General features: G+C 39.5%; 2 protein-coding genes across 2 annotated transcripts; both read left to right on the forward strand.

The window, feature by feature from the left end:
• Positions 1-3,044: 3,044 nt before the first annotated feature.
• Positions 3,045-16,585, forward strand: meox2a (mesenchyme homeobox 2a). The gene is made up of 3 exons (XM_015000957.2): positions 3,045-4,616; positions 8,064-8,236; positions 15,050-16,585. Exons 1-3 carry the CDS (start codon positions 4,070-4,072, stop codon positions 15,266-15,268), a joined length of 939 nt encoding a protein of 312 aa, XP_014856443.1. The 5' UTR covers positions 3,045-4,069; the 3' UTR covers positions 15,269-16,585.
• A 3,618-nt stretch (positions 16,586-20,203) lies between these two features.
• On the forward strand, positions 20,204-98,556 carry agmo (alkylglycerol monooxygenase). Its single transcript, XM_015000956.2, has 13 exons — positions 20,204-20,686; positions 31,963-32,093; positions 33,874-34,025; positions 54,896-54,999; positions 57,689-57,784; positions 60,197-60,263; positions 60,338-60,403; positions 61,690-61,769; positions 62,114-62,248; positions 64,561-64,677; positions 72,500-72,582; positions 73,758-73,863; positions 98,001-98,556. Exons 1-13 carry the CDS (start codon positions 20,567-20,569, stop codon positions 98,079-98,081), a joined length of 1,338 nt encoding a protein of 445 aa, XP_014856442.2. The 5' UTR covers positions 20,204-20,566; the 3' UTR covers positions 98,082-98,556.
• Positions 98,557-109,276: the final 10,720 nt, after the last annotated feature.

Here is a 109,276-nt window from a genome sequence, read left to right on the forward strand (position 1 = left end):
CAACTTTTTTGTTATTTTGACCATTTCTCATTTTCTGCAAATAAATATAAAAAATGTTCTTGTAATTTCGGAGACGTGTTGTCAGTAGTTTATAGAATAAAAGAACAAAGTTCATTTTTCTCAAACATAAACCTATAAAAAGTAAAAGAAGAGAAACAGATCACTTCAAGTGGTCTCTAAATTTTTTTCCAGACCTATTGTAGCATAAAAATGCACTACTAATTGAATACTGTATGTTTTTGTTTTTGAAAACGTAAATGATGCTTTTCTTTTTTTACTTTTATTGCAAAGTGAAGTTTGAAGTTTGCTTATTTTGGGAGCCAGAAAAGCAGTGAGGAGGCGGTGGATGGATGTTTTCTTTCCGTGGCAGCGACACTGAGCTGCGTTCGCTGTAATCCTCCCTGCTGTTGTGACTGACAGCCACAGGTTTTAGCAACACACCTTCCTATGGGATTCTGTTGACTGTGGAAGAAAACTTGCCACCCTAACCGCCGCGGCCCATCACAGCGTTGAGCTCATCACAACCACAAACCCATGGGAAACTCCTTTTATCCCTCGCTTTCCTCCTGCATTTGTGTTGGTGAAGCACAAATGTCACTTTTCACAAAAAAACTGCCTAAAGTGTGCGTTTATATCAGCTGGAGAAAATGAGTTAATTTAGATGTTAACAGCTCATAAACTCCACCATTTGACTTCAGAGACAGAAGATGTTTAACAGTGCTAGAAAAATCTCAACATATATTTAAAAAATAAAGCAAACAAAGAATTTCAGGTCTGGTCAACATGATGGGTGTATTTTTAACCTAATTAAAAAAATAGCCAGACGGTGGAATATTTTGGACCCACGACGAGGTAGAGACTGAGGGGAAACACCCACGCCACGGGCCGTCAGTGCTTCAAGACCAGCTACAAGATTGAAAACACGTGTGCATTAATACCTGCTCAAATATATAGCCTGGACTAACCTGCTAATAGCCTTAATTTGCAAGATAAACAGTAGAAGAGTTTGACACTCACTCACCATAAGGTGCTTTTCCTCTGCTGCTCTGCTTCTGCTGCCTGCTGAAGCCTTGGAGGGACTGGAGGGGGCGGCGGGGGGACGCCGACAGCAGCAAAGTTACTGCCTGCCTCCGCCATGCTATCTGCTAAAGTAATTTTCTCTCAAAGAGGAATTAATTTCCTTTCTCAGGCGGCCCACAGACTCTGTGGCACAGCCTGCGACGTCCAGCTGGATCCCCAGAGTGTGGCCGTATTGTGACTGTTCCCCCTGTAAACTCTGACTGAGCTGCAAAGTTTCTGAGGCAGCTACAAAATTACAATTTCTTTTATCTACTCTGGAGCACAAATTTATTTAATTCGGTGCAAAATGCCAAAGACAATGTTGATTTTAATTTGCAAGATTTGAAAGAATATTTCTGTCATGTTAAATATTTTTAATACAGGATGAAAATGTATCTAAATATCTGAGAAGCATAAAATCACACAACTTTCACTTTAATGCAAATAAATATTGATTATGAACTTTTAAGAAATTCAGCTTTTTAAAAGTAAATGAAGAAAACTGGTTCAACATGAAGCAGCAGCAGTAAAACTCCATCAAATCTTACTTAAGAAGCATATTTATAAATAAAAAATGAATTTTTCTCCAGGTGCCAAAAACATAAATCTTAAAGTAAATAGAACTGATCTGTCCAGAGTGTACTCTGCCTTCTGCTTACTGACTGCTGGAAAACCAATTCAACAGGATAAAATGGATGAATGGATGTTTAAAATACAACAAAATCAGCTTGAATGAAGCAAAAAAGAAAAAAAATCTACAAAAACAACTCAGATGAATTAAACAGGAGAACAAAGAAAAATTGGAGGACATTTAAGAAGCTGTTTCCCAAAAATTAACTTTTATTTTGAAGGCAATCTTTACCAAAACCATGCAGCTTTTCATATAAGTCAAATATTTTTGCATTTGAAAGCTACAACTTCTAAGTAAATCTCAGTGTCATCGGTATAAAGCAGATTCCTTAAAAAATATAGGCTCTAAAACATACATGTGGCGCCAGCTGAGCCACCCAGTGCCCCAAACTAATTTCAATTTCAGTATCAAAACAATAATCCAAATACCAGGGATGTGGAAATTAACTTTAATCCCTAATGTTGCTAATCTGCATCATAAAGCTTCTGAATTATTGCATACACGCTGAACAACAAATGTATTTATTGTTTTTATCTGTTATTTTGGTTATTCAACCATCAGTTTGGTGCAGAGTTCTGTTTCACCCAATCAGTTTTCAGGAAAACTTGATCATTCATAAAATGTCTTTGATAAAAATCCGTCTTTAGAAATGTGGGCATTGTCAGTGGAGACGTCTGTGCTGCTGCTGCTGCAACATGTTTAGCACTGAGATGCTACTTTAGGTGAGAAAAGCTTCGCTGACGGGCCAACTCCTTTTTTATACAACTTACACACAACAACAGTCTTTTCCAGGCCCAATAGATCTTTTGTTGAAGCAAAAATTAACCCTCAATGTGCCAAGAAAAGCAGCTTTGTCGCTCAAATTGCTGTTATTTGGGGATGTGACTTGTGAGTCAGATCTACAGGTGTACCAGAAACAAAATACAAAGGTTCCGGCTCGGGACTTTTGTTTGTGAAAAAAAGAAAAAAGAAACTAATTGCATTAGTATTTGTAACGCAGTAATTTCTATGTAATTAGGCTAAAATGAAAGTGATAAAATCCCGGCTCTAATATGTATACATGGTATATATGTATATAAAATTGTAAATAATTTCAGGCAATAAGTGATTAAGAATTGGAAAAAAAAAACTGGGCCTGATATGAAACCTTGAGGTACGCCTCAGGTCATTTTAGGTTATTTGAAACATTAATAACTGAAGAGTCGAGAAATGATGAAAGCCTCAAATAAAATCAAAGTCGAGTTTATTTGTAAAACACATTTCAGCAACAACCAGTTCAAAGTACTTTACATCATAAAAACTTCATACACTAACCAATTATGAAACAAGCAAAAACATTACATCTTGTCACATACTGTCAACAAAATCAATAACCAAATATACAGCAGACGTATTGATTAATGTTCCAGTTGATAGGAATCCAATCCACTCTGAACAGGTGGGTTTTTATCCTCAGTGTTTCAGCAGTTTCCCAGTTTTCTAGCAGTTTGTTCCCTATTCATGGTGAATAATAAACGCATGATCTGCAAGATTTCATGCAGATGTGATGTGAAGCAAAATGAGGGCAGAAACCAAATGCAACAATTAGCAAAACATCATTAAAAAAAGAAACCAGGAAGCATTACGGCGATGTGAGCGTGACCCGAGGATAGTTAGGTTCTGGTTTGAGTCCATGCTGACAAGCGCAGGGTAACATGCTGGGTTAACCTTTGACACCTCTCTCTTCCATCTCCCACTTCCCCTCATGCGACCTCCCTTCCCCTCCGCCCCACCCACCAAGTACCAACACCGTTTTCCTAAAGAGGAAGTAAAAAAAAAAGGTGGGCACCAGAGGTCAAATCCGAGTCCAGATTAAACTGCCTTTCTTTCCTAAAGCTCAGCCTTTTTAATAGTGCAGATTTATTGTGCTGTGCTTTTTGGAGGATGATCATATATATGTGGTCAGTGGGGCCTATGCAGCCTGTGACCCAGCCTCCCTCTCACGTTACACCCTATTTATAACATCCCCTTCCTTGACTCCCCTCGTTCTGCAGCTCCTAGGAACCTCCTGTGCTTCCAGCCTCGAGCTCCAGTCCTCTGTTCCTCCTGACATCTGAGAAGCTCTGCTGCAGCTTGTCCTGGGCTCTCTGTTTATCCTGCACAGCCTGCCAACCAGCCGCATGCTCTGGATTACCACAGGACGCCCATTTCTCAACCCCTTTTGCTTTCTGACTATTTCATTTCTAATTTTTTTTTTTCTTTTTTTGTTTCAGCTTAAAGGAAAAGTTTTGGGGAAGTAACCTGGATATGTGCTTATGATCATTCTTTTTCTTTTGGGTTGGTTTTCTTAACTTCGCTCATCCCGGCCTCACTGGAGGGCCGTGTGTGTGTTTGGGCTCCATGGATCACACGCTGTTCGGCTGCCTGCGCAGCCCCCACGCCCCGGCGCAGGCCCTGCATCCCGCCTTCACCCAGTCCCCCCTGACTCTCCACGGACGCTCGGATCACATCTCCTACCCCGACCTGGCCTCTTCCTCGTCCTCCTCCTCCACGTCCTCGCCATCCCCGTGTGTCATCTCCAGCTACTCGGGCGACGACGGCCTGTTTCCCGGCCAGCACCACCACCACCGGAGCCACCTGCCCTCCCAGCAGCATCACCACCAGCCTCAGCACCACGGATCCTGGCACATCCCACAGATGCCGTCACCTGGCGGCGGCTCACGCCACGGCCTTTGCCACCCGCATTCCCTGTCGTCCCACGAGAACGGGCCCACGCCGCCGGACCTGGGCCACCCCGGGCCACCCAGCATGTGCGCCAGCACTCCGACTCTGGGCAGCGGCAGCACCCCGACGGGGGCTTCCTGTGTGCCTGCAGACTTCGGCAGGCAGACTCTGTCACCCGCTGAAGCGGAGAAGAGGAACGGCAAGAGGAAAAGCGACAGCTCAGGTAAGATGAATTCTGGGAGAAAAAGGAAGCAAACTGGAGTCATTTCTTCTCATTCCCACACATCTGCTGGGGAAAATAATCCGCTTTGACACATTGAAAAACAAAAAGACTGAATTTGAAATTCTTTGGAGATCTTTTTGAAAGGGAAATGCTTTTACATAAATATCAGCTTTTTCCAGCCAGAGCTCCAGGATACCACAAACATCTGTACGCGTCAGTCAGGATCATTCAACAGCTCAGCTGTTGGGAGCTCTGCAGCTCGGACAGAAAAACAGAAAGCGTGTCTGAGAAGCAGTTTGTAGGTGTTGGCTGATTCAGGCTGCAGGCGCACCGAAGCGTGGGGCAAAAGGCCATATCACAACTGCAGAGGCACTTCTTACTACCGCCGCCGTATTTTGCTTTTAAAAAAAAATCACATCTGGTTTGTTGCGACACTCTTCAGAGGGCAGAAAATGAGGTGCACGGTAAAGAATTGATGTCATGGATTGTAAAAGGGCAGCAGCGGCGCCTCGTGCCGCACTAAACACCCGGCAGATGCAGACTTTTCCTGCTTTTCCTGTTTAAATCTTGTGGTTAATATAAATCACAGTTTTTGGCGTTTCTTAAAAATATACAATAGTCTAGGAAATTCTAGACAGTAGGTGGGACTATTTAAAAAAAAAGATTTATTAGCATTTAAATATTCCCCTTTTATTGCCATATTTAATACGTGTTTTAAATTAATATTTTTTTAAAGCAGGGAATTTTAATAAACTAATTTACTTAAATCAGTTTGCAATCAGCTGTTTATGCAAGCCTTTAAAAACAAACCAACACGTTCAGCTCTTTTTTATTTTGAATAAACTTGAACCAGTTTTATCTAAATTTCACCTGGAGGACCTGCAGGACTTTTCCCACCACGATAATCAATCATTATGATGACAAACGGTCAGGTTTGGGTCACCGAGCCGCTTGCTGGGAATGTGATGTTAGTCAGAGCTTCAAGGAAACGACTCTTCCCTGCTCCTTCTGTCCTGTTAACACTGAAATCCTCAGAACTGATCTGCTGCAATCCTTTTGGAAAGCGTGTTTACTGTCGAAACCACTGATTTTTGTCTGATGTTTTTGCTCAAATTGCAGGCGAACTTGGCAGGAGACTAAAATGCTATTGTGAAAACAACAAAATGTTAATCTGAGTTGATTTTTGGCAATAAATGTGTCACTTCACTTCCATGTGCATCATCAAAAGGGCTGCACAAAATAATCACAATCATGAAACCAACAAACCAGCTGCTTTATTATCAATATGCCACAACACAATCTAATTTCTAAAGTTTGTTTTCTCTATATTTTTCTGCATTTTCTGACTGGTTTTATTTGAACAGGCCTGAAAACAAAACAACTGGGAACAATTACATTTTGAATTTATCCAACAATTTACTGCAGTGTAAGGAAAAATGGCTCAATCATGCAACCCAAGCTCATCGTTTTGTTTGTCTTCTGCTGAATGATCTGTTATCCTCATGGAAAGTGGTGCAATCACATGTTTAATCCACTAATTCCACAAACTACCTCGGATTTTCCTCCGCTGCTTCGAAAACCGAGCTTCTGCTTCCAGATCCCGCTTTCCCCCGCAGCCTCAGAGGAGCGGCGCGTCCTCGCCGCCGTGCGACCAATCACTCTGATTATGGAGGCTGGCTGTGCTCTGCCTCAGTCAGCTGTCTAAATATCAGGCCGCTGCCTTTCGCATGAGATGCAGCTCTGATTGGGTTTCAGCATCTGGACCAGGAGCTGCAGGGGAAACTTGAACTTAGATACAGAAATGAAAACCAAACCCGAGAATTAATTTCCCCCTCCGATCTGAACGGGTTTTCTGCTGCCGGTACCCAGTTGAGGCTGTTTCCTCGACCTCGGCTGCAGGCTGAGCTAATGAGATGAGTCAGGGTGTCTGGTTTCAGGGCAACCTGCTCATTTTTTTCTCGGGCATGTGAGTCTTTTCTTCGGGTGTCTATCCCCAGTTTATAGGGCTGTCAAGGGAGTGGCTGTCCTTTAAAAAAATACCAGATTTTCAGAGTGGAACAATAAAATGGTCTTAATTTGTTGAGGCATTGTTGTCTACAAAAGCAGGAATGACGAGTAGGAATCTTCTTAAAGCCGCTTTGAGTTCTGTTTGCTTGAATTTGAGAACAAAATAAATTTAAAAAGCACTAATTTTACAGCAGAGGGTTCTACTTTCGAGGATCTGTTCTTCTGTCGTTTCCCCTGAGGATCCCTGCTGAACTTTGCCAGGTTCATTTGGCAGCCTCAAACGGCATGCCCCGTCTGGGTGTGTGTGCTTTGCCCGCATTATTCCTCCTTTTTTGTGGACAGATGAAAGTTACAGCGGGGACCTAATTGGTGTGGTGCAGCGGCGGTGCCATAAAAGCTCCCCCGCTCGTTTTAACTGCAGGCCCGCCTGCTCTAAAGCGGCTGTCTGTCTTCTGCTTTCATTTTATTCTTTTTTTCCCCCTTCCTTTACGCAATGTCTGTGTAAAGGAAAGGCAGCAGGTCAGATTGTCTGAAGGCCCCGCTTCAGGATCGGCAACTTGCTGCTCGGTTTAAAATTACAGGGAGGGGAAAGCCGGGTCAGAGGGGAGCCAGGCACGAGCTGCGGGGAGAAGCAATACCATGTTTAATTTTACAAAATTTATGTGGGAATTCTTGCAGTTTACGTCTGTGTTTGTTTGTCTTGGCTTCTCAGTCGGCCTCTGCATCTCTCCCTCTGGCTGTTTAGGTGGTATGTGAAAGCCGTTCTTCTAATTAGACAGAAAGACAGCACCAACAGGGCTTCCTTCGTCTGGAGGAGAAGAAACCTTAGATGTGTCTGCAGGACTATTTACAGTTTAGCTTGACGCAGACCTGTTGGATTAACGCACGCTGCAGAACCGAACCACTGCTGAGTTTCCATGGCGATTGTTGCTTCCTTTAAGACTGGTATGTGCATGTGAAGCGAGTCCAGCGAAGCCGCAGAAAACGCTATAAAACAGGGAAGATTTGAAAGGCAAATTAACAATTTGGAGCTCATTTTGAAGTGCATGAGCAAAGAAAAGCAGCTGTGCCGAACTCAAACGATGTTGGATATTAAAGTTTTTCCTTTATGTCTCATGCAAGTGAACAATTTGTTTTTCTTGTATTAAATTCAGGCCTTACTTCAGAGTTCTTGTTCTTAGGGGACTCATTTTTTCGCTGATTGTGAACAACTTTCAAAACAAATCTAAAAAGAAAGCAAACAGAGAGTCTGGAAGTAACGTTTCCTGTTTAGTTTTTCTGATAAACTTCAGAAAAAAAGCAGGTCCTTCCATCCACTTTGAAGCTTCATAAACAACAACTGGCTTGACAGACAGCCTTCACCTTTTTTCTTGCACCTGTCTTCGTTTTCACTTTCTGCCCTGAGCTTAAGAGAAACCCCTGTGTGGTGTTTGATTTCAGAGTCCCAGGACGGGAACTACAAGCCAGACGTGAGCAGCAAGCCCAGGAAGGAGAGGACGGCGTTCACCAAGGAGCAAATCCGCGAGCTGGAGGCCGAGTTCGCCCACCACAACTACCTGACCCGGCTAAGGCGCTACGAGATCGCCGTGAACCTCGACCTCACCGAGAGACAAGTACGTCCCCGCTCGCTCCCGGGCTCGGGCCTTACCGAACCCTCCATTAGCACATTAATGCCATGTTGTGAAAACAGAGGCGCCCTCAGGACTAGAGGAAGGCTTTTCACTCGCTACTGTGTTTTGGTAACTCTGTTGCGGGGGCTCATTGTGCTCCAGATGTGGCTGCGTCATTGGACGATCATATTCCAGATGTTCCCGTCTATTCTTTCAGGCGGGCTGCAGACGAGGTTGAAGGAAGTGCTGTCTAGCAAGCCGCTTCCCCTCTCCGAGCGTGGGCCGCTCGCTGTAAAACGCAGGCAGGTGAAATAAATAACAGGAGACAAACGCTTGGAGGAAGGAAGCGGCGCGCGGTTTGTCGTTCTGTGACACCCTTTTGTAAGCCGTAACTCACACCTAGTTGACGCGCCGCCAGTGATTTTGGTGGTTAAACGGACCGCAGATCCAACGTAAAAATCATCAGGAGTTTTTAGCTGATGCCTTGGAGGCAAATCTAAAAGGTAAACGTGTTTGCTTTGACTTTATGTCATGCAATCCAGTCTAAACTGGCTGAAATGATCTGGATATTGGTTCCTTTGGATCATGCGTGTCAAATTCGAGGTTCGGGGGCCAACTCCGGCCCGCCATAGATTTTTATGTGGCCTGTTGTGAACTGCTGAATGTGAAAAGATGTTGAATTAAATTTTTAAAAAATTACCCATCAACTGCAAATACAGCTACTTATTAATATTTTAACAGTTCTTAGTGGGTTTTATTTACACATTTGGTATTTACAGTCTCGATATGACCCAAAATAAAAATGAATTTAACACCATTTCCTTTAGATCATTCTTCTTCATATTTTTGGATTATTCCTAATTACTCCAAAAGTGAATGCTTCAAGCAGTGGCCATCATCTCTGCTGGTGTTTTTCAAACTTTAGATTTAGCATGGCATCAAAACGCATTTATTCAGAAGAAAAGCATCTAAAATATTCAGAATAATCTCAAAAACTGGAGCACAGGACCTTTGGTTTTGTTACAGCATCTTTGTCTGTTTCTCTGTGTAGGTGAGAAGAGACCAAACTCCACACTGGCACGTTTCTCCCTTTCAGTATAAAATGTGCAGATTAAGCTACTATGTGAAGCACTCCACACCAAAGCAATGCAACAGTTAGTGGTAATAATGGCACGCAGCACCTTCACTTTATTATCAGCAGTATGTAGAAAGTGGTATGGCACACCCACTCGTCATTTTATAGAGTAGCCATGGCAACGGACCTCATAAACTAGATGACCAGGTCTGGTTACTGGAGTCGTATCTTAAACCAGATTTTATTCATTATTTCTAAGGAGAAATTATGTAATTTTAACAGGTGTAGCAGTTTCTAGAAAATAATTTTTTTTTATATATGTATGTATACCAGTTTATTTTTAAGATTGTTTAGTCCAAACTGGCTACTTAATCAGCTTCTATGTTGACTATTTGTCGATTTATATTTTTATAGATGGTCATAAGTAGAAAATCTCTGAAAAGTTCTTAAAAACCTGCATCTTTAATCCTCTTCAGTTTTTCCTTCTAGTTCAGGGCTTGTTGAACTTTGCCTGATAGCCATTTAATAACAAACACCATTACACTGTTTGCTCCCAACAGGCACTAAATATATGTCACTGTGTGATAAAGAAGAGGTCAAACAGGTGAGCAAGGGGAAACGATCAGAGCTCAGTTATTCTGAAGCAAGGAGAGGTTTTGTTTCTCCGTTGGACATTTAGTACAAAGTTAACAGGAAATGAGTTGAAACATGCAGTTTTGTTTGTTTTGAGTTTCTTGGTTTGTATGTTTCTCCCTCATTAGTAAGGCAGCCTATTTAATGTTTCCTGTCAGAAAGTTTAAAACTCCACAATCTGCATTTTAAATATATATAAAAAATCAGCAAATTTCCATATATAAACTAAATTTGGTCAGGTCTTAAATTGTTGATTCATTTGTTCAGTCCTTCTTTTGCATTTTTTAAACATGTCCGTTCGTACTCTTGAAAAGGGATTAATTTATGTTTGGGGAATTAAAAATCAAAAACATTCTTGCTGCTTTCCTTTGCATGCAGGAAGCTTATGTGTAGTTAGTTAGCTATAACAAGCAAAGTCCTCAAAACACACTGAGCTGGAATAATACTTAATATTTAAAAAGCTTAATCCAACTTTAGTGTTAAATTTAAACAATAGAAGTCTTTATAAAACACTTAAACTTACAAAAACTGGCAGATTCTCTCTAGTTTTCTCTCTGTTACAGGGACATTTGTCAGAAGGAAGTCATTTGCTTCTTTCTGCAGAAAACTCCACCTGCACTGAACGCTAAAACTAAAATATGTCCCTTATCCCAGACAGGCAGAAGGATGTCTGATGAGTAGCCAAAGAAACTACAGATGCATCTGCTTGTGTATTTCCAAAAACGTTTCGGTAACACTTTATTTGAAGGGGGTTGAATAAGACTGTCATGACACTGTCATAAACATGACATAACACCTGTCATAAACATGAATAAGCCATCATGAATATTTATGACTGTTGTCATGAATATTTATGACTGTTGTCATAAATATTCATGAAGGCTTATTCATGTTCATGACAGGTGTTATGTCATGCTTATGACAGTGTCATGACAGTCTTATTCACCTCCCTTCAAATAAAGTGTTACCAACGTTTCTAAGGAAGCATTAGAGATGATCCTGGACGACTGAAAGTTAGCCAGTGACAAGAAGTCTTTCATAACGAGGAAGTAAAAATAATGAACCGACAGCTAAAAAACTAAAATGTGTGTTTGGACACCAAAAAGGAAGGGAAGAAAGAGTATCTGTTTTCAAAATGTGAAGCTAAAATACGTATTTAACTTGTCTAAAGCGATATTAATGCACCAGAATCAAAACTAAGATTCAGTGTGCAAAAAGTTTTAATTTTTTAAAAAGCAAAACACCTTTCAAATTAAAATTCTTTGTATTTCCACTAATTTTGAACCTTTTAGCTAGAATTAGCAAGATTTCTCAACCAATGACAGGATAAAATCTGCTTTTCACGTGGAAATACTCTTAAAAGGCAAAACAAGACAAATAAAAATAAATATTGATGTAAGATTCCAGATTTTATCAAATTAAATGTCCAATGGGGCAAAAAAATAAAATTAAAGAAGCTCTACTTATCATTTCCTTTTCTTCATTTAGATCCTCGAGTATTAAAAGTAGAAGGTCGCTGTGCAGATTCAAGATTCTCAGATCATGACTCAGAAAAATCCGTCTTTTCTGGCAGGTTTTAAGGGGTTTTCAAAGTAAAGCAAAGCTCTAAAGACACCTGCAAAGTCCAGCTTGGAAAACGTCACATGCTTCATAAAGTTTTGAAGTAACGCTCCCCTGTTGGTTCAAATTATAAAGTTTCAGAGGCTGAGAAGAAAGAAAACTCCGATCGATTCAGCCAGCGTGCTAGCAGAGGGCACAGAGTTTGCCATCCTGCAGCGCTCTCCCACATTGTTGCAATTAATCTTCCAGTGGCATCAAAATGTGGTGCATATTGCGCCATAGGTTGCCTGTGTGTGAGAGCTCGCAGCAGGGGACTCTGAGGTAAATACTGGCATTAGAATCGGTTGGCCTGACTTGTGCTGCGTGAGCCGTCTGGAGAAATTCGATGGATTTTTAATGTGCTTGGAGGCTGTGAAAGCTGGATTATTTTTGAAGAGGCGTCAGAAAGCAGAAACATTTCGCATGGTGGAAGTCTGACCATTTTAGATCCTGGCAGAAGTTAACAGAAAATCCAACCTAGCCCTGGTAATATTACCACTTTAGTATTAAAATCTAAAACCTTTTACTCCTATTAAAATAAAATTAGAGCAGCTTATTTAATGTCTGCCTCCCTGCTCACGCTGCACTGTTTTTACTGGTAGATTTTATGTTGCTGAAATGTGTTTAATGGCTCATTTTTGGTCCACAGACCTCTGAGTTTTGGATGCAGATTGACGTCATCATACACGTGAAGTCGGGTCGCTCAGACTCTGTCAGAGAATCTGAATTTCCCCAGTTTGCTTCGAAAGCGACGGGTTTGTGTGACATCAGAGCCAGAAACGTGTCGCCGCCTCAGGCTTGTAAAGAATCCGCTCAGATACTCGGCACCCCGTCCGTTCAAGACAAACGTTTGCGTTGTCGACTAACTTCCTGAGCATGTGATGGCTCCGCTCCCCAAAAATAAACCCACCTCCCCCTGTGTCAAAGGGGACTCTCCTCCCGCCCTCCGGGGCCCGGAGGCGGCTCTCTGCAGCTCGATGTGTAAACCGTTTTAAGCAACAGCTTAATCATCAAATACGGGAGAGACTGTTGAGTCAGGGAAAAGCAGGTAGACGCCCCGTGGCAGGTGGAGCCGCATGTCCACATATAAAGGCATCGGGTAAAGAAAGTACACCCCGTTCAATTTCAATGCCTTACAAGTTTAAATCAAAGAAAAAGACGCAAACAAATCAGAAGTAGCGTTGTTTAAGCAACAAAATCAAAATGGTTGTGCAAATTATGTATGTTTGCAGATGTAGTTCATTAGTTGATCATCATAAATGTTGATAAAATCAGTTTTCTGCTGAGGAACGTACAGATCAGAGAAGCAACTGCTGCTATCCACCAATCTTGGAAGGGTTATAAGATCATGAGGTCATCTCAGGTTAAATTGTTCTGCAGGGAAAATTTTTATTTGAAAGGAAAATATTTCAGATCAATTCACGTGGTCTGCCAACTCAGACAGTGAAATACTCAGAGAAATTGCCAAAAACCCAACAGGTTCTTCTCAGGATGTAGGGCTCTTTGTAAAGCTTAGCAATTAAATTGGTTGGCCCAGTGGTCTGATTCATGCTGGACAGGATGTTTTGGAGAAATCTGATCAATTTCAAAATCAAAGATCAATTTAGGAAGGACTATGAGGTCATGAGGTCATCTCACATAAAATTGTTCTGCAGGGAAAATTTTTATTTGAAAGGAAAATATTTCAGATCAGTTCATGTGGTCTGCCAATTCAGACAGTGAAGCTCAGAGAAATTGCAACAAAAAAAAATCCAGGGTAACAGCTTGGTAATAAAATCAATCGGTCACAAGGATTGATTCATGCTGTTAAGTTTTGGAGAAATTTGATGATTGCATCTAGAGGCTATAAAAACGAAAACTTTTAAATAATAAAATGCAAGGCAGATGTGGAAATGAAGCATGCTGCATCCCCATCAATCTGGGAAGGGTTAAAAGGTCAAAGGTAACCTCAAAGAGACATAAAAGTATTTTTAAGCGACAAATGTTCTTTACGAGCTGAGATCGTACAATTCTGAGAGAAGTGGCAAAAACCCAGGAGCGTCATTTCATTCTCCACAGGCCTCAAAAATTCACATGATCGATGTTAAAGTTCCTGACAGGACAATTAAAAAAGGACCAACAGACCTCAGAAGGAATGTGCTTTGGACAGACCAGACCCATTTGGACCGGCACCGTCGTCAGGCAGAACAGACTTCACACCAGCTGACATTTATGGAGGCGGGGGAACTGGGTTTGTTTTGTAGCTGTAGGACCAGAGGATGCTGCAGTTTCCGAGCTGACCCTGAACTCCTCACCAGGGTGAAGCCTTCGAACTGCAGGAGAATTACTCCAAATCTTCCCTGCAAAGAAAGAAATCAGGGTTTTCTGATCACAACCAAAGTTCAGTGATTTGACCTAAAAGGAGCAAAATCTGCAAACCTCTGATTTTCATTCGCTCCTTTTTTATTTTACGCTCATAATTATTGTTTGCTCTTGTCAGCTGAAAATTGACTAAGCTGGAATATTTACAGAAATGTTTATTAATGTGCAAACACATTAAAGGACAGTGTGGGGATGATAAGGTCATACAGAAAACAACAGTTATTCCTACTAAAGGTTGCAGCTACTGCTAGACAATTTATCGCTTTGTTTTTCATGGAAAATGTTTCAATTTTTGCTTTATTTTTTTATTTTATTTTTTTTAAACTAAATTATATTTATGATACCTTGTCTTTACACTTGACGGTAAATTGTAAAACTTATCTTTTTATTATTTTGGTTCCTCCTGGTATCATGTGTAAAACCCTACATCAGAAAGGGAGATTTATTTTTATTTATTCACCAGTTGGAGATGAGAAATTACGCTGGTGTTGAGGTTAATTTCAGGGGGTTTCTAGAAAAACAAGAAAATTTCTGATTTTCTATAGTTGAAAATCAGCTGGAAAAAAGTTGACCTTTTCGACTTGACTAGACAAATTCTGAGATTAATCTCAAAATTTTTTAAAATTTCTAGCAAGTTTTCACATTTTCAAGCTCACAAATGTCCTTGTCTTCTTATTTTTTTCTTTTTGAAAGTTTCCGAGAATAATCTAAAAATTTCTGAGTTTTTTCTACCAAATGTTCGACTTTTCAAGCTCAGAAATGTTTTTGTTTTCTTTCCAGAAAATTTCTGAGTCTGATCTAGCAGCTTTTTTGACACTTGGATCTCAGAAATGTCCTTGTTTTTTGTAAAATGTTTTTAAGAATAATCTCAAAACTTAATTTTTTCTAGCAATTTTTTGACTTTTCAAACTCAGAATTTTTTTAAAGAAATTTTCTAAGATCAATCTAAAAATGTAATTTTTTTTTTTTTAAAAGCTAATTTTCAACTTTTGAAACTCATAAATTTTGTCACACCATTTCTGAATTTATTTTTGGGGTGTGGGGGGCAAAAATCAACTTTTTTCACCTACAAAGACTCTAACACGTATAGCATGGTAGTGGCTCTAATGGAGGATTCTCATGGATTTAACGCTTTGCTCCCTTTGCAGGTGAAGGTGTGGTTCCAGAACCGGAGGATGAAGTGGAAAAGAGTGAAAGGCGGCCAGCAGGGGGCGGCAGCTCGCGAGAAGGAACTGGTGAATGTGAAAAAAGGAACGCTTCTGCCGTCGGAGTTCTCCGGCATCGCGGCGCTGCATCATTCGACGGACTCCTTAGCCAACGAGGACAGTCATGACAGCGATCAGAGCTCCGAGCACGCTCACTTATGATGGACGCCAACCCTGATCCGCCTCGTTAGCTTCCTCAGAGGGAACTGCTGTTGGATGATCCGCCGCCACCGTCACACGACGACGCTAAACGAGTGTACAAACGCAGAGGAGTGAAAAAATAGCTGCAGGCATCGTGTAAATTTGAAGAACTGAGGACATTCGATGAAAGTTTTATTGATAAATGACAGAAAAAGGACAAAATGCAGTACTTTGAATAAGTATTTGAACCTTTGCAGATTTCTTGTTTTTAGTTTTTTTGTCGCACATAAATCAGATTTTTTTTAATATCAAACAACCTCAGTAAATAATAAAATATATTCATATTTTACATTTATGATTTATTTAGGGAAAAATACTCCACAAGCATCCAGCATTTGCGTTAACATCCAACATTGTGGAGGAACTTTTTCTCACTCTTTATTCCAGAAACATTTATTGTCTTCAAGTCTAAGCAGCAGCCATGACAGCATCCAGACCAGTCCAGAATTTGACTAGGCCACTCCACAATCTTTGTCTTGTTTTTTGAAGCATTCAGAAGCGGATTTTATATATTTCAGATCAGAAAAGCCCCAGATAATCACACAACCACCATGTTTGAAAAGGGTTTCTAAATCTTAACCAATAGATAAATGTCAGCGATTTTCCCTTTCATTCTTGAATTTCTTTAGACTTTTGGCCTGGTTCATGTTCTGTTTAAGTAATTTCCAAAGATTTTGATAAATCATTTCATTGTTGACGTATTACTGAGAATGACTTGGTCTTATTTTTTTCAGTTTAATACATAAATTCATACATTTTATATTACCTTTGATATAAGAACTAGTTATATGATTTGAAACCTTTACGTGTGACAAAAAAAGAAGAAATCTCTATGGAGACAAATACTGTTTCACTTCGCTGCGTCTTCATTATGGAAATTGACTAAAAAAGTAAATAAACTGTTAACATTCCATGTTTTGTCCCTTTGCAGGAGCAGCCTGAAGCTTTGATTTGCACTGTTGAACCTTAAGTCTGCGCCTCGATTGGTTCCTACTGTTTAAAATGTAAATTACGCTGTAATTAAGTGTTTGACTCAACCAGGTGCCAGGAAATCTGATCTGCCTTGCAAATATGAGTGATCTGTAAATAACTTTTAGTCTTGTCTTACCGTAACAATAAGCCTATACCCAGACTCTTCAGCTCATGCAGTAATGCACACTGACGGCTCGTTAGCTGGCGTTTTTCTGCCTGGAGATGACTTTCTTGTTTTTTGCAAATGATTTGAAACCTGAAGCAGGGGACAGTTGCAAATTGAATAAAACTTTTAAGAGTGGTTAATGAAGTTTCTTGGAAAAAAAGCTTATTTTTCCTCCCCCTCCACCATTTCTGCAGCTTTTCATCCTTCATCCCGTCTGATGGATTCCACCAAGTGAGGCTAAAATAAATTAAACACTGCAGAAAGTGCAGAAAGCTGGCGATGTGGGCGCATGTTAAATTCACCTTCGCCTGAGGGCCGGTGCCGGGGACTCCTGCCAAGACTCGACAGAACCCACAAAGGATGGGATCCGGTTACCAAATCCAGTTGAAAATAATTTAGTGTCTTGATCTCATCTTTCACCACGTTGTGATTGTGCATGCTAATTTGTCTTAGAGGCACCTCACACGGTATTTGAGGTTTATAATTTTTTTCCTTCCAGCCCCTGCAGGCATAACTCGCTGATCCTGAATTGGATCCAGCTTTCTTTCTTTTTTCTTTTTTTTTTTTTTGCGTTACCACTGCAGATTATTCACAAGTGTCGAGGGCTCCCCTGTTTTTCCATTCGGCTTTAAATTTGAACAAACAGTATTTGTAACCGCACACAAATGTGCTCTTGTTAGTTCTACTGCAGCCCCCAACTCCTGACTGTCAGCTGCCGTCTTTACAACAAAAACGTAAGTATATCTGTCCTGAGAGGAATTAGTGTGTACCTTTAAACACATTTAAAGGGCAAGTCGTCCTACTTTAACCTTATGAAGAGCAAAAACATTAAAACTGAATAAATTATTCCAAATTTTCCTGGCTTGTTAGGATTTGAGAATTTGTTTCAGATTAAATTTTTTATGCCTTTTCATGCTTGTGCTTGGTTTAATAAAATAGCACAATATTGATAAGTATAATGGTAATATTTATTAAAAATGACAGAAATATTAATTTACTCCTTTTAAAAGTTACAAGACTTGAATTTTCCCTAACGCCTTGCGTTGTTATAATTAATTTCCGGGATTATCAGTCGACGTCATGCTGAGTCAGCAGTCACTCTACTGCGCATGTCTCCTTCAAAACGCAGGCGAGTATACATTATTCTAACTATTCTAATTATTCTAAACAGATAAATAATAAACTATTTACAACTAGGGTAATCAAATCATTTACAACTCACAGCCAGCGCAGATCTCTCCGCTTTGCGCAGCTTTGCGGCATCTGCAGTTATCAGGTTTTATTTTTAGCACATGGATTCTGTACTTTCCCTTCAATTCGCAGCATTTTTTATTTTTTTAAGGCTTAATTTATCACCTGCCTTGATGGATGCAGCTACATCTTCATTGTAAACAAACTAAGACATACTTTTATTTGTCTTTTGCCGTAACTTGCTAATATCTGATGTTTGGGCACATTTTCGCTCGTCATTTATCGACTCACCTGCATCTAATGCGGGTCCTTAATACGCACCTCATTCACTAATGTCAATTTAGTAGCATAACTAGTTTTTATCGCGCTGAGATAAACAGATGTAGTCTTCTGACTGACAACATGCTAGCTAATGTTAAAACATTAATACAAGATTAATACGGGTAACTATGGCAACCAGCGAACGCAGACCAGTCCGGTTGCGCGCGCATCCGCTCTGTTTACAATCAAACACTAATTTCCCTCTAAACTCCGCAGCATTGTGCACAAATGTGTTCAAATGCCACTAATTATTTTTTGTCTCATCCGGCCGCTTATCTTTTTTTCCACGCAACTAAATAATAAAATATTAAACAGATAAATAATAGAAAACAATAATAAATGCTAATAAACAGTAAATTAATAATAATTTCTCTCAACTCATTCACTGACAGACTTAATAACAGCATTTCAAAAATGTTTCCTGTTACAATTTCATTCCACTTTGGCTTGTGGCTAAAAGATATTCAGTCGGTGTAAATGATTGTGAAATTGAGCATGAAGTACATGCGACAAAAATGTATTTTACTTTTTGCTCTTTAACTCATTTAAAATCAATAGCTTTGATGACAGATCTGTATTTTATGCTAGTGGGCCTGTTAAAGTAGGAGTTTGTTTATGAAGAGTGGAAAGTCCTCTCCGGGCGTCATGGAAAGAGGAAAATGATCCGGTTTTAATCCTTTTGCTGTGCATAAAGTTCAAATTAGCTCAGTTGGAATTAAATTAACCTTACATAAGCTTTAACAAAATTAAAAGTGAAGAACAAATGAAAAATAAAGTGGAGGTTATCATGTTTACATCCAGAGTAATTTACACAAAGGGAAGATAGAAAGACAATAAAGTATAAAGTGACCACATAAAAGAAAAACAGATGTTAAAATTCAACTATTTCAAGTGTAAACAAGTTCTTCAAATGGTTCATTAGTCTTTGATCAGAAGCTGCTTTAAACAAAAAATATTTTCATTCCTGATGTAAATAAACCATCAGTTTCTTCACATATGAAGTTTTCAGGGAGCTAAACGCTGTTTTGAACTTAATTAAGGTTTAGTTTTGGTTCTGGGATTGCTGAGTAAGTAAGTCTCTGAAGCCAGGAGGGATCTACAGACCTGATAAGCAACTCAGGGATGTTGGTAAAATCCATTCAGAGTCAGAAATTCCAACTGGCCAGTGGGAGAAATCCACTGGACTCAACCAGGAATTTGGATTTCCCAGTTGGAACTGGGAGACGCTCCAGCTACTTCCGTCATTTCAATATGGCCGCTCCTTGCATCAACAGTTGTGAACTATGGTGGAAACATGTTTATTTTACAAACACACTTAAGAGTGTATATAGTTCCTTCAACCCTAAACTGAATAAATTAAAAGTTTGATTCTTCCTTAACATAGCCTGATATAAACTGTCATTAACCTTCCCGCTGAAGGTTAATGAACAAAAACTGGGCGTTTTTGTTCACTGATGTTCTCTTCACAGGACAGCTGTTGCTACACTGAGATCCACACTCTCTATTTTACAAGCAATTAGCCACGATTTTCAGACTTTTAGCTACAAGAACATTTAAAACCATGTAACATTTTTAGCAAAATTCCCAATTATGTGTTTTTCTTATTGGTCTACCACATAAGAACCCAATAAAACACATTGAATGTTTTGGTTGTAATGTGACAAAATGTGAAAAAGGACGTGAACACTTCATATATAATCCTGCAACTATTCCAACCCACAGAAGGTTTTGTAAACCTTATAGAGAAAAAAAAGTGTATGGATTTGTGCTGCTTTAGTTGATTGGTTGCGCTTGTGGTTTGATATTTGGTCTTGTGACATTTAATGATATTAAAGCTGAATGTGCATAACTTTATCTCCTGCAGCTAACAGAACAGATCTGAATCATGGTTACATCACTTTATTGATTAAATCACATCCGTCTCTGTGCTGTGTATTACAAACAAATCCACAGTTATACAAGCTGTTATTAAATATATACATTAAAATAACTTTTCAATGTTAAAATCTAGGAAAAAGAAAAAGTCCTGCTTAGATACCGGTACATAAAAACACTGAAATATGAAACTTCTTTTTTTTTCTTTCAGAATTTCGTCAGTGATTCACGAGTTTCATATTTACAGCATGAAGCGTGGAAAAAAAAACACCAGCACCGTGACAAACAGCTACAATGTGACAAGGTGGAGTGACATCCTCCCCTTCTGCAGAGCTCCATCATTTCCGGCAACTTCCACAGATAAACTTCAACAGGAGCCAGTTTGCACCGCGGATTCTCGCGATAAAACTGATAGCGTGATTTAGGTGAAGAACCCTGGCGTCCAAAGGTAAAAGTGGCGTCCTGAGAAATCTGGATTAACAGGTGGATAAGGGCAGAGGCAGGACCCAGTGGGCGCTTTAAACCCGTCACAGTGTTTTATTTTTTATCATTTCGGAACTTTATTCAGCAGCTGGTTCCGGATCCGTGTCACAGCTGACCTACTTTCCCTCCCGCGGAAGTTAACAAAAACAAACAGAAGGAGTTTAAAAGGTGACACGCTTGAGATTGAGCGCTGTGTGCGCAGCGGTGAGAGTTTGCTGCAACACCTGCACAGGTAAACAAGAGTCCCGGCCATGGCTGCAGCGGCGGGGTCCGGTTCCGTTTCCAGGGGTCTCCGGGCCATGTTTTTCATGCTCACTCCAAACGAATCCTCCTTTGAGAAAGTGGAGGAAGTGCCTCAGTATGTTCAGCAGGTGGGTGGACGCTGCTTTCACTAAAATGAAAACATCTGTAGAAGTAAATTAAGGTAATTTTTCAACTTTAGAGACTTTATGAAGTCTCTTAACAAACAAAACAATTTCATCTGGATGAGCATCAAACATAAAGTTTGTAGGTCAAAAGTTAAGACAGCTGATTATATATTTCAGAATATAAAATTTATAGTTGGTATATTGTGCTTGCATCTTAATTTAAACTGTAAAAATATAAACATTTGTGTTTGCATGATAAAATTTTTACTTGTTTTCAGGTAAATCAGAAATAATTTTTGGTTGACTGGAGCATCTATAAGATGGTAATATTCTGTGTACATTAAAATCAACATTTTGAAACATCGACTCCTGGGAAATAAATTGTTTTTGTGGGGAAATAACAAGCAGTTTGACGTCAAAATGACTTTGTTTCTCAACTATTCTTGAAGTTCACCAGACCGGGACATGATTTGTTGCTTCCTGAGATCCTCCAGCCTACTTCATGTTGTCAGTCAGGTTCTGTTTCTGAGAGATTTATTAATTTATTTGATTTCGGAGATCTGACAGGAATCAGATGTGGGTGTGGCTGGTAAAAGTGAACTTAGTTTTCTACATGTTATGGTTGATCTCTGTTCATTTAAGTAGGCGTGTTACTTTTTCACACTGTAAAAACACAAAATATTACCAAGTGTTTTTGGTCTGGTTTCTAAATCTTTGTACACTTGAAATAAGCAAGATATAGAAGATTGTTTTAAGTCAGTAACTCTTTACTACTTAAAAAAACATTTAAAAAAATGTTTTTATAAGTGAAATATAAATGTATGAGAAAATTGTCTTGTTCCACTACAAGATTATTTTAAGTGTACTAGGATATTTCCACCAGAACAAAACCAAAAATACTTGGTTAGATTTTGTGTTTTTTCAGTGCACATATGGCCAGGCTGGCTTGTACAGGCTTTTAAAATTAATAATTAAGCCTTTTGACAAATGAAATCACGTTTTTAATCCACTATTTGTGTTTTCTTGTGTTATCTTTGGTGATTTAGTGTCACAGATAATGATGAGAAATTATTTGAATATGCTTTTACTGACAAAATCATTAGCGGTGCCACCAAACATAAGAGTTAGCTTTCCACCTTGTCATCGTAACGTCATTCCCAGCTGCAAACTCCAACTTCTGCGGTAACTAGGAAGCAGGTCTGGTGTTCAAGTCTTTCTCAGCAACAGCAAATGAACCAGAGCAATGTTTGTTTTATACCATTTTGAAATATTTTCAGTTTATTTCAGATTTGCAGCCATATATTCTCTTTCAACCCCTCCATGCTCTCAAGACTGCTGGTGTAAAAACAACTTGAGTTATTTTGTGAACTTATAAGTTGATTTAACCCATTGGCTGAATGCAGCTTTAAACATGCTTTCTTCCAGGATTAACTAGCTGTACCCATCAGTTTCTTTGTCTTTGCTGGAGAAAAGCATCCAAAATTTGATACCAAATCACCAAAAGTTTGATAATCTGAAATGTTAATGGTGAAAAGACAAGCGGTTGATACTAAAGACCAGACAAACTTTCCAGCAAAGTCAGAAAATTTTATTTTCTTGTCTTATTTTCCAGGTTGTATTAGGTTTAGTACAAACTAAATATGAAAAATAAATCTCTACATAACATTGTCTATTTATATTACATACATTATTTTTTGTTTTAATCCTTGAAATCTAAATGTTGTGCACAGGACAACTTTAAGATTCCCAAAACACTGAAAATGTTTTGAATTTTTTTCTACCGGAATAAAGTTATAAAAAATATCAAACTGCTTCATACAATCTGCATTCAATCTTGCATAATTCAGTGCTGATTTAAAAACTCTGTTGAATATCTTGACTTGGAGCTTATGGCCTTCACATGACATTAAGACCGTGCCATGAAATCAAAAATCAGCCAGAGAGGGGATGATCTGTGCAGAGGTTAATCAGAAATGCTGGAGGATCCCCATCATGAATGGTGGAGCATGAGAGCTCACAGTCCGCCTTAAAGGAGCAGAAAACTTCTGCACAGCCGTGGAGAGACTGTGGTGGCCCATAATCACGCTGAGAGCATATCTGGGTTCTGGAAAAACATAAAAACCGGACCGACCAAAGTGGCTTTGTGCCAATGCTCCTACCTCATCATGTCTGCAGCAGTCCAGCCTTTGGACGTGGCTGCTGTGCCCGTCTCATTCCACCACTGGTGGAAACCAGAACCTTGCATATTACGATCCGTGTGTGCTGGACCCGTGTGGAATAGCGCTCCCAGCTCGGAAAAACGGGTACACCAAATTGGAGTCTGAATCCTTTGAAGCGGAGAAATTTTGTGACGTAGGTCAACAATTTCTCACAATCTTAGTAATACCAAGAAATCGGAGTGATGGGAATTATGGGTAAAAAGTTGAGTTGGGAGTCATCATTGAACGCTTTCCTATGTGGAAAAGTGTTGAGTCATGGAGTCTCGTGAACAGAGACAAATCAGACGTGATTTTTATTTTTTTTGACTCCACAAACTGCCTCCAAATCGTAAATGTTCTGGAGTTGCTTTCTCATTTTAAGCTCTTTTCATAGATTTTGAATTCGATACAAGTCAGGTGATTTACTGGGTATTACTTTCTGTCTCTGAAGCCAGTTAAGAGTTTTTTTGGCTGTGTGGTTGGGATTATCATCTTGCTTGGAGCTGCACACTTGATTCATCTTCAGATTGTTCTCAAGTAGGTTCTGGTTCGTTTCTCCATTCATCTTCCCTCAAACCACCATATTCCTTACCTGTAAACTTATTTTTTGGTGTTGGGTTTTCGGGGTGAAGCCCAGGACGTTTCTTCTTCCAAACAAGGTTAAACGTCTAAAGAGTTTATCTTTAGCCATAAGTGACCAGACTGTATCCGTCGTTTATATTTAACAGCCATGGCTATTTTATGGTGAAATGGAGGTTGGTAATGCTTGGGATAAAGTTCATGTCACGATATATATCACAATATGATTTGTATGAAATTTACCATAGAAATGAAATCACATACTGAGTGGAATGTATCTGTTTGTATGTGTGAAAACTCGTTTGTGCGTTTTGTTTCTACGTAATATTTTATGTTGCTGCCTATTATTGGTAATGATGGACAGCAGCTTAATCTCAGTGGTGACCACCTGGTTAAATCAGACTTGCATGAAAATATGTCTCTATATAGAAGCACAAAACCTTAATATAATGGATGTCTGTGTCAAATCCTGCTTTTTATTCACAGAGTTGCAACTGGACCTTGCAGTTAGCTGCATTGCTGGTATTCAAACACATTCTGTGATTTAAGGTGGTAAAATAAATCGCTTGTATTTCGTCTCTTCCATGCACTTTGCAGATTACGTTTTTCTCCTTTTTCTCCTCCTGGTTTGACTGTTTAGCCCTCCTACAGGCTAAAGAGACGGGGTAATTCAGACCCTACATGTTTTTTACTCTGTTTGGTCCGGCACAGTTGCACTGTGCGCTCTTACAAGGTTTTCTTTTTGTGGTTTTGGAAAGACTGTCAGACCGTGCCATCTGCTGTGCTCCTCCTGAGCATCGTGCTAAGACCACTGGAGGGTTAAGAGACGGGGTCCATTGGACCCAGCGAGCTTTATTCTGTGCGCTTCACGACAAGGGTCCTGACCTTATACCCCTTGCTTCCCTGCTGTCTGACCGTGACATCTACCGCCTCCTCCTGTGCATCATGCTTAGACCACGGGATGCTAAACCCGTTCTACGTTTTATGCACCTTTTTAACGGGTTTTTCCCGTGCGCTCTCATTCACTCTCCTTCTTACTTTCTCTGTTTTGATGGTGGATATTACGTCATCAACAAGCATCACCGCGGTTAGCCGGTAGACTGGAGATCTCTATCGTAGGACAAATTTCTATCATTTCTACTCTACTACATACTGTTTATTTCGCGCATTCCTACTGGACTATGGCTACAACATTCAGACGCTTAGAAATGAAGGTCTAGTTATTTGCATCGGCACGTTTTGCAGAGTCTTTTTTAGCTTTTATCCAATAACTCAATACTTAATGAAAAACCTTTTTGTATACCATCAGTTAATATTTTACCACTCCTGAGGAATGCTTTCTAAACATTGACAGATTTCAGTGAATTTCTTGGCTTTTCTACTTAATTTGTATTTTTTTTATGTCATAGAATGTGTGGATTACTTGGTTTGTTCCTGACACTTGGTGTAAATTCAAAATCAGTAGCAACAGAAATGCACCTTTATTCCCTATTTTACCTGCAATATAACATGCAGCTCACATATTTATGTTAAGTTGTCTTTTTCTTGATTTCATCAACATGTCTCTTGGAAAGTAGTAACACCTGTGGGGCAGCTCAGTTAGTCTGATTGAGGATCTATAGAGGCAGCCACACAGAAAACCTCACTGCCCAGATTAGGGTGATGGTAAGGAGGCCTTCTAACAACAACAAAGTCTTGGCGCTTATTACCAAATTAAATTAGTTAAAATCCTGGTGGACACATGCAGAAAGCTGGTCATTTGCTGCAACAATCACACAACAAGAACACTATACAAAAACCTGATCTCTAAACTTTGAGTTGAGACATTTTTGTGTTTGTTTGAGATAAGTTGAGAAAAATGTAAAGCGGTTTCAGTTTACTTTAGTTTTGTGATTTTAGGACTTGGTTAAAATCTTTCTAACTCGAGTTCAAACTCCAGTTCTTTCTGTTTTTAAAGTAGGTCAACTTATAAACAGAAAGAGCAAACATAAATTTAATGGAAAGTGGTAAAACTTTAACTTTTCTCAGTGGAATGACCTCAAGCTCCAGTTTATTTCAGCAATGAGTAAAATATCCTGAAACAACCTTCTTACTACTGTCTCTTGTTAAATAAATTACAATGTGAGTGTCAGATATATGTAACAACGGATTATAATTACCAGACAGAAATTACTTGAATCCATCTTAATTTACACAAGAAACTGTTAAAAAGCGAGTTTTTGGACAGGGAGAGAGTTTGCCTGGAAGAACCTCATGAGTTATTTTTAATCACACTAAAATTAAAAAGCAATGAGCTAAAAAGACAACAGAATCGTTGGAGAGGATGTGGGAAAGTATTGATCCTTCTCAGAAACGTCACTTAATCATTCGAGGCGCCATGATGGGCGTCAGAAGTGAGGATTGGGAGTTTTGAACAGAGCAACTGGAATTGTTTTCCAAAGTTGTTTTTGCCGGTTTATTCGTGGCTTCTACTTGTTGGAGTCAAACTAATTTGTCTGTGAACGTGACACACCTGGTTGGGCTTATATACGGCGGGATTTAAAGAAGTTGGAATGGAAACCGCTAGCTTAGAAACCGACCCGAACCTCCTCCTTCCTGACATGTTGATCAAATTACCAACTTTACCTGAATTCACACCGTATGATTGTCGCCATGGTTACTAATGGTTAGACATACCTTCTCCATAATGTGGTATTTGATATCTTTCTAATAAATGCTTAGTTTATTAATCTTGTCTTGAAAAGAGACAAGATTAATAAACTAAGCATTTATTAGTTTATTAATCTAATAAACTTTTTGTTTGCATCCTTGTTTGTGCAGTCGACCACGCAGCACCTTATGACTGTTTTTAAAGAGAAATCAACTAAATAGGTGCAATATTAGGCTACAGATTTCTGTTTTTAGACCAGCTTCAAAGGATCATTGAAATATTTTAGGAAATGACCGTGAATAAAAAAATAGGATATGATCTGTGTCGTAATATGCAAGTTTTAGGATACAAAGTTCCATTAAAACCAGAAGTATATTGGAGGAAAAACAACTAAAAGGAAGTAGAAACACCATTGAGGAGCCAATGGGCTGCAATAGCAGAAAAGATGTTTATAATGGAGAAACTGACACATAAGTCGTCTACAAGAAGCACAAATGGACAAAAAATGGGCAAAATAGACATTTTACATAGAAAGATGGACGTAAATGTTGTTAGCAGGCAAGTAGTTTAACGTGTCGTATATCTTCTGGATTAAAGCAATGCAAATCGATAAGCTACAAAAAGAAGTAATGACAGTCAGTAAATAAAACAATAATATTAAATATTTAAAAAGTTTTCTACAGTTTGTTCGGTGCTGGACGGTTGCGGCTCAGAGCTGCTAATGCTTTTGATCGTAAAGATTTCTCCTGCAGAGCGTTCCTTCGACCAGAGCAGGTTGTGATGCAGCTCAACAGGATATTCTCAAAAGATTCGTTCACAAAACAGCTTTGTCAAACAGCTGCCAAAACAAAAGCCTCTCTGAATTTCCTTTGGCCCATAAATCACCAATCAGAGCAGCAATATCCTGCAGACATGAGACGTTTCAAAAATCAAGGCAACGCCATGGAACCAAAGGAGGTGCGTTTGATTTATTGCATTACCTGAAATGTGTAACGTCTTCTGTTTTAAAGAGTAAAACACATCAGCAACATGTGATGCTTTATTGGTTTTGTTCAGCTACTCAACAGATTCCTCAGAGTACAGTTAAGGGTTGTGTCTTGACCCACTGAATGCAAATGTAAGGAAATGATTCAGCGCTCGGTTTGCTCACACCGTCCGTCATCGTGACGTCAAACCTTTGGGACTGAAAGCTGGTTAACCTTTACATCAGTCCGCCTTTTACAAAGCTGCTGCTGCTGCTGCTGTGTCACCTGGTGAGGCAATCTGTCTCAACCACTCAGTCTTGGTCCAAACCGGGTCACCTTCATGACAATGACACCAAACGGCTAATCTGGATTAGAAAAGAAGTCGAAAAAGTCCATAATTCAAGATGGCTGCCACGGTTTGGTGCAACTTTTTCAGAGTCGAAACCGGACGAGGTAAAGCACCCAAAGTACTCAAGCAAGAGTAGTACTACTTCAACATATTTTTATTCAAGTAAAAGTAAAAGGTAGAAATTACTCAAGAGTAAAAAAGTATTTGGTAAAAAGTCTGAGTAACTGGTGATATTATCGTTTAATATTTAAAAATTACACCATCAGAAGGACCAAAGTATAGTTAAAAGGAAATTTTGGTATTTTAAGGATGAAAATGAAAATAATTCATATAAGTAACAAAAAATAACAAAATCAGGCCAAAGAAAATGTTTCCAAATCTGTTTCTTTCAATAAAAAACTTATGAAACTTTAACCAAAACTGTAGGTCTGTGTGTCTGGTGAGTTTTTGGTTAAAGCATATTTGTTTTTCATTCAGTGGGTAGAAAATCCAGAAATGTTACTCAAATAAGAGTAGAAACACTTCATAATGAAATTACTCAAGTAAAAGTAAAAAGTACAGGGTTCTAAAAATCTCTTTAGATAAAATATGTGCCTTTCTGTTGTTGGGATGTGGCTGTTGGTGTAAATGTGGGGATTTTTTTAGCCATTTGAACTCTGGAGAAACACATTATCATTTTATCTGGCCGATCATTGGGTATCTACAGCGCTTAGGCCCAGTGTATGTAGTGCATATGAAAAAAGCTGATGTGGTTTAGCTGCTCTTTAATAAAACGTTGTTAAACCCTAAAACTAGAAGAGGATGTTACTTGTTTTGACTGTATTTTCCCAGCAACGCGACAATATCAAGATATTCTTAACATGCAGTAGATGATGGTGGCCGCTTCTCCCAGTTCAGTGACAGATTCATTTGAGTTTGTGCAATTATGTTTAAATGGGGTTTACGGCAGGTGGCTAAGCACGCGTCCCTGAGGAACTCCGCTGATGAGACGCCGTTTTGACGACCCAAACCTGCAGAATGACGGCTTTGGGTTGAGTTATAGTGTTCTTAATGCGCAGTTTATGTAAAAATACTGAGCTATTATTTTATATGGTTGTCTTGCGTTTTATTGTGGGAAATGTCTGCAGCAGGTTTGAAAAACCAACTTTGTTAGGTTTTTATGGGCACATTGGGGAGCAGAACAATTACCCCAGCAGCAGGGGCTCTTATAATCCACTACCCGGCATGATTAGGTAAACTTGTTGTTGCTGTAGGGTTTGATGGTGCCTGACTAGTTCTCAACTGTTTACAGTTTAAGATCTGCCATTAATTTTTCTTCGCTGTTGTTCTATGATCCCAGCACGCCAAATTAATTAGAAACAAAACAAAACACAATCTTCTAATTTGGGAGTTGTTTGGAATTATGGGTTTTTTAGAACCTGCCAGGTCTCCCGGCTGCTCCGTGATTTGAAAGCAAACAGTATTTCTCAGATAAAAGTGCACTGTCAGCCTACGTGTTTTTTGCCAACATCAGTCATCCGTGACCTTACGCGCTCAACAAAAAGGGGCTCGTTGGGAGAAAAAGCAGACATCTGGTCCACAAATGTCCTATTGCATGTAAGGTTGAATTCAGGAGGAAATAAAACACAATTATTAGATACCACAACAAACAGTTGCACTAAATCTGCTGCTGTATTAAATAGTCTTTACTGTGATTTTTAGTTTATGTGTTAGGAAGACAAAGTAACGCAGGAAAGGACGTTTTGATTGTACTCGAGATCAGAAGGAATCAACCTCAAATGATCCCAATAAAGGGGAAAAATATAACATTTTACATGAAAGAGAGAAAAATCAGGAGACAGGAGGAACGTTTGACATATGCATGTTTTAAAGAAAACAAAAACAAACGTATCGCTCTGCACGAGAATCAGCCCGGATGATATCGCTCCGAGCGGTCAGGAACTGTCGCAGTGAAACTTTCTGCAGGACAGAAGTGGAGGGAGAGAAGGAGGGAAGGCTTTCGGCCAGGACGATAATCTCTTCCTTTCTCACAGAGTTTGGAGGAGGCCTGCTTGTGTTGCGAGCCCATTTGTTAGCTGCCAGATGTTGGAGCATTGCGTGTGCTCACAGGTCTCTGGTGGTGCTCACGCCTCTGCCTGCACACACACACACACACCTGCTTGCACGGTCTCACTTCCTGCAGCTCCACCTGCACATGTGCGCCTCTGCGGTCCCGCCTCGCTCCAGCCAGGTGTCCACTGAGGCGAACTGAGCCTCCCTCGGTCAGCGAGCGCCTTCAGCGTGGAGCTAACCAGAAGGACGGCCTGCTGCTGAAGTCGCAGCTCTGACCCGTTTTCTGACCCCCTCCCTCACTAATTTGTTCCATGTTTGACAGATCCATTAAGAGGTTAGAGCATGTTTCCAGAACCCTTGGAAAAAGACATGCCACCAGTTGTTTGTTTAGCGTTCAGCAGCTCCAATGAGAAATCTAATATTTGTCTGTTGGATTTTAATTTTCCTTGCTCCTGTTTGACACGTTTCATCATAATTTTGACATTTCTAATTCCTCCGCTGTGGTTTTCTGGTCAAACTACATCAGCTCAGAAGGGACAAAACAAATTTCATTGCTTGAAACTTGCAACCGTTCAAGATGTCGTTAGAGTCTAAATACAGAGAGATTAAGAAAACAAATTCGATTGAAGGAGCGAGTCTGGACAAATCCATAGGCGTGTCCAGGGGTTTGACCATTGGTGTGTTCTCAGAAATAATGTAGTTTGCATGTGAAAAATAGTTAAAGGAAAATAAATATTGGTTCATTTTTTTTGTAAAAATTAGACGCATTGTGAATTTTTATTTCAAACTTGACAGTAGCATAAAATTACACACATGAACAAGGAAAGCAAAAGACATATTTTTTGCACCAGGATAATCTTAACTAATGAACTATCCCATAAACTCATAACATGTTTTCAGATGGACCCTCATTATTAAAAGGAAAAAAAATCTTTTCAAAACCATTTTCAGTTTCAAAAACCAAATCAATAACCGTTTTATTTTTGCAAATATTAAAACTATTTGCGTGAAAAAAACGGTTTGAAAATTTGACTTTAATTAAAATGGATCAGCACCTTTCATCAATTCACCACAAATACTGAATTTGAACGTAATTTCCATTCATATTTATTTCTGTCATTTGAGACGGTGATATATCAGCATCTCGCTTAAGGTGAGGTGTACCTCATGGCTGTGTACTTAGTGGCCTTTTTTTTTTTCATATTTTTATGTTTTATTTTTTAGTTGTAATGTTTCCCATATTTTCCACTTTTTAATTCTGTTGAATTTGAACATCTGGCTGGTATTTCTGCTGCTGAACTCAATTTGGAGTCTTGTGGAGTTTAACATTCATTTTAAACCAACAGTACTCTTGTATCAAGTCGTTGTATGTGCCGATGCTCTTATGACTAAAAATCCAGCTTCTTATCAGGTTTATTTTAAGAATAAACTTGAAAAACAAGTTAAGCGCTTTGCCCAGGTTTAACTTTGACATGAATCTGAACATATTTCCAATTGCATATCAAGAGTTGCAATCAAGGAAAATCTACTTTCACAGTCGCATTTGATTAAATCACTTAATTAACTAGTTTATGACTCCATCTGATTCACTCAGGGAAAACAATGCTAAATTAATATTTATAAAATAAATACTAGAAGCATATTCAGTAAAAACAAATGACTGTGTAATTTGGTATATTATTATTTTGATTTGATAAAATTGCATTTACTTATTTTTGTAAAAATATTAGGCTTAAAATTACTAAGTAGAATTTAATTATATCGTATCTGTAAGGTCAACAGTGTTGAATAATAAATAAATTTTACCCAATGGAAACTCCAGGCCACACAAACATAATTAAATCAATAGTTTTTACTTAAAGTTGTAGATCTGTCTATTCATTTTCTGAGTGAGGATTTCTGACAGCCTTTTCTACAACATGTTGGGTCAAACAATATAAATCCAGCCTTTCTGGAAACTTTATGACATTTCTAATATATCTAAAAGCAACATATTCTGGAAATAACTGAATGCTAGACAGATTACTTTGTTTGGCTGCATTTTATCACTGACCATCCTGCATTTATTTTACTTGGCTTCTTTCTGACGTTACTACTTTCTACAGTTTGTTAGCACTGATGTGTAATTCATCCACTGAGCTCATTCCTCCCTCCATCGCTGCTTTGTTCGCATAAATGTTTGCGTTTTTAAACCTGCCAAATCACGGTGGCTTCGGACCTGCCGCTCTGGTCTCGTTCAGCGAAACAAACATCACGGACCACAAGACATGAAAGTCCTGAAAGGTTTCAGCTCATCCGCCAAAACAAATACTCCCTTTCAGTACAGCTAGTAAAAGCAACAGAGGACTTGAAATGGTGTTATTCTTGTTCAAGCTGCGTCCTGACTGTGTGTGTGTGTGTGTGTGTGTGTGTGTGTGTGTGTGTGTGTGTGTGTGTGTGTGTGTGTGTGTGTGTGTGTGTGTCTCGCTGGCTGTGTGTGTGTGCAGGCCATGCCGTACTTTGTGGGACTGATGCTGCTGGAGATGGTGGTGGGTGTGCTGATGACAGGAAGCCCTGTCGTTACGCTGAGTGACGGTCTCACCTCCCTTTCTGCTGGGATGATCTCCAGACTCCCGCTGTAAGTCTGCTGGACCCATCGAGACGTAAATATGTGTCACAAAGTGTCATAAAGTGAGGCAGAGGATCCCAGTTATACTTAACTAAGAACAGCACTACTTCAACATTTTTTTACCCAAGTAAAAGTAAAAAGTAGCCATTAAAGAAATTACTCAAGTTAGTAAAAAGTCTACTCAAATTCTGAGTAACTTATCAAATTATCAATAATTTTATATTTAAAAATTACACCATCAGGTGGACCAAAATGTAAAGTTAAGAGGAAATTTTGGCTCTAGTGGCCTTTATTTGATAGTTAATTGACAGAAAAGTGGGTAATGAGAGAAGGGGGAAGACACCAATCGAACCTGCAACAGCTGCGTCGAGGCCTCCATATGTGGGTTGTGCTTAACCCCTGCGCCACCACAGCACACCCGAAATTTTTGTATTTTAAGGACAAAAATGACAATGATTCATATAAGTAACAAAAATAATCAGTTAAAATAACTTTTTTTCCAAATCAGTTTCTTTCAATAAAATCTTTAACAGAAACTGCAGGTGTGTGTCTGGTGATTTTAATTTTTTTGGTTAAAACATGTTTGTTTTTCATTCAGTGGGTAGAAAATCCAGAAATTTTACTCAACTAAGAGTAGAAATACTTCATAATAAATTACTCAAGTAAAAGTGAAAAGTACAGCGTAGTAAAAATACTCCTAAAAGTACATGTTTTCAAAAGAGTTACTCAAGTAAATGTAACTAATTACTACTAGGCCAGTCCAGCACATTTTGCTGGTCGATCAATAGTCCCAGAACTTATTGCGATAAACGGTAACATTGTTGTTTTGAGAACATTTATTTTGGTAATAATGGCTTAAAAATGCAAGAACATATTCTCAACTAAAATGAACATTTAACACTGGAACTGAAAGACATTTTAAATATCCAAAATAAACATCAGAAACAACAAATACAGTGAATTATGAAGTCTCTGTAAACAAAGTTATTTAAAAAAAAAAAAGGGATAGTTGAGATCAAAACACCAGACTGACAACTTTTATCATTCAGTTTTTGGTACAAAGAGAGAAAAAAGAGGAAAACGATAAGCAAATGAAAATTGAGTTTCTTTTAATTTATCATGCGATTAATTGATTTATTGATTTATTCTGTGAGGCCTAGTAGACAGAAGAAAGGGGAAGGTTAAAGCAGCTGATCCTAATTTATCATGTTTGTGTTTTGAAAGAAAAACATCCAATTCTTGTGCATCAGAATATATTGTGTTGTTAAAAGTAAACCAAAGGTATGGCTACTGTCAAAAAAAAAATAAAAAAATCAGGAAGCAACAATTTACTTCATGTTTATGCAAATTTGTAATTAAAATGAAATATGGAAAAGTCTGAATAAGTACTTTTTGGTTTTGTTTACTCAGCAGGCAAATGTGACTCTAATCCGATTATTTTTTTTCTTTCTTTATGCAACTCTTGTCAGAACCACCCTTTTCTGATAAACAAAAAAAAAATCCTATTCATTTTATTTCCATATGTGGCAGTAAGTCAGATACGTTTTCAAAACCTTTCCACAGATTCTCTACTGAGTTTATTAGGTCTGGACTTTGACTGAACCATTTAGCACGCGATGTGCTGGAAGATGAACATCTGCCTCTACAGTCCTTTGTGGCAGCATCTGCCTGTTCACACCAAAACGTACCACATACCCACTGTCTTACCGTTAACCCTCCAGCTGCTCACTGTGGGAAAACAAACCCTGTGTTTTTGCTGAAGCAGAGCTCTGCCGTGTCCGTCCTGCAGGCTGGTGATGAGAAGCTGTGAGCTGTCGGCCTACCTGTACGTGTGGGACCACTTCCACCTGCTGGAGCTGCCCTGGGACTCTGCATGGACCTGGTGGCTCACCTTCCTCGGAGTGGACCTCTGCTACTACTGGGTCCATCGCTTCGCTCACGGTACCGATAAAAACATTACACTGATGTCCACAAACAATAGGAATCCAGGCTTATTAAAGGGACTATTATGAAAAATTCACTTTTGCACATTTTTATTCTTCCATTTCAGTCTCTACTGCGTCCAGAAACATTCAAAGCGCTAACAAAAAAAACAAAACAAAAAAAACACTTGTCTCTTTTCTGGCAGTAAGTAAATGTTTTTTGGTGTCCACAAAAAGAGCCGTTTCAAAAACCTCCCAATGCTGACGTTCCCTCGTTACCTAGCAACCCCGGCCCGTCACCTAGCAACAGAAGTGGAGCCCAGCCCCCGCATTTGTCTCCCAAGGGAGAAATTTATCTTAAAAGAAGGAGCAAAGGAAATGACAGATGTCTTTTTATGGCATTGCATGGCTAAGCATTGGTTTGTATAAAAATATAAACACAGGTTTTTAAAAGTAAACTTAAAAAAAATAATAAAAATTTTCTGTTATACTGTCTCTGTTGTTTAAAATACTTTTAAGGAGATATTTAAAAAAACATTTTTGCACAGATAGTTTTCTCAATACAAGAACAAACATTGCTTTAAACAGTCAATAAATCCATAAAACTAGCAGAAATTATTAAATAGACAAAAAAATATTGAGCAAAAGAAGTGAAATACACAAATATTCACTACATGTTTACATGCATTTCATCCCTTTCTTTAATGGCTGCTGGAAAAGACGTGTTTTGATGTTGACTTACCATTTGGAAACCGTTTGCTGAAGGTGTACTGGATGTGTTTAAGGTCATTTTCACATATTTAAGGGTGAGAGTACTAACACAGAGTTAGGGGGGGCGTGGCCAGAAATGGCTTATTTGCATAAAAGTGACAGAGCCCTAAAATATTTCATTCTGAAAGGAGCTCAAAGTGGGCAGAACTAAGTAGACTGAAATCTTTTTATCTGAGATGATTTTGCACACAAAATGTAATGAGCATGTTTTATGTTTGCTATCATGTTTAAAAGGAAACACATTAGGTTCCCTTTAAGCATAAATGGGTTGTGACCTTCTTTTTCACCTTTAATCAAAAAATTATATAAAAAGGTAGCCTTTAATGCTGAAGCTTCATTGATTTCCGCAGGTCTTCATTGTGTAGAAAACGACTATCTCTGAGTTTCTTGTTGCTTTCACGAAGTCCAAACAAAGGCTACAAAGTCAGCGGATGATAAATGGCCTAAAAATGTTGATTTAGTTGCCTTCCCTGCAGGGAGGAGCGGTGAACATGGCAGTCACTTGGTGTTTTCCTGGACACTGTAGAGGAAGCAATTATTTTTGAGTTACATCCAGCTGCTTTAGTGCTGTCCAGATGTAAGAGGCCTCAGCCTCCTGAGAGCTGCGGTCTCAACCCAAGGCTGCCACAGCAACAGGCTGCATATAGTAATGTCTCTGAATCTCCACCGTCCTGCAGCATCTTTTTTAGAAGGAACACAAGCAGAAAATATGGTCACGGCTCTGGCTTTTTTTTCTCCTTTACAAGGATTTCCTCCGTGTTTGCTTAGTGATGCACATGGCAGATGTTCAGCTGCCACTCAGCCGACTGGATGAGAGGTAGGCATTTGTGGCCTCTGGCGATGTTTATTTGTGTCAGTGACACATCAGCCTTCATAGTTTTGGATTAAAGTCCGCCGCCGCTGTGTTGATATTAGACCCTGGCTAAACAGAAGCCTTCAAAATGTTTCCCGCTGCTGGCCAGAGAGTGTTTTCTGAGGTGAGGGAGAACATACCGTCGGAACTACAGCCGCCATTTTTAATTGCACTTGATGTCATATGTGCCTGAAGAACGTTAGACATTAATATTGTCATGGTGACGATACATCTGCATGTGTTTATAATCCCAAAACCTTGCAGGAAATATGATCTCATTGGATGCTGGCGAGCTCTTCCTCATCGGTTATTTATGAAGATGTGAGTTTCCACAAACAAGTTGTTCTACACAGTCAATATTAAAGGAATGGATGTTAAATCATAAAGTTATATTCTAGTGCTGACTGCTCAGTTGATGATTAATAACATGCAGATTTTCTCTATTATACACACATGGTTTATCCAGCGTTGTTGTCAGACGAAGCTATTGTCTTCATAAAACAGATTAACAGATTAAATCATAAAGTTTTCAGTGATGATGAAAAATGCACTGAAGAGTCCTGTCATTATTATTTATGCATCATTATTTCCCATCTTTTTTCTAGTGCTTTGACCTGCTGAGGAACTGCGTTCAATGTAAAGCTTTCTAGCCCTCCTGCCTTGAGAAGCCATTATTAATTTGGAGGTGACGTCACACTGTGTGTGTTTAAAAAAAAAAATCAAAAGAGATACAAAAGAGTTTTACTCAACTTTTTAGAATTAAAGCAAAATGTTTATGCAGGTGACAAAGTTAGTATGTTGTATGTGTTTATTCCCAAGACACCCCATGTTTTTATAACACATACACAGATATTTAATACCACTTTCAGAAATACTGAGAAAACCTTTTGAAGATGTCCTGCTCTCTTCAGACATTTAGCTTGTTCTCCTGACTGAAGCCACTGACTGTTAAAGTGAGTGTTGATTCCCTAAATGCTGTGGAGCGACTTAAAATCAAATCAATTATTTAAATTAGTGTAGCGCATTTCAGCAGCCCGGCATTTCAAAGTGTTTTACGTTACAAGGTCATAAAACTCAACAATTAAAACATTACATTTAGTTAAGCGCCACCGTTAAATGTTTCATTGATTCTCAAAAGCAACTCTGAACTGCTGGGTTTTTAGTCGAAATCTAAAGGAACTCAGTGTTTTGGCTGTTTTGCAGTTTTCTGGAAGTTTGTTCCAGATTTGCGGTGCATAGAAGCTGAATGCTGTTTCTCCATGTTTGGTTCTGGTTCTGTGGATGTAGAGCAAAACCAGAAGACCTGAGGGGTCTGTAGCGTTGCTATGATAACAGCAGCAGATCTTTACGCATTGTGGTGCTAAACGGTTCAGTGATTTATAAAATAACAGCAGTATTTTAAAGTCTATTCTCTGAGCTACAGGAGCCAGAGTAGGGACTTTAGACCTGATGTGCTCCATGTTCCTGGTTTTAGTCAGAACGCCAGCAGCAGCGTTCTGGATCAGCTGCAGCTGGAGGGTTGATGTTTTTGTTTGTTTTTAGCCACTGTTGCAGTAATCGATGTGACTAAAGATTGGTAAAGAAACCCTCAAACGTCTCACAGATGACAGTGTGGAGTGGGTGAGCTTCGTTCAGACTGACGTCAGAAATGATAGATGACTGTAAGAACCACTGAAGTCATTTCCACCAATGGGGGTAAAACCAGCTACTATTAGAGAAGCATTACTTATCGAGTAACGATGCAATATTTTGTGTTTGAATAAGGCTGACAGTTTTCTATGCATTGTTTGAGGTGGTGACAAGTATTCATGGATTTTATTGTAAATTCATTTTTGGACATCAAGCTGTGATGTTACAGAGGCATTTTAGTGGATATGATTCATGAAAACCTGAATTCTTCTTGCACCGCCACATGCTAGTTTTTATGTATTCATTGTAGTAATTTTATTTTTGAATTGTAAAATCAGTTTTCTTGGGTGTCTCAGAAGTGTGAAAGAATCGTGCTGTTCTTTCTTTGCTCTTCCCGCCCGCTGGGGATGTTTTTCTGGAACCCTTTGAGGTCACAAAGTCATAAGTTCCTGAGCAGCTGCAGTTTCTCTGGATATAAACGCTTTTTCCTCTTGTTACCAGAAGGAAGCTGCTTTCTGCGACCGCAGAGGAGCGGGCCGCCGCCGCCGTCCTCGTGCCTCACTCTGGTCAGCTGAGGTTGTCTCACTCAACATATCTGACCTCCTTCTCCTTCCAGATGAAGTTTTGATTAGAATACCCCAAAGCCGGAGATGCGTTTTGCCCATTAATGCTCAGAGCTGGCTTCTGACTGCTGGATAATCGTACTTTATGAGCTGTGTCTTGCTTTACTACTTTTACTTCTTGGAAGAACTTTGCTATAGTTCAAAACAGAAGAAAAGTTGCATCTTTAATCCTATTATGTTGAGGCATAAGAGCAATAAATCCTCCATTTGAATAACGAAGGAAAAATTACAATACATATGCTCAAAATGAGGCAAAGTTACACCCTGTGCTCAGAGGGGGGAGGGTAAAAAATACATTTTCTCAGTGTAAAATATACTTGTGAGTTTGAGCAGTTTTATGGTTGATTTCATAGTTTCCCTCCCATGACCTCAACATAAAAAGGATCGCTCAGAGATAATTAAGTGGAAGGAATTTGGCAGTCATGTGCGCTGATGCCATCTATGTGCAGGAGACATTACTGGTGGGGATTTCTGCTGCCAGACACTGATTCTGGAGATAGCAGCAGATTGAAACAGAAAACTGAAACCACCTAATCAGCAAGCCCTTTTCAGATTTAGAACTTAATGAAATTCAGGTTTCTACGTTCATACGCACACGCTCACAAAAATAATAATAATAATACTAAAAGCCTGTGACCAGACGCTTTTTATGGGCCTTTCTTTGCATTTGGCTGCAGTCGGCGTAGACAAACAGCAGTTGTGGTCAAAGCTGAGGCAAATCTGGAACTTCAAACATTTGAATGACCTTTGTGCACACACTGCCTTTCCAGTTTTGCTCCTAATATCAATATTTGCACGAACCCATATCATCAGTGCGCGTCCCAGAAACAAATACTTAGCTACATTACTTATTTATGAAATAATAGGAGCTTTTTCTCACTTGATTTCATCTGAACAGCCATAAAATCCAGTTTAAGATTTTGATAAATGACCCAGTTTACCTGATGTTTTTTTTTTCTCCAAAACACGCAAAAGTTTGTTTTGTTGTCTTTTATTTTCTGAAGCGCCTTGGACGGGTTTGGGTGCTTGTTTCGGATGCGGCTGTGTTGTTGACAGGCCTGTTGATTCTGTTTATTCTAAACTCGTATCGCTAGCGCCACTAATAGCAGCTCTGCGCTCGGCCTGCATCTTCGTGCAGGCGTGCCGGCCAGGTTGAAGCCATTAATCAGCCAGTCAGCTGTCTACGCTCTGATTATATGTGAGGTAATGGAGTTACGCTGCAGCCGTCTCGCCGCACTAACGGCCGCCGCTGTTACGCTTATAGCTCAGAAACATCAGAGTATCACTTATAGACATGAAATGGTATCATTACCTACTCAAAATGACGTAATTTTAGAGAAAAGAAAAGGGCTTGAATCGGTAAAAGAAAAAAGGGGTTTGTTTTTCTTTTCCTGCTTCTGAAGGATCTCTTGATGAAAGCCAGTTGTTACGGGACAAGCTGGGTAAAATATTTGGTTGTTTTTCCGCGGCGCTGCATGATAAACTATAGCAGAATCATTCTGTGGAAACATGAAGTTGGGCTTCAGCTGAATGTGAGACAAAACATGGAAACTTTCTGAATTTGGGATAATTAAAACATGTTTAGGCATAAGGATCAAAACAATCTAAAGCGTGATGAATGTACTTTTTAGTCGTTCATATTTCAGATGATCCATTTCAGTCGCAGATGGACACAATCTGAGTTTTTAAATAACTAAATTTATTAAAAATCTAATACATAAAATCTTCTTTTTTGAGCTTTACATCATGTAAAAGCGACTTGTTTTTGTGATTAGAGCTGTGTAGCGCCACCCTGAAGGTAAAAGTCTGAACACTTTGTGTCCAGGATGTGTGGGGTCTGCAGATATATCCAGACTGTAAAAGTCCTGGATGGAGGGAAGATCTGTCCTGGTTATGAAATTAAACTCGATTCAACAGGAAATCAAACGGGTCCAGGTTGATTTGGAAATATTTTCGTTTCAATAAATGTTTTCATAATTTAAAGATATTTGTATTCCCACCATGTGTAATATTAGTGCTTAAAGCGGCACATCAGCATTTTCTTTTGGTGGCCCATCACACCTTAATGCCTTTTTACCACCAAGTTTTCTCCATTTGTGGTTAATGTCCTCTAATTGTGGCTCCCTGGGGTCTGAAATCCTTAATAATGGCTGCAGAAACTCTTTCCAAACTGATGTCAGTGAAATTGTTTCTCATCTGTTCTTGATTTATTTGTTTTTTAGATTGGGAGCAGATTATTAGCTTCTTTTTTTTTCTTTTTTTTTTTTTTTACAACTTTTGGGCTACTTTATGTTATCAATAAGGTTTTTGTTAAAGTGATTGTTTTTTATTCAAAAGGTTTTGGTTTGTGAAATTCAACTAAAAGCCTGTTGATAATTTAGCCAATTCATTATAATCACTTTTTCACAAAAGACCAGTAAAAATTTCAACACCACCCAGGTTTTTATCTTTGTTTCATATTGAAACATGTTTGATGATCTAAAACATTTACATGATGTATAAAATTGAACTAAAGGAAAATGTTACAAGCTGTTAGAAGAAATGTTTTTTTTTTCTCAGTTACGTCTCAGATTCGTTACTGCTGTGACGCATGTTTCACGTTTTTCTTCTAAATTTGTTTATTTCAAGTTGCAGGTGCTTGAAATCTTTGAAAAATGCCTGAATTTTAGCTAGATTTCACTTTATTACTAAACTGGGCAGCAAGAATGTGAAGCACTTTCAAGAACTTTCCAAACCTTGAAAATATTTAAATGTAAACATTTAGATTGGGAGAGAACAAAACCTGCAGATAACCAGATATTTTTACATAATAAAGACTTTTTTTCTCATCTGAAGTTAAATTTTGACCAAACTTCTTTGGTTTTAGGTTATTCAGAATCACTTTGCTTATTTAGATTTGCTAAAAAGCGAGAAAACCTTGTGAGATAAATTTTTTTCTAGAGATTTTTTGGGTGATTTTATATGTAGATAAGTTTTTAATTTGAGCAGGAACATCATTTACCTACCAGGCTTGTTTGGATTGCTTCAATGTATTGAATGTTTATTATTATTATTCACAATGGATCAATGAGTTATTGATCAGTGTAACTGAAATAAAGGTTGGTTCTTTTCTTTAATTAATGTTTTGTTTTCAGACCAGCCTGGTGCATTGAGTCTGTTAGAAACATTTTAAAACATAAAATGTTTCTGTATTTTATTTTACCTCATCCCGCTGTAGTGTAGAAAACTACCACAAAAATATTAATAATGATAAATTATGTAACAGTGAATGAGTTTTTGTTTCTAAAATGTCCTGAAAAAATTGATTTTCCTGTGGGAAAAATGTTCAAACTCTTTTATTGTGTCAATTTTTTGGGATGTTTGCAGATCATTACTTGCAAAAAGCTAAATTAGTCCATAAGATTCATCCTGCCAACATGCTAGCATCTCTCCTGTCGAACCAACAGCCCTCATAAATATTCTGGCTTCACTTTCACCTTATTTAACCCATTATTGTCCATCCTCTGATGTGCCAACACCAGTTCACCTCATCAGACCTGCAGACAGCAGCAGCTGAACCAGATGTGCTCAGCGCTCCTCTGCTGTTAGGCTGCAAAAACACACAGGCTTACTAATTATCGCTCTAGTTTTCAGTGCAAATATAAAGGCAAAGCTTCTGTTTTCATTTATAATCTGAGATTATAAATGTGATTTCTAGGTATCGACCAAAGTGAGACGATCACTGCAAAAACACAAAAGTATTTTTTTGTCTCGTTCAGGGAGTCAAACCTGGTTTCATTTTGGGCAGAAATCTGACTGCTCTTAAAGGGACGGTACACATTAATAAAACCCATTGAACTGTTAAAATATTAATAAATACTGTCCTTCCAGGGTTTTGTGATTGTTTTTGTGGCTTATTGTAATCAAAATCACATTTTGTGATGCTAATTTAGAAATATATGTAAGGACTTTTTATATTTGTTCTAATGTATGATGTTAAATGTGACTTCTTTTTATTACTTGCCGTATTGATCATGGATTGTAACCTGGCATCTAGTAAGGCTGAGTCAATTAAGCCCAATGTTTTTGACCAATTTTGAAAAATCTTTGCAGTAAACTCAGAAAAAATGTGGGATTCGGCTGATTTTAGAGGATTTGTGAAAAACTGGAGGAACTTATTGATGTAATTTGGAGTCCAGAGGGCCACATGAAAAGCTATGCCGGGCCAAATTTGGCCCCTGGGCCATGAGTTTGACACATGTGGTTTAGTTTCTAGTGCAAATATCTTAATACATTTGAATTAAGACAAAACTAGATATAGGAGCTTGTTTTAAGTAAATAATTCCTTAATTTTCCTAGATTATTTCACTTATAACATGGGGAAAATGTCTTGGTATAAGTGAAATAATCTGCAAGTGGAACTGGTATGTTTTCATCAATATTTAGGAATTACTGACTTAAGCTCCTATATCTTGCTGAAAAGTTACCTGTAAGTTGGGTTTGTTTTACTTCAAAGTGTTAAGGTATTTGCTCTAGAAACTGTACCACAAATACTTAGTTTTTTTTTGTTTTTTTGCAGTGTTTTGTGTAAAAACGGAGCTCCTCCTGTCTGTGGGACGGAGGGCCGGGTCAGCACGGCCCCCAGCAGCTGGGGCTCCATAAATCTTCCTGTGACGGCCAGTTCCTGGCTCTGCACAGGTTGCACGGTCCGACAGCGAGACTCAGGCCCCTGGCTTGGTTTGCTGCTCCTGTTGGTCTGATTTGGTCAGGATGTGGGACTTTGGCTGGCGGCAGCACAGGAGATGAAGTGAAAAGCCTCCTGGGAGGCAAAGACAACATTAGCAGTGATATACAGGTCTCCGTGCAGGCCGGTCCGCCTGTTGAAAGAAGGTGAAAGAATTTCCCTTCATTGAGACTGAAGCCCCAGACATCACAGAGAGATGGCATCCGCCGGGCCTGGACAGCGAACGGCTTTAACAAAGTGTTGAAAAGGAGGCTTGTTATGATCGGCCAGGAGGCTGCTGAGCTAAGCAGAGGCCGCGGCTCGACTGTCTGCTGCCCTCATGCGCTGCACAGACAGACTTTCCTGTGTCAGCAGTGCTGATGGACGAGCTGATCTCGACTGCAGACACGGCTGAGGGAAACGGATGGGGGAGGGACTGTGAAATATAATCACAAACCATTTCTTTATCTTTATAAGCTGTAATGTTAGCCATAGCAGAAACTAAAGTAAGAAATGTGTGGATTTAGGGACTGTTTTGTCTCTGGGCTGACCGCAGTCTTTGTGTGCATATTTTGCTGGAATGCCTCGAGGGTATTTGATCATATTTAGTACAAAATGTCTCTTGGACTCTATTAATTATTCAGAGATCACAGGGAAGTCTCAAAGCACATTTTTTGGCTTTTATACAAACATAATATCCACAATAATCTGACTGTAATCTGATTTTCCAAGTTTTCTCTGTCCTTTTATAGAGATTTGTAATTTTCTCAAATCTTTTCTCAACAGATGAGATGAAAATTAAACCGCAGAGACCAGCAAAGCGCTGCAAGGTGACAGTTACTCCTAACATTGATCTGCCGTGAGATTATTTCAATTGTTTCTATGCTCTTGCTTTTTTGTGGCCATGACATTTTATCTCTGCTCTTTGGTTGAAATACTTTCCCCGTATCTTTTGGCGTCTCTACATTTAGGTTTGGTAGTTTTACAACAACTCTCAGACCTTAGAGCTTTCTCACTTATGAAACTCCTTAATCTGCTGTAATCTCCATCGCATTTTGGGATATAAAATATTAATTTGAAAACCTTTCTACTGTATGGGAGAAAAACCGAGATAGAAACATATGATGGTGAAGGTTTGAAATGTGTTTTTACCCACTTTTGTTTAGTATTCCTATATCTTGTGTCATAGTTGTCCAACATGTTGGCTGCATTTCCAAACGTCTTAAACTCCATGCCAGTAGAGGTTGGTATTTCAAAATAAGAAGATATTATGTTATCTTGCTCCTGGATGTATATTGACACCAATAACTGATGTATAAAGAACCAAAATGTTACGAGAAAAGACCCTAAAATCACACAATTCAATCAGAGACCCTGGATTTTAAAGAGTCCACTGCAAAAACACACAATCGTATTTTGGTCTAGTTTCCAGTGCAAATATCTTAGTACATTTAAATTAAAACAAAACTAACATAAAAGCAACTCATCAGCAAGATGTGGGAGCTTTTTAATTCTGATGAAAAAGTCATATATAACATGGGGAAAATGTCATTATGAGCAAATTTATCAACTAATGGAACTATTTACTTAAAACAGGCTCCTATATCTTGCTGAAAAGATACTTGTAAGTTAGTTTTGTCTTATTTCAAGTGTAATAGGATATTTGCAGTTATACTTGGTAAGATCTGGAGTTTTTGCAGTGGGTAAAGAAAAGCAAAAGATTGGACGATGCGCTATGAAACTGCAATATGAAACCTGCTGAATGAAGATTCGACAGAGAGCAAAGTGAAGGTTTTTCTGGATTTCATTACTCATTAATGTTGATGAAACGCGTTTCAACCTCACCTGTCTCTGTCGCTCCGCGGTCTTCATGCCATGTTTGTCGGAGCTGTAAGTGGGCCTGACCGGGGTTGGTGTGTTTGGATTAGCGTGTGTGACGGAGCTGTGTGGACAGCATGAAGTATGGCAGCGGCTGAGGAGCATTCGGTCCGCCATCCAGAGGAGTCCTGCGCTGCCTGTTTGGGTTGGCACCCTGTCCAACGAGCCCTCCAGTCCAAACACTGGAGGGCTGTTCACAGCCCATTACTCCTCTGATTGACAGCGCAGCCCACCATTCAAAGGAATGCACACCAAGGGTGTTGCATAGAAGTGCCAGGAGTTTGTCGCTTGGGGTGATGATTTAGAGAGCTGATTGATGTCACTATAAAAGCGTTTTATAAGGATGTCATTTTGAATCTGATTCCAAAATGATTTTTTTTTGTCTTGTCCAATTTTTCTTTTATGGCATCGTTATTTAAGGTACAGATCTGCAGTCGTGTCCACTTAGAGCTGCACTTTACTGGAGCTGGATTTATGGAGCTCAGCAGGACTTTGGTTCTTGCATTTATACCACTCTGGTTATGTAAGCATTGCTGCAAACGCAGTTGAGTTGGACGTAAACAGTATCTGTCAAAGTCTAACTCATGACTGTTGGTAATTTGTAGCTCCTTGATTATGTGTCATACTCCCATTCAAAAGTGCAGAGTAAAAAAGTAAAACATCCTTCTAACACCAAACTTTCTGTGCTGTCATTCCACAGCTTCTTTTAATGTTTAAATTTCACTGTTGTTAAATTATAAACTTTGTTTTTTTTATTTATTAATAAGGCAGTTGATAGTTGATAATAGGGGACTTATTCTGAAAAATTCACATTTTGCACTTTTTTGTTCTTCCAGTTGCTTCTAAAAACAAACACCCAACCATGTTTGGCAATAAGTTAATGTTTTGTTGTGTTTGGAAAATGAGCCGTTTTCAAAACCTTCAGATTAAGTCACAGTGGACAGACACTGCACCGTTACCTAGCAACCTAAAGAGAGCTCCAGCATGTTTGGTCAGCTGGTTTCACTGTATTTTGTGGTGAGTAAATCACCAAAACATGATAGAAAAGAACTGATACAAGTCATATTTTTCTACATTAGACAGTGTCCATCCATCCATCCATTTTCTTCCGCTTATCCGGGTTCGGGGCAGCAGCTTCAGAAGGGAGGCCCAGACTTCCGTCTCCCCAGCCACTTCTTCCAGCTCCTCCAGGGAACCCCAAGGCGTTCCCAGGCCAGCTGAGAGACATAGTCCCTCCAGCGTGTCCTGGGTCTTCCCTGAGGCCTCCTCCCGGTGGGACGTGAACTCCTCACCAGGGAGGCGTCCAGGAGGCATCCTTACCAGATGCCCGAGCCTCAACTGGCTCCTCTCGACGTGGAGGAGCAGCGGCTCTACTCTGAGTCCTTCCCGGATGACCGAGCTTCTCACCCTATCTCTAAGGGAGAGCCCAGCCACCCTGCGGAGGAAACCCATTTCGGCCGCTTGTATCCGTGACCTCGTTCTTTCGGTCATGACCCAAAGCTCATGACCATAGATGAGGGTGGGAAAGTAGATCGACCGGTAAATCAAGAGCTTCGCTTTTTGACTCAGCTCTCTCTTCACCATGACGGATCGGTACAGCGCCCGCTTCACGGCAAACGCTGCCCCAATCCGCCTGTCGATCTCCCGCTCCCTTCTTCCCTCATTCGTGAACAAGATCCCAACTATCCGACGGACCCTCCTCTCCAGGACCCCTGAATAGACCTTACCAGGGATGCTTAAGAGTGTGGCCCCCCTGTAATTGGAGCACACCCTCCGGTCCCCCTTTTTGAACAAGGGGACCCCAGTCTGCCAATTGGGGGGAACTGCCCCCGATGTCCATGCGATATTGCAGAGTCGCGTGAGCCAACCCAACCCTGCAGCCTCCAGAGCCTTAATGAACTCCGGGCGGATCTCATCCACCCCCGGGGCCCTGCCACCGAGGAGCTTTTTGACCACCTCGGCGACCTCGTCCCCAGAGTTTGGAGAGCCCAACCCAGAGTCCCCAGGCTCAGCTTCCTCAGTGGAAGGCATGATGGTGGCATTGAGGAAAACAACAGTGTTTTCAGGACAAATGAAAAAAACTAAACGTTTCTTGAGTAATCAGGTGAGCAAATGGATCTAGATGGTTCCCCTGCCAATCAGCTTTGAAGGCTGAAAACGTAAAACAAATCAACTTTATTGATCCCAAAGGGAAATGAAAATAAGAGATAAAGATACAGTAAGTATGAAATAAGCAATAAAGACGCAACAAATAGCAGGAGGTTCATCAGAGACCAGGAACAAGATTTTAAAATGTCTTTTTACAAACAGGGATCTGATGTGACATGATCCAGTTTTCCACATTGGTCAGAGCTGCTTGAGCTTCAGCTGACATGTAAATTCACCTTTACATAAATCTATTTTACTCATACTTATGAGAAACCTCCTGCTGTTTGTTGTGTGTTTAAATTGTGCATTTCTTCCTTTTACTTGGCCGCAGACCAAATTAACAGCCTCTTTTTTAAGTATTTTCTTTCTCTTTTCTTCATATAAAAACATCTGCCTCCAACTCCACTCCTAGCAGCTTCCTCTGTCACACCACCATCTGCAGATGAAGGTTTTCTGTAGCCTTCCTACTTTCCTCTTCTGTTCCAGCTCCACCTTCAACCTCCGTTCATTATGTCTGGTCTTTTGTGTATCCGAACCATCACTGCAATTGCAAAATTAGTGGAACGTTTACAAAGTTTTGTGCTCATTCGTAGTAGAAATGCAGCTAGTGACATTGTTTCACTGCTCTCCTCTTACTCTCTCTCTCCATGTTTTTCATAAATGTTGGAAGCAGCCTGCATGGCTGTGCCTCACTGTGAACATGTGGCCACCGAAGTGTTTGAAACACCTGAATTCAATCATTTGGACAGATGAGCAAATATCAGCAGTATTGTTCATTTTTACTACAAAGCTAAGCTTCTTGGCTGTCTGACAAAGTTCAGTAAAAAAAATAAAATCGGTACATCATGAAATTTTGCTTGTCAGGGTGTAATGAATTGATTTTAAAGTGACATAATAACACCACCTGGCTAATGCTGTTAGCATGGCTAATTAGGAGGCTATCTTCAATAATGTTTAAAGTTGTGTGAATTTTATCATTTCACTGCAAAAATTCAAAGTCTTTTGGCAGATTATTTCACTTATAACATGGAAAAAATGTATTGTTATAAACTAAATAATCTGCTAATTGAACTAATACATTTTCATCAATGTCAGTGTTGTTACTTAAAACAAGCTTAGTAGTTACTTGTAAGTTAGTTTTGTCTTATTTCAAGCATATGTAGATATTTGGACTAGAATTTAGACCAAACATAGTTGGTAAGATTTTATGTTTTGCAGTGTTTTGACATATGGAAACAACTCTTATAACTGATTTTATGATTTTTAAACCTTGATTAGCCTCGTTTTGTCAGCATGAGTCAGCTAAAACTGCAGTCTGCAGCACTTAAAGTCACACTGTTGCTGCTGATACTTTCTTTTAAAGCTGAGTTTTGCTGAAATATTACCAACAGTTTCCTACATATTTTCTCTTCATGCACGGTGCCATAAATGTCCTTCAGCTGATTAGCGTCCACTCATCCTTGTTACTCTCAAGAGATCCAGATTTAGAGATCAGCAGAGATCTGTCTTCGGTAGCTTTGAATTTGGGCTCTGTGGCACCGGTTCTCATCGTCAGCAGGGCTTCCCTCCTGAATAAGCCCAGCCAAACTATGCAGCGTCCCGCCGCGTCCTCAGATGAGGACATGGACCTGCAGTGAAGCTTAGCAGTTCCAACTTCCTATCAGTGACAACAAGCATCAATCTTCGCCGCCCTTCGTCCTGGACCCTGCCAAGCGTGACTCTAGTGAAGTGAAAAATTGCGAATGCCGTAGGCTGCTGGAATTAAACAAAGGCTGGATTATCCTCCCAGTATGTCCCGTAGTGGGACTATTCATCGTCCAATCCCCCTTAGTTCAGAGCGGAAGAAATACCATAATTTTTGTTCTTGGCTGCCGCTGATCCAGGCAGTTTTCTTCCCTCTTGCTTTACCTCACTCGTGCTTTCTCTGAAGAAATGTAATTTATACTGAAATGTCCAATGAAGTTTTTTGAAAAATTACACCTTTCAGTTTTTAATCATCCTAAGAAAAAAGCGCAGCATTTAGCCCCCGTCTGTTCTACCTAAAATAACAATCTTTGTGACTTTTATCCAGTCACACCTGCTAAAATCCAGTCATAACCCTTAAATAAGAAAGGTGTGAAGTAACATTCGGGAGCAGTAGCTTTCACTTGGAGTATCCCAAACACTTGAGGAATTAAAACTCAGCTTCACTTATTAAAGCCTGAACAGACAGATGGTTTCGCGTCTCTGCTTTAAAAACACTTACCTTCAGTTGTCAGCTGTGTGTTTGTTCAGGTGTTGCAGACCCACACACGGGGTTTTATGACTGCTGGGTGCTTCAAGTTTATGGATCGCAGGAGTTCAGGATTTTAATTTTAAATGTTTGTGTCAGAGTGATCCATGGTACAGAAAGCTTCTGTTTTCTGTGAGATGTTGCAACTTTTGCACACTAATTTTCAGAGTGTTAAGATTATAAATGTGATTTCTGTAATGGGACTATTTTATGCGTAAGTTTACATTGCAGTAGAACCGGGAAGTGACGTACACACTAGAGCCGACAACACTGTTCTGTAAGCTGAAATGTGTTATGTTCAACACTTAAAGACGTTTAAACGCAAGACCAGTGGCGTCATGACTCTGCATAACACTACAATTTAAATTAGATGGTCACTGCAAAAACACACAAACTTACCAAGTATTTTAGTGTTTCTAGTGCAAATATCTAAGTACATTTGAATTGAGACAAAACTCATCAGCAAGATATAGAAGCTTGATAATTTATTCATGAAATTAATTTTTTCTTTACACTTAAGGAGAATTTAGAGAAACCAATTAACCTAACAGTCATAATTTCAGACTGTGGCTGGAAGCTGGAGAGAACCTACAAATTAAAAATGTTAAAATTTAAATGTTGTCGATGATTATATCTGATATTCTAACATATAATACAGTGGACAGAAATAACTGATGACACAAGCGACAGGTGTGGCAGTTTTAACAAAGCGAATGAGCAAAGGAGAGCAAATACAAAACAGAGTAAGGAGACTCATGGTTAGCAGTAGACATTATGGCATGAATGTTTTGCATTTTGGTTGTGAATATTTTCAATTCAACAATTCAGGGCTCAACTTTCTCTGAGCTCTTCACGTCAGTTTGACCTGCAGCACAAGAGGTGTTTTGTTTCTACAAGCTCATTTTTCAGCTTCTCCCTCTTCTACAAAACCAACATTGTTCTGGAGAAGAGGGACAGGAGGAACAAGAGGGGCAGGAGGGACAGGAGGGACAGGAGGAACAAGAGGGGCAGGAGGCACAGGAGGGGCAGGAGGAACAGGAGGGACAGGAGGAACAAGAGGGGCAGGAGGAACAGGAGGAACAAGAGGGGCAGGAGGAACAGGAGGAACAAGAGGGGCAGGAGGAACAGGAGGAACAAGAGGAACAGGAGGGACAGGAGGAACAAGAGGGGCAGGAGGAACAGGAGGAACAAGAGGGGCAGGAGGAACAGGAGGAACAAGAGGGGCAGGAGGGACAGGAGGAACAAGAGGGGCAGGAGGGGCAGGAGGAACAGGAGGGACAGGAGGAACAAGAGGGGCAGGAGGAACAAGAGGGGCAGGAGGAACAAGAGGGGCAGGAGGGGCAGGAGGAACAAGAGGGGCAGGAGGAACAGGAGGAACAAGAGGAACAGGAGGGACAGGAGGAACAAGAGGGGCAGGAGGAACAGGAGGAACAAGAGGGGCAGGAGGAACAGGAGGAACAAGAGGGGCAGGAGGGACAAGAGGGGCAGGAGGGACAAGAGGGGCAGGAGGGACAAGAGGGGCAGGAGGAACAGGAGGGACAGGAGGAACAAGAGGGGCAGGAGGAACAGGAGGGACAAGAGTGGCAGGAGGAACAGGAGGGACAGGAGGAACAAGAGGGGCAGGAGGAACAGGAGGAACAAGAGGAACAGGAGGGACAGGAGGAACAAGAGGGGCAGGAGGGGCAGGAGGAACAAGAGGAACAGGAGGGACAAGAGGGGCAGGAGGAACAGGAGGAACAAGAGGGGCAGGAGGAACAGGAGGGACAGGAGGGACAAGAGGGGCAGGAGGAACAGGAGGAACAAGAGGGGCAGGAGGAACAGGAGGGACAGGAGGGACAAGAGGGGCAGGAGGAACAGGAGGGACAGGAGGAACAAGAGGGGCAGGAGGAACAGGAGGGACAAGAGTGGCAGGAGGAACAGGAGGGACAGGAGGAACAAGAGGGGCAGGAGGGGCAGGAGGAACAAGAGGGGCAGGAGGGGCAGGAGGAACAAGAGGAACAGGAGGGACAAGAGGGGCAGGAGGGGCAGGAGGAACAAGAGGAACAGGAGGGACAAGAGGGGCAGGAGGAACAGGAGGAACAAGAGGGGCAGGAGGAACAGGAGGGACAGGAGGGACAAGAGGGGCAGGAGGGACAGGAGGGGCAGGAGGAACAGGAGGGACAAGAGGGGCAGGAGGAACAGGAGGAACAGGAGGGACAGGAGGAACAAGAGGGGCAGGATAAACAGGAGGAACAAGAGGAACAGGAGGGACAGGAGGAACAGGAGGAACAAGTGGGGCAGGAGGGGCAGGAGGAACAAGAGGAGCAGGAGGGACAGGAGGGACAAGAGGGGCAGGAGGGGCAGGAGGAACAAGAGGAACAGGAGGGACAGGAGGGACAAGGGGGCAGGAGGAACAAGAGGGACAGGAGGGACAGGAGGGGCAGGAGGAACAAGAGGAACAGGAGGGACAAGAGGGGCAGGAGGGACAGGAGGGACAAGAGGGGCAGGAGGGACAAGAGGGGCAGGAGGAACAGGAGGGACAGGAGGGACAAGAGGGGCAGGAGGGACAGGAGGAACAAGAGGGGCAGGAGGAACAGGAGGGGCAGGAGGAACAGGAGGGGCAGGAGGAACAGGAGGGACAAGAGGGGCAGGAGGGACAGGAGGGACAAGAGGGCCAGGAGGAACAGGAGGGGCAGGAGGGCCAGGAGGAACAGGAGGGACAAGAGGGCCAGGAGGAACAGGAGGGACAAGAGGGCCAGGAGGAACAGGAGGGACAAGAGGGCCAGGAGGAACAGGAGGGGCAGGAGGGGCAGGAGGAACAGGAGGGACAAGAGGGGCAGGAAGAACAGGAGGGACAGAAGGTACAGGAAGGGCAGGAGGGGCAGGATGAACAGGAGGGACAAGAGGGGCAAGAGGGGCAGGAGGAACAGGAGGGATAGGAGGAACAGGAGGGGCAGGAGGAGGGGCAGGAGGAGGGACAGGAGGGGTAGAAAGAACAGGAGGTGCAGCTTCTACCACAGCAGAAGCTGCCGCGCAGTCGGCAACAGATCCTGACCGAGGCAGACACAAGGAAACTTTCTCTTCCCATCTGGGCCATTTCTTACTTTGCAAACAGTGACAAAATTGTTCCCATGGATTGTGGTGTCATCCTGAGCTCCATTTTGAGATGTTCTGTGTTTACGTCAAATTAGCTTGACTTGAACAAGAAGAAGCCATGAATAAATTGGAAAACAACCTGGAAAACCAACTGCAGTCGCTCTGTTCGATACTCCCGTCCCTCACTTCCAACGTCCATCATGACGTAACTGCAAATATTTTGCTGAAAAGATACTTATAAGTTAGTTTTTGTCTTATTTTAACTGCACTAACATATTTGCACTAGAAAGACCATAAATACTTGGTAAGATTTGGTGTTTTTGAAGTGATGCTGTTGAGCAAGAACAGTAAGATTTCACAGTGTTGGACAATAAAACAGAAACTAAGGAGGCGTTGGGCAGAGCCACTGCAGAGGCACTGGGCGGAGCCATGTGCGGAGGCGCTGGGCGGAGCCATGTGCGGAGGCGCTGGGCGGAGCCATGTGGGTGGAGCCGCTGGGCGGAGCCATGTGCGGAGGCGCTGGGCGGAGCCATGTGGGTGGAGCCGCTGGGCGGAGCCATGTGCGGAGGCGCTGGGCGGAGCCATGTGCGGAGGCGCTGGGCGGAGCCATGTGCAGAGGCACTGGCTGGAGCCGCTGGGCGGAGCCATGTGCAGAGGCACTGGGCGGAGCCATGTGGGTGGAGCCATGTGGGTGGAGCCATGTGGGCGGAGCCATGTGGTTGGAGCCGCTGGGCGGAGCCATGTGCAGAGGCACTGGGTGGAGCCATGTGCGGAGGCACTGGGCGGAGGGGCTGGGCGGAGCCATGTGGGCGGAGCCATGTGGATGGAGCCGCTGGGCGGAGCCATGTGCGGAGGCCCTGGTTGTCCTGGGTTTGGTTCCTGGTCTCGGACCATTTGCTGCCTGCCTTCACCTTCTCTCTCTACCCTGTTTCCAGAAGATTTACTGTTTTTAAAAGGTCAAGAAAGCCACTAAATCTTAAAAAAATAAAAACAAACGAAATAAAAATAGAACATGAAGTTTATTTTTTGAACTTATGTGAAAAAGATACTAACAGCACGAAACATAATGTCAAAACTTTGGTTTTTACAGATCTCTGCGGTATAACTTGCACAGGGTAAAATAAAAGTAAAAACATAAATATATATATTAAAATATTTATACAGGAACAGTTCTACAGTAGAAATACTTGTGCTAAATATTTCTACTCTGTTGTTCTGGTCTTTGTCAAAGACCAGCTAATTTTTCACTAGGTAATTAGCTGCTTTAACTAGTTTAATCTGAGTTAACAGAGTTAAAAGGCTAATTAGCTTGTTAATCAGATTATCTTGCTATAAAATTAAGACCATATTCAATGAAATGCAGCACAAAGAGCCACGTTTACGTAACTAAAGCTCAGTATTTGAAGGTTACAGTTCTCTCTCAGACAGAAGCAGAAGTGGGATGGAAGGTGCCAAAAAGCACAGGCCAGACGGGGTGGTCCGGAAACGGCTTGGGGATCCAGTGAAACTTAACAAGCATGTTCCCGTTGGATGTTAAAATGAAGTGTAACACAGATATTAATGTAGCAAGTATCACAACACAGCAGAGGAATGCAAACTGGAGCACTGGGACATCAAGCTGGACGCGAACCAACTGCAGCCAAATACCCGTGTAGTCATAATAGCTCAAACTGCACCAGTCCTTCAATGGCCAGCCAGTTTCAAGCGTTACGTTTTCAGCACAGCTGGCCAGGAGTGTTTTTAAAATGAGTCCTTCTGCGGATGGAGGTGTATAGTTACTCATCTAGGGAGGGAGTGGGGCTTCGTGTTGGGATAAATCACTGGTAGGGGTTTGGAGTCCATGCTTGAATCTCATATCGTTACTCTGCTGTTTACCGTTCTTTAGCACTTATGAGTGTGAATATACTTTTTTCATTAAGGAGGCCAGTCAAGGGCACAAACTGTAGCACGGTGCCACACTAAAAAAGCAATTTCTGCAGTCTTGGATTACAATAAACAGTGAGCCAAACTTGAATAACAAAACCATTTACTTTCCCAAACTACGCTAAGCTAAACAGGCTAATTATGTGACTAGAAAAATTAGCCCGTGCCATCAGCCACTGTAGCAAACTGATCTACTGTGTAGTTTTTGCATACTATGATTAGCCTGTGCAGCTTACGTGGTTAGCGTCTCGTCTTTTGTACATTTTTTATGTTGCTCCGGTATAAAGGGAAATGCTCCTTATGACATAATGATACAAATCATGTGTGAGAATTCAGGCAAAGTCTGTAATTTGATCAACACGTCAGGAAGGAGGTGTTATGGGTCGGTTTCTAAGCTAGCTGTTTCCAAATGTTTTTAATACTGTCGTCTGTGAACCCAACCAGATGCATTACCTTCACAGACACATTAGCTCAACTCAAACAAGAGAATCCATGAATAAACTGACAGAAACAACTTTGGAAAACAATTTCAGTTGCTCTGTTCAATACTCCCGACGTCCATCTTGGTGCCTCGAATGATTAAATGACATAGTTGCATAGACTCTATTTGTAGCACTGCTACGCTAACTATAGTCAACTTAAGATTACAAAATGCAAACAACTGTTTAATTGGCCCCCTTTCTCCTTTATGACAAGTTTTTTTGTCCAACAGTCTGATGGTGCTTTTTCATCTTTCCATTATCAAACATTATAGATGAGATGCTAATTAGCTGCATGGCTATAATCTAATGTGTTTAACAAAAAAAAAAAAGATTAATGGTGGTTGTTAACAACAAAAGGAGAATTTAACTCCTCTAGTGACAAGGAGTGTGAACCAAACACTAATGATATGAGCAAACTGATTGACGGCTTTAGACTGACCAATCAGATTCCATGGGTAGTCGATGCCCCATTGTGAATAAACTAATAAACTCATTAAAGTTGCCTCTTGATGTTCTGTTTGTGTATTTTTTAGAGGTGGCCATCCTCTGGGCTGCTCACCAGGTTCACCACAGTTCAGAGTACTACAACCTGACCACGGCGCTCAGACAGTCTCTCACCCAGCAGTTCACCTCTTGGGTAAGACTTTTACTTGTTCTCTTCTAGTACAACTCAGCAAGTCCAATATTAACAGAAAAATAAACATCGTCCCCGTAGCCAGAATTTTTTTCTTCCAAATGTTCATTGTTGTTCATTAGTGAAATCACACATCTAGTTTATTTATCTGCTGCTGTAAATAATCACTAAAGCTCTAAATCTGCAAACAATGAAACCTTCAAATGCTCCAATTTGAGTGATGCTTCGAAAGCTGGAGCGATAAATCTGTTCACACTGAAACGTTTTGGTACTGAATGAATACGGTGTTGTTTTAAACACGACCAGAACATTTAATGTCTGGGACTCCGCGTTCCGCCCGGTGGCTTTAAAACGCGACACCAAAACAAATCAGAGCAGGAGAACTCCCAGCTACCACTGAAGCCTGATGTTTGTGAACATTACGGTTTCCTATTTGGCTGCGGTGACGACGGAGGGAAAAAGGTGGACCAAACCAAAGCTTCGTCAGTGTTTATCAACAGTGACGAGCGTAATTAAGTTCGCGCTTTACTTTACACATTACTGACCTGAATGACGTCATCTAAGACCAGCAGATATACGACCACACACCGGTGTTTAACTCTGTCCACTACATACACTGACTTATATTTAAAAACTCTAAAGAGACTTAAACAAACTTCAGCATCATGTTTTGAGAGTCTTATTTAAAAATTCTCTAGACGTGTGTTGGGACGAGCCGTTAGTTTCCATTGCCGATCTCTGCAATATGGCGGATGAAATTGAGAAAGTTGTTACTAAGTAAGTCTATTTCGGCTCGTCTGCTGGTAACAAGCTAATATAGGTTCTGCTCCGCTGGCGGCAAAAACAAGGAGGCAGGTGAAAGCTTGTGCAACTTTATTCCTTTCCTTGGCAAGACGAACAATGAGCTGCACAGCTAGAGTCTCTAACGCTCCCAGCTCTTCTTCTTCTTCCCCGCCCCTACCCGTTGCTCTCTACCGCCCCCTAGCTTCTGCAGTCATAACGGAGGCTCGGATTGTCGTTTACTGAACATTTTGTGTTCCATTTCAAACAAACGGTGACAGCTGATAACGCTCATTGAAGCCTCCTGCCTTCTTTTCCTCTCCCGGTTATTTTGAACAGTAGCGGATTAAGATATCTCGGTTTTATTCACTAGAATATCGCTGTTTGAATTCACCAGATAATTCAGAGGTTTCGTGAGTTTCTCAAGCTTGCTGGGCGCTGCCGAGGGTTTTCATCAGCGCTGGTTTTGTCTCACCTGAGCCCAGTTTGATGACCTGCTAAGCGGCTGCAGAAATGGTTGACGCTCTGTGTCCAGCAGCAGAAGTTAAGATTTTCTAACTCGGTTGGCCCGAGTCAAACGCTCAAAACATTAGACACGCAGACTCTGGATGTAAACCTGACGCTCAAATCACGTCACACCATTTGGCTAAAAAATAAATAGAGCCAGATAATGTTTTAAATATGCAGGTTTTTAACTAATCTTTTTTCCTGCACTATTTGCATTGAATTTCTACAAAGTATGACACTAAAAGTAACGGTAAGATGCTTTTAGGTCTGTTTCTTTCTTGTCATTAAGATGGAATCTGAGATTCTTTTTTAAATTTTACATCATTTTACATGAAAGAGGTAAAAAAAAAATCATAAAAATACTATCCACCCTATTCTTACAGAATTTTATGTTTATATTCATTTTAAATCCTAAAAATAGACATAAAAATGTGGTTATTTAAAAATTACAACAAATTTTAAAAAGAAAAGAATCTCAATAAGTAAAGGAGCTTGTTGAGTGATCCTGTCCTACAGCAAGTGTTTTCTAAAATTACACTTTCTCAGTCGCAGATTATATAATTTATAGACACAACTCCACAGTTTTTATGTGTTTTATTGATGCCTCAAAGGCTTTGATTGGGTTAATCATGAAACTGAGGAGTTCCCAGATCTGTCGTTAGAATTTTGTCCTTTTGGTACACGCATCAGCTAATGTACATAAGTTGGGGTAATTGTGTGTCAGCTCCTTTTAAAATAAGGAACGAGGTTAGACAGCGAAGTATTTTATCTCCTTTTCTTTTTAATGTATATATGGATGATTTATCAAAGTGGCTACAGCACTGTGGGGCAGGATGTGTTGTTGGTGGGGCCATAACTAACCATCTCATTGATGATTTAGTTATTTTTAGTCCTTGTAATGCTGGTCTTCAACATTTATTGAGGACCTGCTCATAATATGGTCAGCAGTATGACATTATGTACAATGCAAAGCAGTTTGCAGAAACTCAAAGTGGCTTATAATGACGGAATGAGGATGGTGCTTAGGATGCCCAGATGGACCAGTGCTGGTCAGATATATCTCCACTTTTCATGCTGTCTTACGAAACCTTATGCACAGGTTTATGTGGAGGTTGCCTGTTTCTACAAACAACATCATCCAGATACTAACGGATATCTCACACAGCTCAGTCAGGTCCAAGTCCAGAATGTGGAATGACTGGCGGTCTAGCCGTTCTGTAAATCAGTGACTTGTATATGTGATTATTGTCTTTGCATGTGATTCTTTTTTTATTTTGTTTTTATTATCTTTCTATGGACCTATTTATGTCTTTAATAAAGCTGATGATAAAAGGGAGTTTTTGCTCCTGGTTGTGTATTAAATAGTTTGACATGGTGTCCTGTTTGTCTCTTTTGTCCACTTCAGATCTTCTACCTTCCCATGGCTCTCGCTGTTCCTCCCTCCGTCTTTGCTGTTCACATACAGTTAAACCTTCTCTACCAGTTCTGGATCCACACTGAGGTAATTATGACATAAATACAATAAATAAACAAACCTGTGGATTTTCTAAAAAAAAAAAAAGAGCTGCAGCGAAACACCTTGGATTATCCCAAAATGAGCTCAAATCTGCAGAAGATTTATATTTTTGTATTAATTTAGGTCTTAAATTAAAAAGCACATTTTTATTGGATGATTTTAAACATGGCAGTCAGAAATATTCTGCGGGGGGAAAACAGCATTACATTTTCTTTCTGTTCTGCGCTGTGTGAGCTTACCCATCCATTTCCTGTCGCTAGGCAGAGTTAATGTTTAACTGAAAACTCTTTAAAGTTATCTCTCTTCTTATGCCAGTTGCAATTTGTCGGTTAAGTCAGGCTTTCTCGTCTCGGCGGTGCAGTGTGGAACCTGTGTTCAATAAAAAATAATGAGATTTTATGAAAGATTCCAAACAGAAGCACAACCACTCTGTCTGCCTTTAAAGTGACTGGGAATATCACGTTTACAATCCCCAGGATCATTACAGGCACTGGGAGGATTTGGAACGCCCTCCCTCCATCTTTTAGTGCACTATTAGTGAAAAATGGCGTAATAGTCACAATTTTCTCAGAGGATGTAATTTATACCTCCTTTATAGACTTTCATTTTTATTTTTTTTTTGATGTAATGTAAATTTACTGGCCGCAGCTTCAGAGCTGAAGCGAAGCGGCGCTCTTTCATTCAAGATAAAACTCTCACGCTCAGCAGATGTTACATGGAAATAATGAAACATTCGGTTCAGACCGCACATGCATACATACCGAAAGATCAGATCAGGCTCAGACCAGTACAGAAATATGAACTGGGCTAAATTTGACTGGTTGAAGTTGATATTGTGGGGGCAAAAAAACAATTAAAGCTGTGATGTTTCAGATCTTATTCGTAGCGATAGTGTTGCCAGAATCATTACATACGTGACTGAAGAACGTAGCAAACATGCATTTAGAGCCACTCAGACGTATTACAATATACAAATTTTATTATACATATACACCTATTAATACACCTGTAATACTGAAAGAAAAAATAAATAAAATGCACCAATTTTTGTTGCTTTTTCAACAAGATGAAAAAAGTTTAATTAAAAGTGAAACTAGAAAACAAACCTTCATTCACATGCGTCTCGTCTTGAACATAAAGGAAGATTAATTTGTTTGGATAAACCTTTAATTGAAGTGGTCTGATAAGACTGACATAAGACCTGTCATAAACATGAAGGAGTTTTCCTAAATCTTTACGACTCTTGAAGTGTCATTCCTTAAATAATGGCACTTTTAATACTAAGCTGCACTGAAAGTCTATTAAAAGCGTCAACTTTGCATTAAAAATGTCATTATTTGCCAAACGACACTCATGTTTATGAGTGTCATGTCAGTTTTGTGCACACTCCTTAAAATAACATCTTACCAGTTGTTTGTTTCACAATACTTACCGAAGATCATTATGTTCATTCAGAAATTACAATAACATTTGATTTGTTGTTCATTTGCTTCTCATTACTGGGTTAAAAGATAAGTTCCCACAGTTTTAGCAGCATTTTTGTTTCCTTGTTGAATCAGCACTTCCAAATAAAATGATTATTTGATCCTCTGCTGTCGTTTTGACGAGCCAAAACAGTAAAAACACATCTGCTGAGGTCATGTTGTAAATGTATGTTTCATTATTTGAAGTGTGAAAAACTTAATTTATGTCATTTTATGCAAATAAGTGTTCAGAATTGTAACTTGGGAACAGAAACATTGTTGTTAAAGAAGAAACTTTCATACCTAATGCTTTGTTTTGTATATTTTTTATTATGCTTAACCAGCTGTTTGTGTGAGAAGATCGAAGTCATCCAAGTGCATTAATTACACCCAACCACATAATAAAAGCAGCAGCAATTCTGGTTGCAGAAATTAATCTACAAACTGGAAACTATGGCAACCATGCCCAGAGACTGGGAACTACTGGGAGTGAGGGCAGAGCTAAATTTAGTTTAATTTAAGTTCATTACTTTTTTTTTCTGCAGCACAACTTCAAAACAAACGTGACAAACAGCTTTAAAATCATACTGAAAACAATGAGATTCGGTTCAAATTGACTCAAATCAATCCAGTTCATTCTAGTCTAGCCGAGTTAGCTTTAGACTGATGGAGGAAATATGCAGGTGGTTGATGGGCTTTGCAGGATTTACAGAAACCTTTTGGTTTCTTAGTGCCCCTCTAGTTTCTATGTGGGAAAACAAAAACTGCAAAGATAACGGCGGCCATATTAATAACATCCATTCATTGTGTTGTACTGGAAGAACAAAATATTTTATAGGAAATTACCCTCTGGACATTTTCTTTCATGGTAAAATACCTGTCAAAAGTTTTATTTAAAAGATCATCAATGTGAAAAATCCGTGACATTTTGCAGGTAATCAGAGACCTGGGACCTCTGGAGTGGATCTTCAACACGCCCAAACATCACAGAGTTCATCATGGTGAGTCAGTCAGACGGTCAATCATGTCTTAAAGTTTTATATTATGTTCACATCACAAAATGTGACTTCAACAGGAAGAAACCTTTACTGCATTGACAAGAACTATGGAGGAATCCTCATTATTTGGGACAGATTGTTCGGTAAGAAAAGTGATAATTGTCTTCATTTCACTCCTTCTTACCTCCTAATTTGATCTCCTGAATGTAAATATAACCTACTTGTTTGTTTTTTTGTCATTTTTTCTTTTTATAACCTTAAAGTAAAACTATGCATGTAATTTTAAAGTATTGCTGCAGCTTCCAGGTTGTGTATTCAGTCAGGTTTGATGTCTGTACTGGCCTGTCACTTCATCCCAACGGAAAATATAAGTTTATGGATCATTACTTTAATGATAAACTGAACATAGAACGAAGAATTAGGAAAAGATTTCTAGTGTTTTATACTCTAAGTCAAAGAGCCATGTTGCTCTCAGAGCAGATAAAAAAACTTTAGAGCTTACACAACTTTTACAATTTACACAACTTTTTGCAAAAACAGTTAAAAAACACATTTGATGTGTACTTTGTTGATGTGAAGCCCTCTGAACTGCCTTGTTGCTGAAATGTGCGGCATAAATGAACTTCATTGATCAAATTTAGATAAAAATCTACTTTAGAAAATGTGTTCCAGTATTTAAAGAACAGCAATTTCATCTCTATTTCTGGGATTTAAAGTAAAGATGAAGATAAAATTTAGCAAAAGAGAGGATGAATATTATTTTTGTAAAATAAAAAAGCACAGATTACAACCCATTGACAAGAAAAGGTTATTAAAAGCATAATACTGGTACTTTTAGTGCAGAAATTCAATGCAAATATTGCAGAAAAGAACACTAAAAACATATAAAAACCTGCATTTGTTGTTTTATATATATATATATATATATATATATATATATATATATATATATATATATATATGTGTATATATATATATATATATATATATATATATATATATATATATATATATATATATATATATATATATATATATATATACACATGTAAAATATTAGCCGGTTCTTTTAATTTTTAGCTAAAGTTACTAAGAATCATTGTGGAACTGACAAAAAGTCACTTCAGTCAATGAGTCAAGTTTATCTGCACAGCACATTTCAGCAACAAGGCAGTTCAAAGTGTTTACATCATAAAAGCACAAAGAAAACAGTCAACAGCTGCCATTTTGCTAAGTGACATCATTACACATCAAAATGTTGGTCAGTGTCACATTTATTATGGTTCAAAAGCAACTCTAGCTAGCCGGGTCTTCAGTCCAGACTTAAACAAACTCAGTGTTTCCAGATTTGTGGTGCATAGAAGCCACTCCTGATCTAGCCAGAGACTTTTCTCAGAGAATCTTATTTTGCTCTGCATTTATTCCTCAGGTACGTTTGCTGCAGAGTCAGATAAAGTCGTATACGGCCTGGTGTTTCCCATCAAGACGTTTGAGATCCTCTACGTTCAGGTTGGTCCTCCCGTCTGATAATGAGCACCTTCTATAGGTGAAGGCTGAGCTCATGTTCCCTCTGCTGGCTCTGGGGCCTTTTCCTAACCATAACATTATTACTCTATTCCAAACAAACTGCCCAGCTGAGGTGAAAGAGGCCAATAAAATAAAATACCAGGTGGATGTTATAATTAGTGTCGCTGCCCGCGCCGTTGGCAGAGCACAGCGTGAGCTATGTCCTGCCTAATGACGGCAGAAACGCTGCGGCTCCAGATTAATTATAGCGGCTCTTTGTTTGGTCGCATTTCAGGTAAATGTTTTGTTGTGAGCTGATGTCTGACGTGTGTTTCTTTTTCTTTCAGTTGCACTACTATGTATATTTATGGAAAAGATCCAGAACTTACAAAACCGTCAGTGACAAGGTGTCAACTTTCATCAAAGGGCCGAGCTGGAAACCCGGTAAACGTCGTCTCGGTGACCACGTCGACAATCCCAAGGTTTGCAACATTCTTGACAAACAATGAGAAGAAAGAAAGGGGGGAAAAATGTGAAAAGCCCTCAGGCTTCATTACCAATCATTTTGACACACACAAAACACAGGCCCAAATGACTCAGAGCATTCTTTCTTGAAGGATTCATATATTTTACAAGTTTTACAAGAAACTGCCACATGAAATAAAAGCTGCACAGCCTCTGTACAGGCGTCACAATAACTTCAGTTTCAGCGTCTTTAAACAGAGTTTGCAGGACTGAAACCGCATGCAGTAAACTGTGAATGCATGTGTGTGTTGGAGCAGAAAAAAATAAAGGTTCCAGTTGAACGCTTCAGTGGTTTGCTTTGAAATAACGCCTTTGGTGTCACACATTTAGTCCCACAAGTGAACAAGGGAAAAAAAAAAACTCTCAGACTTTGCATCCAACAGATCACTTTAAAGGCATTAAAGAGATTCTGGTTGAAATTTCAGTGGAGTATTTTGGATTTATGAAGGCAAGTTTCACTGACGGAGGTAAAATGAAGGGTTGACTGGATGTTGTGCTGCTGAGAATAAGCAGAGCAGAATACCTTCACGGTCAGGGTGGGATGAGGGGGGAACCACATGTGATGGGTTGGTTCCTCAGGATTATGGGAAAATCCAAGGATTACAGGACAAGACAATTCTTTTATCTATTTTTTTCCTTACCATTTTGCTCCAAAAAGGTTGCAGTTTTATCATAAACCTCACTGTTTCGGACACAACGGGACAACATAAAGAAAAATGTCCAGATTGGTTAGAGAAGTCCTCGCTGTCTGGCAGAAGGAACTGCAGCCAATAAATCCCACATTTCTTTTTAAGAACATAACTGAGCTGAAAATTTAAGGCCATATGTAAAATGTTCAGCTCTTTTTGACCCACTTTTACGTAAAAAATAATTCAGGGATGTCTTAAATGTGTCGCCCTTTTTTATTTTTCAATAAAAAATGAAATCATTTAGCTGTGATAACCAGATGTGTGCAGATTCTGTATTTTCTCTACGTCTTGTTTTTTTTTTCCTTTTCGTTTGTGTTGTAATGCACAAATGGCATAAGAACCAGGGCTCCTGGGTGATTATGTGCAGCTGTTCTCTCACATGAAAGTCCAGTATTATGAGACTGAGTACTATTGACATCTTAAGCTACTGCTGGTGCTTTAGCGCACCATTTAAACACTACAGTTTACATAAAACATTTTAACCTCAGCTACGTTTCTTATTTGAAGATAGGAAGGAGTCTGCGAGTTCTCAGAAGGGTTTGGGTCAGATATGGAATCGGTCTGTCGTTATTCCTTCATGTTTAAGGCCTTTTCATGGCAGCTTATTCTGCATAAAACTCATTCAGACTTTTAAAGATCCAGACGTTTTCCTGAACCACTGATTGGAGAATGAGGTCTTTTCTGCTGGTCAGTGCCTGTAAACAGCTTCTCTTTGGTCCACTGGTTGTGGTTTGCTAATTGCTTATCAGATTTTTACAGCATCGCTTTGCTGTTCGCTTATAACCGCGATCGGCTCAGGCAGCCTTTTGAGTTTTTCCTCGTTTTGTGTCACTCCATGTAGCTCCCTCAGCGTTTTGTCATCTGGCACAAAAAATGTCTGGAATATTTTGCTCCACAGTGTTGATTTAATTGTTTACGTCTTCCTTGAAGGGTATATATTATGCAAAATTCACATTTTGAGCATTTTTGTTTTTTCATTTGGGTTTCTACTACTTCTAAAAACATCCCAGGCATGTTTTATGGCAATAAGTTAATGTTTTTTTGTGGCGTAACAACCCCGGTGAATCCGAAGTCACCTAGCAACGCAAGCTAAGCTCCAAAACACTTAGTCAGCTGGTTTTACCGCTGTTTGCGCTGTACAATGGCTGCTGGAAGAGAAAAGTGTTTTGTTAGGTTAAGTGTTAGGGTTATCGTCTCTTGCTGGTTGTACAGGAGGCTCTACTCATGCTTTTCAAACATGTACAGTTGCATAATTGCATATGTGTTAGCAGCCATGTTCAGATGTGAGTTTAAACGTTGAGTTGGGGGCGTGGCCAGCAGCAGCTTATTAGGATTTAGATTGACAAGAGGCAATAAAACACATAATTCTGAAAGGAGATTAAAATAGGCAGAACTGACCAGACTAAAATTTTATTGTCTAAGAATAATTTTGTGCCAAAAAAGTTGCTCCATGTGAAACGATGTATTTATAATGTTCAGTCTGTGAAAGCATTGAAAGGTGTAGAATTTGTTTTAAGTTAAATTTTGACATGACAAATGTTCAGAATGCCTTAACTAAATTTTTCTTATTTTTGGACCAGGTAACTGGAAATGAAAAACCTCATGGTCCCAAATGGTCGCTGACATTTCAAATCTATGTGGGTTTACATTTCCTGCTGGTGCTTTGGACTTACCACGTGTTGTTTGAAAGCAAAACGGTACGTGTCTCTCTCTTTCACATATCACTTAAAAACTTCAGTTACACTGAAAATTATACCAAGTATCTTTGGTCTGGTTTCTCCAACAAATATCTTAAGTTGAAATACAATAAATTTTAAACTGTATTAAGGAAGTATTTACTTAAAACAAGCTCATCTTGCCAAAAACTTACTTGTAAGTTAGTTTGATCTGTTTTCAAGTATTCTAAGAAATTAACACTTTAAGTTAGACCAAAATAAAACACAAAGTACTTTGTAAGATTAAGTGTTTTTGCAGAGTAGAAATGTTAGCGATGCTAAACCGGCGCTGGATGTTGATATTGCTCAAATCAAGCATGAGATGGCCAGTGAAGGTGGCTCCAGCCGCTCAGCTGCATTTGTTTGCCAACATTATTTGGGCCAATTAAGCGGTTTGTTGTGGCTTCTTCGTGGCGGAGTCGAGTCCTGTACTTATCTGGCAGTAAAAAATCAACTCAGCCCCACATCATGACAGGATGACGGATCGGCGTTGCCTTTTAAAACAACCTTTGTCTATTATTTTCCACTCGACACGCCAAGAGACCCCCTTCTTCCAGCCGGAGGAGAAAGAGGAAGCAGGTCTCCCCAGGAGTTATCTTTGGAAGCGTTTTTTTGCTTTTTTCCCTGCAGGCATAGTTTTGGTCAGCCCAAAAGTGCTGTCACGCCCATCCTCTTTGAAACGGCAAAATAAGATGTCCTGTCTTTCCCTTTTCTGATCGCTACACTTCTTCTTACGCTTGCGGTCCGCTTTCAAAACACACACACAGACACACACACACACGTCTTCCCCTCTGAGTTGAGGTTTCCCCTCCCTGTTGGCGAACGAGACGCCAGCTGGTGGTCCGGCAGTGAACACAAACGCCTTAATTGTCGAGTCAACCATTTCCCAACCCAAATAGCCTTCAGGATGCAGCAATCAGGACTCAGAGGGGAAAATAACAAAGTGAGCTCCTTGCCCAAACAATAAATCATGTCACGGTTATGTATTTATACCCACATGTTCTCAAGCCGGTTATTTAGTCTGACAATTGATGATACGGTGCTGGACAGCAAACGGGCTCTCCGTTAATTCAGAGTCGTAAAAACATAAAAGCAATGAAGCTTTCGTCATTAACCAGGCTAAGAGATAACTGAAGGCAGCAGCATTAGTTTTTATCAGGAAATTGGTCTCTTCTGGTAAAAATAGGAAGTATAATAAAGTTATGATTAAATTAATGCAGGGTTGATGCACTTGGTGCGTCTTTATCAGAAAGCTTTTATTTGTTTTGTGTTTTTTTGCTGCTTTCTTAAGAAAAACAACAACAGAACTATTTCAGCACAAACCACTTTAAGAGTTTAACGATACGCCTTAGCTAAAATCCAACTGAGACTCTTAAAAGATAACACAATATGGAAAACATAAAAAACTGTTAACATTATGTAATCATTGAAGAATCTTTTTACATGTTTTCACTGGTATTTTGTTTATCTTTGGCGATGCAGAGTTGTTAAAAATGTGATTAATTCCACGTTCAGAGTCATGTCCAGTCCAAAACATTATTATATAAACAACATGAAGCATGTTGGTGAGATTAAAATAGACTTTCAGATTAAATTTACCAGTATGAATAATTTTGGACCTGTCTCTTTGTCCTATTTTAATTATAATTTTATTTTATTTCAGTGTATTTTATTTATTTATTTCAAACAGACAAAAAGTAAAAACAAGAAGAGATTAAATTAAAACTAATTATCTTGCCACAATCTTACATTATTTGTTTGAAAAGTAGCAGGTGGAAGATATAAGACCTTATGATTTCTGTTTACTAAACAAATCAAGGACGATGCTGCTTCCCATCTGTTGCCTAGCAACAAGAAGGTCCAATCCTGATGCATTTAAATCATTTGAAACTTTCAGTTCTAATCAAACAAACCATTACACCCTTTTGTGATTTCTTTCTGCATTTAAAGTTTTTGAAAAGTTTCATTTTCAGGATCAAGTTTAATTCACTTTATGCGTTTCATAAATAAGAGTTTAATTAGCCTTGGTTGTGTTCAGGGACTGAGCAGTTATTGAACTGCGTTCTTGTTTTAAACAGTCAGGACAGAATGAATGACAGCTTTAATTCTCTGCAATAATTTACAACTTAAAGACAACAAAATCTGAGCTGACACTGTTGATACTTAAACTGTCAGCAGAGAGCACGTTTTTAGCGTAACTTACTAAAATAACATTTCAGAACAAAGTGCTGGAGTGTTTTTTTTTTTTTCAGATAACCAACAGACCAAGTTTTCCAACATTCATAATAATGACAGAAATAATAGCCTGAGTAACGAGTTAATCTGCTTGTTGTCAGGAGACGCAGTAATAACAGTCATTTCTGAGCTTGCAGCTCGGTTCTATCACCAGATGTGGAGCTAACATTTCGGGTCGCCACAGCTGGAACAGCAGCCTGATGCTGGACCACAAAGAGTTTGAAAATTAACCACTTATTCCTGTACAGTTTAAATATTACTAGAGTCTGACATTATTCTGCTCTGATATGAGGGCTTTTGTTCACTTTGGGTTGTTTTTTATTGATATTTAGGGATAATGGCTCTCACTGTGGTTCGCTGGAGTCCCAAAGCTTCAGAAATGACTTTGCAACTTTTTCCAAACTAAAAGATCCAAATTACTTTCTTCCTCATTTGTTTCTGAATTTCTTTGATGTCTACACTGTAAAACATTTGAGCCACATTTAGTTGTGTCTGTCTTCTGCTCTTTAAATCAAATAAATTTGGACTTCTGGGAAGATGGCGGAGGAGGTAGGAGCGTAGAAAGTTACCTCACCAGAATCGGGTTAAAAATGCCCACAACCAAATTGGAACTCGATAGGTAAAACTAAGGCATGAGTGGGTTAAGCAAGAAAAGAAGCAGGAAAAACTATAAAAAGCAAAACGGAACCGAAGAGCTGCCTGTAACAGAATAAATCTCTGAAGACGAAACTAGCGAACACGGAAAAGTCCCAACGGAGAAAATGGAAGAACACGAGGACAGGGAAATGCTGCAAAATGGGCTCACAGCAATTAGAAGTGATATTAAAGCCCTTAAACAAGAGCTGTGCCAGGAGCTAGCCGGGTTCAAAGATGAACTGAAGGAAGAATGAAGGAAGAAATAACGAATCTTCGACAAGAAATAGACCGTAGGCTGTCCGAGAATGATCGGAGCTACAGGCACAGCGAGGGAGCATAAGCGAGGCACAGACAGGTATAGCGGAGGTGGAGGAGTGGAAGACGGATGCTAACGAGGTGTTAACGAAGATGGCGAAACAAACACTTTTTAAAGCAACTGTTTAAAAAGGAACTCGAACTTCCGGAGGGGATCGATCTCCAGATTCAACGAGCTCACCGAGCCCTCAACCTAAAACCGAGCCCAAGTGCAGCACCATGGTCAGTCATAACTTTCTACAATTCGAGACCAAAGAAATGATCTTAAAGAAAGCTTGGCAGAAAAAGGTCGAAGTGACTGGTAAACAAATCTACTTTGACCATGACTATCCGACTGAGATTGTCCAGAAACGAAAGACGTATAGGGGAATTAAAAAAATACTGAAGGAAAAAGGAATATGTTTCCAAACACCACTCGCTAAAATCCAGATACAATGGGAGAACGGAACGAAGACATACGACAGTGGCAGGACATGAAGGAAAGGGGCTACGCTGTTGCTGAGCCAGGAGGAGAGACAGCGAGGAGCCGCGGGGTGGCAGCAGAGGAGAGACGGCGAGGAACCGCTGGGTGGCAGCGGAAGAAAGACAGCGGAGGAGAGACAGCGAGGAGAGGAGCCGCGGGGTGGCAGCGGAGGAGAGACAGCGAGGAGAGGAGCCGCGGGGTGGCAGCGGAGGAGAGACGGCGAGGAGCCGCTGGGTGGCAGCGGAAGAAAAACGGCGAGGAGCCACGGGGTGGCAGCGGAGGAGAGACAGCGAGGAGAGGAGCCGCGGGGTGGCAGCGGAGGAGAGACGGCGAGGAGCCGCTGGGTGGCAGCGGAAGAGAAACGGCGAGGAGCCACGGGGTGGCAGCGGAGGAGAGACAGCGAGGAGAGGAGCCGCGGGGTGGCAGCGGAGGAGAGACAGCGAGGAGCCACGGGGTGGCAGCGGAGGAGAGACAGCAAGGAACCACTGGGTGGCAGCGGAGGAGAGACAGCAAGGAACCACTGGGTGGCAGCGGAGGAGAGACATCAAGGAACCACTGGGTGGCAGCGGAGGAGAGACAGCGAGGAGCCGCGGGGTGGCAGCGGAGGAGAGACAGCGAGGAGCCATGGGGTGGCAGCGGAGGAGAGACAGCAAGGAACCACTGGGTGGCAGCGGAGGAGAGACAGCGAGGAGTCACGGGGTGGCAGCGGAGGAGAGACAGCGAGGAGCCACGGGGTGGCAGCAGAGGAGAGACAGCGAGGAGAGGAGCCGCGGGGTGGCAGCAGAGGAGAGACAGCGAGGAGCCACTGGGTGGCAGCGGAGGAGAGACAGCGAGGAGCCACTGGGTGGCAGCGGAGGAGAGACAGCAAGGAACCACTGGGTGGCAGCGGAGGAGAGACAGCGAGGAGCCGCGGGATGGCAGTGGGGGAGAGACAGCGAGGAGCCGCGGGATGGCAGCGAAGGAGAGACAGTGAAGAGCCGTGGGGTGGCAGCGAAGGAGAGACAGCGAGGAGCCGCGGGATGGCAGCGAAGGAGAGACAGCGAAGAGCCGCGGGGTGGCAGCGAAGGAGAGACAGCGAGGAGCCGCGGGGTGGCAGCGAAGGAGAGACAGCGAAGAGCCGCGGGGTGGCAGCGAAGGAGAGACAGCGAGGAGCCGCGGGGTGGCAGCGAAGGAGAGACAGTGAAGAGCCACGGGGTGGCAGCGAAGGAGAGACAGCGAGGAACCACTGGGTGGCAGCGGAAGAGAGACAGCAGAAGAGAGACAGCAGAGGAGAGACAGCGAGGAGACGCTGGGTGGTTCATTATCAAAAACTGATAATGAATAAACATTCGACTAAATACATAAAAGAAAAATGGGAATCAGAGCTTAACACGACAATTTCAGATGAAGATTGGTTTGATATGTGGAAAACACATCAGACATCCACCAATTCACGGATATGGAGGGAATTCACATGGAAAAATCTAATACGATTTTTCATTACGCCTAAAGTCAAGAATAGATATAGCGGCACAAATTTGGGGTGTTGGAGGAATTGTGGATCAGTGAAAGCCGATCATGCACACATATTTTGGAGCTGTCCTAAAATTGTCCAATTTTTGAAAAATGTGCATGAAACTGTGAAGAAGATTCTGAGATATGATATTCCTATGAGTAGCATGGTACTGTATCGTTGCAATTTTAACAATATCAATGTAAGGGTGAAAGACAGGTACCTGATAAAGATAATGTTAATAGCTTTCAAGAAAGCTATAACAAGGAACTGGGGACAGATCCCCCTCGTCAAGAACAATGGACTGGAATAATAGAAGAAATCTACATAATGGAAAAACTGACACATTGATCGAGACTTCAACAAACACAAATGGAAGAATAGTAGATGAAATGGACAAAATTCATAACAAAAGACAGCGAGAACAAATAGAGGAAAAACTAGACATACCAGATAGGACAGAACTCAAATAGAGGAACGGCTTCCAAGCAAAGGTTTTGTGTTTAAAGTGGAATGTTCAGATATGTAAACAAATGTGAAAAATTTCAATAAACAGCTAAAGGGGGGAAAAATAAATCAAATAAATTTAGCGAGTTTTAGATTTTGAACCTAAATGTGAGTTTGTAAAAATAAATTTACAGCATTAAGTTGTGTTAACTTTTTATTAATTTTGTCCAACCTCCAGGAGTTGAATCAACTAGAGTTCATTTAGCACTTAAAAAACTGAAAGAAAAAAGAGACAGAAGGGGGAACTATTTCCCAGAATGCTTAGCGCTGTGTTTTTGTATCCTGAGATGGAAGTGCATTGATCTGACTCTGGTGTTTTATTAATGCAAATGTTTATTTTTATGTCCTGTTCACACTAAATGATTTTGAGCTGAATTCATTATATTTAATAAAATTCAATATCAGATCAAAAATTTTGTTCATGCAATTTGAAGCAAGAATTTAAATTATTCTAAAGTAAAATAAGTATTTATTTTTAACTTGATATTGTGAGTAAAATGTGAGAAATGTGGCTCTTTAATGAGGTGAGCGCAGTGTTTTTATTTCATATTGTGAAATAATTATTTAGTTTAAATCGCAACATTAAGTTAAAACTCACATTCAAGATGAATGAACTTAAAAAACAACATTTAAACAACTTGTCTCTTGTTAAATCGACTTCATGAACTTTAATTTCTGAGTTAAAAGCAAAACCATTTGTCGACTTAAATTGCATTTTAAAGTTAAACCACCTTCAGATGTTTTACAGTGTAGCTTTGCTGTATTTCACCGCTGTCATCTAAAAACGCAGCTTGGTCAGAATCATCCAATCACAGCTGGGAGGAGGGTCTTAGCTCTGTCAATCATCCTTGTGTATGTGCTCAAGACCTCCCCCTTTTATCTCTGTTTCACCACTAAATAGCCTGTCACAATGCTAAGGCTAGCTAGCATGACCAGCGATTACAGTTTTTCTGCAGCATTAAGTCGTTTCCCCGCTGATAGCACATTGATCAGCGCGTACATGAGCATGATTGATCTTCAGAAAATTTGCTAACCAAGGAGGTAGGGTTGGGAGGACAGTGCGCCAGCAGCCTGCCGTATTTTTGTCGAAAATTGTTAAAGGTAATGAAAAGTCAGAGTTGCAGAGTGGGTATCATAAGTTGGGAATAATTAAGTGTGAGGTCAAAGGGCAGGTGATTTGTGCACAATGCCAACAATGCTCAATCCGTCTTTACTGTTACTATTAGTGGTGTCTAAAAAAATAAAAACTATTCAAAACAAACTGCTTTTAGCCTGCTGGGGGAGCAAGTAAAGGAAATCAGGAAGGGGACAAACACTTTTACTACACTGCATTTACAACGAATACAAAGGACTTTTTACATTTGATTTAAAATATTTGGACCAACGTTTTCTGTGTGGCTGTTATACATTTAATCAGATAAAAGCTGAGAACACCCACCCACCGATTTGTTGACACCATAACTGTATCCTCTCATATGAAGAGGTATGAAGTAAAACCCATTTTATGGACTGTGATGCTAGGGTAAGCGTAAAGACACACTGCATGGCTGCATCCAGTGGATGGGTTTATTTCATCCTGACTGTATACGGTGTCTCCTCCTGGGTTTGGGAGCAGTGAGATCTGGCTGTTAGTCTTTGTATTGAGTGTCAGAGAAACATAAACCTTAGTTTACAGCATGCGGCATCCTCAGGGGACGCTCGGCTTCCAGCTGCTGCCCGCAGCCAAGGCCTTAGGCTAGAGAACACAGTTTAGCTCCAGGACTTCGTGTTTGTGTGAACGTCCCAAATAGCTGGGAAAAGGTCAGTGGGAGTCTGGATGGGATCTTTGCTCCACTGTTGGTTGTTTTGGCTCCTTTTTAGGACCGCTCAGCGGTCTGTTCATCTGTGGTCAAATCCCCTGTCAAGATGACCGGACCATCTCTGCAAACTTTGAGTCCAATAGCTGCAGTGCTGACTGGGTGCCAGTGCACTCGCGCTGAAGGTCAGACATGTTTAGGTTGGCATCAGCAAGTAAAAGTGGAGCAGCCGTGTGGTTGACGGCCGCTCTCCCATGAAGGTCTCCTGCAGATGCTTCTTTACCAACCATGATATTGATTTTAGTTTCTTTTATGTGTTTTTTCCTTATATTTCTCATGGAAATTGTGTTTCTGTCCTAGGTGCTGTCTCAGTTAACTATTTTCGGGATGACCAGCTACGTTTTGCTTACTCTCACCTCCCTGGGCTTCATCATCGAGCAAAGGTGCAGTTTGTGCAGCTTCTAACACCAGCATACAGCAGCTGAAAATGTCGATATAAAATGCTTTAATTGTATTTTATGCAACTTTAGCTGTTTCAAATTATAATCTCAAACCAAAATAAATTTGTGAAAAGTAATTGGCCATGTAATTCATGAATTAACATTTATTTGGCCCGATTTCCCTTCATCACGTAAAAGAGAACCTGTCTGACAACATGAGGTAGGCTAAAATATCTTAACCCACATGTGTCAAACTCGTGGCCCGAGGGCCAGATCTGGTCCGCTGCAGCTTTTGAAGTGGCTCCAAATTACATCAATAACTCCAGCAAGTATTGTTTCCACAATCCAACATAATATGCTGGAAACCGTTGAAATCTCCTTCAGATTCATCTATTTCTTACGTAGTTTTCATTTTAATTTCTGTTAGCAGTGTCTTAAGGGGTTAAAAAGTCAAAACAGATAGAAAACCAAGCTCAGTTTGGAGGAGGATACTTCTAAGACTTTGGCATAACGGCAATAGCCATTATCCAAAAATGGAGCAAACCAAAGGACCGGTGAACCGTATCGGGGTAGCCACAACATTGGAAGCCCTGCAGGGTTTATTTGCCCCTATTGTTCTCACAGTTTAACAATAGGAATGCGACTGGGTAAGCATTTATGGGAAGGCTCCAAGGCGAAAACAACTGCTTACCAAAAAAAAAAGCAAGAACTTTCTAATAAAACTTTTTGCGTTCCCTGTTCAGAAAATATTTTCTTGACTGGTGAAACGAAGGCTAGACTTCGTTTCACCAGTCTGCAGTTCTGCAGAACTGAGTGAAAACTCGGGACTTCGGCTCTCTGTTCCAGCCATGCTTTTTGTGAAGCAAAGCTTAAGTTGGTCAAAAATCCAAAGCACATCAACAAGTCGCAAAACTAACACAAAATGTGAAGGTTTTACAGTGGCCTAGTCAAAGTCTGAACTTTAATGGAGATGGTGAGTCTAGATGCAAATGTTTGACGGCAGCTGTTGACATCAAATGTTCAGTTTTCATGGAAATTACTTCTCCACATAGAATTACTTTAACGGTTGGTTTTGATAGATTTTTCCCTTAATAAATTAAATTATTTTGTCACAAGTGTGATGAAAAAGTGAACTCAGTCTGTTACTGTTCTCTGATTTCATGCGTCCGTACCTTCAGGCCATCATCAGCCTTCTTGGAGACGATTCGCTGCGTTGTCATGGTAATGCTGATGCGGTACAGCTACCTGAGGTCCCCCTTGCCTTTACTCTCTGTCCCCACTGAGGTAAGCTAAGCTACCGGCGCTACAGATCAAGACAAAGCTGGCGTAACTAAACGCGCTGGCTTTTTTATTTCATTTTGTTTTTCTTCGACAAACCTTGGCACCTCGAAATCCTCCCCATTCAACGCAGCCTCAGATGTTTTGGCTAAACGTTTTGGTATGTTAGGCTACTGGCAGCAGATGTTTTTCTTGATTTGCTGGCTCTAGACGATGGAAAGTTTCAAGCTGCGAAGGTTTGGCAAACTTATGGTGTTTTTCTTTTTCTCCTAACTTATATACTTAATTTATCAAACTTCTTCTTACTGCTTTTTTACTTATGCATGGAATTATTTCATGGTTTCTGCACCGGGGTCAAAGGTCAGCAACCTCTTTGCTTCTCTGCTTGGAACACTGTGGATATATATTTGTTCCACTTCAGTCTCTGTTTTTTGTGAAAATTATGTTTTTACATGGAAAATAAGTTATAAAAGGTGTAGAAGGGGAAGAGAAAAACAGCACATGTGACATTCACAATAAACTGATGACTGTACACAAATCGTTAATTGACTGGATGGGGCTCAAAATAATAGAGTTTATTTAGTGATGTCATTCACTCGGTGGCCTTTATTTGCACATCATTTAGGACAACATCCTACTTTGATTTAGAAGTTAATTGCATTGTGGAAAACATATAAAGAAGTTCAGAAATTTACAGGCTTCTGAGCTAGAATGATCTCAAATGCCTTAAAATGGAAACCAAACCCAGAAAGACGAAGAAAACAGAAATTACCGAAGCGACTCGCTCGCGCACTGCAGGACTCTAAAAACTGGTTAATTGTTTATTACCATGCTGTGATGGTGACATTTCAAGCTAATGGGAAAAGGGAACTATGCTGCACAGCCATCTAAAAATACAAATTGATTGAATTTGAAACAGAAGAAACAATTATTTCTACAGATGCCTACATAACATAATAATTGTTACACTCATGATGCTATCTACAATATCTTATTATTTTATTTGGATTATTTTAATAGTTTTGAAGCCTTTTTCTGTTATTTTCTTTATACAGTGAGTTAGATTTTTAACTAGATGGATAGAAAGTTATTGACATTAATAAGCAGAGGTGGCCCAAGCCTTTTTGGGGCCCTAACCAGATTTTAACTGGGGGCCCCAGACACCAGCATGTCGACACCAGAGGACATGTTGCTATTGATTTTTACCTTACAGGAGTTGCAAATAAGCAAAGATGCTCCAATTAATTTGCATTTTGAGATGCACACTGTTAAGTTTGGCATATTAACTTAATTATTTGAAAATAACATCTATAAGTTGACAGGTTTAATACTTTTGCTTTTAAAATTTGATGTGTAAAATGTGCGATTCTTGTAGTCTGTCGGGACAAAATTAAATCAGATGGTTCTCTTGGGCGCCCTCTGGTGGTGCTGGGGCATTGCCGTGGGCCGGCGCCGTTGATGAGTAACAGAACTGTGGCAGCCTTTTGGATCCGGAGAGCATAAGGAGTTGATTGGGGGCATGAAATGCATGATATTGTCTTAGTGCAGCTTTAAATCAGCCGATTTTCAATGTTTCCCCATGATGTGAACAATAAATATTGGTCCCTTTAACTACAGCTGCAAGTAGTTTACAAAATTTTAGCCATGTGTAGCTATAGCTTTACAGATGATTGGGTTGAGGTAATACTTTAGGCTCCATCTGTCATGAAATGCATCAACAAACTTCGATTCAAATATTTCTGCACTCCCACCTTACCTCAGCTGTACAGCTGCAGTCGACTCCGATGACAGATCCACCCATGCTAGCAAAGCATATCTACGGTTCATGACGTTGGTTAAATGCCCCCTGAGATTATTTTGTCAAACAGGTGAGTCCTCTGACCCTTCAGAATATAACACCTCTTGTAAATGTCCTGAGAGAAAATAATTATGTTTGACAGCTTGTCCGGTTTCAGAGTCCTGTGTGTATAAAGACTCAGATAGTGCAGAAAATATGTTGGACCGCAAAGCTTTTGTCCACTTACGGACAGCAGATGTCAAACTCCTCCTTGGAATTGAATATGTATCTGGCAACCTAAAATAGTTTATTTGTCACAGTATTTTTGAAAATGAGTGATGTTTCCATTTGTTTCAAGTTTCTTAGTATTTCACTGTCTCTCCCGTGCACATGTGAGAATATTTGGAAAGTAAATATATTGCATAAACTGCTGCCACATGTGATGGCGGATCTGTAAAACATATTTTACATAAATTCATGTGTAGTATGTGTACATTTAATGTCAGAGTAACAATGTTTGTTCTCATGGTGTTAGCATCTCATTCTCAATCCCTTTTTTAGACATACATTTCAGTCTTGCTTACAGTCTACAAGCAGTCAAATAATCATTGGCCAAATAAGTGAGAAAACTGGTCGGATCCCCTTGTTGTGTCATCCTTTCTAAGCATTAACCTTCATCAGCGCAGACAAACTGTATGCATAGCATAGCATGTGAAGAAGTAATGTTATCATCCAGTCATGTATGTAAATTTTATTGAGCTATTTCTTTCCCAAGATGTTCCTCATTTTTCTTAAGCACCAGGTCCTGCTGCATGAAACAGTGTTACTTCTGGCTCTGTGTTTTAACAGTAATGTAACGTTATTTCCCTGAGTTTATAGATTTAGTTTATGTCAAACATACCCTCTGTCCTGTTACAACAACTCATTTTGGGACTCAGAATGCAACAAATGTCTGGTCTTTGTTTATGTTTAAGACCATGGTCTTCAGCCTGGATAAGAGGAGGACTTTCAATATCTTGATGTCTTATTTACAAATGAGGAAAAAGAGAGTGGAAGGTGAAAAGACGGATTGATGTGGTGATGAGAGAGCTGATTTATTTATTGATCTACGTTCAATCCCTTATCTATAGTGCATGAAAGGATAAGACTGTGAATAGAATCAGTGTTTTTGCTTTTATCATCTTGCAGTCTGCTTTCAGGAAGTCGTTGCTTGAATGTTAGTTGTTTTGCTTTACTGCTTTCCATACGGTTTAATGGGCAATTTAGAAACTCTTCTAAGACGTCATTAACAGACTGAAAGGTGCTGGACTATTCTTTCTAAGCCATCTGATGTTTCTTTCTATCACATCTTGATGTTCATTATCATTTGAATAATGCAAATAAACATCAAACTAAATGTTTTCATAGGACAAATCTCCTTCAAAATGCTGAGTAATGATGTAATCACAGGCACCTGATGTTGATGTTGTCTAATTTACACTTTACCAGAAACTAGGGCTGGACAATATGCCTGAAAAACATATCATGATATAAGTGCTTCATATCGGTCAGTATCGATAATTATTGATTTGGTTTTTTTTGTTTTGTTTTTTAATATCTGAAATATTGTCAAACTGGTGATATGACTTTTTCTACCCACAATTGTCTCTCCACATTATGAGGCACAGTGGCGAAACCTTAAACTGCTGCTGCGCAAATTACTCAACAGGTTGTTGCTAGGTAACCAAAGAGTGAGTGAGTTGCTAGGTAACCAAAGAGTGACTGAGTTGCTAGGTAACCAAAGAGTGACTGAGTTGCTAGGTAACCAAAGAGTGACTGAGTTGCTAGGTAACCAAAGAGTGACTGAGTTGCTAGGTAACCAAAGAGTGACTGAGTTGCTAGATGCCACCAGCTTGGCTGTGAGAGGTTGAGTGGCTAAAGCCTTTCCTCTGCCTACATCCCCCAGAATGCCGAGCAGTTCTAGATCAGAGTTCAGAAATCTATTGAATATTTTATCAGACATATTATCTATTGATATTGATCAATATGTGTCTATTGAGATATTCATTTTTATTGATTTAATCTCTGGTCTTTACTAGGAATTACATTTTTTAAGTATCTGTTTATTTTATTATTGTCTATATTATTTTAATTCTTTAAAATGTTCTTAAAATTGATATTCACCTGTGCAAATATACTAGAAAAACATATAACATTAAAAAACACTGCCTTTTTATTTAATTCACCAATTAGTCCATGCAAAACAAAAACTACAGACCAACAATTAGAAGTATTGATCTACAAAATAACTGGATAAGAGAACAAATAACAGGAACAAAAATAAACAATGAAACAAAACAAATGATCATACTTTTAAATGGATACATTCAGAACAAAGTGTCACAATAAAAACAGCTAAATCGTTGTAACATATGTGGATTAGTGTGTATACATTTGAATCTCTCCTTTGATTGTGGCTGGATGTTTCAGCATTTAAAACTCGTACTTGAGCATCTTCAAACAGCGACGTCGTGTTCCCCCGGTGCGTCTCGGCCTGTTTTCTACCCCATGTGTGAGCTGTGTGGTCTGTTTTGTGTGAGTAAAACGCGTTTGAGCCGGGTGCTAAGTCCTGCCCCGCAGCCCTGTGATCTATGAGGCCAGATGCGTCGCCCAATTGACCATAAAATTGGCGTGCCTTTCTGGCTCTGGCAGCTCGACTGTAGATGGAGGCTGACCTCTCATTATTTGCCCTCCCTCCGCTCCAGCTGCCTCTTTTTCTCCCTGCGCAGCCCTGACTGCTTGATGTCCCGGCCGGCGTGAATCAGCGCAACACTTCTGGAAACAATTAGTGTCGTCTGCCACTAACTAGCTCAGACCATTGAGATTTGCCATCGCCTCTTTTACGTCCTTTGACTCCACATCTGGGCCGCGAAGGTGTTCAAATGACAACCCAAGGTTTTCCCACCTTTTCTCTTTTTTTCTCACCGTGAAATCTAATAAAACTGAATTAATTCTTTTTCAGAGAGCGACGCCTGAAATGAAGCGCGTAAGCAGCCAGCTGGAGAGCGAAAAGGCCTTTTGATTTATGCTGTACATGCTGCTCTGCTGTGTCACTGTGCAGATGTTTCTTTAAGCGATTCATTAGGGCTCATTTCAAGTCGCAGTACATCAGGTTTAGCTGGATAACTGTCTTGCCTGCAGGTAGGGGCTCGGAGAAAATCCTCGCAATTTTATTTACAATGGTTTCTGACATATTTCCTCCCCTTTGTTCAAAAGTACAGCAAAGAAAAAGAAATTGAACCCACCCCCAAAGTTTAGCCTCCTATAAAGATATACGATTTTGAAGCCCTTTGTTGCACGGAGGGTTTTGAAGTTGCGCCAATCAATTAACAGTCTGTAGAAACAGAGAGGGGGGCAATTCACATTTAATTGTGTTCAGACTCACTGTACGTTTGAAAGGAAGGGGGAAGGAAAAAAACTACAAAAACTAGGTCGGTTTGTGGTCCTTCAAAACCAGTGGTGTGATATACTGCACCCTTAAAGCTCACAGCGGTATTTATAGTGGCTCTGGAGATTTCCCTTGTAAAGCTGCAGGCTTGACCTGTAAACCAGGGCTGCCTCTCGCTCCCAGCCGCCCACTCGCCACTCAGAAAAACCCACGTCTGCGCCACTGATAGTGTGTGAAGGAGTTACTGTGTGATTAGTCGTAAGCAGAGTGTCCTTGAACCCTTATGCCAGGGGTGTCGAGCTCCTTTTCATTTTGGCCAATCATGAATGTCCTCAAAGAGCCGGTTGTGGCAGAATGTCATGACAAAACTGCATTAACATTAACAAATGGTTATGGTTGTCTCTGCTTTTAGTGCTTTTTAAAGTTAGATTGAACATATTTTCAAATAGTTTTTAATTGGCAGTATTGCCAGCAGTGCTCTAATTTGATGAATAAAATTATATTTAAGCACACAATTGTAATCTGGAAGATCTTTTTGTGGCTCTCTAGAGTCTATAGGACCACAAAAAAATATAAGATGGGCCACGTTTGGCCCCCAACCCTCGTGTTTGACATACGTTCCTGTTGGAATGAGCTGCACACATATTAAAATGTAGAAAAAACTTTAGGTACTGTAATTTTATTTCTATTGCACATTTTCAGCAACAAGGCAGTTCAAGAGTTTTACATGAAATACAAGGAAATACAAACAAAAGAAAGACAGAAAGGTGAAGTAGAAAAACACAAATACTGCCAAACTGAAAACCAATGAAATGTCAACCTTTCTCTGCATTTATATCTTTTCGGACTTAAGTTTGAGTCAAGATGGTATTAAAAAGGTCTTAAATTTGACTCATGACGCCTGCAGATACCTTATAGGAGAATCCACCAGACTAACTTGCATTTATGGAAGAATGAAGCTGTTGATGAAAGAAGAAGAGGGTCCCGTTTGCAGTTTACCTTAATCCTAGCATTTGACTCGTCAAACGATCAGATGAGACGAACATTAAACTTTTTGGCCGAAATACAAAACTCTAATGTGGGGAAAAGTAACACTGCACCATTCCCACAGTGCAGTGCTCCTCAGAGATCATTGCCCTGCATGTCTGAGGGATTCATGTCTCTTGCCAAATACATCACTTCAATAAGTGGGTGATTAACAGGCTTCTGCAGCACTTGGTGCAAGCAGAGGAAGTCATGTGGTTATTTGAATCAGGTGCTCTGGAACAGAGATGCATCTAAAACATGCAGGCAGTTTCCCTGAGGACCGCGGCTGAGAAGTGCTGCCATAGTGAGACATTTTGGTGGCAGCATCATGTGGTGCTGAAGCTTTTCGTCAGCAGGGACAGAGAGGAACTGGTTGGAGTGATGGGAAAATGGCTGGAGATGCATTCAGAAAAATCCTAGAAGTTAAACTGAGTGGAAGCTAATCGTGATTTATATGAAAACCTATCCATCTGTTGCAATGGCCCAGTCAAAGTTCAGAAAGAAATTCAATGTAGAATTTGTGGCAGCTGATCAGAGACTCTCTCTGACTCAGTTTGAGATGTTTTGACACATTTTAGTCTCTACATGTAAAGACATTTCTAGATGGGATTCAGTATTCACAGTGTTGGAACCTTTTTCCAACTTATGAGGAAAATGTTATTATTTGGGTTGGTGGTTGTTTTGAAATAAATATCTAAATTATTCTTTTTAAAATGCAGCTTGGGGGCCGGGGCCAATCCAGCAGTGCTATTTATTGTCCTGGACGTAACCTGTGATTCCATTAACCATAAAACTGCACAATGAAATTATGAAAATAAATTCACGTAATGGAAATGCGTCAAGCGTCAATTAAAAAAAAAAAAGTTTTTTGATAAAAGGTTTCTGCACAGGATGAGATGGTTTTCCAGCCATATTGAAATAGACAAATTTCTCAAAACTGCAATGGAAACTTTTTTTTTCTTTTTTTTGCATCACGAGCCACATGATCAAAATCTAAATGTTACTACTGGCAGAAATGACAAAGAGGATGACAGGAAGTGATAGGAGGAGGGATTTTTTGTTTTGTTTTTGTCAGACAAGGTGCAACTGGCTCCACCACAGAATGTGTCATTCAAATGAGTTGAATCTCTTCTGTAAAATCGCCGACTATAGTTTCCCCAAAACGCCACAAACATAGCCGCTCCCAAGGATAAAGGGCTGACGTCTCCTCTGATTGGCTGATAGACAAGAGCCATGGCTGAAAAATGAGTATATAACTGTTTACGTCTGTCACTGCCATTATTATAAATGACTTTTTGCATGAACAAGCTTATTCACATGTGACTTTACTTTCATTTCTTATTTACAGCAAACACTGAAATTTCAGAATTTTTTTTTGTACATTAGCAGATGAAAGACAAACATTTCTTCACATTTGTAATGTAGCTGCTGATTGGCTGTTCCTGTAGGACTGAGGCTGTAAATGTTTCTTCTGTTTTATTGCCAAGACAGTTTCCACTGTGTATATTAATACATGAGGTATATTTTGTGTTTGAACTATTAAAATAGGAGGTTATAAGCATTTTTATGGGGCGTTCAAGTATTCAGCTATTCATAATACTGGGGGTCCAATTTATAGACATATTCGCAAAAGTCTTGCAGCAAAAATAGTTTCTACGTCTTGACCATATTTTTGATATTTTGGACTTTTTTCCATCAAGTTCCTTCCACTTCATCAGTAAGTGATGCTTTGAGTCATTAAATCCTAGTAATAAACAATTTTTCAAGCCACTAAATTATTAAAGACCACAGTTTTCATTTGAGGCAGCTATGAAGTATCGGCCGATCACCGATGTCTGAAAATTAAAGGAATCGGCACCGATGAAGCTGGCTCTACAAGCTAAAACATTTAGACTCCGTTTGACTCTAACCTCAAGTGAACAACAACAACAAACCAATTTCAAATCCTAATTAACTAAACAAAACCAGATCATTTTTATATTTAACGTGATGAGTAAATTCATCGAGGTGAAACTGGGTGTAGCAGGACGGTAATTTGTTTGCAGAGCCGTTGTAGTTTATTGGATGGTAATCTCTTGCTTTAATTCGAGCCAGTGGGTGTGTGTGAGGGCGCATTTACTGCGATAGTCTGTAAATGTGGTGGCATGCAGGTTGTAATAATGTAACCCAGGATGGTGTGCTGTGTGGGCTCCTGGTTTTGCCTGAAGGCGCGTGAAAACAAGCTCTGCAGCCGAGCGCAGACACCGTGCATTCAGCAGCAACTTCAGAGCCTTTTCTCTTAAATGACCACTGGCTGTTAGTGAAGCCGCAGCAATTTACGAGGAGAGTTCATAAAAAATACACCTGTCTTTGGTTGAGAGAGAGAGAGAGATGGTGTTTCTTGCATATTTATGCTAACAATAGATGAACCATTACTTAACTTCGAGAGTTATAGCCACTTTTATTGTCGTCCTTGTATTTTCTTTTTTAGATTTCCCCACACAGGATAATTAAGAAGGCTTTGGCTTGTTCTTTTGTAATTTACTGAATTGCTTCCTTTCAATCAAAGAATTTATGGGGTGGAATGGTGCCTCATGCAAATTAAACACTTTGCAGGCAAAATTAAAACAATGAAATCCTTTTTATTTCAGAATATTTATTAAGAAAAACCTTTTCAAACCAGGATTTTCCATCTTTTCATCCCTGTGCCTTTTTCCAAACCAGAACCATCTTTGACAGTTTAAAATGGAAAGATAAGCGCTTCCCAGCCAAACGCAGAGGTCACAATAATATTATTAAAGTCATACCTAACACAAAGGCTGCACCTCAGCACCAAAGGACTTTATCTTCAACTTTATCTGTCTCTAAAAATGCCAAATCCCACCCTGTCTTTTCCATCATGCCTGCTGACAGGACTGCAAAGGTCAAAGGGTTTCTGTTGTCTGATCGTATCTTTTCCAATCACTGAAACTCAGGTGTGAGAGGTTAGCCGAGGCTCCCTTTTTTTAGAAAGCAGGAGTGAATAGTAGCAAAAGGCAGCGCTGAGGTTAACGGGCTCCTTTGGAGCTGTGGAAACTCGGTGAGCATGACATCATTTGAGAGCTCACAGGAATGGAAAGGAAAGGAAATCTCCTCCCAGGGAGAAAATGGGAATGGAAGAGGGGGGCTGAAATAGGAACGCTGAGTCGGACTGTTCTGGAGTAAACAGTGGGGTGGTTCTGCATACACACACTGTGTGAAATATTATCAGACAGCGTGCAGGGGTTCGTGCCCGTCAAAGAGTAACCGCTCGGTTTATGCTGTCACACCATTTGCCAGGTAGAGCCACGGAAATCCAGCAGCAAGTGGCCTTTTGGGAGTTTTTTACCTAATTTAGTTTGGCTTCTGTGGAGTTATAGTCTTAATATGGCCAACTCTGACTTGCTCTTAATTTGTCTTCCTCTTTTTTGTGCTTTAATTCACACAAAATTCGTCCAGTTTTTCAACGCAGCTTTGGCGCTACTGCTTCAGGCAGATTGAGCCTGACAGAAACTCCTTTGAAATGCACATAAAGCAGAAGCTGCTTATAAATCACCACAAATGATTAAAGACGTATTAATATCCAGTTGAGAATTTTGCAAATTTTTATTTGCAGAAAATCTATCAAAATGCTGCTGAGAGCAGGCTTGGCCACTTTTCTTTCCACAATGTTTCCAGCTGCAGCATCTTGCCTGAAGTGAGCTGGAAAAAGTTTCTTGCTGCCAGGATCTGCAGGGCTGTGGGGGGCTTCAGACTCCGAAGGACTTCAGATCCTGTGTTGCAACATTTTAAGTGATTAATGTTGGACAAAAACTGGAGAAAAACAACTACATTTCCCCTGTCGGCCTGTAAAAGCTAAAATAATTTGTAATTAAAACCATAAAATAAACAGAATTTAATAGAAAGCATTAATCAATTGAAATAGATCAGACCCAAATCATAACAGTTGAATAAAATGTGAGCCTATTGACAGGCACAAAGTGAAAAGAAAGATAACGAATCAACTTTAAAACTTTGTTTTCCCTGAAACATGTCCTGGGAAAGATATCTGAAAACCTTTAAAATAAATCCATCCTTTATTTCAGTCGCAATGTATAAAACTGAAAAGTTTCAACAAATGAATCCTTTAATAGGATGTGGGTAACGGGGAGAAAAGCCAAACATATGAAACAATTATCCCAACTACATTGTTGAAGCAACATTCATCAGCAATCGCTATAAAATAAATGTAACATGTTTTCATACTTTTTGTTTCTCTTCAGTCCAAAGGCTTAAAAAAAAAAAAAACACCTAACCGTTTTTTTTTTTTGGCAAATGTTTTTTTTGGTGCCTGGAAAATGAGCCTTTTCCAAAACCTCAGGATTAAGTCTTAACTGCGCCGTCACCTAGCAGCCATGACAGAGCTCCAGCACGTTTGGTCAGCTGGTTTTACCACTGTATTCTCTGTACAATGGCTGCTGGAAAAGGCAAGTGTTTTGTTGTTGACTTACCACTTGCTGCAGTCAAAGCTTTTAAGCGCTTGGCTGTGCAGGAGGCTCTACTTCTTGCACGGTTCTATAATTTCACATCTGTTAGCAGCCATTTGTAAAGGTTTGCTCATCAAATGCCAAAAGATGGAGAGTAATGAGACACTAGAAGTCCTCAGTCGGTCAGGAACCCACCATGCGGTCCTCTTCAGAAGTTAACCTAAAAATTCAAGATAATGATGAGAAAGCATCTAGATGTCAGACATTTGAAACCGGACTTCAAATTAAATGAAAGCAGTATGTTGGGGAATACACCAGCAGTTGAATCTGATTTTATTGTCATTTTATCATTTTTTTTTAATTTGTTAAAAATGCTTACGCATACGCTCAACCAAGACTGGGGGGTCATGACCTGCATACATTTTTATTTTGTGGGTTGGAAGCTCTGAAGTTTGGGAAAGTTTGCTCTGAGCTGTTTTATATGAAGGAGTGGATTCGACTAGAATGTTTACATGTGTGAGTCTCTTACAGGGTAAAAAGGGACGAAACTTTGTGTGAGACTGAGAAGTTAATACTGAATTGCATTGTAGGACCCCATTACTGGACGCTTATTTAACTTTTTTCAGACGTTTTTACTTTTCATTTTGGCTTTTGTTATATTTTCTTATTACAAATATATTTGTATGTTTCGGAACCGGTAGTAAATTATAAGACTTTTAGGTTTTAGTTTTCCAAACCTTTTTGGAGGGCATCTGATCTTGAAGTGCGTCAAACAAGAACTTTATAAATGAAAAGACTGAAAACACTTAAGTTGGATAATGACTGAACAAAAACGTTAAAATCAACCTTCATCTATGTTCACTACACTCCCCAAAAACATCTTGTTGAGGATTTATTTGACTCAGAGGTCCTCGCCCCTCCCTCCGCAGACATCCCCTTTCTGAAAAATCAAGGTGGGATGTTCATCTGCTTTGTGCTTAGTTAATTTTGTGCTTCGTGATCGCTCCCTCTGCCCTCCTGAATGTCAGATCTCTTTATTTTCTAATCTTCCAACCTTAAAATAGAAGCTCTGATCCTGTTTCAGACGACCTACTCATTGTCTTATCCAAATAAACCGCAACTTCGGAATCCATCTTTGTTTACCGGTTTTGTTGCGGTGCCAGTGCCTTGACTCGCGCTGACAGAGACGGATGAGCCGATTGTCGCTGATTAGAGCCTCATTGGACTACCCAGAAAGCCACCCATGCGGCAGGAAAACAAAATGACTTCAAGAACATTTGGCCCCCAAACTTTTCAACAACTGAGGCAGCTAGCGTTCTTTTGTATCAGCAAACAGATTGCAGGAGTCTGGAAAGATGTGTCACTAACAGGTCTTTGGAGTCGCATCACACCTCTGCGATGTCTCCTCTTTGCTCCATTTAAAATGCTCAAAATATTCATTTTTTCATTTTAAAACTGGCTATCCCAACCCCAGGGCAATAACTATTAATTAGTGTTTACATTAAGTGCTGATAAGTATTTTTACATCATTTGTAGGACTTTAGAGACCCTAAGAGTTGGACTAGCTGGTGTGATTTGATCATTATCCAATTGGTATGAGTGTTGCCTTGCAGCAAGAAGGTCCTGAGTTCAAATCCCAGCCTGGAGCCAATTCAAAAACATGATTATTAAGTAAATTAGTCCCTCTAAATCTACAGAAAAATCAGAGAATAAGCTTTAAGTCTGGTAAATTCTGCCTGTTTGGAGCTCCTTTCAGAATGAGCCTCTTGTCACTTTAAATCCAGATAAGTTGCTGCTGGCCAAGCCCCCAACTCAATATTTATGCTTGCACATTAAAATGGCTGCAAAAAAATGTGCAATTATAAACTGTACATTTTTGAAAAACAGAAATAGAGCCACATGCACAACCAACAAGAAAGCAGCAAGTGGTTTCTGAAAGTTAAGTCAATAACAAAACATTTTTCTTTTTCAACCTGTCCAGCACGAGCATGCGGGAACTCATCTGAGGTTGCTAGGTGACGGGCGGAGCTCCGCTGGGGTTGCTAGGTAACAGCCTGGGCTTCACTGGGGTTGCTAGGTAACAGCCTGGGCTTCACTGTGGTTGCTAGGTAATGGCCCGGACTTCACTGGGGTTGCTAGGTAACAGCCTGGGCTTCACTGGGGTTGCTAGGTAATGGCCCGGACTTCACTGGGGTTGCTAGGTAACGGCCTGGGCTTCACTGGGGTTGCTAGGTAACAGCCTGGGCTTCACTGGGGTTGCTAGGTGATGGCCTGGGCTTCATTGGGGTTGCTAGGTAACGGCCTAGGCTTCACTAAGGTTGCTAGGTGAGACGCAGTGCCTTCTGATTTGTGAACTTACATTCTGAAAGTTTTTGCAACATTTCAGACACCAAAAAACATGAACCAAAGAACGACTGGGTGTTTTAAAATTAAGCGCTTAGACGGCTTTTAGAAGCAAAAGCGTGCAAAAATGTTTTTGTGGTAAATATGAGACACTTGTGTTCTTTTAGTCAACAGTAGTTTTAGCCTTGGAGCTCTCCCATTTATTCTTTTTTCTCTTTATTGTTGAATCCAGTCTTTAACCGCATCAGAACTTTAGATGTTTGTCCAGGTTCTTTGTGACCTCCTGGATAAGGAATTGATTTGTTCTTGAAGAACTTAGGTTAGCCGACCACTCTGGGAAAGGTTCCCCATTGGTCCTTGCTTTCTCCCTGTGTGGATAATGATTCTCTCTGGGGTCCCAAAGCCTTAAAATTTACTTTGTTTCCCTTTTCAGACTGATAGATGTCGATAACTTTGTTTCTTTCCATCAGGTTAAGCGTTATTGTTTCTGAATTAAACTACTTCATGTTGCCTGACTGTGATTTATTGATTCAGCAGGTCTGATGGCAATTATTCTGTGTCCAAATGAATGGAAAATACAGCTCTGGAAAAAATTATCAGTTTCTCTGATTTTACTTTTTATAGATATATGATTGAGTAAAATGAACTGAACTCCTGACATGTCTCTCAAATTCAAAGCAAAAATCTAGTGTTTATTTGCAGAAAATGAGAAATAGTCAAAATAACAAAAAAAGATGCAGTGCTTTCCTCAAATAATACCTCAAATAATGCAAATGCCCCCCAATTATTTCAGACAAAAAATAGAATAAAATAAAACATACTGTAAATGCAATAACACTGAAACACATCACTTATTTAGTGACTGGGTTTCTCAGATTACTTTGTCTGTTATTGAAATGTGTTTCTGAAACATTTAGTTTGGTTAAAAGCAAAAAGAGAAGAAACTGATTAGGAGTGAAATACTTTTTCGCAGATCTTCTTTGGTTTCATTGTTTTTCTGCGTTTTTGCAGCACACTGTGTTCTTTTCTTTACTTCTGTTTCGCCACCCAGGCATCTCCGGTGGATGATGAGATGCAAAGTGAATTCAAGGCACATGAAAATGGACGTCCTCTGGGTTTTTATCTCATGTTTTCAATGTGGCGTGTTAATCTGCATGAGCTGTTGTTGACCCCCGCATGCCGTCCTCTAAGAGACACAAAGTACACCCCTGCAAATACCAGATGTTAGCAGGAAAAACATCTAAACAACTGTAGCATTTTAAACTGGCACACCATCAGACTGCGCTGTGTTTTGCTACACTTTCACATGAAGCCACTGCTGTTTAACATGTGTTTTGTCTGGCTGCCCCATGTCCGTCTTTCTGCGTTGAGCGCGTGGGAGTGTAACTGCGATATTTCTCATGGCAGCGTTTCAGATGGAGCTGCACGGAGCCTCTGGTGGGACATTAACCTGCTCAGCGTATCCTTCCTGAGTCTGCCCGGCGCGCAGGCTGTAGATCTGCTCGTAATGAACGCACAGGAAGCGCTCCGTGTGTGAACAGGGCTGACAGAAACTTTTCCACATTACCCCTCAGCCTTTTTAAAAGGATTTAATTTATGGCGATTATTTCTTTCATCTGTGCGTTGCTAAAAATTGAAAGTTTTTGAGCTTCTTTTAAGTAGCTTATGGTGGACTTAACAGATGTTATGTCAGCTTTCTTTGTTAGGAATGACCCGTGTAGCTCTGCAGATTATTTGATTATTTGCTTGTGGTGTGGATGGATATCATGGTCATAAACTTTCTGCTCTTTTCTGCAGCTCTTTTTGCTTTAGGCCATTTCCTTTAATGACTACATTCATTTCTCTCCATTTTCAGTAAAGTTTCTTGGTTTTTGATCTGAATCATCCCCATTTCTCCACATTTTGCTTCTGAGCATTCAGGATTTCCTGTAATCTTTGAAACCGGTTTCTGAGGTTCTTTCTTCTGCTGCCATTCTTTCATTTTGAGTAGAGAAGCGTTGATCAGAGCCTGCTGGTCCGATTTGAGGTCTCCAGTTTTTGTAAAGCATTGACCTTTAAATGCAGAGTGTCCAGTTCAGTTTCCTTTTTATTGTAATGTTCTGGCTTCCTATTACCTCCTGAAAGGTTTGCACTCACTTCCTGCCTGAATAAATGTCTCAATATGTCAAGAAAACACAATTTCTTCACAAACTGTTGGTCTTCCTCTAACTTTTCAAAACAACTTGTTGCTGAAAGTCCACCATCCACATTAGAGAATGTGAGTGGAGCGTCGCATGTGATCAGAAAAATGAAACTGATCCAGCTGAAAACGGCCAAAGCACGACACTACTAGAACTAGTCCAGGTGGAACTACAAAATTGATATTAAGGAATTATTGACTTAAAACAAGCTCCTATTCCCTGCCGAAAAGTTACTTGTAAATTATTTTTGTTTTGTTTCAAGTGTTCTAAGATATCTGCACTAAAAACTAAAGTATTTGGTAAGTGTTTGTGTTTTTGCTGTGTGGTTTTACACTTTGTCACTTAAACTTCATGCATCAAAACTCAGAGTGCATTTTTCAGGAACTATTAAGAAACGTACTTCATATTTCCACAAATTCAGCACAGTGCACCCACCCACCTCCGCAGTGCATTGTGAATTATCTTGCAGTTCAGTTCAGGCCGGGTCTGGTGGACTGTAGGCAGCCATATGGAGAGGGAGCTCTGGAAACATCCCATTGCAGGTCATATATCACATGTCTGACAGCAGCCATTCTGCCTTGTTTTCATTTCAATCACGAGTGCAGCTGTGCTGGAGAGCAGCGAGGTTCTGCGATGTTAACCCACTGAAGGCTGGAAGTTTATTGCTGCTGGTACTGAAGTGGGTGTTTGCAGGATCTGCGTCCAGCGTTGCTCAAATTAACTGGATGTTGCCAGATTGAGTTTATAAATGTTTGGTACTTTCAGAGTAAATATTTTGTAGATTATTTTACTTTATATGCAGCTACAAAAAAAGTACCTCAAAAACAAACCCATCCTTTTCCGCAGTTTGATAAATTTGAAGAGAATATTTTCCACATTAGCGGTGTAACGATTATTGTTCAGGAGACAAAACGGGTTCACAAAAAATAAATAAATAAATTTTAACAACATTTTGAAGCAAACTGCTGTCACACAGTTTCTTCTCTTGTCACATTTAGATCTATTGAAAACACTCTATAAACACAAACGGATTCTGTGGAAGATGAAGTCCTAGCAGATATTGTATTATATTGTGAAATAACTTTTGAAGTTCTAGTTTGAATAGTGTGTATGCATTGGGATCAAAGGTGTCAAATTTCTCCTGCTGTGCTAACAATTAACTGTGCTCTGTATAAACCCTCAAGTGATTAAAACTAGTCCAAATTTAAAGTTTATTTCAAGCATCCAGTATGCTGAGGTTAGTGAAGCGTCTGGTGTGAATTGCTACAATATTTATTTTGAAGCAGTGCCAGCATACACGTCAATTTCAGCCAAACCTGCAGCTGATCACATTGTTTTACTTGCAAAATGAGGCTTAAACATTATTTTTCTGACAGATGTAGTTCAACATGTAGAGTGAAATAATTTATATTTTTTTATTAACAATACAGTAAAGGTTTCACAACTCTTATATTGCCTTTTAAAGATTGGACAGCAAGACTTGTTGGTGCAGAGTAATCCACTCCAGCTTTGTCTTTTTCAAACATTAATTGTAGCCAAAAGAGTGGAAGAAAAACTAAACATTTTTTGGTTTATGTTCTTTTCAAAATTTTAATTCCAGATTATCAAATACTATTCAGGATTATAATCCTGGCTCGCCTGCTTTGCTGGACAATAAATTGTCCCAGAAGTTATTGTGATAAACAATCGTATTATTGTTTTGAGAGCATTTTCAAGTAATATAATGGTAATAATGGGATAATAATCCAAGAACACATTGTCAAAGATCAATAAACTTTAAATTCTGATGAACATTTAACACTAAAACTGGAAGACATTTTAAATATCCAAAATAAACAAACAAAACAACAGAAACAACAAATAAAATGAATTATGGAGTCTCTGTAAACACAATTTTCCTTCATAAAAGTGAAGACTTTGTCATCCGGTTTTTCATAGAAAAGAGAAAAAATACTGAGCTCATTTTAATTTATCATGTAATGAATAGGTTTATTGCTTATTGCGACAGGGCTGCTGCCCCACATTGCAGCATAATATCAAGAAACATGACCAATCCTTCCTTTACCTCTGAAGCTTTTTCTCTGCGCTGCATTACAGCCTCTGACCACAGACTCTCCCTGTTGTAGGAACCTCTTTCAGAAACCACATACTTTAGGCGTTTTGCATTACAACTCTTCGCTAACCTCCCTCTGCTCAAAACCAAGTGAGTGTGAGTCGATGTGCTGACCTCTCCTCTTTGGAAAAGATCGCGGTGCTTATTTGTGGACGATCAGACCTGCTTCCTTCCACATGTAATCTGTCCCACATGGACTTCCTCAGAGCGCATTAAAATGTAGCTCAGGCGGAGGATAGATGAGGAGCGACGAACAGAAGAAAAATAGGTGCCCTCCGCATGCGGCTTCGAGGGAAGCTCCTTGTCATGTTCTGCTCTCCAGTTTGAGTGAAACATGATTTGCACGGTTTTTTGCCAGGTTTTCGCTCTTCTCTCCATCGTTGTCCATCACCAAAAAAGAAAATAAAAAAGACACGGCGCAGCTTGTCGTTCTGGAAATCTTCCATGTGTTTTGATTCAGGAAGTTTGGACTTTTAACCACTCATTTTTGATTTGAATTTAGTGGATTTCATCTAATTTTTGACGAAAATGTCGCGATCTTTAACTCTGACATCTTTCAGGCCCATTTGTGAACTATCGATTAGTAATTATAGATGAGAGATATTTTTACTGGAGAAACCTCTTTGTTTTTATTTAACCTTTTTTTCAATGGAGATCTGTTAAAATTGATTTTCTTCCACGATGTGATGCAAAAATAATTATTTTTTATTAAAGCAGAAAATGGAAGAAGGAAAAGTAAAAAAAAGTTCTTTTTTTTATTGTCATCTTTGTTGTTTTCAGTCTAAATGTATTGCAAAATACTGAAATTGATTAGAACCATGATAATTAGGTGTAAAATATGCACATTCAGGATTGAATAGCAGTAGAAAAGGTCATATGAGTAATAATGCATTTTCTGTCAAACAGGAAATTTCATATTTTAAAGTTTTCCTTAATTATTTAATTTACCTATACTATAAAATATTAGTTGCGTATAACTGATGTGCATAAAAAATACAGATATTTAAGAAAATACTATAAATATTTTGTCAAAGTTACGTATTAGTTTTACCAATCATAACAAAAAAACAAAAGCGTCTCTAGTATACGGCTAAGTAGCGGCCAGATATTTTAAAATGTTGCTGCCAGTATTTTACTGTAAGTTAGAAACTTTTCTCAGTGTTTGAAATAACGTTAAACATCTATTAATGTCTATTTTCTGTTTCGTTGTCTATTTGTCTTACTTGGGAAAAGCAAAGTTACAAGTTTTTGATAAGTAAAAATAAAACCAGAAATAAATGTATTTAAGAGATTCTGCTTATGTGCCAGAAGCTTTTTGAAATCATTTTGATTTAATAATCAAATTTTCTTTTAAATAAAAAAACCTCATAATGACTTTTTTTCTTCAAGTCCATTCGAGTTCATCTGCAAAACATTTTTACATAAATGCTGAAACTACAGGTTGTCCTGTGAATGTGGCTCAGTGTCACTAACGGAGAAATCCTCCATGTTTTAATCCGACTAAATCCCCTCGGCTTCTGCGGCTCATCGATCATTTCGCTCCTGTTTTCTTACAGCAGGATCTCAGACCAGGTACTGAGACGTCAAACCCTCACAGAAAAACAGCTGCCGTGCCGAGAAGAAGGAGGAAAATAGCTCTTTTTTTTCTTCCTTCTTTCTCCTGTGACGGACAGCGTTCGGCTTTTGGCTTGGGCTGAGATGTAGGATGCAGTTTATGGGCCAGAACTCAGCGAGGGGTGGAGGCGAGGGCTGTTTCTGGCAGAGACGCCCCCTCCCTCGCCCCGCTTTCTCCGAATAGCGGAGTCCCCCACGGCTGCAACCCCTGTGACCCGGTCGGGAGAGTGTCAGGAGACGGGACCCACTACTTAACCTCTGAAGTCACATTTTTAACATCATCCTGAGACCGGCAGCATTTCACAGGTCTCACTGTTTTGTCTCAGCTGCTGCCACACTGAGCATTTTTTAAACTGAATTTATCTGCATCAGTGGTGTCCACACTTGTTGCCAAAATTGTAGACTCAGAATAGTAACAGACCAGAAAAACCAACCTAAAATCAAGCAAATAAAGTACCTGGACATTTATTGTAGATTTTTACAACATCGTGTTTCATTGGAAAAACTAAACTTACACCAAAAACTGAGAAATTTTGTGATTTCTTTTGACATTTTCTAGAAAAATCTTCAAACAAAAATTTTTGACAATTAAAATTCAGAAATTTCCAAGTTTTTTTTTTTCCAGAAAATTTCTGATATTAATGTAACAGTTTGATTTTTTTCTATCAAACCTCATTGTTTTCTGTAGAAAATTTCTGAAATCACTCTCAAAATTTCTGAGGTTTTTGGCAGGAATGTTCTACTTTAATTTTGCAAGTTTGCTGTATTAAAAGAAAAACAGAGTTTTAATTTCTTTTTGGCTCAGTTGAATAAATCAGGATTTGGGTCACTTTCCACTTTCCGTTTGCTATATTTAACCACGTTTAGAAAAGAATTTGGCTTTTCAGTAAATGTCTCTTAGTTTCACTTTTTGTTAAAAATTGGTGATAAAATTTTACCAAATTTTGTTGGTAACAGTTTTTAAGTCTCCATCTGAATCTATGGGCCAAAATATACGAGCCAAATTTTTATCATTTTTTAATTGCAGTTGGGGGCCACACAAAGTCAGTCCAACGGACACAAATGGCCCCTCGGCCGCACTTTGGACACCCCTGTTCTACATGATCTAGTTGATCTACATCTAGATGATCTACATGATCTAGTTGCTTTTATTCAAACAAAAACAGTTGCAAAAATTTGTAATGCTGCCAAAATAAGATGTTGACCTTATGAGGTATAATGAAGTTATTTTTATTTAATTCAGGTTAGTTTGTTTACATCGCGGGGCAGTTTAGGCAGGTCCAAATTGCCTATAGATATAATAATTCAACAGTGACCTTTGTGCCTTAGAGTTTATGTATCTTTATTACAGCCAACATGTCTGACACACTGAAGCTTGAAGCAGATGAGCTACAGCAGCAGGAGACCACACTGGGCGCTCAAACAGGAAACTACAATTTACACAAGCTTAGCAAAGTTCAACCGTAGCAATTTGTAAAAACATAATTTGGTTCATTGAGTCTTAATTTTAAGCACTATAATTTTCATTAGCATATCGTCACCTTGGTAAAGTAATGACCTCTAAGTATTTTGCCAAAAGATTTTCCCCTTTTTTGCCTGAAACGTATCAGGGGACAAAAAGAGGTTGTGATTTTTATTTTTTTTTGCCAAAATCACTTTTGGCTAAAATGACTTCAGCCATTATTTTAAGAAAGTGATGACATGGGAGATTAAGGAGATTTTAATTCATCTTCTGACCTTCAAATGAAATATAACTGTAACCACACATGAGCCAGATATGAGCTTCAAGGTAGACCAGGGTTACATTTTTTAATATCACTATAATATGTATCTTTTTATGTTTTTAATACTTACTAATTCCCACAACAGATAAAACGTCTATATTCAGCCTTCCACACCAAAGCAATACAACAAAGTTCAGAGCTTGAAGATCTCCCAGGATTCCCTGTTTAGCAATGTGAAAGTTTTAGTTTGAAGATAGACGTATTGTGCATTTTCATATATACTAAAATGTACAACACTTCCAAAAGTACTTGATCCTCCACTTCACACACATGTAAACTTGAGTCACGTCCCATGTTAGGAAGTCCAGCCAGCTGCACTGAGCTTCTGATTTTGCTGCAGTCTAGAACATGAGGCGACAGTGGACAATCGTTTGCATTGTATCATTAACTCTGCAGTAATCCCTCTTACTGAGCGTAGTGACAGGACAGCACCTCCACTGGCCAGGGGTACTCTCTATGTTACAGAGAAAGTGAAAGACGGTTGCTTCACAATTGCAGTATTTTCATTTATTGAGGAAATAAATAAAAATCAAACGTAGATACGCTTGTTCTGTCAATAAGTCATTAAAATTCACGGCAGCAATGAATATAAACAGCTACATGAGTTCATAATGCAGCCATCAGAGGAGACGCCAGCATTGGAACAACAAACCCCTTAACCTTGTGAACATTTGTGACATTTTGGGGAAATTGTAGTCTATTTTACAGAAATGCTATGGATTCAACGCGTTAGAATTACACAAGATTTTATGAACTGTGTGATGCTGTGAGAGCTCTGATGGAGCCAGCTGCACATCGTCTTAAAAGAAAGACGAAATAAAAAATCCTCCTACCAATTCCTGTTGTCTTCTTTGTCGTTTCTGCCAGTAGTAACATCTGGCTGTTAATCATGTGATTCATGTGAAATCCTGCTGTAACAAGGTGTGTTACGTTCACAGTCAAATTAGCAAATTAGGTTGACTCGAACAAATAGAAGCCATGAATAAACTGGCAAAACCAACTTTGGAAAACAATTTTAGTCGCTCAGTTCAACACTCCCGTCCCTCACTTCCAACGTCCATCATGGCGCCTGGATGGTTAACTAACGTAGCTGCAAAGGGTCAATAGCCAAACCTAAAACCTGCTTAACTGCAATTATTTATGCACATTTACGAGAGGGCCTTAGCATAGTGCCTAATATAACAGTTTTAACTGTTAAATAATCATTTTTATCCTGATAAACTTAAATTATCATAACAAATATTAACTTAATTCATCCTCAATGTCTGAATAAACTAGGACTGAATTTAGGTTTCTTCAATGGTCAGAAAACACCTAGCATAAAACATTTGACCAAAAAAATGTGAGTTTTTTTGGAAATTGTTTCCATTAAGCAAATTTATTTTTGGCAATTTCAAAATGCTTAATTGTATGGTTAATAAAAACACAGCTACTGTTAAACTGATGATCTCTGCCTAAATCATTGTTCTTCAGCTAATCTGAAGACAAGGTGAAATGAAAACCTCTGTGCAGAACCTCGCTGATGTGACCAGGTGTTTCCACTCTGTTGACTGTTAAACATTTAGTAGCAAGAACATTTTATGACTGAGCTTATTGCACAGGTGGCATCCTTTCACAGAGCAACTCGTTCTTCCACAAGTGTTTGCAGACTAACCCTAAGCTGTCAGGAAATTCAGCAATATTCTCTCTCCTCTTTCTGAAATATTTATTATCAATAACAGACCCATATAGCTTGGATAGAAGAAGAGAGGTACCAATCACTCTTTTACATAGAAAACCATGATAATGCTAGAGATTAGTTGTGTGTACTACTTGCCTAAATAAAGTAGCCAATACGGGCTAGCTAGCTGCATGTGCAAATATTATGACTAAATACTAGCCTACCAACTTTCCCACGTTCCCAAAATTACTGCATACATAAATAAAAAGGAAACAACTAAAGGAATCTACAACTAAATTACGACTAATGTTCATTCTGCACTTTTGTTTCCAACTTTCAGCAACTGATTTCTGGTCTTCAAGCTGACAATTTGTTTTAAAATGCATCCTTGATTATATGAAACATATTTGATTTTTTAGAAAACGTTCAAGCTTTTACAAACAGCTAAAATATGAATAATTGTTGCGTTTCCATTTAAATCCCACCAGATCACTTATAATATTAAGTGACATGGAGCAGTGGTAATTTTACTCAGTACCAGCCCAGACCTTAAAGTAAATCTAATTTTTTTTGTAAAATACCAAACCAGATTCACATAAAACAGACTGAATGTCAACATACTCAAATGTGTATGTTTTTCCACCATAAGTCTCTGCAAAAATAATAATAATAAAAAAAGATCTGGTCTTTATCAGGTTCCAAAATTATCAAATGATAACTGTAACACATAGCAGATGAAGTTAAATCCTAAACCAAGTTTAAAATAAAATTAACTATTTAAAAAGTATAAAGGTGCCTAAACACTAAAGACGTTTGATATCGCTTAATAAACTGTTATGTTCTTAAAGAATAATATAATGTTCCCAGTAGACAAATTGTGTATTTTTGTACCATAGAGTTTCTCAACGGTTGGTTTTTCAGTCATTTTTGAGGTTATCAAAATAAGGAAATGGAAACCAAACTTTCTACATTTGTTTCGTTTTCTTGTTGCACCAAACTCACATTACGTAGCCGCTCCATAACTGAGGTTTGTACAGAACCAAAGTTTATATGCACCGCTAAGCCACTAAATCTGTGGTTCATGGCTAAAACGAGAGAGAAATCAAACTTTTTATGGCTGCCGTTTTACTTCTTTGTTAAACCGTAGCAAACATTGTTGATTGAATGGTGTTTGAATGTAATTCGTGATTTTTGTCAGTAAATAGTAAAGCAAAAATGACAGAAATGAATTGGCTTGAGCAGGTTTAGCCTGTAATATGATAAATATTGGTACTTTTAAAAGTATGCTGCTCTTACATTTTTAAAATATGTGTAGTTCTTTGTATTATGGAATTTGCATATTGCTTTTAGATATTTATTAAAAATTGAAACCCAAATTACTTTCAATTGAATGTAAGACCTTTATAATATTGTGAGATAAATGGAGTGAATTTTAATGTAAACGTTAATGTTTTTATACATTCAGAAGTTTTTTTTTCAGCTTTTGTAAAATCGTATCGTAGAGACGACCCCAAACAAGATAAGCAAAGAAAGGACACAAAAACAGAAGATTATTTCTTTTTTTGTCTTTTTTTCTTCTGTGTCTTTCCTTAACTGAACAGCGATTTAAATCTCCACCTTTGCTGCTCCATAGATTGGTGCCCTGTTTGTCGTGAGTCGTCCTCTTCCAGTTTGACATGGTTCTGGTTTCAGCGCCTCGCAGACGCGTGCTGGTGTGAAACGCCTGCAGCTCTAACCCTCTGTTGGTTTTGTTTAGGCCTTTGTCTCCCTCTCGCTGCTCTACTGGGCCCTGCAGAGCTTCTCCCAGCTGCTCAGCATCAAGAAGAAAGACGACTGAGACGCCGACAAGATCCAGGAAGAACGAGGACGTCTGGATTCAAAGGATTTCATCTTAGCATGTTTTGATCTGTCAATCTATTAAGTTGTAGTTTATTAGGAAAAAGAAACAGAATTGGTTCAGCTTCTGCTTGATTTTAACCTTTTAATGCACAGCTGCTTCAAGCTTGTTTATAACAAAAGCTTAATTATGTAAATGAGCCATTAACAAAGAGAAAATAGGCTGATAATTTTGCCAACACATTATTCATTTTTAGAAGTATTATGTTTAAAATGTCACTGCTATCATAGGTGCTGCAGTCCAGAGTGAAGGACCAATAGTAACATTTCCAGATGAGCCACAAAACAACGAATACCTCTTATCAGATGAGTGCTGTTCATACTGAAGCTGTTCATTTCAAAGCTAGAACAGAATTAATGCTCAACAATGTACAGTCCGTTTTCCATTTCTCATTGAAATAAAAGTACTTAAATTCTTTGTGTCTTTTCTTAATCCCTTAAATTACATGAAAGGAAAATTATGCAAAGGCTTAAGCAACACTAGATTTTTTTATATATTTTCTTTCATGCCTGCGGCTCGTCAGCTTTGATTAGATTTTGAAACAGCAGATGAATTCATCCTCTGTCTCCAGATCTTGTGTGGGAGTAACAAATGGTCCACAGCAGATGGTGCTGTTATCACCCATCATTAGTCTCTTTTTCATCCAGCATCCTGTCTTTAAAAGGCTCCAGTGTTCACATTTTATTCAAAAGCAGAACACATTTTTTTTCCAGAGGTTTAAAAAAAAGTCGGTATTGTAAGGAAGTTGAAGCAGTTTGACGTTCATATTTGCAATTTTGAGATACAATTAATTGTGTGGATTTCTGTTGAAACACATGAAAACTGGCTGGTACTTTTATTTTCCAGAAGGTTTCATTATTGTAATCGTGTGTTTACAAATCAGTCATGCAGCTGATTCAAAACTCTGCCAACACCAGAATGAAATCCCAGCACCTCTTTGACCAGCTCCCTGTCTGAAAAACGAGAGATTAGTAAATCTGTTATTGATCTACTGAATGGTTTTTGATCCTAACATCAGCTGCTTTAGGTCTTTTTTCCTCGGTTTATATAATTATGTAGCGCTGTCCGTGTGAGATGGTATCTCACACAAATACAGCGTATATTTTTTTAAAAACCTAATATTTAGCTATAGTGAGGAGCTAGCGATCAGCGTAGCTTGTGTTCTGTCAGAACATAAGTGCGCATGCGCATTAAGAGGTCCGCGGAGCCGTCAGTTCAGCATACGAGACAACTTACGACAAAAGTAAGTAAATAAATTGTTTTCAGTGATAACTGTATGGACGTACATTCATTGTCATGGTTTGAAAGTATATTTAAAGAGGAATTTAGTTGCCAAATTACGGTGTTCATTAAAGGACACACTACACCAACCGCCAGATCCCAAGGCACAAATACAAAGTCTTGGCTTCAGCTGACATATTTAAGCCACTGCCTTACAATTACTTTACAATTTTTGCATTATTTTATTGCAATTTCATGTAAACGTTTTAGGATCATTTCCATGTAATGTGTTACTCTTAGCTCTTGATCCGTAATCTGCGTTATAACTATAAAATTGCAAATTGGAATTACGAATGGAAACACACCAATTAAGAAAAAAACAACTTTTTTTTATTAAAAAGTTTTTGCGCTAGAATGAGGCAGTTTTTCCTTTGTATCGAAAACTGCATCACACAGGTCATGTGACCAATAGCCAGACGTTACTATGCACATGTGATTTAATTTCGTTGCAATTGAAAAATTCTGTCAACGTTAACGGAACAATTTCTTTGCATACATTTTTAATGCAAACGCAGATGCAGGAAAACTTGTGAAATAAAAAAAAACATCAGTAAATATGATCTAGATTAAGTAGCACAGAATTACAAACAATGGGACTGGATTTGCACATTAAAGCAATTACATGAGGTTAACACTAATTCTGATTAAAAATGTGATCATTCTTGTGTCAACAAAGATGTTTTTTCTCCATTTTTGCATGGCAAGATAACGAAGGGGAGTTCACCTTCTATATTTTTTACCAACAAAGTAGCACTAAAATCAATAAATCCATACATTTCTCATTGAAGTGAAAAGAAGGAGTTGTATTTTGTATTTTCTTGTTTTAGTGTTGCATATGAGTCCCTGAGTTTAGAAACCTGCTTGCTGTTGCCTGGTGATGACTGAAGATCACGTTCAGCTTGTTTTTCACATTCAGGATCCTAAAAATCAATGCTGACGTAATTTTATGTTTGGTGCTTTTTCCCTCTGCAGTGTAAAGTGACTGATGATCTTTTATGGCTTTCTGGATATTATTGCAATAAGTTAGGAATACACTCCTAACTTATTGCAGTTATTTTCACTTCGCCTGAAGTGAAAATAAATGTGGCATTTTTAGACTGCATCAACAGGAGAAATACCTTATTTAGAAATTTTACTGATATACTTCATGTTTATCCTCATCCTGATCTCTACATAACTACAAAACCTCACAATATATTTAAAAAAGAGCTAAAAAAGACAACATTATTGAGCTTTATGCATAAGTAAATGCTTTCTAAAAAACTGAGTCGAATAAATTTACATTTAAACAGTTTATCTTTACAGAAGATCTTAATTTGAAAACATAGGCTCTTTGACAAATACAAATGCTTCTTTGTGTAGTTCATTTGTTTTTTAATTACCTGTTGGCTTATTAAAGTGATTTATCAACAGGCTACTGAGCTGACATATTGATTGGAATTTAGTGCGGCCTTCGTCGATGAAGAGGAGGGACATCTGCCTCACTTGACAGAGTAACAAAGAATAAGGAAATTTCAGGCCTTAAAGGGACAGTACTATTTAAAATCAACGTTTTGAGCTTTATTTTATGTTATAATGTTATGCTGGGAAGGTTGTTTTTAAAGGATTTATAAAAAATAAATTGTGATTACTTCCTGAAGGCAGCATGTCAGACCAGGAGTTTCTTAAAGAGACAGAGGCACTAAATTACAAAATCAAATTCCTTTTAAGTCTTATTTCATATATATAGCGTTTTTATAACTTAATGACTTGACTGTTATAAAATGGCAGTTTGTAACTAGGAAATACTCTTTAAGAATACATTTCAACCAAACTAGTGGTGTCCAACCATTTTGCCACATGGAAAAGAAATAGAAGCTCTGCAGTCCACAAGCATTTCTAAAACTTAAAAAAAATATATTCTTTTTTAAAATCCGTATACAGATGTCAAACTTAATGAAAGAAACATGAATTTGTAAATGACTGTACATTTTAAACATAGAATGGAAAAATTAAACAAATTAAAAGCATTTGATACATTTAACCAAACTAAATTTGCCAATTTAATAGATCGATGTTGAATGAAACAAATAGTTATAATTTATTTTAAAAGTATTTGTGTGTTTCCCCCAACGCCGGCGTTTCCTCGCTTTATGACATCATCATTTCAAGTTTCCAGCCTTTAGAGTTTCTCTTCTGTTCGGTCCTGCGGGTGAAACAATCCCCGGTAAACAGACAAACTTCTTTCCTCAACAATTACAACTCCAAGGATTAAAGTTTGCTGAAGGTCGACTTTCTGAAGGGAATCTCCTGGGAAATCAGCTCTGTCAGGTCATCCTTCACTTCCTGTTTCTGCAGTACTTCCTGTTTGTCCTCCCAGCTACTCAGTCGAGTCTGTCCAATTCGTACTTTATCTATTAAATGCCTCTAAACATTAGTTTGACTCAACTCAATAAACTTGCAGCAGGTCGGTTATTGGATTTTGATTGGATTTTGTGTTAACCTGTTCATGCTTCCACACACATTTTTACAAAATCTATTTCAAGCAAGGCAGTAATTTCTGCAGGTTTCTTGTCTCTGGATGGAGAAGCCAATCCAGCAGGTAACTTAAATATTTCTAATGGGACCATAGACATGTAATCCACATCAAATGTCCACAGCAACTCATAATCCAAAGAAATTAAAGAAAATTACTCCACAAATCATGTTGTGGTAAAATGATGTCAAAGTTCAAACATGAATCAAACTGACCATCTGTGGCGAGACCCAAAAATGGATGTTCTCAGCTGGACTGAGTTTTCAAAGAACAGTGAGCAGAAATGTCAGCCTGTATGTGAAAAGCTACTTTGGATTTGCAGCCGTAATTGCAGCAATTTGACTTAAATACCTGATTCTCCATCAGTCAAACTGTCAATGCCGCATCGACACTAAGTGCTTGTCTAAGGCTTGAAGCGTTCGCCTGATCGTAGTAGATGAGCATTTAACATTTAATCCATCACATGGCAGATGGGAACAAATGTGAGCATCCTCCCCCGGTCCACAGATTGGTCCAGTGACTCATCCTTTCATGTTCATTATCATACAAAGAAATCCTGCAACACAGCACTACTGTGTATGAGCACAGAGAGGACATGTGGCAGCACAAAACGGTTAGCAGGCTGAATTGTAACGTCATCACAGGCAGGAGGAGCGAAGTGGAAACGTTAAATATGCATTTTATTAGTTATTTATAAAAAAGATTCAACTGGAATCAAACACACATCTAAAATGCACAGGTTGGATTATTCAATCAATTATTATTATTTTTGTCATTGTGTTAATAATAAAAAATACTAAAATTCATATCTTGCATGTTTTAGTACTTTTATTTGGGTCTTAAAAAAAAGCAGAAACTCTTAAAAAAACTCAGTCAGTTTTTGGCAGTAAGTTCATGATTTTTGGTATCTGGAAGTTGAGCCGTTTCAAAAACCTCTGGAATGTAAGGTCACAAATTCACAGGTGCTACCGTTACCTAGCAACCTCAGCTATGCTCAGCACGTTGCCTAGCAACAGAAGCAGAGCTCCAGAATCTTTGCACAGCTGGTTTTCAAATTCAAATTCAAAAGTACTTTATTCATCCAAAAGGGGGATTAAATGTTGTTGTAGATTCTTCAAATAGTTACTGAAGATGGTGACGGCTGTTTGACAGGAAAGACTTCCTATTATCACTCTATACGCTGTACAATGGCTGCTGGAAAAGACAAATATTTTGTTGTTGACTTAATGTCCAGAAACCACCTGCTGCATTCTTATTGGTTGTACAGAAGGCTCTATTTTTACTTTTCAAAGATGTCACGGTTGTATAATTTGGAATCTGTTTTCAGCCATTTTCATGTGCGAGTCTTAAATGTTGAGTTGGGAGGCGTAGCCAGCAGCAACTCATTTGGATTTAAAGTGACAAGAAGCTCATTCTGAAAGGAGCTCAACATAGGCTGACCTGAACAAACTAAAATCTCATTATCTGAGAATAATTTTGTGCAAAAAAATGTAACAAACATGTTTTGTACAGATGATAGACCTACTCCTTTCCTCAAGCTGTTCAAGCTAGACAGAGATTTAAAGAGGAGGGACAGAAACAAATGAGGAGTAGCGTAATCCAGATCATTTTACTGTGGAATATCGTTTCTGTTGCTTGGATATTGAGCTGTTTATGTGTCATAACAGTCATTACTGTCATACAGCAGCAGCTTACAGTCAGAGGCTTCTTCGAATTGTGGTAAGACTGACTGCTACTGGAAATCCCTCCTGACAACAGCATCACCATCTAAAACAACTCTATGAAGATCCTTGGATGATATTAGTTACGACAACCTTTAATCTCCTTCTGGGATAACTGACGTATTTTTGTACTGAATTGGAAAGAGTGACAACGTAGGCGAGTTGCGCTGAAAGATTAAACTCTCAGTGAGGCTAATTTTAAATCAGTTCCAGCTATAGATGTATTAAATATCAAAGATTTCCTGCACAGACTCTCATGTAATGGTTCCATTATGATACACAGTGTTCTACCCCAGACTCCACACTCACACACACACACACACACACACACACACACACACACACACACACACACACACACACACACACACACACACACACACACTTGCTGCTATTTATAGCTCTGTGGGTAGAAAATGGGGTAAAATTGATATATGTGCTCTGCACAGCTGGGCGGGGTGTTGTGCTGGTGGCCACAGAGTTAAAAGCTCTTGTTTTACTACGATTAGTGAAATTGGACAGAGTCTAAAAAAGACAGATTCAGCATTAATCTTTTCCATTGCAGCTACACTTTAAAACCTAACTATATCAAGCACAGATTTCAATAATTTAAGCCTATCCTTAAGTAGCACTGACCACACAAATTGCTTCTTCGAAGCTAAAATTGGCTAATGACACACAATCCTGGAGGGTATGACTCTCTGAAATTACATTTTTAAAGACAAAAATTACCATAACCCATTTACTCTTTCCGCCTCTGCAGATCCTGAAAGTGGAAAGTCATGCTTCGTTTGATTTATTTACTAAAAATGTAGAAGTTTTCTTTAAGGAGGGTCTGCATCAGCTTCAGTTATTTTGCTAAGAGGAATGTGAAAACTGTTTTCAGTCTCTAGCTCTTGAGTTGGTGTTTTACATAATTTCAGAATAAAATGAAATTTTTTGGGGGGGGGTCCAATCTGACAAGCGTGAAGCAGTTTAAGGGCTTTGAATACTTCAGTTAGATTCAGCCATTTTGCTAAGATGAACATGGAAACTACTTTCAGTTTCTAGCTCTCCTCAACTTTTGACTCTTATTGTTTCTTGTCATTTCACAAAAGTCTGTGAAAATAATTTCTGGTCTACTAACTTTATTATGCCATCAATTTATAAACGTATTAAATTCATCATGACAAAACAGCAAGAATTTCTAAAGTTGGAGGAAAAGCATCAGTGAATGATGTCCATGAGCAAAAACATTTTTTTTTCCCTCTAAATGTGACCAATTTCAAAAACTGACTTGCTTTAGGACAGTTTCTGGCTGGACAGGTTCTTCATGTGCGAACAGGAAGCTTAAAGTTGGGACATGAAATATTTGTAATACATGATGTAAGTAAATGCAGAAATCTGACTTTTGTCATGAATTTATTCATTTAAAAAACTGTTTTCCTCACGTCATTTGATTAAAACTGCAAAATTTCAATAACAAACAATCTGACTTGTTCCCAGTTTCTGCTTTGTCTGTTGAACCTTTAAGGTTTATAAATCCAGAGCAGAGCCCAGACACCCTCAGAGCCACTTGTTCTTCCGGTCGGTAGATCTCGTGGCCGCAGCCATTTAACGGCCATTTTCTAATGAGCCCAAACTGCAACATCCAGCTAAATCTCGCACAACAAACTCTTTCTGCAGGAGACGCGACAGGCTGTCTCTGTTCTGCTTTTCCGAACAGAACCTTTTGACACGCTGTTTCCAGGAATAATCATCACGTCTTCATCTGAACCTGAAGCTAACCGTCGCTCCACCGGAAGCGACGGTTAGTCCGACCATCAAACCGCAGCATGAATCGAGTTTCATCAAAGATTACCGACCCAAATGCAGGCAGCCCGGCGTGGTTTGTGATGTCGCGCTGCCTCCAGGCTGTCTGTGTAGGTCATGTGGGCGTTTACATCCAGAGTGGGAGAGGCAGCTGAAGTATCGATATGTCCCTCACATGTGACCGACACACGGTGACTGCGGGGCATCGGATGGCCTTTCACTCTGAGTGAACAGTGCAGCTGACATTTAGCTGCTGCTGAGGCTTTGCATTGTTAGAAAAGTCACACAGATGTTGGAATCCTGGATTAAAAACATGCAAATATAAGGTAACAAGATAAATATGGCTGAAAAACATCCACACACTGTTTAATGTTGTGTCACAATTTATTTGAGTGAGAAATTATGAGACACCAACTCAAACTAGCATACAGGTGTGAATTGAAAAACAAACATGTTTTTGATTGTTTTACAAAAGCAACAACACTAAACATGCAGAGATTCAAAAGGAATGGCCTAGTCAAAGTCCAAGCATACCTTTTAACTGAGAATCTTTGTCAAGACTTGAAAACTGGTGTTCTCAGCACCAGCCCTTATTCCTCATGACAGGACAGTGCCCTTCTGAAATCTTTAATTTTCCAACAGTGTTTTGTTTGGTCCAAACCAGCACATGGCTACTGGTTTAATATAGAAATCAATAATACACAGACATTCTATCTTAATGCTGCTCCAGTAAAAACAAACAACAAAAATCACTCTACTAAGTTAAAATGTCTCACTGTCTCATCTGATCAAACTATTTTGCTTAAAAAGGTGAGAATAAATATTGTCACATTTTAAGGTACACTGTAAATTTATTTGTAAACATTACTGTTTTTTATTTGCTACTTTCTGTTTATTTTTCACATAAAATCCCAGTAAAGTGCTTTGAAGTAAATGTTTATAGCATAAAAACATGAATTATTTCTCTTCCTGAAATCCCACAGGTTGTTACTCTCAGCTGGCCGACATGAAAACAGGTTGGAGGTGGGATGAAGAGAGAAAAGAGGTGTGAGAAAACGAGGGAGGCAGTGTGGAAGCGGTGGATGAGAGGACCTGAGGGTTTTTAGGAGGAGGGGGTTAAAGACGAGCAGCAGCGTGAGGAAGGGGAGGGAAGGAGGGATGTGACGTGAGCGAGCGGGAGTATGGAAAACCGAACACTGGATAATCCCTCTCTCTCTCTCATCCTCCGCTTTTCCTTCACTCAGTGTGTCACTACTCCACATCCTTGATCTTCTTCTGACCAGAGGGGAAAAAAACAATCAGTCCACCATTCATACGCGCTGACAGTGACATGCAGCACAGAGGGCGGCTGCTGCTGCTGCTGCTGCTGCATACACAGAGAAACATTACAACCTCAGAGAGGATCCAGTCAGGAGTACAGCCAGAAATCTGACTCAGGAGCTTCATTTCCAGACATCTGTTTTCCTCCTCAGCCCTGCAGCAGGTGAGCAGCATCTAAATGTGTCACCGTATTGATTCTCATTCAACACCTACTGAGTCTCCTGCTAGATGATAGTGATGCTGTGTTTTTTTTTTACTGCACCACTGGAGCAGCAGCACTGCTGTGACATTTGCAGAGCTGGTTGCACTGCAGAAAGAGGGAGCGGATGATTGCAGTGCACAGCAGGAATACACTCAGAGAAGCAGTTTATGTAACATCTCTCACTCGCGTCTTCTTCTATGGCTCAGTTTTTGCAGATTGAAGTTTTTGGTTCCCACACATCCAGCTCTGATGCATTCTGTAACTCTCTGTCATCATCTCTGTAATTTGGATGACGTTCGGTTAATTGTTCAGGGAATTTCTGCACACACACGTCACAGAACAAACAAACACACCCACAGATGGGTCAAAAACAAATCAAAATCTTTTAACGACCCGATAAAATAATAATAATAAAAAAACACACCAACGTACGGTGTTTGTATTCGCAGCGACGCAAACAGATTTCAGTCGTTTGAAATTAACCTTCACATGACTGAACATCCACTTGTTGATCCAGGATTTCAGTTACGAGTAAATGGGTCAAAGCTTCAGGACCAATATACATACAATAAATGTTCAATGAAAACACAAAACAGAGAGAAAGCAGGTTCTATCAGCAAAAGGAGCTAAACTGTGATGGCTGACTCATGATGGTAAGTTCTTTAAGTTTGTCCAGATGAAGAAAAAAAAATCCTGAAATTTATTAATTTTAAGGTTTTAGTTCAGAATCTCAGCCTCTTCTTTGTAAAAATGCGTCATCCTGCATCGCATTACAGGACACCTCAAAATTATCCAAATCTGTCACTGAAAATTTGACTTTTCTTTAGCGAATCGCTGGATGTTGGATCTTTCTTTGTTTTAAAAATAACAGCTAAAAGTTTTCTTTTTGTCTGTTTTGTTGCTGAACCGAATCAAGCAGCTAGTCGGGCTGATTGTGAAAAGCACAAAAGCATCTTTCAAAGATTATTTTTTTCTCAACAAGGAGTTTTTTTTTACATGCTGCAAAAATGCAGCATGTAAAAATCTGAACCAAACAGGTGTTTTCACGTTTTAGTTTTTAACTTGTATTCTTTAAAAAAAAAAAAAAAAAAAACCAAACACCCATAAATATAAACACATTAAACACTGATGCATTTCAAATATGATGCAAAACCGAAACATTGGCTAAAAGCAGAAATTGATGTCATTAATCTTTTCCCTTCACATTAAGTAAAGCAATTAATCATGTAACGTGAACAGAGGAAAAAAATGATGGAGTCCAAGAGTCGTTAGCATTTCTAACACAAATGCATGCATCCATCCATTTCCAGGAAAAATGTTCACAGTCCAAATGTTTTCATACTCCTTAGACTTTTATGCATTTTACCACTATACAAGCATAAGATTCAAATTATTTTGTTGGTGTTTTATTTAATAGATCACCACAACGTAATGGTTGAGAGACAAATATTTATAGAGAGAAACATCAGACAAAAGTGGTTTGTTTCTACATTTAATACATAGCAAAAACACTTAACTTTTCCGGGATATTCAAATTTTTTAGATGAACCTGGAGATAAATATGTTTTCATAAACCTCTTTAGGAATCAATAGGCTTATAAACACCCTGAGCTGACACTACCCTCATGGAGGGGCTCATATTCCCTATATTATCTATAATGGTCCTATAATATGACCTATAGCATCTATATTTTATTTCAAACCACCTACTAAATATTAATACACTTAAGGCTGCACAATAAATTAATAACAATATATATCATGATAGACACGTGATCAAAATCAATAGCTAATACATCTGATAAAATATTTAAAATTCAATATATATAAAATGTAGCGAACTCCAATCCAGAGCCACACAGCATTCTGGGAAATGTAGGCAAAGGAAGCTGGGTTAGTGGAATCAACACATTCACTCACTCTTTGGTTACCTAGCAACAACTTGCTGTGTTAGAAGCAGTTTCAAGTTCCCTCCTCCCCAGCTACGGTTACCTAGCAACAGCCTGTCGAGTAACTGGCGCAGCAGCAGTTTAAGGTTTTTGCCAGTGTCTCATAACTTCTTAAAAATGTATTGTCTCAGTTATTTACAGCAACCCTCCAAAAGAATAAAAAAAATAATAATAATTATGGACAATTATTGACTGATATGTAATGCTTATATTGTGATGAATACACTGGAAATTTAACAGTTTGGGCCTGGTGAAACTTCCAGGAAACACTTGCAGGGTCGGATGTTACATCAGGTTATCTAATTTATTGTCACACTAATGCTGTCTCATTCATTTTTAATTAATTTGGCAAAGAA

The sequence above is a fragment of the Poecilia mexicana genome, unplaced genomic scaffold, assembly GCF_051168715.1.
Source record: "Poecilia mexicana isolate PSO_F unplaced genomic scaffold, ASM5116871v1 scaffold_16, whole genome shotgun sequence".
NCBI classification, from domain to species: Eukaryota; Metazoa; Chordata; class Actinopteri; order Cyprinodontiformes; family Poeciliidae; genus Poecilia; species Poecilia mexicana.

Coding starts and splice junctions, on each gene's coding strand:
- meox2a (XM_015000957.2), top strand. CDS start 4,070: ATGGATCACACGCTGTTCGGCTGCCTGCGCAGCCCCCACGCCCCGGCG. Junction 4,617..8,063: donor GAGGAAAAGCGACAGCTCAG/GTAAGATGAATT, acceptor GTTTGATTTCAG/AGTCCCAGGACGGGAACTAC. Junction 8,237..15,049: donor TCGACCTCACCGAGAGACAA/GTACGTCCCCGC, acceptor CTCCCTTTGCAG/GTGAAGGTGTGGTTCCAGAA.
- agmo (XM_015000956.2), top strand. CDS start 20,567: ATGGCTGCAGCGGCGGGGTCCGGTTCCGTTTCCAGGGGTCTCCGGGCC. Junction 34,026..54,895: donor GGTCCATCGCTTCGCTCACG/GTACCGATAAAA, acceptor TGTATTTTTTAG/AGGTGGCCATCCTCTGGGCT. Junction 73,864..98,000: donor TACTCTCTGTCCCCACTGAG/GTAAGCTAAGCT, acceptor GGTTTTGTTTAG/GCCTTTGTCTCCCTCTCGCT.